Genomic DNA, 139,992 nt, shown 5'->3' on the forward strand with positions numbered 1-139,992 from the left:
GTGGAAGAAACCAGGGTCTGTCTGTGCCTCCCGCCAGCCAGGACGCCCCCCCGCCCCCCCCCCCCGCAAACTTGCACGTGTGCTGAGCCTCCAGCAGGTGGCGACCACCCTGCAGGGAGAGGTTAACCTCTCTCTGAGACAGAGCTTCACTCACTGTGGCGCCCCAGTGCTTCCCATGAGGCCTAAAATGACACCAATGGTAATGATATTGGACGCTGCCTGAAGGCACATGCAGGGCCAGGCACAGGGCTGAGGCTTTGCCTACAGAGCCCACCCAGTGCTCGCCACAACCAGAAGCCACAGGCAATTACCATCCTCATGTCACAGATGGGAAACAGGCTCAGAGCTAAGTGCTGGGCTAGGTCGCTTGGCTAAAAAGATTTCACTCCATACACTGATTCCAGAGCTGCTCTCTGCTATGACCTCTACTGCCTTCCAGACATCAGGAAATGGGAGACTTGAGAATGACTGTGGATGGATGGACGGATGAGATGGATGGGTGTGTGGGTGGATAGGTGGATGATGGATGGATGGATGGGTGGATGGGTGGGTGGATGGACAGATGAGTGGATGGATGGATGGATGGATGCATGAGATGGATGGGTGTGTGGGTAGATGATTGAGGGATGGATGGGTAGATGGATGAGTGGGTGGATGGATGGATAGGCGGATGATGGATGGATGGATAGGTGGGTGGGTGGATGGATGATGGATGGATGGATGATGGGTGGATGCATGGGTGACCGGATGGATGGATGGATGGATGGATGGACAGATGGGTGGATGGATGGACAGGTGGGTGGGTGGCTTGCTGGCTGGCTGGCTGGATGATGGATGGATTGATGGGTGGATGGATAGATGAATGGATGGATGGATGGATGGATGAACAGATGGGTGGATGGATGGATAGGTGGGTGGGTGGATGGATGGATGGACAGATGGATGGGTGGGTGGATAGGTGGGTGGGTGGGTGGGTGGATGGATGGATAGATAGGTGGGTGGGTGGATGGGTGGATGGATGGATGGATGGATGGATGGATGGATGGACAGATGGGTGGGTGGGTGGATAGGTGGGTGGGTGGGTGGGTGGATGGATGGATGGATAGGTAGATGATGGATGGATGGATGGACAGATGAGTGGGTGGATGGATGGATGAAGGATGGGTGGATGAGTGGATGGGTGGGTGGGTAGATGGATGGGTGGGTGGATGTGTGGATGTGTGGGTGGATGGATAGATAGATGGATGGATGGATGGATGGGTGGATGGATGGATGGATAGGTGGGTGGGTGGATGGGTGGGTGGGTGGGTGGATGGATGGATGGGTAAATGGATGGGTGAGTGGTCAGGGGGATGGAGAGATGGGTAGAGGATGGGTGGGTACGTGGGTGGGTGGGTGGGTGGATGGATGGATGATGGATGGGTGGATGAGTGGATGGATGGGTGGGTAGATGGATGGGTAGGTGGATGTGTGGGTGGATAGATAGATGGATGGATGGATAGGTGGGTGGGTGGATGGATGGATGGATAGGTGGGTACGTGGGTGGGTGGGTGGGTGGATGGATGGATGGATGATGGATGGGTGGATGAGTGGATGGGTGGGTGGGTAGATGGATGGGTGGGTGGATGTGTGGGTGGATAGATAGATAGATGGATGGATGGATGGATGGATAGGTGAGTGGGTGGATGGGTGGGTGGGTGGATGGATGGATGGGTAAATGGATGGGTGAGTGGATGGGGGGATGGAGAGATGGGTAGAGGATGGGTGGGTACGTGGGTGGGTGGGTGGGTGGATGGATGGATGAGAGAAAGAGAGAGAGAGAACACAGGGCCCACCTTGTCCCAGGCTCACCTGCATCCTTGTCCAGCTCCTCAGGGCCCCTTCTGCTGTCCTCAGGCTCTGCAACTCCTCCTGGACCAGCTGTCCCTGAGATGACAGTCATTCTGTTGCCGTTGCCAATGGCAGTGTCCTCAAGGAAGCATGAACTGATGTGGACTCTCTGGATCCCATCTGCCTTGCAGTCAGGTCCTGGTTTGGACCCTGGAATTTTGAACGAAGCTCCTGAGCCAACAGTGGTGGCAGAGACTGTGGGTCAGTCAGAGACAGAGATGTCAGGAGGGCTGCACAAGCAGCTGGATGGTGGCCCCCGAACCCTGACCCCCCAGCCTGGCTTTCAAGTCCTCCCTGGCCCGCTCGCCTCCCTGAAGGTCCCCCCGGTGGGCCAGACCAGGCTTGGTCCACAGCAGAGACCCTGCCTCCCTCGGTGCCTCTGCACACAGCCTGGACTGCTGGCGGTCCCTGCCCCCCAGGTGCCACCTGCACCCTTCCCCTGGGACTCGGCCACCGCCCCCTCCTGCCGCCTGCTCCCGTCTCTGCTGCTGGCTTCCCCACAGCTCCGGAATGCCGCCTCCACCTTTGGTTAAAACCTGCATGCACCCATAGCCTGTCCCCAGCCTCCCCCAGCCCCCACCTGGCCCCTTTCCTATCCAAACTTTGGACAAGACTTGCTCACAGTCTCCCCTCCTCCTACTCACACCTCCTCTGTGTCCTCAGGTCACCACCGACCGCTGCTGCCGGTCCCCACGGAGCTCCCCGACCTCATCGGCCTGCCCACTTCTGGAAACTCTCCTCCTGGTGTTCCCTGGCCTCTTTGCTGTCTTTCATCCCTGGCCTGTCTCTGGACTACCAGGGCTGGGGACGACTTAGCCTGGGCTCTCTGGTCACCATCGACAGTGCTTAGTAGGGCATCGGGTACTCAGATGACTCCTGTCTACCCTCCTTAGATGCCATTCCAGTCTGGCCATCTCCTCTGACTCTGCCTCAGCTGGTCTGGCCTCTGCTGCCCTGTGTCTGTTGTACAGATGAAGAAACTGAGGTTTCCTGAGCGGGGGTGGTGGTGGGGAATGGGATCCTGAGTGCGAGCTCTAAAAACCCCACCTGCTCTCCTCTGTGGGACAGCCTCCTGGGGGAAAGAAAGGAGTTTCCCATCATGCCTCTCTCCCCGCAAAGAGTGGCTCATGTTCCGTGCAGCGAGGGGCTGAATGGGGTGGGGTGGGGGCGGGATGGGTTACCTGGGGGGCTGCCGGAGGGGCCGCAGGCAGCCGGGCCTTCGGCCGGGGCACTGGTAAGGCTCATCTCGTTGCCATGTCCCAGCAGCACCCGTCTGAGCACAGACTTCTCCAAGCGGATGTCCTGGGGCGCCCAGGCTGCAGCCGGGGAACTCTGCGTCGGGGGATCAGCTGGTGCCATTGGAGGGAGGTGGAGGGGAGCCACGGAACCTAGCAGGGGACACAGCAACATGACCTCTGACGCCCACCCTCTGCCCACACCTCCCTAACACACATACATACAAAGTCCTGGCTGGACGGAGAAGACAGGCCTCTGAATTCTTTGTGGCCCCTGCCAGACTGGGAATGAGCATTTCAGGCAATTGATGGAGAGCAGGGGGGCCCAGCAGAACAGTCAGTGTGGGGGTCCCCGGGTTTTTACGACTGGCGCCTGGCGTCACCCGGGCACTCGAAAACCCAGTCAGTGAGCACAGCCTCTGCCCCCTAGTGCCCTCCACCCTCTGACCCCACCGGGGCAGGTGTCCTCAGGTGCTGGCATATCTTTAACACCCCCTCAACACTGAGCATTTAGAGCCCTGACATTACTTTATTTTCTCAGTATTTATTTTCATGGTAAACCGCCTGGTTTTTAACTTCAGGTAGTGCTATAAAAGTTCACTTTAGAATAAATTCGAGTGGGGCGCCTGGGTGGCTCAGTCGGTTGAGGTCCCGATCTCACGGCTCTTGAGTTCGAGCCCCGCTTCGGGCTCTCTGCTGTCAGCACAGAGCCCACTTTGGATCCTTTGTCTGTCTGTCTCTCTCTCTCTCTCAAAACTAAACATTTTTTAAAAGATTTAAGATAAAATCATAAAATAAATTTGAGTAGATAAAAAGGGAAACCATTTAACAACATGAAGAAAATAATCCGACACGGGAGGACTAAGGTTGGGGAACCATTGATCCAGATTCTAAAACAAAGTTCCTCATTTCACAGTTGGGGAAACCAAGGCCCAGGGTAGGGAAGGGCTGTCTTGAGGTCACAGGGAGTATTCCAGCTTTCGGGCTAATGCTGTCCCTCGTGTTCCACGGCTGGTCCGAGAGGTGGCCCCGTCCCCTCTCACCCCAGGGCCTGGCATGGAATAAACACTCTTCTGCGGGATTGTATTTTATCAAAACTAGGACACCACTGGCCAGGTGCATCCCAGTTTCTAAGCCGTTATAATGTGGGGGGAAAGGGTGTCTTAGAACAAACAAAATACTACAATGACCCCTTGTGACATTCTACTGGAGGAGAGTGAACCAAGCTATGTCTCATCGAAAAATATCAGATCCCATTGAAACGGAGGCAAAAGGTTATCGGGATGAAGAGAGAGCAGGAGAGGTTTGATCCAGGTGTGCAGGAAGACTTCCTCATGATCAGGAAGGCCACAAGGGATGACCTTGGAGATGTGAAAGCTGCCCTTTCTCCTCAAAGGTTGAATGTCCTGGAGGGCGCCTGGGTGGCTCAGTCGGTGAAGCGTCCGACTTCAGCTCAGGTCATGATCTCGTGGTTTAGGGGTTCGAGCCCCATGTCGGGCTCTGTGCTGACAGCTCGGAGCCTGGAGCCTGTGTCTCCCTCTCTCTCTGCCCCTCCCCCGCTCATGCTCTCTCTGTCTCTCGATAATAAATAAACATTAAAAAAAAATTAAAAAATAAAAAAGGCTGAATGTCCCCCTCTCGGCCCCCACCCAGAGGGAGTAGGTGCCCCTACGGGTCCCTCTGAGGGTGCCTCTGAGAGGACTCACCATTCTCCCCAGAGGCGGTTGGCTTCACTATGACGTTCCCATGTCCAATCTGGATGTCTTCTGAGTTCTCAATGGAAATATAGTTATTTGGTCCATTCTGACAGATCATGTTGATTGGATTTTGCTGGTAAATAATCGCGGGGGACTCGCTTCTTCCTCCACAATCTGCAAAATAATATTCCACCCAAGCCCTCTGCACCTCTCCGGGGGTTCCAAATACCGATGGCTGTGACAAAATCCGCTGTGGAGCTTGTTAAAACACAGGTTCCCCCACGTCCCCCTCCCCCGGGGGGTCCCGAGTCAGTAGGTCCAAGGTGGGACCCAGGAGCCGTCGTGTTTAACAAGCCCCGCAGGGGTCTCAGATGAGCCTTGCTTGGACGTCACCACAGCGGGTCACCCTATCTGTGCGTCTTCTGCTGACCTCAGGAGGCTCCTGGGCGCCTCACTGCTCACCTCCTCCTCTGCGGGCGTCCCCTGAGCCCCAGGACCCCTCTCCCTTTAGAGAAGGCCGCAAGGTGGCCATCCACGGGCTGTTTCTGGCCACTGGATGAGCTTTGTTTGGCTCACTGGACATTTTTAAGAATTCAGAGTTTTCACCAGTGTTTAAGATCTGGCCCTGTCACATGCGACCGTGCCAGGGACGCTGAGACCCCCTTTGGGGGCCGTGAGCTGGGTGTCAGTCCCATGGGGGCCAGGTGGGCACCTGCCGGGGCCTCTGCCGCCTCCGCACACAGGGTCACGTCCCACGTTTGTGGCCCCTGAGCTCTTGTGTCTCTGTGGGTCCCTTTCTCCATAAAAATATTCAAAATTACATTTCGCGACTGTGTTGGGATGAGAGACAAATATAATCTAAGCTGGGGTCGTGATTAACCATTTATTATTATTACAATATTCATCTTTTCTTCCGATGGTAAGAGAAATTAGAACGTCCTCGTGGACCCCAAATGCGGGGCCCCGCGCCCGCTGCACCTGGTGGAGGGGTCACCCGGGACCCCACCCTGTGGGTGTCTGAGCCCAGCCTTCCCTTCCAGGAGCTTCGAAACTGCACGTTGGGCAAAGTGCTGAGAGAAAACTGTTAGCAAACTCAGGGTGAGCCCCACATCCCGGGGCTGAGACAGTTAGGAGCGGGCCACCTCCTTTCCTGGCCCCTTGCTTTCTGCAGCTGCAACCTCGGGCCACTCCTCCAGGAAGCCCTCCTTGGTCACTCCCACCAGCACACCCGCCCTCCTGGCGCCCCCTCCTAGTGATCCATCCGCAAGACCCCTGCAAGCCTCTGTGAAGGTCTGGCGAGGAAGGTGGGGCTGGCAGGGCGCCCAGGCAAGGACCAAGCGTCGGATGTTACGCTCTCTCTCCACCACCCTGCCCCACCTACCTGGGGACCTACCTGGTCGATAAATCGACCATAGACTTGATTTCTCATCAAGACTCAGAAGGTGCCTCTTTCTCATATCATACAAGTGTGGGTTGACTTCTTTTGCTGTCTTCATTCCCAGGGCCCGGGCGATGATCAGGGCCTTACAGGGCCCAGCGCCTTCCAGAAACCTATAGATGGCTTTCTCTGTGAGGCAGGGCGGTGGGTGGTTAAGGGGGACCCCGGAGCTTGAATCTGTCTGCTCCACTGTCTGCTGGCTGTGCAGACGTGGGGGAGCCCCGGACCCCCTGTACCCAGTTTCCCCGTCTGCAGGACGTGGTAATATCACAGCACGGAGGTCGTTCTGTGGCTCGGGGGCCGACGGGCAGCGGATGTGGGCCACTGATCGGAGAGATGGCGCCTTGGCCACGCGCGTCCTCCGCTGTGCGGGCTGAACCTCCCCCCCGGATACCGTGTGGGGACCCCTCGGTGGGTGGGGCACGAGTGACATCTCGAGGGGCCCAGGAGGGTTTGGGGTCAGGGGCCCCGGGGCCCGGCAGCTGAAAGGAAACGGGGGTGCTTACGCTGTTCGCTGAGCTGAGGGTCAGGTTCCTCTGGAACCGCGGCTGCGTCCCGCTGGGGCCTCGCCGCTGGAGAAAGAAAGGTGGGTGGGGGGTGGAGGGGCAGGAGAGGGGACGGGGTCTCCACGGGACCAAGGCGGCCTCCGCACGAGGGAGAGCCGGCCTCCGCGTCCAGGGCGGAACAAGTCTGCCTCCAGACCCGCCCTGCCTCTCCTCGGCCGACCCAGCTCTCTGGGCAGAGAGCAGGCGTGCCCTCCACCCGTCTCCACCGTCAGCCGCTGTGGGCGCCTGATGAAAGCCGGCCCTGTTGGTCTCTGCCCTGCAGAACCACGGAGGAGCTAGGTCTGTTCTATTCTTATCGTCGTCGTGCCCATATCGTCACTATTCAGGCTCTGCTGAGTGCCTGCCGCGCGCGGTCAGGAGGCTGGGCCCTTTCCGCCTCGCCCCCTGGCAACCCCAGGCCTGCTGTCACGTCCGGCGGTCCGAAAAGGAAATCAAGGCACGGCCAGGGGATGCCACGCACCTTCGAGGGGCAGGGCCCGTATTTGAACCCAGGCCGGGACCTTGCTCGTCCGCTGCCGGGACTGCTCGCGCTGGGCCCACCCCGACCCCCGGGGGGCAGGTTACCCTGGCTGAGCTGGGCCGGCTCTGTGGGGACCACTTCTCCGGTCCCTCCCTCGCCCAGGCGCCACATCGCCAGGCCCGCCAGGGAGACTTTCGACTCCTTCTCCATCCGGTAGAGGACTTGGTTGAGCTTCTTCTTGGGCACTTGGCATTCCTTTGCCAGCTGGACGGACTTCACAGGGGAGCCAGCGTCCCTCAGCACCCGCAGGATCCTCTGCTCGAGGTCTGGGAGAAGGAGAGGGGGGCAGAGAGAGAACGGAGCCTCCCTTGGATCAAGCCAGGGCCGGAAGCTCGGGGCGGGGGGGTCCCCATGCGAGGGGTCCAGGGTAGAGGCAGGGGCGGAGACCCGAGCAGACATTCACTAACAACGCCTCTGTTCGGTGATGGGCAGATGGGCTGCTCAGAAATGACCTTGGCCAGGGGCACTTGAGTGGCTCAGTCAGGTAAGCGTCCGACTTCGGCTCAGGTCACGATCTCACAGTCTGTGAGTTCGAGCCCTGCGTCGGGCTCTGTGCTGATGGCCCAGGCCCTGGAGCCTGCTCTGGATTCTGTGTCTCCCTCTCTCTCTGCCCCTCCCCTGCTCGTGTGTTCCCTCTCTCTCTCTCTCTCTCTCTCTCAAAAATAAACATTAAAAAATAATTAAAAAAAAAAAAAAAAAGACAGAAAGGAAGAAAGGACCTTGGCCAGACAGGCTGATGGCCAGAGGAGGCACCCCAGCCTTCTGAACATCCTCTGCCTGGTGCGGGCGCTTGAGGGCAAGGGGCGGGGTGTGGGGGGAGGGGAGCACTCAGCCCTCAGACATCCTCAGAGCACAGGGGAGCCGGAGGTGGCGGGGTGGGGTAGGTTGAGGGCAGAGGAGCAGGAAGAAGCGGGGAGGGAGGCAAAGTCCCTCCTGGGAGGCCTGTTGTCGTCGCCCCCCTGCGCCCTCTGTCCGTCCTGGGGGGCTCCCCCTTTCCACGTCAGTGGTGGTGGTCATCCAAGCCAGAAAGCTAAAGACACTCGGAAACGGATCTTTCTCCCCAAAGCCCAGGTCCAGAGAGGCCTAGAAACACTGTTCCCCGCTCTCTCGAATCCCTTGTCTCCCTCTGTGCCCCCCCACCCCCCGCCCATCCCCCACCGCCGTCTCCCGGAGGACGGCAATTCCACCACCGGCAGCCGGACCCTTCCCTCAGCAATTCCACCACCGGCAGCCGGACCCTTCCCTCGACAGCCCTTGTGCTCTTTCCAGCTTACTCACCCCCGGGCCTTTGCACGTAATGCCCCCTCTGCCAGAAACACCCTCCCGCCTCTCTACGCCCCCCAACATCCACTCAGCCTCCGGGTCTCGCTCAAACACCATCTCTCGTGGGGAGCCGTCCTGGATGCCCGGGGGAGTGGGGTGCTGCGTATGCGGGTGGGGCCCTTGCAGAATGGCTCCGGGGACCCCCTGCTGTGATTGCTGGTTCACTGTAGCACCTCTGGTGTCCAGCACAGCACCGGGCACACAGCAGGTGCTCGGGAAACAGCATTTGAATAAGCGAGTGACCCAGTGGCTCCACCCACCGCTGGGACAGGTGTCCGCCCAGAGGACCCAGGGCAGGGCACGGGCAGATCCCTCCCGGGTCTCTGTTTCCCCTCCTGAGCTTAACGACCCTAAGCAGAACCCCAGGGGCTCTGAATGGCCCCTGTTGCTTTCAGACAGGCTCCCACAAACCCAGGCCGGTAGCTCTGTGGGCAGAGGAAAGCAGGGCACACGCGGTGCCCGGCGAGCTGGAGGGAGCCCTGTGGGCAGCAGCCTCAGCTTTTGCCAGGAAACATCTGTCCCCCAAGTGCCCAAGAGAAATGCAAAGCAAGACCCTCCCAGGGAAGACCCGGGGGCCCTTTGCAACAGCCCCATCTGCCTTCTGGGTTTTTCCCGGGTTCCTTGGTGGCAACACTGATCGGGGAAGGGGTGATGCATTTGCTGCCTCCGCAGCTGGGCCGTGAGGCTTGCCCTGTGATCAGACATGTCCGTCCTTGCCGGCCGCAGGTGAAGTGCAGTCGGGACACCTGGGGACACCCCCCACCCCCTTCACCTGCCAAGTTCTGCCTCCAGCGGCCGGAGAGCCCCAGCCAGTCAACAGCGAGCCTGACTCTGCCTTGTCTTGAAAAGAGTTCTGATTCTTGAAAAGCCTGCCCCTGGGTAGGCCTCCTCGCCTCCCTCCACTTCCACCCCAAGCAGGTCAAAGTGAAGGCCAAGTCCGTAGGGCTGGCTGGCCTCTTGTGCTGGGCCTTCCGGCTGGTGAATCTGTACACGGGAAGTTGCAAAACGGATGAGGTGTAAGTGACAAGTTGGTAAGGAAAGATAAACCTGGAAGGGAGAAGTTAAGTGCAGCTACTGAGTGGTGAGTACGTGCGTGTCCCCGGGGGGGACATACAACAGAAACCTGGAAACCAGCCCCGGCCCTGGGCTGCACCGTGGTGGCACCCCTCCCCAGCACACCGTTTTTCCTCTTTATGGTGCCCTGACGGCTGGTTTCCTGGGTTTGAGCCCCAGCTCTGCGATCCGCTGGCTATGTGGCCTCTCTGTGCCTCACTTTTTCCATCTGCAAAGTGGGGATAAGAGCAGCTACCCAGGGGCGCCTGGGTGGCTCAGTCAGCGAAGCATCCGACTTCGGCTCCGGTCACGATCTCACGGCTCGCGGGTTCAAGCCCGCCTTGGGCTCTGTGCGGACGGCTCGGAGCCCGGAGCCGGCTTCGGATTCTGTGTCTCCTTCTCTCCCTGCCCCTCCCCTGCTCATGCTCTGTCTCTCTCTGTCTCTCAAAAATAAATAAATGTAAAAAAAAAAAAACAGTTTTTAAATTAAAAAAAAAAAAGGGGGCAGCTACCTCCAAGATTGTAGTGAGGAGTAAATGAGCTAATGATAACAAAACGAAAAACCGCCCACAGCCCACAGCCCACAAGCCCTTTAGCACACAGCACTTGCTCAGCATGCGGTTCCTTGGTCTGTTCTTCCAGGAGTGAAGGGGTATCTGAGGAAGAAGGGGACCACAGGTGTCCCCGGACGCCTCTTCTCAAAACAACTCATTATTTCTTAAAATGAACACGAGTTCAGAGCCCAGTGTCGGCTGTGGTGGCCGGACGCAACGATCTCCTGTATGAAATGCAAACTTCACAGCGCTGGCCCCTGAGGGCTCCTGAAATGCATGCAGACAGTACTAACCGGGGCAGAGCAGGTCCTCCCCGACCGGTCCCTGGGCCCGCCTCTTCTCTCCTGACCCCTGCGCTTAGGGATGTGTGGTCGGCTACCGTTGCTGTGATCCGGCCAAGGAAAGGAGCCAGAAAGAGAAGTAAAAGTCCCACTGGGAACCCCCACTATGCCTTAGAAGGAAGAAAGTACCTGTTTCTCCAGGGTCCTCGGGGGCCTGGGCCATGCTGGTGGCCGCCGCGAGACGCCCGGAGACCTGGGGACAGCGCGGGAGGCCCCCGCACGGGGGCTCGGAGAGGAGGGGCCGGGTCGAGGCGAGGGGTGCTTGCGTGGCTGAACTCGGTGCGTCCGCAGCTGCGAAGGGATGACACGTCAGCTGGCCGGGTGTTTGCTGTCCACGCTCCAGAAACAGGCCTAGTCACCCCGATCGGCTTTCTGGTGAAAAAGAAAACGAAACTCCTGTGTGTGGCTTTAGGAAGAAACAAAATTGAAAGCAGAATCGATGAGCAAGGCCTCCGGCTACATGCTGGAAGGAAGGAGCTGAGATTGGCAAGCCCGGAGCATTCTCTGGAAACACGGGGCTTTCCGGACCTTCTGGGCGCCCACCGCGGCCCACCCTGGTGCCCACACATGGGCCGAGGCAACCTGGAACCATTCGTGTGTGTATCACAATGACAGCTCTTTTTAATGAGCATCTACCATATGCTTTCCAATCTTGTATGCCCCTCTCACTGCCCCAGGGGACGGGCCAATCCTGATCTCTTTTCTCAGAGGGGAGACTGAGGCTTAGGTCAGAGGGGGTCACTTGTCCAAGGCTGGGTTCTCATCCAGCCCCACGATTTACTGGCTGTGCGACTTTGGACAAGTTACTGAACCTAGTTGTGCCTCGGTTGCCTCATCTGTAAAACGGGGCTAAATGAAAAAGTAGCTGCATCTCCTTTAGCGAGGACTAAAGGGGACGAGCCAGTTGAACAGTTTGGCCAGATGCCCGGGTGCCATCTCCGTTCATGAGCCCAGCTAGGCACCCACATACCCGGGAAAGGGACCCATCACTTTCATTTATTTCAAAGGGGCCGCTGACTCCCAGGTAGTTCCGAGCCACTGTTCTTCACCACGTAGTAGAAGGGGAAACCGGGGCCTGCAGTCGCCAGGCGGCCAGGAGGGGCAAGAACTCAGCCCTGGAAGTCTCTGGGCTCTGGGTCCCAGCGGCAGAGGCCTGGGGAGGGTCTAGCCCTGCCCTCGGGGGACTTTGCCCCTGCACGTCTGGGCAGGGAGGGGCTGGCTCACCTGGAGCGGTATCTGCAGAGCAAGCTGGGGACAGTCCCTACGCCCACAGGGCACCCAGATCACTCACAGCCTTGCGCTGGGGGCGGGGCGTGCGTCCCAGGGGACGTTGAGCCCTGCCCTTGCCTCGTGGGACGCTCAGTAGCAACAGGAAATTACTATAGTGCTTTGTTCCTCTTTGGGGTAAAACCGAAAACTTGTTTCTGCCTAGGAATCGGCAATATTGACTTTAAATGCGGGGTAACGGGGGTGTGGAGGGTGATTGCGGAGGCGCCCTCAGGGAGGAGGCTCTGGGGTAGCCCCCATTGGGAGGTTGGGGGGGCGCCGTGCCGCGACGGGCCACCAGGTGGCGCTCGATCACCAACCTGGACCCCCGGGGCCGCTCGTGGTCTCATTGATGTAGGGGGACCTCCCACCCGTCACCATCTCCCAGGGAAACCCCGACTCCGTCTGGTCCCACTCCGGTCCCACTCCGGGCTTCCCGCCCATCCTCCCTGGCCTCTCTTACCCGGGCTCTTTGGCTCCTTCCCTGCATGCTGCTGACCTCTTAGGGTAGAGGCCTGAGACCCCAGCCTGGAGCCGGGCGCCTATGTAGGGTTGCAGGTCAGGCTGAATCCTGAGGGTCAGATTCGCTTCTGGAAGGTCGAGCTGTGCTTCAGTGGTGGAGGCTGGCACCCTCATGGCCTGTGTCTGTCTGGACAGTGTTTGGATGGCCCCTTTCTTTTTTTTTTTTTTTTTAATTTTTAAAGTGTTTTTTATTTATTTTTGAGACAGAGAGAGACAGAGCATGAGCAGGGGTGGGGCAGAGGGAGGGAGACACAACATCCCAAGCAGGCTCCAGGCTCCGAGCGGTCAGCACGGAGCCCGACGCGGGGCTCAAACCCACGGACCGTGAGATCATGACCTGAGCTGAAGTCGGATGCTTCACCGACTGAGCCACCCAGGCGCCCCTGGATGGCCCCTTTCTGTCCCTTCATGCCCCTGTCTCCCTGTGTCCCCATCCCTCCCTGCCCCATCCTGAAGCCACGTGGGGCTTGCACACTGGCTCTGGAGCAGCAGGAAGGAACCAGTAGAAAAGCCAAGCACTCCTGGGAGGTGCACCTAGACAAGGACTGTGCCTTCTTCTCCGGGCGGGTCCCAGCTACAGCCCTGTCCTTCCCTAGCTCTGGGTCCTTGCCTCACTGGGCCTTGGTTTCTTTAATGATAAAACAGAGATAATAAATCAGATAAAGCACATCCCATCTAACACTTAATCGGTGCTCTCAAGGGCGGCCAAAGTTGGAAAATGTGACGTGATGCATCTTTGCAATATAACTTTAGGCACCAGAAACAAACAAACAAACAAACAAACAAACAAAAACAAAAACCCAAGGCATTCCCTAGCATTCCATCACAGGTCTGGAATTTGGGAGTGTCTCAGCGCGTGGGGTGGGGTTCTCACTTAAAAGATCTGGATTGTCTTGAACTGCGTTTCTCAGTTTAAGAGGTTTTCAAGGTAATTTTGCTGTTGTTGTTGTTGTTTTTTAATTTAACTTTATTTTTTATTTTTTAAAATTTACATCCAAATTAGTATACAGTGAAGCAATGATTTCAATAGATTCCTTAATGCCCCTGACCCATTTAGCCCATCCCCCTCCCACAGCCCCTCCAGCAGCCCTCAGTTTGTTCTCCATATTTGTGAGTCTCTTCTGTTTCGTCCCCCTCCCTGTTTTTATATGATTTTTGTTTCCCTTCCCTTATGTTCCTCTGTTTTGTCTCTTCAAGTTCTCATATGAGTGAAGTCATAGGATTTTTGTCTTTCTCTGACTAATTTCACTTAGCGTAATACCCTCCAGTTCCATCCACGAAGTTGCCAATGGCAAGATTTCATTCTTTTTGACTGCCAAGTGATACTCCATTGTATATATAGACCACATCTTCTTTCTCCATTCATCCATCGATGGACATTTGGGCTCTTTCCATACTTTGGCTACTGTTGATCGTGCTGCTATAAACATTGGGGTGCATGTGCCCCTTCGAAACGGCACACCTGTATCCCTTGGATAAATGCCTAGTAGTGCAATTGCTGGGTCAAGGTAATTTTAACTCTAAAGATTGTCTTTGACCCAAATATCAGTGGCTTACACAATGCGGATGCTTCTTTCTTTCTCCCATAACAGTAGGGTAGGCGGTCCCGGTTTGGCGTGGCACACCATGGTGTTGGGTCCTCTGGCCTCGCTATCTTGTTGTTCTGCCCTCTGTGGCCTCCATTCCCAGGTTGGCCTCATGATCTAGGATGGCTGCTGAAGCTCCAGCCATCACATTTGCATTCCTTCCAGCAGGAAAGAAGAAGAAGAAGAAGGCTAAGTATCTTAAGTCGCACACACGTGAAACTGACGTCCCGTTAGTACCACGGCCCAGCAAGGAAGGCAAGGGGAGATGGTGCTTTTTCTGGGTCACTGAGCTAAAATTGGGGGGGGGGTGGCTATGATTTCAAAATAGGAGACAACAGGTATTGGAGGAAAGCAAGCTGTCCCTGCCATTTCGAGGCTCTGTTGGTCCCCCAAGGAAGGAGCTTGGATACTCTCTCTGCGCCTGTAGGTATGGCCACTCACAAAAGCCAATCTCCTGAGCAGGCTCGAGGCTGAGTTCAAGGGCAGTCTGCACATTCTCAGAGCCTCCTGTGCGGTGCGGAAGGCAAACCAGGAGAGGAAGGGAGTAGGTGCCTCCCTCCTCTGCGTGGGAAGGGCCCAGGGGCCACAGGAGTTCCAAGATGGGGCCACTGCATGCCGGAGCCCAAATCTCTTTTTGCCTTGGAAAGCACATTCCTTTTTCATGGTTTGTGTTTTTCTGGAAACTATTAGAACTCTCCGCCCAAACCAGATGATAATTACATGTTACTGAGCTCCAGTCTTTAAATTTCTCTCTCTCTCTCTTTTAAGAGATATTTTTACTGCACATTGTGTTGGCAAAACCCAGTCTCCCTTCTACCAAGCAGCTTGGATGTTATTTTCACATTTTCGCTGTGACTTCACCTCGGGGGAGGGAGCGGAAAGGTCTGGAGGCACCAGATGTGGGTAATGATGCGTCTTCGGTCGGGGGCAAAGGCCGGAGATCCAGAGGTGGCCAGGGCAGACAGGGACTGCACACGGTTACGGGAGCTATGAGCAGAGGGTGAGGACCAAAGACCAGGGGAAGCCGCTTTGTCAAAGGCAGCGGGTTCTCCGTGGCAGCCCCCGTCCGGATTGGCCTTGACTCTGTTCGCCGCCTTTCAGGGCGGAGCTCAGCGGGTTTCTGTTTATCGTCTGCGTCCACCGGAGCTGGACAGACGTGGGGCTCGGGCTCTGGCACCCCTACCTTCTAGATGAGGGCTTGGGGCAAGTCACTACTCTTTCCCAGCCTCAGTTTCTCCTGCTGGAAAAGGGAATCAAAGCAGCAACTACCTTTCTGAGGTTATTGCCGAAGTTCAATTACTTCAGTCACACATCCGGGCCTCCCGGAGCTCGGGGCGCATGGTACAAGCTCCGTAAACAGAAGCCACTCATATCATCATTCTGTGATCCCCAGCTGTCCTTCTCTGCCCTGACAGAGCTGTCCCCATTTCTTCTGGTCTTTCAGCAACTAATGCTTTGTGCTTTCTTCACCCCAGCCCTGGAGCTGGGGCCCATGGTGGGGGAGGAAGAAGGCCTCCCCTCGCCGGTTCCTGGATCTGCTTTTCGCTCCAGCCGTAGAAGAGGCCACACTGCCCAATTCAAGATTGACGAGTGGCTCAGGCCGAGTCCAGGGTATCCCACATTTCCCAGCTGTGCTGGCCAGTAAAGTGAGCCGGGGTGGGGGGGGGGGGGGGGGGCGGCAGGCAGGGGCCGGGGGCATCAATGGCTGTGGTAGAAACTTGAGATTTTTCACTGGGAACAAAGAAAAGGCCACTGGGAGATTTTCCTCCAAGGTGAGTTGGGGAAAGGTAGCCGTGGTGCTTGAGGAAGGTTGGCGAGAGACGGGCAGGGGGAGGGAGGTGAGGCCACGACCAGGCTGTTCTCGCTTCCTCCCCACCCCCACCTCTCTGCAGAAAGCCCTTCCCGACATCCCAACAAGTGTACTGGAATGAATTCACATCTAACGTTTATTTTGATAATCAAAAGAGATTTCGATGATGTTACTACCAAAATTATTTGCCTACAAGTAATTCATTAATTACAATTGGCCATGATTTCTTCACTGGGCGTCCAGTGTTCTCGGGATTTCTGGCAACATGAGAAGATTTCACCTATAAATTCGTTTCAAATATAATGAAGCGTAATGACATTTTTATGATGACTAGAGGAAGCAATTAATGAGCTAGGTTTCCTGGACGTTTAATTAAACATTTATGGATCCTGATTTTGCAGTGTGTGGCCCTTCCCTTCCCCCACCCCATATCTTGGGGCTCAAACATGTTCAAAGGCTCTTGAAACATCCATAGGCCTGAGATGCTGAGACTTCTATGCCCAGAAAGTATGATGGGGGAATTGCAGAGACGCACATCATAGGCGCAGGAGTCCTGTCCTTCTGGGACTTGTGGCCCCTCCTGGGTTGTGGATGGGGGTGTGCCGAGGGGGACAGGGGTTGCGTCGAGAATAGAACAGTTTTACATGTTAGTGTGTAACTTTTTATTAAAAATTTTTTAAATGTTTATTTATTTATTTGGGACAGAGAGAGAGAGAGAGCACGTGAGCAGGGGAGGAGCAGAGAGAGAGAAGGAGACACAGAATCGGAAGCAGACTCCAGGCTCTGAGCTGTCAGCAGAGCCTGATGCGGGTCTTGAACCCGCAAACCGTGAGATCATGACCTGAGCCTAAGTCGGACGCTTCACCGACTGAGCCACCCAGGCGCCCCTCTTTCTTTTTTGAAAAAGGATTTCCTGTTCCGAGAGTTGACCTAATGAACAACAAGGGTTTGAACTGTGCAGATCCACTTATACCCAGATGTCTTTTGGGTAAATGCGATCCAGTACGGTATATCTGTTGTCTCTTTCTTGTGATTTTCTTTGGAACATTCTCTTTCCTCAACTTACTTTGTTGTAAGGATGCAGTATATAATACTATACACAAACAAACGTGTCTGTGTAACATACAAAACACGTTAACTGACTGTTCATGGTATCAGTAAGCCTTCTGGTCACTAGTTCTGGTGGGTTTTTGGGGTTTTTTTTTTGAAGTTTATTTATTTATTTTGAGAGACAAAGTGCGAGCGGAGGAGGAGCAGAGAGAGAGGGAGAGAGAGAATCCCAAGCAAGCTCTGTACTGTCAGCACAGAGACCGACACAGGGCTCGGACCCACAAACTGAGATCATGACCTGAGCCCAAATCAAGAGTTGGATGCTTAACCGACTGAGCCACCCAGGCACCCTGGTCACTGGTTATGTTTTTAGGGAGTCAGAGCTGTACATGAATTTTTTTTTAAATGTTTATTTATTTTTGAGAGAGAGAGAGAGAGAGAGCACAAGTAGGGGAGGGGCAGAGGGAGAGGGAGACACAAAATCTGAAGCAGGCTCCAGGCTCTGAACTGTCAGCACAGAGCCCAGTGCGGGGCTCGAACTCGCGGAACCGCGAGACGGTGACCTGAGCCGAGGTCAGGTATTTAACCGACTGAACCACCCAGGTGCCCCTATACCTGGATTTTTGATCTCACAGGATGTTTGGTGCCTCCAACCCCCGTGTTGTTCAAGTTTCAACCGTATTTACTTAGAGCTTGCTGGAGACCCCATTTCCATTATTTCACTGAACCCTTGGCAATCCTGCAAGGGAGGGGTCAGTCATATTAAATCTGCATTTTACAGACAAGACAGAGAGATTACTGAGTAAAGCGGTCAAGATCACAGAGCTCGTGGCTCTGACCCAGACCCGCAGGCTCTAGAATCGAAGCTCTTGGCAGTTATTTCCAGCGCTGTGAGCAGGTATGTGGCCGATCGGCTGTGAGGGGTAAGGAGCATTCCTCTCTCTGCTAAACATTTGCGCCGCCGAGCATGACTCATGGAGCCTATCAGAGACAGGAAGGTTGATACTTGATCGTTTTGTAAGCTTGCTTTAACCGGGCGTGCCTCGATCAGTTGCCTATAACCAGTTCAGCGGCTATAACAAAACAGCGCAGACCGGAGGGCTTCAACAACACTGTTCTGGAGGCTGGGAAGTCCAAGGTCGAGGTGCCCGGGGACTCGACATCCGGTGAGACCCGCTTCCTAGCTCCCAGAGGCTGCGCCCTCACGTGGCGAGGGAGGGGGCCCAGGAAACTCCGGGACTCGACTGAGGGCGCTAATCCACCCTCATGACTCCCCTAGACCCTAGTCACCTCCCAAAGGCCCCGCCTCCTAACACCGTCCTGTTGGGTGCATAGGGTGTCAGGGCATGGATTTAGGGGGCACAAACATCCGGGCCATACCGGGGCCCATGCGAGCAGAGCACTGGGCCAAGCGCTCCGAGGCACGGAAACCCGCCAAGTTCGAAGAAAGTCTAACACTTAAGATTTTTTTTTTTTTTTTTTTTTTTGCATGAACAGTTTTTATGCCGATTCCACGTCGAAATGCTATTTTGGATACATGGGCTTAAAAAAAAGACTTGGTGTCTGCGTGTCCACAACTGAACGGGCGCCCATGACCCTGCACACACGTGCGCGGGCGCGCGAGCCCCACTGGGCCTTCTGCTCAGCGAACCCTTTCCCTCCTTTGCTGACTTCCACTTTCCGGTGGAAGGAGATACCGGGAGATACCAGCAAATACTGGGAGGCGGTGGGGAGGGGGGCCAGGGGAAGGACGGCGCCCGATCAGGGGTGTGCCACCGGGCAGGTGACGTCAGTGCGCTCCTGGCGCCCAGTGCCTCAAGCTCACTGGAAACACTGGGAACATGCGGAGTATCGTCCGTGGTGGTCCCCCCCACCCCCCGCCTGAGGGTCAAGGAGCTGGGGTGTTTATCCCCTAGTCCCATCCCCGGGAGAGGCCGCTCCCATAGCATCAATTCCCCGTCATCTCTGGTCCGCGGCGTGACGGGCTGAGAAGCTTTCAGAAGCCAGAGAAAGCCTCAGACGGCAGAACTCCAGTGAACCGGCTGGAGGGTGGGCCCGTGTGGACAGAAAGGGAAAGGGCCAGGGGGACACGGGGGAGGCATCGATGACACAGACCACGGTTCTCTGCAGAAGTTACTCCTCTTGGAAACAGAAGCCCGAAGGGTTAACTAGCTGGAAAGGGACGGGGGGGGGGGGGGGGGGGCGGTGTTGGGATTTGAATCCAGATCAAATGGCCACAGGTTCCCTACGCTTTGCTCCCCTCCTCTGCGTCTGCCCATGGCTGCAAACAGCAGGCCGGAGTCTAACGAAGTCCATGCATTTTAAAAATTCATCTTTAAACTTGTTCACTCAATTGAGTTGGATGCTTTTAAAGACAAATTTAATTATTTTGAGTTCAATAAAAGCCTTTTAATAAGATGAACATCATGATTTCAGGCCTCCACTTTCAGGGCTATCAGTCATGCAAGGTGGGGACAGAAAAGGAGGGAGGGAAGAGGGGGCGAGGGCATGGGGAGAGGGGCACACGCACCCCGGGAAGGGGGGGACGGGCCGGGGCGGGGGGGGGGTGGTGGGGGAGAGGGGGCGGATATTTATTTTAAAAATGTATTCGCACATTTAAATCCATCACTTGTTCCAAATTATTTGTGAAGCTTATAATGTTTTGTTTTATTTTTAGCCGCAGTTCTTTTCCTTCGGTACAACTGTACAAAGTGTTAAAGAAAACGCGATGCCGCTTTGGCACGGGCTTCCTGTGTGTTCTGTCTCCCCTGTTGGCGCGCCCAGCCTTCCTCACTGCGAACGTTCCGTCTATGCCTGCGACTGAGACAGGAAGCCAGACACACATGCTGAAATAATTTCAACAAATATCAACTCAAAACCAACTTGAAGCAGCCGAAAAAGGCAGGGCTGGTTGGGGCTGCGTCCCCCCCGCCTGGTGCCGAGCTGACCGCACGGGCTGCGCGACGCTCATCCACAGCCTTTTTCCTTGAGGGTCCGTGCATTCGCCTGTCCGGCGACCCGGCAGCTGCTGGTTTCGGCCGCCTGGCACCCAAACCCCCCTCTTGGGCGAAATCACCCCAGTTTTCCTCCGGACAACGCTCGCTCTCCCTCCTCAGCGCAGGTGGAGTGCAGAGAGCCGGCCCCGCCTCCAGGGCGTGTGACTGAAACCTGGCCAATCAGAGCATGCTTTCCCTGGCCAATCAGAGCAGGGCAGAGGGGCTGCACTGATTGGCTCGGCTTGGGGCACATGATCGCAGCCAGGCCAATGGGATCCAGTTCTGGGACTTTGGCTGGCAGAATTAGAAAGGAATTTCTTCCCACTTGATTCAGAGCAGTGAGAAAAGGAGCCTGGGGAGAAGCTGGGTACCGGGAGGGGAGAATCTACTTGAAAGGGACATCAGTAAGGGGGAGCGCCCTTTGATGGTGGAGACAGACATCTTCCTAACGTCACAGTGTGCCCGTCTGGATCTGGTGGCAAATAATCTCGCCCTGCTCTCCCTGGTGCTTTTGCGTTACAAGAGTCAACGATTCCCTCTTCTGCTAAAGCCAGCCTGAGTCGGGTTTGGCTCACTTATTAGAGAAAGAATGAACAGATTCCAAGGCAGCGCTCTGCCGGGCTGTACGGGGGCCCTGCTAAGTCTCCTCCTGGACTTTGCCCACGCAGGCACCTGGTTCACTCTCTCCCCTCCTTCCCCCGCCTAACATCTCCGGGCTTGAAATCCAGCCTCCCCTCACCCTGACAGCACACTCTCCTGCCCTCACTGGATGGTGCTGTGGTGCCAGTCCGTCTCTAGAACCAGAAGGTGGGATCCTTGAGGTCAGAGGTTGGGCCTTGTGTGCAGGCACCCCCGAGCAGCACCCAGCATGCGGCTGTGCTAAAAAAAAAAAAAAAAAAAAAAAAAAGTCAGATGATTGAGAGATGAGACCTCCCCAAACAAGCTGCCAATTTCAGTCAAGAACTTGGCACAGGGCTTTCACCTAGTAGGTAATAGGCATTCTGATTTCTACCTTTATTCTGGACCGATTCAGCTCTATCTGCTTGAGCTGAAGGCAAGGTGTGGGGAGGGTCTCCTTTTCGTTTAGAACCCGAGACGCCCTTCTCAACCAGCTCACAGGCTCTGCCCTCAACCCCTTCTGCAGACGAGGTGACTGAGGGCCGGCAAGGAGAGTGACCGCTAATGAGAGGACTCAGGCCCCGGAGCCAGGCTGGGGCACACACAACACCGTGGTGTCCCTCTATCATACCAATACCGAAGAGTAGAGAGCTGTTTTGGGGGTTTTTTCCTCAAAAAAAAAAAAATTTTTTTTTTTTTTTTTTTTTTTGGTAATCTGAGGTTTTCCTCCACCACAGAAAGTAAACAAGTAAGATAGATGTATGCCCCAAGCTCTGCCCTGACTGTAGGGCTCTGTGCTCCAGAAGCTTACAGAACCCTGGGGTTGGGGCCCAAACAGCGGTGATCCCTGGGGAGTCAACAGGTTGGGCTGATTTTTAAAAAACATTGACCATCTGGTCAAGGTTAAAGATGGCTCTATTTAGAGAAAGAAACACGAGTTTCTGGGATGGGCACTGTGGGTAGCTCACTCAGACTCCCTGCGATCCCTTTTAAGGTCCTGTCTCCCCTTCCCCGGCTTCCACGCGTTTCTTTTTTTTTTTTTTTAATTTTTTTTTTCAACGTTTATTTATTTTTGGGACAGAGAGAGACAGAGCATGAACGGGGCAGGGGCAGAGAGAGAGGGAGACACAGAATCGGAAACAGGCTCCAGGCTCTGAGCCATCAGCCCAGAGCCCGACGCGGGGCTCGAACTCACGGACCGCGAGATCGTGACCTGGCTGAAGTCGGACGCTTAACCGACTGCGCCACCCAGGCGCCCCTTTCCACGCGTTTCTAATGGTCGGTACCTGGGAACATCCCCTGAGGGCCACCCCGGGGCTTGTGAAACGCCTCACCAAAGAGCCAGGAGCATCTGAGAGTCTACCTCTCATCCGGAAGCAACTTACCCCCTAGAGGTCCCCACAGGTCCCTTTGGGACCTTTGGGATCAGGCTGAGACGGACTTTGTCCAAAACCGTCCCTACCTTGCTTTGTTTCTCCTCCTTCTCGGTCTTCTTCCCAATCCCCTTAACCGTCTCCCCTAGGAGCGCCCCTGACCCATCCCCTAGCACAAACCCATGCCTCAGGGTTTACTTCTGGAAGGGACCCACCTCAGGTAGTTTCTTTCTTGCAGACCTTATCAGAGCGTTTGGCACGCTACAGAGAAGGATGATCTTCTAAGAGGGAGGAAAAGTAGCCAGTGTCTTGCAAACTCTTTCCACCCCAATTAACAAAAGCGGTGGGCTAATTTTAACCCCTTTTATTACAACCCCCTGCCTGAGCTGGTGTCTTCACTGGGCTCCCCAGAGGCTGCCTGAACTGGAACAGAGGTCCAAGAGATGGCTCAAGGGCCCACAGAAGTTCAGCGGGCTCTCCAGCACCCCACTAAATGGGCCCTGGGACTGTTGCCGAGGGCGGTGAAGGGCGGGGGGTAGGTGAATGTGACCAAAGAAGTCAGAAAGCCTCATTCCAAAGAATTGTAAAATTTATTGTATAAGTATTGCAGCTTTTCAGAAAGTCATCATTGCCACTAATGATTATTGATACACAAGAAGCGATTTCATCAGGCCTGTGGATTGGCATCCAAATACAGAGTCTCACGTGGCAGCAACGTGGGCGCCGCACCCAGCGTGCCACGGGGAATTTACACGAGTTTAACTTGAACAGAACTTGGGAAACAGGGCTGCAAAGGAGAGCGGCTTCAACGCCAAGAACGCAACGTAAAAGCGTGCCATCAGCACACCGCCGTGGAATCGGGCAGGCAAACAAGAAGGCGTGTCCTTCTGGGCTCTATAGTACAGCAAAATTCGAAGCGCGGCTTCCAGGACAAACAAAACAGAACAAAACGACACTTGTAGTCTTCCTGATCGCTGGGATGTCCTATGGATCTGGAAGCTTTGTGGGCACGTAGGAAACAAGTTCGGAAACATACCATTCACAGCGGAGACAAGGACAAGGGACAGACTCGGTTCTGGCCCTGGCCTGGTGTTCACTAGACGTGGGGGGCGAGGGGAGTCTCAGCTCCTTGCAAAGAACACTTTGTGGGGGACACGGGTGGCTCTTAGGGCCCCTGCTAAGTCGGCCTGCGGAGACCCGGGCTTTGTTGGGGGGGGGGGAATGCTCTTCCTCGGGAGGAAATGCGGTTGAGAAGCAGGGAAACCAGGACAAGAGAAAGCCCCACCCGGTCCCCCTCCAACCAGCCACTGCCGAGGACACCAAACTTGTTACTGGCAAAAGGGGGCCTCCCGAGGGGTGCTCAGAGCCTTTTCAGCGACAAGGGCGTGGCGGCCAGCATCTGGAGGGGAACGAGTGCGCCCCCAGAGACCAAGAGCTTAGTGCTAGCAGTTTCCAGAAACACCCCCCCCCCCCCGGTTTTCTCGGGATGCGCCCCGACTTCGCCCGGCCTCTCTGCCGGGAGCCTCTGCAAGGGGCCTGTGCTGGGCACGAAACCCCGGGGCCCTGCGGCCCAGCGGTCCCGGGATGTGATCGCGGAGACGCGCTCTGCCCTCAAGCCCGCTGAGGTCAGGAGCCCACCCTCCTGCTTCCTCCCACACAGACCACACCGCCAGGCAACAGGATCCACGCGGAGACCCGGGCCACGCCTGGGCCCGACGTTGCCTAGGCAGACGAGGTCGGCGTCCGGGCTCACAACCCGCCCGGGAGTTGGCACAGGACTGGACCCAGTAGGTGACAAGGAGGGGCAGGAGGGGGTCGCCTGGCTGGGCCAGGCGCCTCCACGGTGGAGGGCGGGTGGGACCGGGCACCGAGAGGGCTATGGGGGTGTTAGAGAAGCAGCCGCAGGCCTCGAGTGGAAAGGCCAGCCCCGGGGGGGGGGGGGGGGTGACGGAGACACTGCCCAGGGATGCCCCCCAACCGGTGACGAGAGGACACTGCTTCCTCAGTAAGGCACTAGGGAGACTGACTCTTCACGGAAAAGAAAGATACAGCTTAAAAAATTTTTGTTTTGTTTTGTTGTTGTTGTTTTTTTAAATCTATAAACGTGTCCCTGTACCTTTTAGGACCAATGACACCGAGTTCTCAGCACGACTTGCGAAAAGCATCCTCTCTGAGAGAGGAGCGAAGTTTAGGCCGAGGACCCCACGGAGAGGCAGCTTTTTATTGTCAAAGTACAAGAACCTTCTGCCAGGCTGGTCAGCAGCGAACGCCCAGAGTCCGCGTTTATCTGTTGGTCACCACGCTCTTAAAATGTGTATATAAATAGAGTTCAAATGGTCAGAACTTCAAAACTGTTCTCAGGTGTTTAAGTAATAAAAAAGTTGCTTAGAAACAAGTTATTGCCCATATGCCTTCTCTCGCGTTAGTCTGACAGCATTCTTCCAGAAGGAAAAGACAGCTCGGGGAGGAAGGGACCGGGGGGCGCGGGGGGGGGGGGGGGTCACCCCCTGGAATGTGAACCAGTAGATCCCAAGGGGCGCCCCCCCCCACCGCTGGCCGGCCTGCCACTGTCACACACGTGTGCCCACTCACGCGCCCTCGCCTGCACAGGCCACCAAGGGATCCCGCCAACCCGAAATCGACTCGGCAAAATCCTGGCAAACGACACTCGAATCTGATACAGACGCTGGGAAAACACAGACACACGAACACGCCGAACACGACTGTTTCCACGGGGAGAGGAATGGATGTGTGGGAGAGGAGGTAAAGAATTCAATTCTGATTTGAAAACATAAAGCACAGGTTTACGCCGGTTTCCCCGTTGTCGGTGCTGTTTCTCTTCGCGTTAACCCGCTGTCGTGTCCTGGGAGACACCTGCGCGTGTCACTTTTTCTCTCTGGTGTCCCGTTTGTTGGCCTGTTCGGTGAGAACTGCTACGTAAAGAGAAAGCCAGGGATGAGGTCGAACTCCTCGGGGGCCTTTCCAATCTGCCGGTGGCCTCCGCCAACCTCAGCTGAGAAGTCCTGGACCCGCCGGATCGTCCGCACGGAAAGCAGCCACCCCAACCTCTCCGGCGGGTCCCGGCAACGTGCTCCGGGAGCGGCAGCGGCGGCAAAGGGGGCGCCTCAGCCCCTTCCTGGGGGGAGGGGGAGGGGGCTCATGCTTAAAAAACAGGAGGAAAAACTAAGATCCTTCAGGAACAGTTTATTTTCATCTGGGGCAAGGCAAAGCCACCACCCTGGCACCGGGTGACCGATTTCCCCATCTCGTCTGCCATCCAAAGGCTGTGCCGGCCCAGAGGGGGAAATGCGTCTCCTCCGGTGGGGAATGTATCAGGCGGTAACAACCGATCGCTAGACAGAAGCTTCCACTTACGCAGGAAGAGCGCCCCCTCCGGAAGCCTCCCCCAACTCCGTGCAGAGCCCGCCCTCTGCCAGACGGCCGCTGCCAAACTCCGCCGCTTCTCCCTTAAAAGTCTCGACAGACACGATAGAAGTTTCCATCAAACAAGCACTGACATAGTTATATTAAAAAATAGTGCAAAAGCTCAACATTTATATAAATAACTCTAAACCCCTGCTTTGTAGTTTTTTTTTTCTTTCTTCTTCTTCTTCTTTACAAGGTAATACACGCTTTCTGACCTGGCACTCAAAAATTGCCTTTTTTTTTTTCTCTTCTAGTTCAGAAAACAACTTTTTTTTTTTTTTAATAGGCCTCTTCTAATACAAAAATACTCCTGCCCTCACAATACTTCTCTTATTTTATATATATTTATATATATAATATTGCAGATCTTTAAACAAAGGTTTTGTGCAAATAGGTCTTTAAAGTTAAGTGAAATCATCATAAACAAACGAAAGGAAATAAGCATTCACGCACGCAGCTCAACTAGGAACAGAAAAGACTAGGGTAGGTTTTGTTTTTTTTTTCTTTTTTCTCTTTTGCCTTCAAGACACAGCTCGACAAAGAAACGTGGTTTTTTTTTTGTTTGTTTGTTTTGTTTTGTTTTTGCAAGCTTTCTTAGCTTGTGCATTCAGACCAGACAGAACATGTAAATATTGATACACAGAGAGAGGGGGAAAGGATGGATACGCGCCACATTTTCTGGGTGCCGCCCGGTCCTCCTCTGTCTTCTGGTTTCGGAAGTGCGGAGTGTTTTGCCTTTCTGTTTTTTCTTTTTTTCCTATACTCACTGCTGCCCGGCCCCGGCCCCGGGATTCCTAGAGAGGGTGTCCTTTCTGTTTATCTTTCTCTTTGCTCCAGGCGGGTGAGCTCTCCAGGGGGGCGAGGTGTGCGTGGGGGAGCCGGGTCCCCTCCAGCAAGGAGGGCGGCCCGCTGCTCTGCTGGTGCTGGAACGAGGGGGACCCGGGGTAGTGCCCGATGACCTCGCTGTAGGTGGGGGGCGGCCCCTCCATGCGCCCGCCGCCCCCGTAGCACGTGGCGCTGATGCCCGAGTTACTGCTGGGGGGGCAGGGGCCGCCCAACATGGCACTGTCCATCAGGTCGCTGTCGAAGATGGTTCTGTTCGGGGGCGCGCGCACGGACTCCCGGTTCAGCTCCAGCTGCTGCTCGGGGTCTCGCAGCTGGAGGGTGCAGGGGCCCTGGTAGGGCGGGGGCTCCTCCCCGTCCGACAGCGAGATGGTGGGCGGCAGGTCGATCTCGTGCTGCAGGTACGGGTAGGTGGGCTGGAAGCGGAGGCAGCGGTCCCGCTGGGTGAAGGGGGGCACGGCCAGGCGGTCGGTGGGCCTCGGAGGAGCATAGACCTGCGGCTGGAGGGAGCAGGGAGGGGGGGGGCGGAGCGGAGTGAGGGTCCCTCCGCGCCCCCGAAGCAGGACCCGAGGCGCTGGGCCCTGCTCTCCGGGGGACGGGACGGCAGGTGGCGGCGCCCAGCGCGCAGAGTCCGGCCGCGCGCTGACGCCGGGGGGGGGGGGGGGGGCACCCCGGGCTGGGAGCATCATCCCAGGGCTGAAATCGGGGCAACTTTTGTCCGCGCGTGTTGCAGATGCTGTGGGCCACTCCCTGCGGGTAGAGCGTTACGTCCCGGCTTGGGTGATCCCAGCAGCCGCGGACGACGACTCTTTGGAAAAGGGCAGAGGTGTGGGCCAGCAGCCACGCCGTTCGGGCCAAGGGAGGCGCCCCTGGCTTGGAAAGGGGGACCTGCTGGGAGGATGGCCTTCAGGCGTCCACAACAGCAGCCTTGGGGGACAGGCGGGGGGGGGGGGGGCGGGAGGCAGCACAGGGTCTCACCTCTGGGATTCCGTTGCCCGACACGGTGCTCTCCGAGGGCCAGAGGCATCCTTCCTGTGCGGGGAGGAGAGGGGCGGGGTCAGCAGGATGAACAGAGGGGAGAGAGCAAAGGGGCCGACTGGCTTTGACCCTGCGATCTTGCATGTGCCATCAGATGCAGCACCCGGCCACGGCTCCCCATCCGCACCCTGGGCCCTGGGCGGTTCTGGCAGCAACCAAACGGCCTTCGGTGACCACGTGAAGCGGCGAGGTCGCATGTCCGCTTGCACCCTAACACCTGGAACATACTAGAGACTCCAATGAGTCTGCGCGGGCTGAAGGCTTTCCGGGTGGGACAGTTTTGAGAGCCGTAGAGCCCCCTCGTGGCCACGTGGGTAACTGCAAGCCTCGCAGCCACCCGCCTTCCCCCGGCTGTCCCCCGAAAATTCACCTTCCACGCTCACGCTTTCCAAAACCTACATCTAATTGGCGAGCCCCTCCTTCTCAGAACTCTCCAGCAGCTTTTCCCAGGCACCTTAGCACGAACCCAAGTTCTCTTGTGAAATGGCTGGTAAGGAAGCGGGCCTCATCCAGCCCTCCTGGCCTCGACCACCACTTGCTTGCAGGGTGACCTCGGCAAGTTACTTAACTTCTGGAACTTTCCACGGGTGGAATATGCTTGGAGTGCCTGTGGCCCTGAGTGAGTATATGGAAGTGTTGGGGGCCACGCCCACCCACCATCTAGCGCAAAGCGCATGCACCCACGGGCCTTGGCACTGGCCGCCCCACTGCGTGGTCAGGTCTGCAGACTTTCTCGAACACCCCTGTCTCAAGAGCTCAGAGCCCGGGGCCTGCTTCCGATTCCGTGTCTCCCTCTCTCTCTGCCCCTCCATCGCTTGCACTCACGGAGCTGCTCTGTCACCAAATCGTGATCCGTTCGGTCAGCAACGGTGGAATGAGGCACCGCCTCTTGCCAAAGGGGTAAGTGCCACCTCACGAAGCCCGCAGCCTCTGCACACGGGCCCGTGGCCGCCCCCCCCCGACCCGTGGACAGGCTGCATGGGAGTGGGGGACAGCTGGCCACGTGCGGTTTCAGGTCTGGGGGAGAGACCCAAGGGTCAGTCAGGGAAGGGGGACCCCATACCAGGAGGCAAACCCAGCCAATGCTGGTCACATGATGCTAGACAGCCCTGAGCCTGGGGGCAGGGGGAGGGATGTCTTGTTAGAATTTTACAGCTTTCTGTAGGCGTAACAGATAATATTAACTGCGCATATCCAGGGTATACAATTTGGTTAAGTTTTGGCATGTGTATATACCAGAGACCCATCACTACCATCGAAATAACATTATCACCCCAAAAGTTTCCTTGGGGGCACGTTTTTCCGAGGGGTCCCACCTAAGACATTCTCACTCACCGGCTGGGGCTGGAGCAGGAATTGGAGGGGGCGGGTAGGCCGAGGCTTGCAGTTACCGACATGGCCACTAGGGGGCTCCATGGCTCTCAAAACCGTCCCACCAGGAAAGCACTCAGCCCGCACACAAGACTCATTGGAGTCTCTCTCTAGTATGTTCCAGGTGTTAGGATGCAAGCAGACACACGACCTTGCCCCTTCATGTGGTCACCGAAGGCCGTTTTGTTACTGATATCAGTAACGTATCAGTCACTGCCTTGGTGGCAGAAACCACACTAAGCACTCTCCTGGGCACCTGGGCGGCTTGGTCAGTTAAGCATCCAACTCAATTTTGGCTCCGGTCCTGACCTCACAGTTCGTGAGTTCAAGCCCCGCATCAAACTGTCAGTGCGGAGCCTGCTTGGGATTCTGTCTCCCTATCTCTCTGCCCGCAACCCATCCCCCCCCACCACCACCACGGTCTCTCAAAAATAAATAAATAAAGCACTATCTATCTCATTTCTCCCGACAAACCTACAAGGCAGGCTGAGGTCGGCTAGCCAGGCTGAGGAGGCCTAGCTGGTGAAAGGCAGTGCTAAGATCCAAACCCTGACCTGCCTGCCTCCAGAGCCACCCGGGCTCAGGCTGGTCCTGGCAGGCTCCGCAGCCCCCCGTCGGGCCACTGGCACAGTCCATAGGTGCCAGGAAGCAGATGGGGACATCTACCTGCTCCTCAGTAGGGTCAGGAGTCCCGGGGCGTGATGCACGCAGCCAAGGATGAAATGTGACCCAGATAAACTCCTGCCTAAAACCCTCCTACGAGTCCCTCTGTCCCAGGCTCTGCATGACGTGGCCGCCCAGGACCTGTGCCCACCACTCCCCCGACTCCCAGCCCTAGCACAGGGAATATCTACCTGGCTGCACGGTGGCACCACCCAGGAAGCTTAAGACAACACCTGTCGCTGCCCCAGGAGCCCCACCACAGACTCCCAAATCACCCACCAGCCTCATCACCTGACTGCCTCCAGCTTGTGCACCTCGGAGTCATTTCCTCCTCCAGGGAGCCTCCCAGGAACCACCCACCACCCCCCTCCCCCCCCACTCCACTGCCTCCCTGGCTCCCATAGCAACTCAGCCCCTCTAGCAGCCTGGCCCATTTGTATAGTGATCGAATGTCCAGCTGGCTGCACTGGCCCCGATCAGAAGCCTTGTGCCCACAGAAGCCATGTGGGAGGCAGGAGACCCACGCCAGGGCTGATCTGGGGACAAAGAGAACAAAGGGTTGCCCCATCCAAAGCCCTGGCTGAGCCCTAGTCTGAATGCATCCCTGCCCCACGTGGAGCGGGCCCCGTGCACAAACCGTCTCCCGGGGGTGGGGGCTACGGGTGAAGTGACCATCGCTGCTCAAGTTACATAAACTTTGCGGGAACAATGAAGGCCGCCAAGGAGAGGAATTCAAAGCGGGGAATGTTTGTCCAAAGTGGTGTCTGAAAGCAAAGTTCAGAGACCCGGGAGCAGCTCAGAAATGAAAACAGGACGCTTCCTGGGTGGGGCCTGGCTGCACCTGTCCACCTGCTCAAATGCGCCCGGGTGGGACGGAACCTGCCTTCACAGGTAACATTCCCCTCACCTGCCAACCCCAGCGCAAGACCCTTCAGACCCACAGTCGGTGCCACCGTGGTGGCTGGATCATCACTGTTGTTACCATTATGCGCTAGACCCTGGCATTCTGGGGCCACAGGCTTACCTAAATGTGGGCCTCATTCAAGCGAATGAAACGGGCTCACCCTGAAAAGGACCCGAGGCAGGAGAGCCATGCCAGGGGCAGGGCCGGCCCCAGGCTGACAGTGGCCAGGTTTGGGCCCCTGTGGGAGGTCACGGGGCCCTGAGACTCCTCTGACTCGCCCTGTCTGGCGGGGGGTCCCCAAGGGAGCCACCACACTCAGTTCAGGCCTAACGAAGCTCTGTGTTTACCCCGCCAGGCAGCCCCAGGGGTCCATGCAGGCGGCTGGGGAGATGGGGGTGGCGACTCTCCTTTGGCTTCGGGTGTCCAGGAACCGGGGCCCGAATCTTTACCTGTCTGGGCACAAAGTCCCAGGTGCTACCCAGAGGGCGATCTCCCCGCCCCCGGTGGCAGCAGGGATCCCTCCCACCGGAACCTGTGTCATTTCCCCAGCTCTCTGGGCAAACGTCATCCTCCCCGCGACTGTACCTATGGGGCAGGCTGCAGAAAGGCTAGCTCCACCCGTCTGAGGGAGACTGAGGCTCAGAGGGGCCCAGGTGGCCCACCCTGGGCACCCCCCCCCCCCCCCAGCTAGTGCCTTCTCGTTTGTTCCAAGTGCCCTCCCTTGCCCCAGCATCCGAGGGAGGACAAACGGGCCTGGGCTCTTCAAACTGCCACTTACAGGCTGAGAGGCTTCAGGCAAATGCTCCCACCTCTGCGGGCCCCAGGTTCCCCCCCACAGAGTGGGGTTTCCAGGCTGCCGCGGGCGGGAAAGCACCGGGCACAGGGGAGGCAGGTGCGTGCTCGCCACGGTGCAGCTGGCAACGCCGTCACTCGGGCAACAGTCACAGCAAAGAGACACAGGTGAGCCCGGGCCTTAGCCGCAGAGGATTCCTTCAGAGCAGCAGCCTGGGTGCCCCCCCCCCCCCGGACACGCCGAGCCTCACGTCTGGGGTGCGCAGTGTTCCCGTCAGAAGGACCAAGGGGGTGGATCTCCTTGCCCTGGCTACCTGTGGACGTGCTGCGGCGGCAGCTGGATGCAGGAGGAGATGCCTGACCCTGCTGGGGACAGGCCTGCCAGCCACCCCTGGCTCAGCCCCACCGCCAACTGCAGGCGCCCCCCAGAACCGGGAGGCCGGGTTGTTCCATGGCTGTCCTCACGGGCTCAGAGACGTGCTCGGGCGCATAGCCCCGGGCCACCCACGTGCCACCTTCTCCCTGCAAATCCCAGCCTGTCCATCAGGCCTGGCCGCCCGCTCCTGCCCAGGTTGTGAAATCACACATCACACGCACAGGGACAGACATACTTGGGGATGAACCCGGCAGCCCCTGCGGCCCGCCTGCTTAAGAGCGGCCAACGGGCAGGGCACAGTTGAGCCCCACAGGTGCAGGGGGCCAGGCGGCCCTGGATGCTCCGAGCCGCAGAAGGGCCAAGTTCCGGGCCCGCAGGGCCCCCCCACGTTGTGGAGTCGAAGGGATACTGGTGGGGCTTCCAGAATGCCCCGGGACGCTCGTAATCCTAACGTCACGTCAAAACGCCGTATTCTGTGAACGGCCGGGACCCCTCCAGAGCAGCGTTCGTCCTCGCCTTCCGGGACCATCGTCACTCTCCTCCTTCAGAGCTCCGCCTAAGAGGCTCGTCCTGACTCTCCTGGCCAAACACACCACGCTGGGATCCTCGGGGACAGTCACTCTGGCTTCCTTCCGAGCGCCCCTCAGCATCATCTGATTTAGGTGTCCCTGTCTGTGTGGATCCAGCCACCAGGCAGCAACCACAGGGGGCTTGTCCACAGCCATTCCCTCCCCCGCCCCTCCCCCCCCCCCCTCCGCCAGTGTCTGGGAGGTTGTAGGCCCTCTGCTCCGTAGGCGTCTGTGCAGTGAATGCATGAATGGGTGGGTGGGTGATGGAGTGGACGGGAGTGTCTGGGCCGTCCTGGCCAGCGGCGCCCCAGCCGTGATTCGGCGCTGAGCCCCGACTCCTCTGCGGAGCGGCGTGAGCCCCGCTCACGGTAAACGGCAGCCCCATTTCAGCAATCGGGGCTGGTCCGAGGGCGCACGGCCAGGACCAGTGGAGCTGGGAAGGCCCTTTCCAGGGTGACCTGTTGTCCCCAAGACACGGAGCCCCCGGCCCAGACGCCTGCAGGGTATAGAAGAGAGGGAAGGGCCGCCTCCCTTCCGTCCGGCCTCGGCCTGTACCCCGAACACCCTCCTCCATCGCCTGCCCAGCAGTGTCCCCTGTGGCCGCCGACTGCCTCCCTCCCGTTCCTGTGAGCGCACCCCGAGGCGGGACGCCAGACGCTTACCGAGGAGAGGGCGTCTTCTCTCCTCCTGCCCTGGCCGTGCCGGCCGATGAAGGAGCGTGCAGACAGCTTGTAGTGGCTCAGCAGGCACGTGATCACCACCACCATCACCATCACCACCACCACGATGATGGTGATCTCAACGAACTCCAGTTCTGCTGCAGGACCAAGGGAGACACGTGAGCCCACGGGGACCCCGACGCCGGCCCAGCCCTTCCGAGGGGACCCCGACGCCGGCCCAGGGCTGGATCCCCTTCTGGGGGGAGCCTTATGCCAGCCCAACCCTTCCGAGGGGACCCCGATGCAGACCTGGGGCTGGGGATCCAGCCCTTCCGAGGGGACCCCTATGCCGGCCCCACCCTTCCGAGGGGACCCCTATGCCGGCCTGGGGCTCGGGGCCCAACCCTTCCAAGGGGACCCCGATGCAGGCCCGGAGCTGGGGATGCAGCCCTTCCAAGGGGACCCCGACACCGGCCTGGGGCTCAGGGCCAAGCCCTTCCAAGGGGACCCCGACGCCGGCCCGGGGCTGGATCCCCTTCTGGGGAGAGCCTTATGCCAGCCCAACCCTTCCGAGGGGACCCCTATGCCAGCCTGGGGCTCGGGGCCCAACCCTTCCAAGGGGACCCCGATGCAGGCCCGGGGCTGGGGATCCAGCCCTTCCAAGGGGACCCCGACGCAGGCCCAGCCCTTCCGAGGGGACCCCGATGCAGGCCAGGGGCTGGGGATCCAGCCTTTCTGAGGGGACCCCGACGCAGGCTCAGCCCTTCCGAGGGGACCCCAGCACAGGCCCAGGGCTGGGGATCCAGCCCTTCCGAGGGGACCCCGACGCAGGCCCAGCCCTTCCGAGGGGACCCCGACGCAGGCCCAGCCCTTCCGAGGGGACCCCGACGCTGGCCCGGGGCTGGATCCCCTTCTGGGGGGACCCTTATGCCAGCCCAACCCTTCCGAGGGGACCCCGATGCACGCCCAGCCCTTCCGTGGGGACCCCTATGCCGGCCCAACCCTTCTGAGGGGACCCCGACGCTAGCCTGGGGCTCGGGACCCAGCCCTTCTGAGCATTCGCTCACCTCCCTGCAACACCCCAACACTCACACACACACACACACCCTCCCCACTGCACACTCACGCGCACACATACACACGTGCACACACACAGGCACGTCTATCACAAGCACACCCCACCCTGGACGGGACAGGAATGTGTGAGAAGACCCGCCCCCCGGCCCCCCAGCTCCCGGGAAAGAGGCCTCAGAAAAACCACATTCAGTGTTCCTTTTCTCTCTCTCTCTCTTTTCTTTCGGTGTTGTTTTGTTTTTCCCCTCGAAGGCGGAAAAACCCTCAAGTACTGGAAAAGGAAGGAGGTTATTTTGATCCTGCCAGAGCCGGGGCGGTTTCTGCTGACTCGAGCGGGTCCGAGTCGAGGCGGCTCGGCAGCTGGCCGTGCTGGGTGCAAGCAGAGCCCCCGGCGACGGGCGGGACGCCAGCGCCGGTCGAGCCGGGGACCCGGGTGGTGACACAGCAGGCGAGGGACAGCTCGGGGGGGGCCCAGCTGGGCCGGCCTCCTCCAGCCCACGGCCGCCCACCGGGGAGCAGAGCACCCCGACGCCCGGCGCTAACAAGCGATTCGCTGAGGGCTCCCCAGGGCACAGGTTCAAGCTCAGGGCCACTGACTCAGCTCTCCCACCTCCGAGACAAACTGACTGACGCTGGAGGCGTGGGGGCGGGTGGCAGGTGGGAAGCGGGAAGCAACAGGCAGCAGGAGGTGCGCCGGGTCAAGGGCTCTGGGCCCACCCAGACTCCAGCCCTGCGGAGGCCACTGCTTCCTGCCTCAGTTTCCCTGCGGCTTCCAGCAGGAAAGCGATGCGTCCTAGGTGGGAACGTTACCGTTTGCAGAACGCTGGGTGCTTCTCCACACAGAACCCCAGCCCCCAACACCCTCTCCAAAGCCCTGGCCACCCCCTTCCTCCCACGCAGGCTCTCCAGCACACCCCCCTTCTCATGCTGCCTTACAGGGGTGCTCAGCTGCACCTACGATGCCTGCTGCTGTTATTAAGTCGAGGGAGCCTGCCCACCAGGGGACATGTGACACTTTCTGGGCACATCAGTGGCTGTCACAATTGGGTGGGGGCCCCCTACATTGCATGGGGATGCCCCTCGACAAGGAAGGACGGGTCCACGCTTGGGCCGTGGCTCTGGTTCCCAGGCGGGGCTGCGTCCCATCGTGCCCTGGAGGGCCCAGCAGGGAGGACGAGCTGGCCAGGGACTTCAGGGAGACTGTCCCGAGTGCCCAGAAGGCTGGGGCCCTGCCCGGCAGATTAGGCAAGCCTGGAACCGGCGGAGGGTCACCCTCACTTTCCTGCTGGGATCCAGTAACAGTGGCCACACCTCCTGCCTCCCCAGACAGGCTGGTCTGGCCTCGGCAGCCTGTTCTGACTCCCTAAGGGCAGGGTCCTGTCTATGAGGGCCCAGGATAAAGCCGCCCATTCAGGGAACATACAGGCTTGCTTTGTGCAACCCCCACGCCCTCCTTCCTCAGAGGGGCCTACAATTCCCCTCCCCCAGCCCGGTGCACTCTTCACCCTCGCTGGGACCACGGCGGTGGGTTCCCCCCTCTGCCCCCTCCCCCTGCCGTCTCCAGGGGCCCTGCCCACACTGGCCCGAAGGAAGGGACGCGTGCCTCCGGTCTGCCTTTGTCCCAGGCCCTGGCCCTCCTCCTGGCGTTTTCCAGGCCCCAGAACGTTAAGGTGAGACAGCTTCTGAGGCAGGGTGCCCAGGGGACAGTGCATGAAGAGCTGGCAGGCCTGTGGGCGTGAACAAGCCCTCCACAGCTCTCCTGACCCCGCCAGGCTGGGCCAAAAGGGCAGGAGAACATAGTTCTGGAGGCTGGGGTCCAGAGTGAGACGATCAGCCCCAGAAATGAGCACGTGAGCACCCTAGGCCTTTGCTGTCTCCCTGGGCCGCGACCCAAGTACGGCGGGGACCCCGGAAATCCACACGGGTGAGGAGAGGGAAATACTCTCAGAAAAAAGAGAACCCGTGACTGAGTACATTCTGGAAGCCAAAGGCCTGAGTCTAGGTTCAGAAGAGGAGAGAGACTCTTAAGGGTTCCTAAGCTCTGTTACAGGTCCGTCAGGGTCCCTAGGCCCCAGTGCGACCCTGGACCTCACCTAGGAGTCCATCCCAGCCCCCCCCCGACGTAAAAGGAGGCTAAGGGCACCTGGGGGCAGCACTGTGCACGGACAATGTGCTCAGCACTCGGGGAGCCGCTCCCTCAGGATTAACGGGGGGGCTCCCCACCGCCTCGGTAGAGCGAAACAAGGTGTGCCCACAAGCCGGCAAAGAGAAGGTTAAGCAGGGCCGCGCTGGATATTCCAGGCCAGGCCCAGGCCCGGCGGCACGAGCGGGTGGGGGCACTCAGGGGTCCAGAAGAGGACCCGGCCGGCAGCTGGTTCGCACCAACCCCTAAGGCAGAGCACCAACCGCTGGGCTGAGTGCTCTGGCCTTGGCAGTCCACACGCTTCCACTCGGGGGCCTCCTTCCAGGAGGCACCGCCTTCAGGGGACACAGCCCGCTTCCCAGGAAACGCACCAGGACAGCACCTGCTGGAGAGGCGGCAAACTGGAGACCACGTGCATCAACAGCCTCCCCCCCCCCCCCCCCCCCCCCGCCCCGGCAAAGGAACAGCTGCGCCCTCTGCTTGGCCCCAAGCACCGCTCTGGGTGACATCACCTGCTGGGCCCCGGGGCTCGGGGGGTGGCCTGGGCTCCGGCACCCCGACTTCCCTCTTCCGCGCGCAGGCAGCCATGGTGACTGGAGCGTGGGCCCGCTCCCCCTAGCCGGGCACTACTTCTTGGAACCCCAGCCGCCCCAGAGGCCGGCGCCCGGGGCAGGCCGGCCCAGTGCGGTCACACCTCTGCTCTCCCCAGAACCCAGAACCCATCTGTGAAGCTGCCCGGCCTTCGGCTGGCAGCACATTCAAGAGGCTTGAAAGCACCGGGCAGACCGAAGCTTGCAGGGCGGGCAAGCTGGGGATTTCCAGCCCCGAGAGAAGCCCAAGTCACCGACCTGCCGCGGATGTCGGGGACGGGGCCACAGCGATCCTGCCTTGTTTCCTCAATCTGACAGCCCTCCCCTTCAGCGGGGCCGCAGGCCAAGTGCCCAGCGTGGTGCACGCAGGGGCGGGTCCTGCCCCTGCCCACCCCCTTCCCTGGCTTTCAAGTCTCCCGTGACCACAGGATCCACAGCCAGAGGCTGCTCACCGACAAGGGCGGATGGACCGGAGCGGGAGGAGTGGGTGGGTCAGTCGATAGCCCCGGGTCACCATGGTCACTGCAGCCGTTATTTATCATGACCCCAACAGCTGCAACATCCACAAGAGCCCACCTCCCCTAGGTCTGTGAGGCGGGAGCCATCGCCACCGGAACTTTGCAGATGGGGACGCTGAGGCCCGGGGTGAAGGTGCCTCCTTCAGAAAGAGCAGGGCTGGGTCTGCAACCCAGAGCCTCCCTGAGAGTCCTGTTCTAAGAAGTTCTTTGCAGCTTTCCCGAAGTACTCCTTAGTTTCCCCTCCCCACGCCCGGAGCACCTGGTCCTGCCTCCCTGTATCTGCCAGCTACACGCTGTGGGACCCCGGCCACGCAGGCCTCTGTGGAGTCCCCGTTACGACCCAGCATGGGGGAGATGACGCAAGAAATGTAAGAGCTCAGCGGACTCCGCCGTCCCCACGTCCCAGTTCCTGACACCCTCATTCAGGCTGATGCCCTAGAAACGCCGAGGTGCGCCTGGCTGGGGGGTGCCCCAGGGTTGGGGGTTTGGAGCAAGGTCGATCCGAATTGCTCACCCCGGCTGGCAGCTGGATGCAAGGCCATGAGGGACGTACAGACACTCGTCCCGCTTCTGCGCCGAGGGCACAGCTCCAACAGGAGCCTTCGGAAGAGAAACATGTTTCCCTCATCTCGTTCCGGGCGTCAGGTCCGCTCACCGTGGGGAGGGCGGGGGAGCGGCTGTGCCATTTCTCTCCCTAATTTCCCCCTTGGGGTGGGTGATGGATGCCGTAGGCTCTCGGGGGTGGCCAAGCCCATCTTCGGCATGCAAAGTAAGGTCACTCTAATTTAATTTAGCGTCTTCTTTCCTGGTGAATAATTTCAAATTAACAGGCTCGTCTGCCTCATCGGAGCGGCCTGACCCTCCCTTTTGTCTTCTCCTCCAGAGACAGACACAGTCACTTTGAGATGTGTGCACGCCCATCTCTGGTCCTTTCCCAGCTGGCCCGACAGTAGAGAGAGGTGGCGTGTGCCCAGGGCCCCCCAAAATGCCAGGCACGGCCCACACGCTCAGAAGCATCGCCTTACCGAATCCTCACCGTCCTTCTGTGCAGCAGATACGAACATGCCCACCACCCCCTGCACCTGCTCTACGGACGAGGAAGAGGAGGCTGACGGAGGGGATGGCTGGCCAAAGACCACACCACCCACAGACCCAGGACCGTTCCTTCCTCCCAGCCGTGCGGTCCATGCAGCCGGTATTCGTGGTGGGTGGCACCGCCTCCCACCCACGGTGGAGGAAAATCACAAGATGGTCAGGAAGGTCATCCCAGGCACTCCGGGGGAGCTCTGGGCACCTCTCAGGGCACTGCGGAGAGATACGAACGGTGACCGTCCCTCTGCTGTGGAGCACGGAGGGCCAGCCAGGACAGGACCTCCCTCTCTGAATTCCCACAACAGCCCTGGGGGTGCAGCATGGGCCCAGAGAGCAGTCCTGAATCCAGGCCAACCCCGATTCCCTTCTTCCCTGCGGTGGGGCCCTGGCAACCCGGGGAAGCCAGGAAGGACGCTCTCTCTCTCTCTCTGAATACGGCTTTTAAATGAAAATTAAATAAAACCGTGGCTTAAAAAGGAAGCCAACTACATTAAGGCAGTTATCAAACTCTCAACCAGATGCGTGATATGGAAAGAACACCCAGAATTATTTTTGTGACGCAGGGATAGTATCGCATTAAACAGGACCTGGCAGGTTTTCGACGTGATGCGAAATCCGTGGTTTCCACTGGTGACCACGCGGCAGGTGCTGCTGACGGCTCCGTGGTTTGGAGCCCGTGTTCCTGATCGGGTGGGGGAAGGTGAAGATGCGACGAGTTCACGGCCCCCTGTTCTTGGGGACAGAGCCTCGATCGGAACCAAGCTCAGGAGCCCGGGTTCCAACCCCCGTTCAGCCGGTTCCCAGCTGTCAATGGGGGTGCAGGCCGGTGCAGAACTGTGCTAATACGCGCTATTCGCTATTATACGCGGGTATATACGTGTTCAGTAGGACGACGCACCTCCCCGGTGCAGGTAAGCGAGGGTGACCGTCACCACCCGTTCGGTTAATCACCGGGGTTGGCCGTTGGGTACCGGAGCTCATTCTGTCTTTCCTGGGCTGGAGTCCACCCGGCTCCCGCCAGCCCACAGGAGGTTTCCAGACCAGACGACCCCCCACGGCCAACCCCCCCACCCCCCTTGTGTCTGCTCCCAGCGGAGGGGGCAGCTGGTTTGCTTCCTGGTTAACAAGCAGCCCGTGCAGGCGGCCCTGTCTGGCCTCCCGGCCGCACACCAAGGAATTAGGAATTGGCCCTGTCTGAAATTTATGAAAATCTAATCTTGTTAGACCTGCCTGGATGAGACCCACTGGGGCGGGCTTCATTGTCATTCAGCGGAGCCCCAGCCTGCCTGGGGTTCCAGCCACTTCATTACTGCCCCCCCCCACCCCCTCCCTGCATTTGAATAAGAACCCGGCTCCCTCCCCACCTAGAATGTCAAATAGAATTGAACCAGACGTCAAAGGAATAACTTTCTGATCACTCCTGGTGCCATTTCAAACACCCCCCAACGGCACATTTATTTCTTAGGGCAAGACCATTTATAGGGGGAGGGGGGAATGAATCTGTCTTTCTTTTGAGGCTTGAGAGGTGGGCAGCAAATCTAGGCCAGTATTCTCATTTTTAAAAACAGACCGAACCGCTTACCAAGCGCTCACTCAGTGCCAAGCACACAGCTGGGCGACTGGCACCCGTTACCTGAACACGTAGCCCTGAGATACTGTCTGGCGTTGTCTGGGTAGCCTCAAGGAAGAAGCCACAGGGTGGCTGGCGAGGGGGCGGGGACTGAGGCTCTCCGCACCGCTGGTCACAGTAAGATCCCAGGGTACAGGTTAAGGACACGTTTGGCCCCAAGGCTCCCTTCGAATCGTAGCTTTGCCGCTTACCACGACCCTGGCCAGGCAAATGACTCCGTGTCCGCATCTAGGGAAAAAAAGAGGGGTAACCGCACCCCTCTTCACACGGTTGTGGCTACGAGCCGCACCGGCTAACTTGGAGCCAACATTTCCAGGAGGGAAGCCCTGGAACCAAGGCTTATGGGCTCTGGACGTTGCCTGCCCGCCCTCCTCACACAGACCTGGGCTGGGGCTGTCCGAATCTGCAGCAGCTGGCCACGGCTTCCCTCAGCAGGTCCCCACTGCCAGCACTGTAGCTCACGGACGGGATACATCGGGAGCGCTTCTGGACAGCGAAACTAACAAGCTCTCAAAACACGCAAGTATGCCCGCTTGACCATGCAAATCAATTTCTGGGCCTTTCTCTCCACATGTTCTTTCTCCTGGGACTCTCTCCCACTCGCCCACAGTGCTCTAACCACGTGTTCCGTAAAAGGGCCAAGCACAAGCCCCACCTCAGGGCCTTTGCACATGCCCTTATTTCTGCCTGGAATGATCGTCCCCCAAGTACACGTGCTTACTCCCTTCCTTCCGGTCTCTGTGGCAGTGCCCCTTCCTCAAGAAGCATCCCCGAGCACCGTGCCTGGAACAGGGCTCTGCCCCAAGCCCGAGGACCCTATGCCCCGTGCTGGCTTTCCTCTTCACTGAAGCACTACTCCGGAGTGCTAACGTGACCTGTCTAACCATTTATTCCCTGCCTCTCCCTACTAGAATGCCCGTGTCACCAAAGGTGACTTTTTGCTTATTGTGCGTCCCCCGCACCTGGACCAGCACCTTCCCCTGACAGCACACGCATGAAGCATGCTGCATAAATGGCCACATTTCTTTTCGAGTGTGCCGATGAGGGTCCAGAGGGGGCACTGCTGGTTTGCACCGAAGGACTCGAATCCCCAGGAGCCACTTACACGTCCCCCAGAGGGGCCGACACAACCCAAGGAGCCACAGCACTGGCACCAAAGACACCCCGAAGACAGAAAGAGAAGCCACCAGATAGGACGAGTCTGTTTTTGTTTAGAAGAAAACAAACGTGTGTGTGTGTGTGTGTGTGTATTTTTAAAGTGAATCTCAGGATGCACACCTATGTCTGTGGGTGACTGTGTCTGCACAGACCAGGGACCAGCGGGCCACCTGCAAAACCAAACTTCTAGGCAGAAGTCAGTGAGTAACAGCTGCGGGGGGGGGGGGGGAGGGGTGGAGGGGTGGAGAGGATGCCCAGTAGGGAAGCGTGTGCAGGTGTGCCTGTGCCTGTGACCGAAAGGGAGAGAGAGAGGAGAGAAGAGAGAGAGAGAGAGAGAAGAGAAAGAGAGAGAGAGTCAGCCAGGCAGATGAGGGAAGGCTAGAAATGGCCTCCAGGCAGAGGGGAAGGCAGGTGCCCCGACCACCTCTCTTGTCCTGTTTGTTCCATAGCAGTTCGAATGCCAAGAGGACACGACACCCTCCTTCGTGGATTGGATACACTCCATGCTGTGCGTGTGTCTCCTTCTAACTGCTAAGACGCCCTGTCCTCGCGCATGAAGGGTCACTGTGGTTAGTGGGTAAAATGCCTTTTATACCCTGGGGGTAGCAGGGTGCGGAGGCTCATTAATTTCTGGGGCTTCACCCACGCGTCCTGAGGTCACCTTCGGGGGTGGCCTCGGAGAGGCTGCAGCTGCCCCGTAGGTGAGCTCAGGGCTGGAAGCGTGAGTGGGACCAGCACCGCAAGCTGAGGCCCCAGGGACAGCACAGCCTGGGGACCCAACGCCCCTTCCCTCGGGAAAGACAAAAGCCGAGCCTTCTCTCTCTCTTGCTATTATCCAAATGGAAAGAACTAATGAGATTTTTTTTTCTTTCTATTGTTACTGACATCGAACTTCTTTAAACACCCGCTGTCAGCAAAATATCAATCACCGTTGGAGAGTTATTGGCAGCACGGAGTAAATTCATGGTGAAGAGAACCGTTCCCGCCAATGGTCACGTTGGAGGTGCCACGGAAAGTTCTTTAAAATAAATCACAGGCATTTCGTTAATTGAGGAGAACAGGGAACAAATGGGGAGTGGGTCGCATGGGTGAACCTGTCGGCCGGTGGCAGGGCTGATGGCCATCACCTTCTGGGAGGGCATTTTGGTGCCTGGGGGGCTCAATCGGTTAAGCGTCCTGCTTCGGCTCAGGTCATGATCTGGTGGTTCGTGAGTTTGAGCCCCACATCGGGCTCTCTGCTCTCAAGCACAGTTGAATCCTGTTTCCTTCTCTCTCTGCCCCTCCCCCGCTCGTCCCCCCCCCCCATTTCAAAATAAATAAATAAAAACTTAAAACAATCAGAAGCCATCCGAATCCCCCTAAAGAAAGCCTGGAGCATGACATCACGCTGTCCAATGGGGCCGCTCAAAAGGTACCTACAACTACCCCGGGTTTCATCACCGACATTTTGAGCTGGGTCGGTCTCTAATGTGGGGGCCGTCCTGGGCGTCACAGCATGCTAGCGGCTTCCCTAGCCTGGACCCGCTGGATGCCAGCAGCACCCTTGCCCCTAAGTCGTGACAGCTAAAAATGTCTCCAGACATGGCCCAGTGCCCCCTCGGGGGGCAGAATCGGCCCCCGCTGACAACTACTGGTCGAGGCCTGATGTTGGACGGACGTTAGCCATTATTCTCGAGCAGAAAGAATGAAAACTTGGAACAGCAGAGACACTATGGACCCCTCTTCACGGCAAAACAGGATAATCGCCACATGGTTAGCACGACTACTTCTGGAAGAGGGGGCCTATGCCTCTTACTTTCTGTCTTTCTATGCTGTCTGCGTTTTTACGGCAAACCTTGGTAACTTTAATTCTTGAAACCTTTACGGAGACAATTCGGGCACGTGTGTGTGCTTGTGTGTGTGTTTCCGAGTGCGGCCGACAAGGCCACTCGTGCTGGTCCTGGCCACTCGGGAGGCCCCTGTGCTCCTGGAAAACCACAGATGTTTCTCTGATTTACCGGTTTTCAAGAGCCTGGTGTTTCCCGACAGGAGCTGGGACAGCAGCCCCCGGGGCGGGGGGCGGCGTGAGCCCAGGCTCCCTTTCCAAGCCTCTTGGACCCCAAGCGCCACTCTGGAACAGCAGCCACAATGCGAGCCGTATTAAGCCACTTGTCCACGCTCTTCAGTCACTGTGACGAGGGCCTCGTGCTGGAGAGCCTCCGAGGATCCATCCGATGCGGCCTCAGGGCTGCCCCGGGCGGCCCCCTCCTTGCAGGACTGAGGGGGGCCCAGTTATTGTGGGGCTCACTCAGGGCCAGGGCAGGGACACAGCCTGATGGCCAAGGTCAAGCCCAGCCCTGGCTGCCCCAGAGCGATGGACTATGATGTCAAGTCCAGGCCACTGTCATGTGGGACTCCCGGCTCCAAGGGACAGAGTGCCTCCCCCCCCCCCCGGTTTCTCCCTAGTGTCTGGGCCCCCACGGGTGCTCAGGCAGCAAGACAACTAGCAGCCAAGCACCAAGGAGCCAGGCAGGGGCTCCAGGTGTCGAGCCAGATGCATCACACACGTCTCCAGGCTCTTTCCTCCACCTTCCGACCTCATCGGCACGTGGGACCTCACCGGCGGAACCGACCTGAAGACTGAATCCCCCAGAAACACGGCTCCTATGGCGTCAGGCTCAGAGCAGACCCTGCAGGGGACAGGGCGGGGAGGCCTCAGGCTCCAGACTGAATGACCCTGCCCCCCACCCCTTCGTCCATGCTGAAGCCTTAACTCCCAGTGTGGCTGTATTTGGAGAGGAGTCTCTAAGGAAGTAAGGAAGGTTGAAGGAAGTCAGAAGGGTGGGGCCTCGAGCTTATAGGATCGGTGTCCGTATAAGGAGAGACACCGGGGGCACGTGGGTGGCTCAATGGGCTCAGGTCATGATCTCACGGTTTGTGGGTTCGAGCCCCGCGTCGGGCTCTGTGCTGACAGCTCGGAGCCTGGAGCCTGCTTTGGATTCTGGGTCCCCCCCCCTCTGCCCCTCCCCCACTCATGCTCTGTCTCTCCCTGTCTCAGCAATAAATAAACATTAGAAAAAAATTAAAACACAAAAAAAGAAGAGGTGTAGGAAAGCTCACTTTTTCTGCACCCACACATCGAGGAGGCCATGTGATGGCTCGGGGAAGGTGGCCATCTACCAGCCAGGAAGAGAGAGCTCCCCCCAGAAACTGAATCTGCCGGCACCTTGAACTTGGACTTCCAGCCTCCAGAACTGAAAGAAATTTCTCTTCCTCAAGCCTCCAGGCTGCGGTGTTTCCCAGCTGACTATGATACCTGGCCCAGGGAGAGCAGCTGCGTGGAAGGAATTCAGCCACCGGTTGTGAAGGGCACGACCCTGGGAGACACAGATGCACCCCACCACTTCCTGTGCACCTGCTATGTGCCCGGCCCGGCCACAGAGCTGAGGCTTTCCAGGGCAGTTAGTCACCTGAAACCCTACCCTGATTTGTCCCTTCTGTGGCAGAATGAGTCAAATCTGTGCTCCCGGAAACCTGGCCGGGTTTGTTCGTGGGACAGGCGAACGACGATCGGAAATCTAAGGCCCTTCGAACCGCGAGCAGACGCCAGCACGTCCTCTGTGGTCTCCCTGAACCTTCCCCGCAGCTCTCCGGGACGGCCCTGGTCCTGCGTCCCCGTTTTAGGGACACGGAATCCGAGGCTGAGAGATACAGAACAACACGGCCAGGTCACACAGGTGTAGGTAGCAGGGCCTGGGACACGGGGGCCTGGTGTCCAAACCATGGTTCTTGCGCCAGAGCAGACAGGAAGCTCAGCAAATGAGCCATATCGACAAACCTCCCCCCCACCCCGAAAGCCCCGACGGCTAACTCGCCACGAGCCTCCGCTCATTTCTGAGAAGGAACGGCGAGACGGCAGAGACCAGAGTAGGTCACGCAAGTGCCGCCTTGCCGGTCGCCGGAAGGATCCCTTGCGACGAAGCATTCCTTGCGGCCAGACTGTCTTACAGCCTCGTGGGGAGGCTCCAGGAAACAAGGCTGGACACACAGACAGTGGGCCACGCATGGACCCCCAGGCTGGGCAGGGCCCGGGACAGGGGGGAGCACAGGTGGGGAGAGTGGCATCCTGGCTGGAGCAGCCCCACCCACGCCCTCAGCCCGTGGGAAAGCGAATGGCCCCTCTCCGCTTCTGAGGGTCCGGGAGTCTGGGGGTGTCTGTGTATCTGTCTCCCATCTACGATCATCTGGGTGCTTGTGTCTGAGTATTTGTCTGTGTTTCTGGGTGTTTTCTGTGCGTGTGTGTGTGTGTGTGTGTGAGAGAGAGAGAGAGAGAGAAGAGAGAGACTGTCTGGGGTCTAAATCTGCCAAATCTTTCCCTATGACTCTGCACGAGCGCTTCCTCTTTTCAGGTGACAGTCAAAACAAAGTCCCAGCGGGCAGTTACGAGCCTCCCAGACACCAGCCGCCTCTTCCGCTCCCCACCCCGTAGGCAAGGCTATTCCAGCCCTTAGTATCGTTGCCTTTTGAAACAGCATCTTCCAGAAGCAGAAACTCCCAACGGCTGGCAAGACCCAGGTTCTAACCAACTGTTCTCGGAAGGAAGGAGAGGCCCACAGAGGCGCCTCTTCTGCACGGAGACGGGGACGCGGCAGAGCCGTGGGAGGCGAGTGGTCCAGCTCTGGATTCAAATCCCGTATGCGTGGCCTCAAGCAGTCATCTGGCCCACCTGCCTTAGATTTTCCCCATCAGAAATACAGATGGGTCCATAATGTGCAACTTTCCAGGACCGCAGAGACTAAGTGAGCTAGTGAAGGTATACTAAGTTCCCTCAACACTAGCGGGTACCCAGCAAGGGAATAATAAGTGGTGGCTATCATTAGATTAAAAAAAAAAAAAGTGGGCGGGCGCCTGGGTGGCTCAGTCAGTTGGGCGTCTGACTTCGGCTCAGGTCATGATCTCGTGGGGTTGAGTTCAAGCCCCGTGTCGGGCTCTGTGCTGACAGCTCAGAGCCTGGAGCCTGCTTCGGATTCTGTGTTTCCCCCCGGGCCGCCTCTCTCTCAGCTCCTCCCCCACTTGTGCTGTCTCTCTCTCTCTCTCAAAACAACAACAACAACAACAACAACAACAACAACAAAAAACATTAAAGAAAAAAAAAAAGTGGGCAACTCACATGACCAGGCAAGGCATCAGGGCTAAGAAGACGTTGGTGTTCATTTATTAAATGATCTGGAGCGGCTGATACTGAGCACGTAAATTGAATTTGTCTGATAACAGCTGGCGTGGAGACAAGGAGATGAGAAACAGCAAGAGAAACCCACATGCAGCCCAAGGTCGGGCTGCAGACACCCAAGGGGGTGGCTGGCTGGGGTCCCGCCCTCGCAAGGCAGAGCTGGGGAAGACGTAGGGGGTCATCCCTCGAGACCAAAGAGTTTACCTACATGTGCTCCCCTATCCTTGCCTCCCCCGTGGCACACGGACGCCCCCTACCCCGGTCTGTTCTGCACCCAGCAGACAGAGCGATTTTTTTTTTTTAACGTTTATTTGTTTTTGAGGCAGAGAGAGACAGAGCATGAACGGGGGAGGGGCAGAAAGAGAGGGAGACACAGAATCCGAAGCAGGCTCCAGGCTCCGAGATGTCAGCCCAGAGCCCGACGAGGGGCTCAAACCCACGGACTGCGAGATCGTGACCTGAGCTGAAGTCGGACGCTTAACCGACTGAGCCACCCAGGCACCCCCAGAACGATTTTTAAAAGCATCAACTGAATCACTGACTCATGCTCCAATTAAAACCCTCCGAGGCCTTGCTCACTACACTCCAGCATGCTGGTCTCTTTCCTGTTCCCACCCCAGGACCTTTGCACACGTGGTTTTGCCCTGGGATCTCTGCATGGCTTTCCATGTTACCGCATCAAGGCGGCATCCCAGGTGCCCCGTTCCAAATACCTCTGGATCTGCTGGTGGCCCGTGTTGGCCACGAGGGGCAATGCAGTGTACTGACAGGGGCCCCCATGGGTTTTTCCTGGCTCTGTTCTCATCCTGGCTCTCCGTGCCTCTGCCTCTTGATCGTCTGGGGTGAATGACAGCCCCACCTCACTGGCCTGTCTGAGGATCGTAAGGAACCCAGGACTCACGTGGCACGTGGGTAAGTGTTGGCTGCCATGACCAACTAACCTCCTTTAGGGACACGCTTGCCTGTTCGTTGCTGATTTCAAGTCACTAGCAAGGGATCACCAACAGAAGGTCCTAGCGGATCTTGTTCTCACGGCATCCCTGGTGGCTAATCCCTGCCTGGCACGGCCCACGGCCCACAGCGAGCATCTGAGGCAGGAAGGTGTTCACTCTCCCAGGATTCTCACCTCTCCCCGGAGGCCGGAGAAGACACGGGTGTTGACCAAAAACGAAGGGTCTCTCACAACACTAAATAGGCAACTACCGCGGGACCCAGCCGCACTCCTGGGCTTCGATCCCAGAGAACGGAAAACTTGCGCTCACACGAACCCCCGCGCATGGATGTTCACAGAAGCCTCCTCTGTGAGAGCCCCGAACCCCAAGGAACCCAGACGCTCGTCGACAGGCGACCCGTTAATCCGACTGTGGCACACCGCGCCTTCCAGAACGCTACGCACGAGGAAAAGGCACAAACTGTGGACACACGAACAGCCTGGACGGATCCTCGGAGAATTACCTGGGTGACAAAAGCCAGTCGCAAAAGGCTGTCCTCGAACGCTCCCATTTATAGAACGTTTCCAAACTGACAGAATCAGAGAGATGAACAGATTACGGGTTGCCGCGGGGGGTTAGAGAAGGCGTGGGTGGGAGGTGGGCGTGGCCACAAGAGGGTGGCATGAGGGGGTCCTCGCGATGGGATCGTTTTGTGTCTAGACAGGCACGCGACAGAATTCCACGGAGCCGAACACGTACGTATGCACGCCCGTGTGCGTGTACAAATACACGCTCACCCAAGTGAGTGCCCATCAAGTGGGGGTGTCTGGGTGAGGTCGACGGCTCGTACCAAATGTTGGTCTGCAGGAGGTGATACTTGTATTCTAGCTACGAAGGCCTCACCACTGGGGGAAGCAAGCTCTGTCTATGTCATCTGTCTGCAAATGCTGCAAACCCGCAATTGTATCAAAACAAAAAAGTTTTTTTTTTAAAAAAAGGGGGGCGCCTGGGTGGCTCAGTCGGTTAAGCGTCCGACTTCGGCTCAGGTCACGATCTCGCGGTCCGTGAGTTCGAGCCCCGCGTCGGGCTCTGGGCTGATGGCTCAGAGCCTGGAGCCTGCTTCCGATTCTGTGTCTCCCTCTCTCTCTGCCCCTCCCCCGTTCATACTCTGTCTCTCTCTGTCTCAAAAATAAATAAACGTTAAAAAAAAAAAAAAAAAAAAAAAATTTTAAAAAAAGGAAAAATATGGGGGGGGGCCTAGCATCGCCCTGGCGGAGGGCAATGCCTGCAGCCCCAAGTGATCCCTGGGGCTGGCACTAGGAGGGTGCTTTACTGCAGGGGTGGGGGGGGCGGGTAAGAGCTGAAACAGAAGCCGCCTCCCCCTCTCCCAGCCTCCCTCCCGTCTCCCGCTCCCGGCATCTGCCATGTGGCTGCCGCGGCCAGCCAAATGAAACCATCTCTCGGCTGTCATCTTTCAACTTGCAGGTCTGGCTCCCAGGTTTGAAGATTAAATTCTAAACACGCCACTTAAAATTTAGAAACGGAGAAAGGAGAATTTCAGTCACGTCTCAGCACTGGCTGCTAGTGGCTTCCCCCCAGCACGGGGCGAAGAACCTCCAACTTCTTTCCCGAGGGCAGGGGGAGAGCAGCTTGGGTCCCCGCACCCCCCACCCCCGACATAAAGTATCATCCCCGATACAATCAAATGTCCCCAATACGATGCCTCAGAGGGTCGCTGGATCCCCAAGGTAAAGGATCACCGGGAACGTGTCAATGTAGAGCCAGCGGGAGGGAGGGAATCCGTCAGGGGTCACCTCAGGCACCGAAGAGGCAGGAGCTGCGGGGACCTTCTGAGGACACGGGCCTCTCTGAAGACACCTGAGTGTCCTCCTTTCAAAGAAGGCTCACCTGTCTTCTCAAGAAACCCGAAACTCAGCTGGAGCTGGTCTGTAAGGAACGCTGGCCCCTCACATCTGAGATGGGTCCACCTCAGCCCCGTACTAGCTCTGCAGAAGCAGCCGTCTGGCCCCACGGGGCTCACGCCGACCAGGGGGGACCGATGCTGGGCCAGCAAACATGCAAACAAGCAGCAACGCATAGCACCGCTCGGCAGAGACCACGAGAGGGTGGTGACCACAGTGTCCGGGAAGGAGGTGACCACAGTGTCCCTTGGATGGGGCGTCAGGACCGCCTCTCGGAGATGTGACAGGTGAGGAAAGCTGGGGGGAAGAATGCACCTGGCTGAATGAATGACCAGTGCAAATGCCCTGAGGTGCGAACATCGGTCACATTCAAGGGCAAGACAGATGGAATGCGGGTAGGAGGAGGGGTCAGCTGCTGGGGTCTGGCGACGGCCGTGGGCATGTGCCTGGGCAGGGGCGGCACAGAAAATGCGAGTCGGAAAAGGGTTCAGGTGTCACCTTCCGACGTGATGTTCCAAACAAGGCCACACGTCAGAGCTGCCGTGGCACGCAGAGCCCCACGTCCCCCGAGTCCAACGGACTGAATCGCCGTCTTTCTGAGGGGGGCCCACGACCTGCAGGCTTCTGGGTGTTTTACAAGCGCCCCGCTGCAGACTAACCCATCTCCGTCAGGCTCTCTCTCCTTCAGTGGGCGAACCATTTGTCCAAATAAACTTCTAGCTGAAGTCCTGGATGCAAAAGCGAATGCGGGAGCCTAATATTTAGCTGATTATGGTACAAAAGAGAGAGAGGACGAGGGTGGGCAGCTGGCACCTTGGGTGGTTCAGAGATCCCTGAAGCAACTGGGGTCCCGAATGAACCTAGGAAAAGAACCAGCCCGCTGGACAACGGGTCTCGGGAGCCCCTGGCTCGGGTCACACGCAACCTGGATGGACCAGAGAAAAGCCAAGGGCCAGTGCCAGCTTCCCGGTCTTCTGGGGGGCTCTAGCATCGCCCTGGCACCCACACTAGGGCACCTGGCCGGGGCCGGCTCAAGGTGCTACCCCAGAGGGTTGGCCATCCTCGACAGGTGGTTCCAGCTGGTGGCGTTGGAGCCTGGCTCGCGCCCACCGTTAAGCCCCGCGAACCTGGTCGGATGAGTGGATGGCAGTGACTTCTCTGCCCATGAGACACACCAGCGGGGACAGTGTCAGCTGCTGAGGCTTAGCCAGGCTGCACAGTGCGGTCTATCACTCGAGGCTCCCGACCAGCGGCCGTGGGGAGGCCTGTCATCACCTGCTTTTGACAAAGAGACGCCGGGCCTGCCCACACTCACTCCGCGGCCTCCAGGGCAGGAACTTAGGGTGAAAGCAATGATTCTTACTGGGGACAATTCTGCCCACCAGGGACATCTGGCAGTGCCCACAGACACTGGTGGCTGTCCCCCACTGGAAGGGGGTCCTATTGGCATCTAATGGGTAGAGGGGCCAGGGGCGCTGCTAAACGGCCCCCCCCCCCCCGTGCCCAGGACCCCCCACTGAAGAGAACGATCCTGCCCAGATATCCGTGGTGCTGAGGCTGAGAAACCCTGGACTGAGTAGGGTGGCGGGCGAGGCCTCAAGCCCAGTGTCTGGCACATAATACATGCTCAGTAAACACGGCCAGGCAACCAGAGATCCTAATTAGGCCCCAACACAGAGACAGCAGCCGAGATTTAACTCACACACGATTGGTTCAAAGAATAATAAAACCACCCAGTCCAAAAACTGGATTCGAAAGCACACGGTTTGGGGATAAGCCACTTGTCCATTTAACACCTGGGCAGGATACGGCCGGGGGTTGAGGCTGCCTCGGCACCTCCCCCCACCCCACCCCCCCCCGGTCACAGAAACATCCCCTGCGCCAGGCACACAGTAGGCGCTTCATGAACGCTTACGACAAGAGCACGCGTGAGCGAGGGGAACGGCAGCCCTGTGCGCGCGCACAACTTGTTTCCGGGCCCCTGTCTGGCGGAAGGAGAAGAGAACCGACCATCGGTGGGGTTCAGGTCAAGGAGAAAGGGGGGGTAAAGGGTTACTATCTGAGAGCCCGTTCACCCAAGTACACAGGAGGCCGCAAGCCCGGGACCCCCCAAGGGACCAAGGGCCTGCAGTCTCTGGGGCCAGCGGCATGGTCCTGGAGGGGCCCCCTAATGGCCAAGCTGCACCCTCTGACCGGCCGGGGAACCCTTCACTGCCAGCTCTCCAGCTAAAAGGCTTTGCACCAGCCCTGGGCCTGGGAGCCCCCACCCGTCCAGCCCACCTTCCACCACAGACAGGCCCAGAAAGCGTGCTGCCCACGGCCAGTCACATCCTCCCAGGGGCCAGCGGGCACACGGGCGATGTGCTCGCTTCCAACTTCCCAGTGGGCTCCATCCATCCTTGGTGAACAATCACAGGGCATAATGAGAAACCTGAGCCTCCAGACGTCATTCTGCCCCTAGGATCCACCCCGCCCTCCAAGCCAGCGACCCGCCTGAGACCCCGAGGACACCCTGACCCCGGCACGGGCCTCCTTCCTGCCAGGGCAATGAAGGGCCACACGCAAGCTTCCCTGAGCCCCCCAGACCCCACGCTTACAGTGGGCAGGTTACAATGAGGGGGAAACTTGGGGCGCCCGGGGGGAGGGGGGAGCTCAGTCGGTTAAGCCTCCGACTCTTGTTTTTGGCTCAGGTCATGATCTCACGGCTTTGCGGGTTGAAGCCCCGCGTCGGGCTCTGCACGGGCAGCACGGAGCCCGCTTGGGATTCTCCCTTTCTCTCTCTCTGCCCCTCCCCCACTTGCACTGTCTCTCTCAAAATAAACAAAAACAAAAACAAAAACAAAGAAGCTACCCGGGGTTTTCCTTTCCTGAGCTACGGTGGCAACGAGGATACGATCTGCACCAGGGCGGTCCCAGCAACGAGCAGCTTTCCCTTTTTTAAAAAGAAATGTTATTCTCAGGTAACTGTACATCTACAGAAATCGCAAGAAATAGCACAAGAAGATCTCCATATACCCCACACCCCGTTCCACAGCAGTAGCATCTTGCAAAACTGCATCATCCGTGGCTGTCCCAGAAACTCCCACACTGTTTCGCCTTGTTTTACAGACCAGGGGACGGAAGACCGGTGGGCACCTGCCCCAGGTCCCCAGCCAGCAGGGCTGTGCCTCTCTCAACCCCCCTCGCCAAGAAATTCTCCACCCCAGAGCTTCCCATGGTTTTCATCCCACCCCTCAAAGCCTCGTGCATGTGTCAGCTCCCCTCGCCCCCCGCAGAGCCTTCGGAATCGGGACCCCCTGCGAACATCTACCCCCCGCCACCACCACCACCACCGCATGCTGACATGACCCCGTTTCTCCTCCCTCCTCCCTGGCATCACCAGCATCGGAAACCACGTCTTTTGTCTGCTCCCCACTGGAGTCTAAGCTCCGTGAGGGCAGGCATCCCCTTCCGCCCCCAGCTCCTCCAGTGGCTCAAAGGAGCTCCGCCATCTGATGGATGAACAAACAGGTGAGCCTCTTCCCCACACTGGGACCTGCCCTCTGTCGGGACACAACCTGCCTATCGTGTTTCCGCAGCTACATTTAGCCGGAGGCTGCAGCAGCTGTCTGGACAACCCAAGTCATTTCTGGACCCCGCCTCCAAAGCAGGAGACCACCTCCACCCTCAATTTGCCGCAGCCTTGGGGCTGGCTGCTCCTCTCAGCCTTGGTGTCTGCATCTGTAAAATGGGGGAAATGACTCTCACATTCCCTTGCAAACCAAAGCAAAGTCTTCCCGGAGGGGTGGGGGAGCCAGCTGCTTGCCCGGCTGGTGGGGGGGGCTGCTCCGTAACAAATGATGGAAAACAGGGCACCTTAGCCAACAGCCCCCACACTCGGAAGACCAGAGGACCCACTGACGAGCTGAAGCACAATCACTCTGACTGGCTGGGACCCCCTGCTCCCTTTCTTTTTAAAATTAAAAAAACCAAAAGCAAAAACAACTCCCTGCAATAACACCTATTACCCGTCGAGGGCCCCGGGCTCACAGCCCCAGTCGCCAGCAGAAACCAACTCATCCTGGAGGAAAGAAAAGTTCAACTGACGAGCTATAAATATTTCTGCTAAATGCTGCTGGGAGTGGGGCTTTCTGCATGAGCGGGCCCCACTGAAAAGGAAGGCGGCTCACCAGATTTGTTTCGAATTATGAAAATAGATGTTGTCTCCCCACATCTGTTTTGCCTGACAAATGAGCGCCAGTTTGACTCCTAAATAAGGCAGCACACCAAGGCCGCCCCAAAACCCCGGCCTCTCCAACTCTTCAGGCAGGAGAAACAAATAAGGCCAGGCCTCCCAGATTTGAGCTCCAAAAAGGAGACTTTAAAAATCTCATCTCTCGGGGCGCTTGGGTGGCGCAGTCGGTTAAGCGTCCGACTTCAGCCAGGTCACGATCTCGCGATCTCGCGGGATCTCGCGATCTCGCGGTCCGGGAGTTCGAGCCCCGCGTCGGGCTCTGGGCTGATGGCTCGGAGCCTGGAGCCTGTTTCCGATTCTGTGTCTCCCTCTCTCTCTGCCCCTCCCCCGTTCATGCTCTGTCTCTCTCTGTCCCAAAAATAAATAAACGTTGAAAAAAAAAAAATTAAAAAATCTCATCTCTCAAGCTGCGGGCTCTTGGGGCGTCTGGGCCACCTACATGCTTCAGCTGGGCTTTCAAAGCTCACGTCTCCCCGCACAAACTGAAGCTGATCTCATTAGGAGGAACGGTATCTTCGGCTGCTCTTTTAAAAGACCAGGAGACATGATCAATTATACAAACGTGAAAACGCAAAAGGGGGGGGGGGCGCCTGGTGGTCGGTTAAGCGTCCGACTTCAGCTCAAGACATGATCTGGCAGTTCGTGAGCTCGAGCCCCGCGACGGGCTCTGCGCTGACAGCTCAGAGCCCGGAACCTGCTTCGGATTCTGTGTCTCCCTCTCTCTCTGCCCCTCCCCCACTCGCACTCTGTGTCTCTCTTTCCCGATAATAAACATTTAAAACTTAAAAAAAATTTTTTTTTAATGCAAAAAAAAACAAAAAAATAGCCCCCCAAACTCAAGCCAAGAGTATGTTCCTAACATGCTGAAAAAGGCTAATTTTTGGAGGGAAACATCAAGGCCAGTGCCACTCCTCTGCCCCGCTGGCCGGGTGACTGGGTTAATATCATCCTTCTCCTTTAATTACTCCCAGACAGACCCAATCCCAGCACTGACACGTCCGCCAGCCCACGGATGTGATCCTGAAAAGCCCATCCTTCCGCCCCGTTCTCGCCCCAGCACCTCGGGGAGGGAGTGGGGCCAGCAGCAGGCATCATGAACCTGGTGATGCTGTTTTGGTCTCTCTCTTTTAAAAAAAATTTTTTTAACGTTTATTTATTTTTGGGACAGAGAGAGACAGAGCATGAGCAGGAGGGAGAGAGGGAGACACAGAATCTGAAGCGGGCTCCAGGCTCTGAGCCATCAGCCCAGAGCCCGACGCGGGGCTCGAACTCACGGACCGCGAGATCGTGACCTGAGCTGAAGTCGGACGCTTAACCGACTGAGCCACCCAGGCGCCCCTGTTTTGGTCTCTCTCTTAAAGAAAGGCCCCTTTTTCTTCATTTTGGACTTTCCTCCTTAAAGATGGACACTGTGGTCCTGGGGGAGTGGAAAGACACCTCAGTGACTGCATTAACTCAAAACAGAGCAAGTTCGGCCACCCGACCTCTGTCTTCCAGGGAGAAGGGAATTACAGGTTTCCGGGCTAAAAACCAGGAAGAGCCCGGCAGCTCATCGTTTCGCCGCCCGCACGAAGCCGGGAATAGTCAAGAGAGCCACACGGGTACAATGCGAGTAGCAGGGTTCGCTCCTGCCTGTGGTTTCTGTTTTGGGAGGAGAAATGAAAGAATCGGGCCAAGAAGCCCAGTGCTTTGGGACGTTATTTTCTCTGTGTCCTATCTCCTACAGATGAAACGCCCAATCTCCAGCCCCCCAGTGTCCCCCCCGCCCCCCCCAAGGAAGCAGACTGATAGGCTGGATTTGCTTGGCCTGGCAGAAATGAAATGCAGTTTAGGGATCCCAGGAGACATCCAGTCGGCCCCCCCCTCCCCCCACCCCCAACCCTCTCCCCACCTTTTGTGCCCCCTACATGTAAAACCCCGGAGGCAGATTGATGCCTGCTGGCTGGAGGGTGGATATTTATGGCTTTGCAGACAGGACAATAGTTTTCAGGGGGTCAGTGGGGGGGGGGGGGAAGCAAGGTACGTGGTCTCTCTGCCTCTCCATCCTGCAGCGCCACCTTCTAGTGTCCCTAACATACACCCCGACTGTAACTCAACTCCATTTCCTAAATGCACCGGCTCTGTGGCCGCCTACAGGGGACGGAGTTGAGAAGCTCCCCCCCCCCCCCCCCCCAGCAGTTGGGAGAAAGCCCAAAGTGGCCCACTTTCCTGGTGGACGGCAGGACAATGCCATTTGCGGGTTCAGTTCCTGCAGGGACAGCAATGGTGGCTGCCCCCCCCCCCCCACCAGCGGGCCCTCCGCTCCCACTGCCCGCCCCCTTTCCACCCCTGCAACAATCACCTAGTCGCCATGGCAACGAGGTTAATTAATGCATCTATTTCATAGAAGTAAAACCTCGGACCCATTCAAGGTGCCCTGATATTGTCATCCTTAAAAAAGCCAACCTCTGATGTTTGATGTGTCTATGCGTGCCACGAAAAAAAAAAAAGGCAAAAGTGATAAGAAGTGGGGAAAGTTTTGGGAAGGGGCTGGATGGGAGGGGGTTTCTGCCCACCCGCACGGGGGGAGAAAGCCAGGAATGTCACTTTTCTCTCTCTCTCTCTTTTTTTGGTGATGGTATAAAATTAGCACAGTCAAGTAAATGTGTTATAAACACAAAGACACTGCCGGGAGGCGACGCGCCTGAATGTTAGGGAGGGAAGAATGGGAAAAATCGCCAGAGAGCAGTTTGGGGAAGGGGGCGGGTGGTCAAAATGGTCGGAGAGGGTGGCGGCTGCAACCCTCGAGAGCTGCCCGAACAGGCAAAAAAAATTATATAAAACAAGAAAAGTCAGTGTGGGCTTAAGGGGGAGGCCGGGGCAGTCTGGGGCCGAAAACAGTTTATGAGCAAGTGTTTTGAAATCCTGCTTTAAATAAGCCGGTAAATGAATTCAACCTTGTCAGATCTCTCTCCCTCACGCAGACCAAATACCCCGCTGGTGTGCTGTCTAGACAGATAACAAAGGACTTTTTACAGCGCCCAGAGACGCGCTGACAAAGTAGCCATTTAAAGATGCAGTATTGCTTTCTCCGTCTGAAACGATTTGTCAGATGGGCTTAAATGAAAATGCTAAGTTATCGGTCTGATTTGGGGTCTGCCAGTGGCCGGGGCTGGGGGCGGCGGGGCGGGGGGACGGCAGGGGGACTGGCGGCTCTGGAGAATTCGAAAACGTATCATCTCTGATTGGGCTACGTTCCAGGTCGCTCCAGGCCCGTACGCGGCTGGCCGGCGAATAATTCTCACTCTTGTTCTCAGAAGCCGAGCGCCAACACGTTCCCGGCGCCTAGTGTGGGCAGTCTCTTGAGCACTTAAAAACAGGGTGGCAATGGGGTTAAAATAAAACGCATTGTGGTGGGGAGGCAGGAACTTGTGCCCCTGCCTCTGGGGACCCGGAGAACAAATGGGAGAGCAGGAAGTCGGCGTCACCTCCCACTTGGTGTTTTGTGGGACGTTCTTGCCCCAGCTTTTACCAAAAGGGCTGTCGCAACGTGGGCCATGGCCCCTCCCCGGGAAAGGAGGACAGGACCGGGCCGGCTGGCCTCAGGGTGCATCTCTGGGACACACCCCGTGACCCAGACATAGCCTAAACCAGGGGCTGGGCCTCCACGCAGACAGGGCAGGGCAGGGCAAAGGGCGCAGAAGCTGTCCCCAAGGGCCGGTGGGCCCGGTGCACCGGGGGCCGGTGCTACCACCTGGGGCGCCCCGAGAGGGCTGGGTCCCCTAGAGGCGGGTCTCTGGTCCCTTCCGTTCAGGACCGCCAGCTTCTGGAGCAAGGCCCGGGGGGCACCAGGAGCCCAACGTGGTGATTCTCTCCACCAGCCTTCGCTGCCTTCTCTGCTGGGGTGCTGGCCAAGCGGCCACTTCCTCCACGTGCCTGTCCCTGCCAGAGGTAGCCTCTACTTCCGAGACTCGCCTGCCCTCCCTCCCGCCCGCCCTCAACCCAGCACGAGGGCAGGCCCTGCTGGCCTCTGCCCCCGGGGGGCAGCGATGTGGGGGGCCACCTCGCTCACATGCTCCAAGCTGAGCCCAGGCCTGGACACACGGCAAACGGTGCAAACAAAACCCTACAGGATGAGGATCCCTACTGAGAAAAGCTGTCTACACCAGAGAAAAGCCGTCTACACCAGTCCACTAGGAGTCACTGTGCAGGTGCCATAAATCCTGATGCCTCTCCAGGGGGTTATAGTGACTGAAAACTACTCAAATAAAGGGGGGGGGGATTACAGGCTACATGTCCCCCCTTTTTGGTTTTTGGTCTCCGCACACTCATTTTAATAACGGCTCTTAAAAGGCTGCTCATCTCCACTCCTGTCTGCGGGGCACGGCTGTCTGTGGACGGAACCTCTGGTTTCACCCGGACACGCGGGGTGGAGATTCGGGAAGACGTCTCCGCTGTGGGGGGACGGGACCCCAGGAGTTAGAACAGCGTCCTCATTGGTCAAGGGGGTTCGGACGAAGCGGTGGGAAACGGAGGTCCTCACAGTCCCCGAGCTGGACCTTGAGAGGCCAGCCGAGCTGCATGCCATTTACCATCGGGACCCCCAGCCAGGGGCGAAGTGACCCAGTCAGCACTAGAAAGATCCCAGTTCCTCCCTGCACGTGTGAGTCCCTGCCCCCAACACACACCTGCTGTCACTCTCACCTGGTAACCAGGGCGGACGGAATCAGCGACCCCACTCGCCCGGGGCTCCCTCTCCCCAGCCACCCCGGAAGTCGGCCAAGCCGGCACAGGGAATGTTTTTGCCAACTCGTCCCCAGACACAGCCGTGGAGAGTCCTAGGCCTGAAAGGGAATGAGAAAAGGCCTACAGGGCAGGATCGGGGCAAATCGCCACAAAAGCGTCCAGCCCCTCTGGGCACCTTTGCTCCCACCGGGGCCCCCTCCCTGCCTGCCCTTCCCGACCCCGTTCTGCTTTTCCCAGCCTCCTCTCAACCCCGCAAGAGCTTACAAACGGCTCCCGAGAGACTGGAAACAGCTCTCCTTCCTCTCCCTTCCCCGAGGCTGGGCCAACAGGTGCGGTGGCTTGCGTGGGCGATCGGTGCCACGGGCCACCCCAATTCTGGGGGCTTGTCCCCAGCAGCGCAGAGCTGGGAGAGGCCTCCTCGTGGGAACAAGCCATTCGAAGAGGCAAGCGATGGGCCACCTCACACAGCAGCAAGTGCTGGGCAAGACAAGCCCCGTCTGTGGCTGCCCCCGCCATCAGCCTGCCCTCAGGGGCCTCCGCCGTGCTCCCCACTTGCTCCGGATCCGGAAGGGGCACCTGCGTGTTCCCTCCCCACCCCAAGAGCGATCAATGTCACAGTCGGCATCAGGGGCGAGGGCACCCACTCTGCACGGCGCAGGGAACGCGGATCCGCTCACGAAATCCCCACCCCGGTTCGCCCTGTGAGCAATTACTGTGCCCCCTCATAACCCCATTTTACAGATGAGGCTCTCAGAGGTGACAGGCCTTGCCAGTCAAGACTGGGTCCGGAAGCAGAGTATCAAACCAGAGGCTGTGTGTCCCTCCTGGGCCAGCGCCAGCTCCCAGCGTGGCCCCGAGCTTTCTGCCACCAGTGGCCACAGACAGGATGGCTGGGAGGTTCACATCACAGGGAAGTTTCTGTCTGCCTGCCCTTTACGAAGCACCCAGACGGCCCCTAAGTGGGCGGAGGCCGGGAGACGTGGCCTGGCTACAACTCTTCGCAGTTTCCTGGGCTCGGGCCTGGCTGAGCGCTGCCTCTGGCCCTGGGGTTCCCGCTGGCAGCCCGGCCCAGACCTACCGGCACAGGCTGTGGGGTTTTATTTAGACGATGTCAGCTAAGCAGCCCTGAGGGGGCGTCAGCCTGATTGGGTTTCACAGTGCGTTTGTCAGGAGCTGCCTCCATCACAAATCGGGGAATGCTTTGCTGGTAGGACTGCTCACTCGACGGGCAGGCGGGGACCACGGGCTGCCTCCTTTGAAACTGTTGTCCCTGCGCCCACTCCCACCCCCCTTCCTCATTCGGGGAAGGTTTCTTCCTGCCTGGGCCCGAATCCCACTCTCTGAGGCCCCTCCCCAACCCCTGACCCCCGCAGAACAAAAGCGAGCATGAGCGTCTAGACCTCCAGTCTGAACGTGAGAAGGGGGCATTGTACGACCGGGACGGAGGCCTGGCCTCCCAGGCGGAAAGGTCGGGGCGCGGGGGCGAAGCGAGGGTGGCTCTAGCCGGGCCTGCCTCTCCGGTCCCACGCACTGCCTGTCCCTCCTGGAAAACAGATGTGGCCAGGGCTCCGCGCCGGGAATCCGGGCTGGGTCACTGCCAAGGCTGGACGCGCGGTCTCCAAACGAAAAGTGGGGAATCCCTCGGCCCATCACTAAAGGAACAAATCCACGGGAGGCCCTGGATCCAGGCAGCAAGCATACATAGAAGCCATTTATCAGGATGACCAGTTTAGAAAACTCCACGTGTAGCCTGGGCGGACGTGACAAGGACAGAGACACCCCCCGCAGGGACTCGAGGGTCTTCCTGAGTCTGGAAGGCCTTGTTCCAAGCCCGGGGGAGGGGACACACTCCTGGATACCTGGCCATGGCTGCTGGCTGTGTGGCCCCAGGCCCCTATGCACCCTCTCTGGGTCTCACTCAGGGACCCTCGTCTGTAAAAAAAAAAAAAAAAAAGAAAAAAAAGGCTTGAATCCCATCTGTGGTTTTGCAGACTTATCTTACCAGCACGAGCCTTTGTTGTGGACGAAAGTCTGGCTTGGGAGCTCGAGGTATTACACAGACACAAACAGCACTACAGAGCAGTGACACGCGGCCCGGGGGAGTGAGGCTGTGCATCCACAGCAGCTGAGGTTTACGGGTCACTTACTATGTGCCGGGCACTGGCAGAGCCTCGCCCAACACTTGTGTCCTTCTCACCTTGGTTCTGAGACAGAAACGGTTGGCATCAGCCCATTTGACAGACAAGGAGCTCGAGACTCTGAGGGGCAGAGAGCCCTGTCAGAGGATGGGCAGGAGGTCCCCACGGGGCCTCCCCGTCCCAAGGAATAGATGCCGGGCAGCTGTGACAGAGCAGACAGCCTGAAGGGGACATGTGCTTCCCCTTCCCAAAAGTGCTGGGGGCGGGGGATGTGGGCGCATCAACCCCAGCTTTTGCCAGCAGCTCTCTGATCAGCCTTCCTCGCAAAGGCCTGGAGCTCGGCCGGCAGGGTACTTTCCGCAAATTAAACCCACCTTCACGTGATGGGATGACAGCCATTTGGACTTGTGTCTTTGTCATTTATCAAATCCTTTGAAATTTTGTTAAACAATGAGCACAAGCTGCCTTTTTCCTTCAGAAGCACCGAGCCATTTGCACATTCTCCCCTGCACGGGTGCTGCGCGCTGCCCTGGGCGTCCTCGGGGATCCTCCTTGGAAACAGCAGAAGCCAGAAAAGCAGGCCCACAGGTGAGCCCCGGGATCCCCTGCCCGGAATCCGTCCCAGGAAGCACTCAGGGAACCAAAGTCTCACGGATGCCCGCCTCCGTCACTGCTGCCCAAGGCGGATTAGGATCCAGGACCCGGGTTCCTGAATCTGCATCTCCTCCTAGAAAATTGCGGAAATGCAGGTCCCCGGCTCACTCCCCAACTTTCTCGATCAGCACCCCGGCAGGAAAGCTGGGAAGCCTCTCCTTTTCAGAAAGTTCCATATCGAAGTGAACCGTGGCACCTGGTGAATTAGGATGCGTCCACACCACGGGATCCGGGTTCCACACCACGGGATCCGGGTTCCCCTCAACTTACAAGGTTGATGGGAAAGCAGGACCAAGAGAGAAAGACGGTCCCGTCGTACCCAGCCCGCCTGTGCCTCTCTCGAGTCGTCCTGTAGGACTTCCCACAAGCTGTGCCATACATTGAGTGGTTTTCTTGTTCAGTTTCTGTCGGCCATACTTGAGTTTGCCTTTTTCATGGCTGTATACTTCTAGGACGTTCAGCCCAACCCACGGTAGGTACTCAACAAATGTGTTGAATGAGTTCATGGATGAAGGAGCAAAATGTTGAGGGAAGTGACCCATCCGAAAGGTTGCTAAATGAACACGAAATCGCAGGTGATGCACCCCGCCCAGCCTCTGGAGTGGGGCAAGGGGACCCTCCTTTCCCAGCTCTTCTTCCTTAGCACACCCACAGAGGGGCTGGGCTGGGGTCCCCAAGGCAGGCTCTGAAGGGGGAGGGGCTGTGACTCGTGGCTGAGTCACAAAGGGTCTCTCTCCAGGCAGGTCGTGGCAAGGGTGAAGGAGTTGCCAGGACTTAATGACAGAACACGCTGCCATTTCTGGAGCATTTACAAGGCACTGAGCACTGAGCTAAGCACATATTGTCTCATTTGATCCCCGCTGTGATCCTATGAAGTGACTCTTAGGATCCCCATTTTACAGATGAAGAAACAGAGGCTCCGAGTCGGGAAGCAACCCCAGGGACGCTCCCCTAGTGATGGGGGCCGTCTGGCTCCACAGCGGGGGCCCCACTGCCTCCCCCTTCTTGGGGCTGGGTCCTCCGTGTCCGTTCACTCCAGACACACGGGGTCTGGCCTTCTCAAGGACCTCGACAGGCTGCAGGCATCCGGACGTACCCGGGAAATCATGGGGGTGCAGGGGTAGGTAATGGGGCCATCAGGGCCAGAAGCAGGAAACCACGGGTGGCCAGGAGAGAAGGGGAGAGGCCCCAACCTCGCCATCCCCAGTGCGAGGTGTCTCTGGACCTGGTCCTCCTCCGGAAGACCCCTCCTCTGCTCAGACCCTCGTTCCTTCCGAGGAAGCTGTATCATCCCCGCCTGGCAGCCAGCGGGGGATGGGCACACCAATGGCCACTCTGGCTCCAGGGCGAACTCCTTGGGGGCCAGATGCAGAAGAGGCAGAACGGCCTCTCCCGTGCCGGCTGGGGCTGCTGGCCTGGCACCCACTGGCAAGGTGGCCCGTGGAAGTCGGAGTCCACCCGGAGCTCCCGGCCTCGCCTGGACACTCTTCAGGGTGGAGACGAAAGGCAGAGCTCTAGGAGCCCTTCCCAGTGACTGAAAGCTGACGGGCAAGGTCAGAGCCCTGAGGGGCCACGACTCTTCTCCTTTGGTGGACCCCACAGCCCACACTCAGCTATATTCGTGGGCATGAGAGCCAGACCACTAGGTCTAGAGTCTGGCTTTGCTACCCACCCGCCGTACGACCTAAGGCCGGCGCCCTCTAAACCTCAGTGTGCACATCCCTGCAATGGGTCTATCGACAGGGAATCTCTGGAGGCCGGTAGGGTTCCAAACCACCAGAAGAGTGCTGGGCACACAGTGGGGGTGCCCAGGGACACAGTGGGGGTGCCCAGGAGCTGTCAGGACCGTTTTCCCGGCTGATTCGGTCCCTGCTGTGGGTCAAGGTCTCCGGGAAAGCGGTCAACCCCAAATCTGGCCAGAACTAACCAGGCAAAAATCAGGGCACAGAGAGACAGCACAAAGCCCAGGCAGGCCCCCGCCCCTGCATTCCCACCGGTGCGGCCAGGACCTGACGCATTCCAGCCGAGCTGCAATGCCTCTGTGGGTTGCCCATAAAAATTCCTAGACAGGTAGTCAGGTAGGAGGCCGGGCCCGGGATGAGCAGATGAGCAGGGAGAGGGCAAGGAGGCGAGCACCCACGTGCCCTTCTCGGCCCTACCCGTAAGGCCAGTGGGCCGAGGGAGTAGCCATCTGGCCTCTTCCTTCCTCGCGAAGGTCTCTGCGGCGGGAGCCTGCCTCACCCCAGCCAGAGCGGCCGCCGGCGGCGGGTCCCTCGAGGGACTCAGGCCTCTGAGGAGGCTCAAGTCTGGTTCCCTGGGGCGGGGCGGGGGGGGGGGGGTCTTCGAGCAGCTCCCTCCACCACTGGTCTCTGCCAGACCCCAAGCCAGAGAACGTCCCCCAAGGCCTCCGTCACGGGGGCTTTCCCAGCAGTGACCAGGTGATGGGGGGGTGACGCGGTGTGGACAGCGTCAGCAGAGGTGCTGGCAGGAGCCCACGCACCCCTGCGGGGCCCCCCAGCTGGACACACCTGGGCCCCTTGCTTCGCTGGTCTCCCAACGCGTCTCCCGCTCCCCAGAGCCAAAAACATGCGTTAGGAGGGCTAGGTGATAAATCACAGATCCACCCCGCAAAGCATGGAACCGTTTCAGGCACCGGAGGGCGATTCAGTTAGGGAGGGTTTTTTTCCATTACAAAAAAAGAACTTAAGAGATCTTGGTTAAAACACACACACGGATCCGGATGACAGGCACCCCCCCCCCACACACTTTGTGGGGCGCCCCGAGAGTCCAAATGGGCACCGGCTTGGCTTCCCCGGCACTAGCACCATCCCGAGAACAAGGCAGGAGTCCCATCACCTGCCTGACGCTGCTCCGTGTCTGACCCCACCCCCTCCACCCCTAACTCTCTGCCTGTGAACTTGCCCTTTGGGCCCCCTCTGTTCGGGGTTGGGGGCGGCGTAACCCCGTGACCTTCGAACGGCTGGGTGACCTCAGAAGACCAAAGAGCGAGGTAGGCCCCGGGAGTCAGCTATTCAGGACCCCCGAGGAGTCCCTCAGCAGGAACCTCTTAGAACAGGACTCTCAACCAGGCTTCCAGATTTCTGCCATTTCCAGATACCAGTTCAAGGAAGTAAAATTCCTAAACGTTTTAATTTTAAAATTTAAATTTTTTGGGGCGCCTGGGTGGCGCAGTCGGTTAAGCGTCCGACTTCAGCCAGGTCACGATCTCACGGTCCGTGAGTTCGAGCCCCGCGTCGGGCTCTGGGCTGATGGCTCAGAGCCTGGAGCCTGTTTCCGATTCTGTGTCTCCCTCTCTCTCTGCCCCTCCCCCGTTCATGCTCTGTCTCTCTCTGTCCCAAAAATAAATAAACGTTGAAAAAAAAAAATTAAAAAAAAAAAAATTTAAATTTTTTTTTTAAGTTTATTTATGTTAAGAAATAGAGAGAGGGAGAAACGCAGTGGGGGAGGGGCAGAGAGAGGAGGACAAAGGATTCGAAGCGGGCTCTGCGCTGACAGTGCAGGGCCTGCTTGGGGTTCTCTCCCTCCCTCTCCTCCTCTCTCTCTCCCTCTCAAAATAAAATAAACTTTCTAAAAAAATAAAATAAAATTCAAGTTCTTAAATATTCAACTCACTACCTAGCCTGGTCCTCAACAACACTCATGAAGTCAGTGATGTGCTTGCTCCATTTTTCCTAACACATTTAACACGCATTGGCCCAAGTACTTAACTACGAAATCTGAAATGCCCATCCCCATGCCTTCGGAAATTTTCGCACAGGCTACCGGTTTGCCGTGAGCCTGTCGAGTTCTCCAAACTCACGAGGCAGGACAGTTGTGACACAGGTGGCTTCAGCGGGATCCAGGGGCAGCTCGGCCAATTAACCCTGGACGAGCGTGCCCTGGGGCAAGTGACTTCTCCTCTACACCTCAGTCAGCCCGTCCCGTCTGAAAAACAGGTCTAGTAACAACGGCTGCCACTGGGGCTCCCCTGGGGCTCCCCGTGGCCCAGCGCCTGGCACACGGCAGGCATTCGGCGACGGCCAGCAGCGAACCCCACTGTCGCTCACAGCCCAAGGAAGCGAGAACACGAACACCCTCATTTTACAGACCAAGTGGGGACCCACGACCGCGATGCAACCCCTGTTCTGAACCGGCCCCTGAATCTGAGGCCACTCTGCGGGTTCTGTCCCCTCTGCAGAGAAGGCTGGCCAGGGGGACCCCAGCGTGCGAGCCCCACACTCCCCAGGGAGGCATGCTCTGCCCGGGGACCCACAGCAGCATTCTGAGGCCCAAGCCATCTGTCAGCCGGCAGGAACGCGGCCTCGGTGCTCCGGCCTGAGTAACCGCCTCCCCCAGACATGATTCATACCTGTCTGGGGTCACCCACATCCTCACTCCCCACAGAGGAATGCAGGCCAGGTGAGGCGGGCTGGCATCGGTGGCTGGCGGGACCGTGCCAGGCTGGGGCAGAGGTGTGGCCTGCGGAGTCTCCAAGGACTCGGCTGCGACCCCGAGTGCCCCCACCCCACCCCGGCTGGGGCTGGACGGACGTCCGGGTCTCATGGACCCATTATTTATGGGGCCCAGATTCAGGTTACAAAAGCTTTTCCCCCTGGAGGCGGCTGGCACTCCACCAGTGAACAAGGATTCCTCTGGGTCCGGCTTGGCCCATTTCCAGTCCCCTTGCCCCAGTCCACACCGCAACTCTAAGATTCCTCCACACAGGGAACACTACTCGCAAATAAAAAGACATCACTACCGACCCACGCTACGCAACGGACCCCAAAGTCGGGAGACGGAGTGAGCAAAGCGGAACAAAGACAGTGAACACATGTACACGGGGGGGGGGGGACTTCATTTATGCAAAACTCTCCACGAGGACAGACTGACCCACAGCGACTGCCTGGGGGAGGGGGTGGGGCACAGGCCGGAAAGGGGCAAGGGGCACTTGTCCAGAGACGGAAGGAGCCGCGTCTCAATCTGGACAGGCGTCCCATGCACACATTTGCCACAACCCATCACAGTGTACGCCGTGGCTGTGCACTTTGTGTCTGTAAATTATGCCTCAATACACATGTCACAGCGGGGAAAACAGAGGTTCCAGAGGAAGTTGAGCAACTTAAGGGAAGAGAAGGGACAGTGAGTGCACGAGGTCGGATGGGGTCTTCTTTCTTGCGTAGGTTTGATCACGCCCACTTTACAGAGAAGAACACGGACGAGGAGACTGTAGGGGAGAGAGCCGAGCACGGGCTCATCGGGCAGGTCAGGGACAAGAAACCTGTTCAGAAAGAACATTCTGCCTTCAAAACCGGGGGCCCGCCAGTGCCCTGTCTCTCTCTGCCTGTCTTCTCCACCGCTAGCCCCTGTGCCAAGAAACCTTTTCTTTTCTTTTTTTAAAATTTTTTAATGTTTATTTATTTTTGAGAGAGGAGAGGGGAGGGGCAGAGAGAGAGAGAGGGAGACACAGAATCCGAAGCAGGCTCCAGGCTCCGAGCTGTCAGCACAGAGCCCGACGGGGAGGGCGGGGCTCAAACTCCTGAACCGCAAGATCATGACCCGAGCCGAGGTCGGATGCTCAACTGACCGAGACCCCCAAGCGCCCCCAGAAACCTTTTCAAAAAGGCGGGTGCCACCTCTGGTGGAGGAGAAGGCCTCCCACGGGTCCCTGAGAGCCCAGAAGGCGAAGGTTGCGGGCAGGTCCCTCCGAGCCCAGGCTCAGGGCTCGTGGCATGGGGCCAGCCGTGGGGAGCAGAACAAGAAGCCAGGACGCCGAGTGCCCACCCAACCCCAGGCGACGCCCCTGCCCCCGAGGCTGAGTGGAGGCCTCAGGGGTCCCTCAGCTGGTCCAAGCACCTGGTCCAGAACACAACCACCGGGTCTGCTCTGTGCCAGGCGTCAAGAACACCCTGCGTCCTGCTGCTGACCCCAGGCGGGACCCACGCGAGAGGCAGCGCCGTCCTGGCGCACGGAGTTCCCGTCGGTGGGGGGCGTCCTTGCGAGGACAACAGTAACAGAAGCACGCCTCCAATTAGCAGAAGGGCTTTGGGCCGAAAACCGGCCCTGGTTTCCTCCTCCTCCTGGCTGGGCTCAGCTTCCCCGCGGCCACACCCTGGAACCAGCCAGAGGGTTCTGCATCCCGGCTGCCCGGCCTGGGGTGCACCTGAGGGTCAGGTTCGCCAGCCCCCAGGTGGCCGCAGGAGGGGCGTTCCAAACGTGATGTTCTCTAGGCTCACTCCACGCCGTCTCAGGAGCCCCCGGCCCTCCCCAGCACCCACAGGTCACGGTGACCCTCTCTCCCTTCAGCTGCGGCTCAGCGCTGAACAAATTCCTGCTCTCTTGGGCCTGAGTCCCAGGGACGGCGGCCAGGTGACCCCCCCCCCCCCCCCCCCCAGGAAGCGACGTGGAGGAGAGGCCTGAACAAGGTGGCGGGAGAATCCTGAGGGCAAAGACAGAGAGGACACACCCTTGCGGTGGGTGACAGGTGGTTCTGACATTTAGGGGATGGTGGGCAAAGGGGATGATGATCGGAGCCCCACTGCCCAAGTTCAAATCCTGTTCTGCTCCTAGCCATCTCCCACCTGTAGCACACGACCTAGCTCCGCCTCCTCAGGGGCAAACCAGGGCTGACAGAAGGACGGTAAGGCAGGGCACGAGGAGCAGCCACAACGTCACTGCGGACACTCAGAAAACGATCAGATGAACAAAGTTGCTGGCACCAAGTGCCCACTCCCTAAGCACTGCCCTTGCCTCCCAGCCTCTCCTCTTTCTGGTTCTTCTTCCCAAGCCCCAGCCCTCCTCGCTTGAGTCTATTCTGGGGAAAGGGTCCAGAGCTCATTCTCGCTAGAGTGTAAAGGAATGCTATGATGTCCAAGGGGAAAGAGGCTGTCGAGGCAAAGTGGAGGCACTTCTGTGACATGCGGGCTCGTGACCCCGATTTTAAAGAGAGACAAATGGAGTGCTGTCGGGGAGCTAAGCAGTAACAGGGATGGGGTCTCGCCAAGCACGAGCCTGGAGACGGACCCAAGCCTGAGAACAGAAGGCAGGGGCTGCAGCAACCCAAGGGCGATGGCGGGGGTGGCGGGGGGTGGGGGGCACATTCCTGGAGCTCACAGCAGGGGCTGCCCGGGACTTGTCTTGCACTTGGGAGGGAGCCCTGTAGCCCTTGTCCCTTCCCCCGCCCCACCTCTCTGCACAGACAACTCCCAGCTTCCTTCCACAGAATCATCTACGTCATGGTCAAGCCCTCTCTGAGCCCTGACTGGAGTGGACAGGGGACCACCCTGGGGGAAAGTCGGAACCCAGCAGGAGCAGAGGCGGCTATGGGTTAGCAACGTCACAGGCAGGAAAGGGCAGTGCGGGACCGGCCACCATGCACTCATCCCTGTCCACACCCTGAAGTCACAAAGCCGCTCAGTGAACATGGGCTGGGTTCTCCCACAGCTCAAGGGTCACAGGAGCTGGGGATTCCCAAACCGGAGAGACAGGCCCTCCTCATTCGGTGATGCAGAGGGCAGGATCCAGCAGAGTGAGTTACGCAGACGGAGCGTCGCCAGAGAAGCGGGGAGGAATATTCCTCAACTACAGGATGATGCACCTGCAGGCAGGGCCTGGATTTACATGGACAACTGGAAGCTGGGCTCATAATTACACCTCTGGGCCACGCAGCAAGCAACTCTAATTAGCCTCTAGATGGGAGGGTAGTGACAATTTTATTTAGGGCCAAAAGTGAAGTAATAAAATGAGGCAAAACAGCAGCTTCACGCCCAAGTCCCCAAACTTTGCAGAGTCACGAAAGACTTCACAACTGCAAACATCTAACAATCGCCATTGTTCGAGAAAGGACGGGAGGGTGGGGACTGGCCTCTGACCCTTAAGCCTAGACATGTATAAACTGTTCCATGGGTGGACCCAGTCGATGGATTTTTTTTTCTTTTTTTTTTAATGGCAACATTCTCTGTATTGGTGCCTTTAAAAGGACGCTCTGCTCCAGGACACCGATGGGGGAGTCCCCGCGTGTCGGCCCACTGGGGAACAGGGCTCCGTAAACACGGGCGAGATACACCTGAGATACAAACACACTTAGCTGTGCTCCAGCGTTAACGATCACCAGCAGCAAAGGGCCTGTTGGTGTTACTTAATCGGTTCCGTTCGCCGATGTAACCGACACCCCTCTCCATCGTCTCAATACACCCACCTCTTTCTCCCCTCCCATAAATAGATTAGGAAAAATCGTTTCCTGCGATGGCCGTGACCCCGACGGCTGCCAAGCTCAGCCTGGTATGAATCACTCCAGGCTCCCCGCGACGGCATTCTGAAATGACTGAATGATAACGGGGCGGCACAGACACCAATAAATGAATCACGCCTTCCGCAAGACCAAACCTCTGGCTTTTACAGACACCAATTAGAAAGTAGAAAGAGAACAAAGAAATTACTCAGGGTGTTTGCGCAAAGTTGATCCATAGGTTTACAGAATTATTACCGACTAAATTGTTTTTAGCAAGGCAACGAGGGCCATGACCGGGTCCCGTACGGCAGCCTATCGACCCGGGAATTTGTAAAACGGGGCGGGGGGCTCCCAGGGACCTCACTTTCCACTTGCTTCTGGCGGGTTATTTAAGACCTTAACGAAATCCTTAACACGCGCAGCCGCGTAAGCGAGGTACAGGAAGCAAGCACGTACAGCCACAGCCTCAGTCAAGATCCTGGTTTTAACTTTTATTTTTTGTTCTTCACGCGTAACAGAGATTCTCTCTTCTGCGGCCAGGATCCTGCAACACGGCGTCGACAGGAACCAAACGCTCACACGATCTCTACACCGACGTCAACCGCAGACAGTTCAGCGCGAAGCTATTTTAGCTACTATCAAATGGAGGGTATAATGAAGGAATAGCGTGCGCGGGGGTCCCGTGCAAGTCCTGGGCCTCCCTAAAAAAGGACGGATTACCCCCCTCCCCCGACACCCACACCGACACACACAGGGCTCAGGTTCAACCTTGTCAGCCAGGCTTCCCGGACAGCTTCTGGAAAGTATTCAAGCATCCCCCATCAGGGCTGTCAGACCCTTGTGGGCAAAACGACCTGGGGGCAAGGGCAGTTTGCTTTCCCCCAAATGCACCGGAACCCTTCTCTCAGCTCCCTGCTTCTCTTGCTTCTGAAGGCGGAGCCGGGGAACCCTGACTTCACCTGCCTGGTGGAGCCTGGGGCAAAGCCGGGGGAAGGCTCGGGCTCAGTCCTCAGCAGACCCGTGGGAGGCAGGGCCACCACTGTGGCATCCAGTCAAGGGACCTCAAAAAACTCTCCCAGCCAGAAAACATTCTGCATATTTTATATCATAAAATATGTCTCTTTTACATATGTAAAAATACGTGTTTTTATGTAGTAAAGCACACATTTCTGTATTCTTTTTTTTATATCACGTTTCTTTACTTTTGAGAGGCAGAGAAAGACAGAGTGTGAGTGGGGGAGGGGCAGAGAGAGAGGGAGACCCAGAATCGGAAGCAGGCTCCAGGCCACGAGCTGTCAGCACAGAGCCCGACGCGGGGCTCGAACTCACGAACCGCGAGATCATGACCTGAGCCGAAGTCGGACGCTCCACCGACTGAGCCCCCCAGGCGCCCCCACACTTCTGTGTCCTTAACCACAGGCACTCAAACAAATCCACGGCTGGATATGTCACTTTTACCGCCTCCCCCAAGCCCAGGGATGGAAACATCATCTCCTGGAGACCTCAGGACCAACAGAGACTCTCCCACATGCGGATGTGACCTGCATGCCAGGAATCGATGACTCCCCACTGGTGACAGTAAAGGCTGGGAGCTGCTCCAGACAGACCCCATCATATGTCAGCAGTTCAGAAGACATCACCGCACGCGCCCAGCAGTCACAGGGGCACGTGAGGAACCCCATAAATCCGTTCATTCGCCATCTGTTTCACCGCGTATCGAGCATCTACTCCGGGCCAAGAGCCTGCAAAAGCTGTATCGGTCCTCACCGGGGTCGGCAAGGCTGCCCCGCCCCCAGCACCACCGAAGTGCACTCGAGGGACAGAAGACTTGGGACAACTTCTCCCAACTTACAAGGCCCGCACGACCGACCGTTCGAGGTTATTGCCGCGTCCGTCCAGCCTGGGGGAGCCCGACGCCGTGTGCCACGGAGCTCTGGCAGGCGTGGCTAGTGGACAGCGGAACTTTGAGAGCCGGCTCCTAGAGGCCAGAAGCAAACGTTATCCGGCATCCAGATCCCAAGTCATTAAAACTCTTTTCTGCAAGTAGAGCTATTTCCCAAACCCCCTGACACAACGCTCGCTGACTTTAGTTACGATCCATCGGAAGGCGAAGAAAGAAACTCAGACTCGACGTTTCCCGAGGCTTCTCCCAAGAAGCCGACTCTCAGCCAAGTGACCCAACGGAAAACAAACACGTGTTAGAATTTGCTGGAACACCAGGAAGATCCCACGACCCCCGATACCTCCACAGGTGGCACAGGAAGCACCCAACTCTTTTCGTCAAGCTGGCACCTGGCATCAGAGCGAACGCAAGCCTCGCTGGGGGGTGACGGCAGGTGGGAGAGCGGCCCCCAAACGCTCCAGGTCTGAAGCAGGGGACTTCTCCTGGGGCAGGGGGCGGGCGTCCCCGCCCCATTTCACAAATCCCCAGGGATTTTTGTCCTTCTGATACTCTAAGCCCGGGGGCGACCTCCCGGGACCTCCCGGGACAACTGGGGCAGAAGCAGGGGAAGCAGGTGTGCAATGGATCCCTGCACCTGCCCCTCGGTGTGACTTTGACCTTGACAGAGCGATGGGAGCCAGGAGGCCAAGGCACAGTTCCTGCCCCAAACAGCGCATTCCAAATAATATTCCAAATAACACCGAGCCGGTGCCTTTCACACTCAGCAACCGTCTTACCAACCTATGAAGTAGGTGCTACTGTTCCCTGCATCTTGCGGAGATGCCCGTCGAGGCTCAGGACCGACGGTGCGCTCGCCTCGATGGTTTTCAGAATCTTTATCTTGACTGCGTCCTGTCCAGTTGGGACTCAGCTTCCAGTCCGCCCACCCGCCCTTCCCATTCTCACTCCCCTCCCTCATACACATACGGGGTTTCTACAGGCTCGGGAGATACACTGGGCAAAACGGGCCTGCATTTTCATAACCTACCCAGCAGGCTGGAATTCGGGGAAGGGTTAACAGAGAGGGTCCCTCCAGGAACAGCCCTGGGCCCCTCAGCGATCTCCTGTCTCCTGCCCCAACATCGGACGGGCTGTACTGGGGACGCAAACAGAGACGCCAGCCCCTCGGGCAGCCTGATAAGGGACACACCTGGATGGCGGACGACAGCCCATGTGCCTCCAGAGGGGGAGAACAGACCCGACGGGGCACCCGAGATTTGTTAGCGTTCCTGCCTCGTGAACGGTCCCACGTGGGCTTGCGGTCCTGCGAAAACATCTAAGCCACCGCTGCCGTGTCGACCCTTGCAAAGGCGACGCTGGGGCTCAGGGAGTCGGCGTGGTGTCGAGGGGGGCGGGGGGGGGGGGGGGAAGTCAGGATCAAGGCGCTCAGGTCTGAATCACCAGAGCATCAGTTCCTGGCTCTGGGACCTGTGGCAAGTGTCTTACCCTCTCTGAACCCATTTTCGAAGCTGCAAAAGTGGGGACAGCAATGGCTCGCTCACGGAGCTGTTTCTAAGACGGAGAAACATGTGTCACTAGCACCCGGCACATGAGAAGTGCCCCACATACAACTAAGAGACGGAGTGCAAGCAAAAAGCCAATGGTCACCCTGGAGACAGAAGGTACGGCCGTTCTGTGGCTCTCTCGCAAAGCCTGGGGACGCCCCACCCCTTCCCGGGCCCGTCCCGGGGGCACTGAAGGCCCCGCTCTCGATAGCAAGTCCTTCTGGGACTCTTCTCCGCTTGGTGACAGACATTTCCACCGGCACCTGACAAGGCCCTGACGAGACCCAGAGACGTCTGCGGTGTCACCCGAAGGGAAAGGGAGACTGGCTGTCACGACTTCACGGAGGGGCGCCGCTCACCTGGGAGGGGGCAGGGCAGCGGTGAAGACACAGGTCACGTGTACTTGCTGGGAGAAGTCAAGCAGAAGACGTGTCCCCACCCCACCCCACCTGCCGCGCGGGGGGGCGGGGGGAGAAATCAGGCTCCTATTTTGATGGCTCACGGCCTGTCTACCCTCACTTGTTAAAAACTGCAGTTAATTTTCAAAAAGGAAAAGAGGAACCCCAAGCCATCCCTAGTTTCCGGGGTCGTCTTCTGCACTGGACCTGGTGGGGCATCTGGATGTCACGGTGCTGTTGACCTCACGGCCCCACGCAGCCCCTCCCCCTTCCGAAGCTGCCGTTAGATCTCAGGAACCCACGGGGGTCCCTAGGAGACGGTGGGGGGCTTCCTTCTGGGGGCGCAGGTCTGCTGGGGGGTTCCCAGCCAGCTCTGCGGTGGGCCTGGCAAGGACAAGCAAAGTGACACATTCAAGCACCTCCACCTTCAGGGTCACGCCCCCCCCCCCCCCCCCCCCGCGCCCGTTGACTCCAACATCCCAGCGACTGCCAGCACCCCAGCCCCCAGGAGGGAGAAGGACTCCTCATCAGGCAGTGACCGCCAGGGGACAGGGCAGAGTGGGTAGCTGAAGACTGACCCCCCTCAGTTACCGCCAACCCGCATGAACAGCGAGCTGTGCAGACACCGGACCCCACTCCCCGACGGTAACCTCGCAGGCGTCACAACGCCCCAGCACGCAGGACCTGTTGTTCTTCCTGCGTTCCAGACGGGCCAAGGCACGGCCAGTCGGTTCTGGAGCAGCGCTGAGTGAGGCCCGTCCCTCTGGCCCCCGTCGCACCCTCTGCCCCACTGCACCCCGGGGGGAGATCGGGCCTGTGAGCAGGCTCGGTGGGGCCCTCGAGGTGAGAGAAAAAAAGAACTGTCAGGCGTTTTACATCAAATTCCAGACGTTTCCCCGAAACGGAAAGGCGGGGCTGCCCCCTGGGCGGGACTCACACCCCCAGGGCTCTGCAGCCCCCTCCCCACCGGAGAAACCTGGGTTTCCCAGCCCGCCAGGCGCTTCACCAGCCTCAGGAAGCCCCGGGCACAGCATGGGGCCATCCTCACTGCTGCCAGGCACCGAGAGGAGCGGGCATGCCGGCCCACGGGGCCCCCACACGTGCCCCTAAGCGTGCCCTGGCACGCGCACGCACACACACGTGCATGCACGTGTGCACACGACACCTTTCAGAAAGCACAAAACAGGCCCTCGGCTTTGATGGCCTTCTCGGCGCGTCCACGGCCGGCAGGAGGAGAGCCTCCCAAGTTCCCCGTGAAAGACTTCCTTGTCTCCGCGCAGGACCCCAGGCCCCGAGTTGCCTGTGAGCTCAGTCTCTGGATGACAAAGTCCGATGAGGAGAAAGGCCACGCGGACCCTCTGCTGCGGACCCCACCGCGAGGCGCCTCCTCTAGGAGACTTTCTTCCATTTTAACAACTCACCAAACCGCGGCCTGGCCCTGGGCTGGGACACGGAGACAGCAGGTGTCCAGGCTGAGCACCCCCTGATGTCCTAAAAAAGCTGCCGCCGCCCCATCCTCCCCAACAGCCTCCTCTCCTGGGCAGCTGCACACACCCATCCACGCCCCTTCTCTCTCCAAGGCAGAGAGCATAAATTTGCACAACTCAGAGGGCACGCTACGCACGCGAGCACACTTGCCCTTGTTTTCCTTACGTGCCCAGAAGGGGAAACCATTCCCAACCCGGAGAGAGGCCGGCGAGGAAGGCGGAGAGTGGTCGCGGCTGGGCCTGTGTGCGCACGTGTGTGTGCACGCCCAAGGCCGTGGGTGCACCGGATATGCACGGACACGTGCGTGCGGGTCTGCGTGCATGCATCCCGGAGCAATGACTTACTCTGTGCCTTCACGGACACGAAGCCCGCCCCTGACCTGGGGTCACACTGGCTGGCATGGCTGGCTTGCCCCAGAGCTCCGGGGAGCCGCGGCCAACCGTCTGCCCTGACATCCCGTCTCAGCTCAACCCCTGTGCACCTCAGCCTAAACCCGGGACGGTCAGAAAACACGTGGGGTAAAAGTCCCTGCTGAGGGGGCCCGCGGGGTAGCCGGCACAAAGTCGGCCACAGGCGGAACCGAGTCCGGAAATCCAAGCTCGCACGATGCTAGAGTCTCTCCTCCTAAAGAACGCAAACCCGAGACGAAAACCGGGAACTCCAGCAGAGCCCCCATCCCAAGTGCGCGGCACACAACAGGCGCTCAGTAAAGGCCAAGGGAATCACTGGCGGGTGCCAACTCCGAGCAAGACCATCGGCCTCCCCAGGGGCAGCTCGCCCAACGAGACCGAGGTTCAGTTTCTGGCAAGTGACTCACGTCTACCCTCCCACCCTCCCCCCCCCCCCAAGCCCCTCGGAGAAACTAACAATTGATTAAGATGGCAGGCACTCAGCTAGGGCAATGTGCCCCCCTGCCCCGCCACCCCAGGGGACATCTGGTGAAGCCTGGAGACTTGTTGGGGTGTTACAACTTGACGCGGGGGGGGGGGGCACAATCCTACTCCAATGGGCATCTAGTGGGCAGAGGCCAAGGGTGCTGCTCGATACCCAGCACACAACGCACCCTCCCCCTCCGCCACCCCAAGGCAGTCCTAGTGCCCGGAGTGAGATACCCTGGATCTGAGACGTCACTACACCAGGTGGCCGGTGGCTTTCTCCTGGCCAGCGACTCTCTCCAAGTCTCCAGTCTGGGGGATATCTGTTTGGAACTGGCTGCAGAAGAGGAACCAGAGGCTCAGTGACGTTGGCGGTGTTAGGGAACAAAGCTGCCACCGTAGTGACTGGCAGGGGTCCAGGGTGGGTCCGGGGCAGGGCCCTCCAGACACGCTGTCCAGGCACCAACAGCTGCATGGCACAAGTCAGTCTGTCCAGGCATCCGTCTGCCCCCCAAAAGCCGCAGCAGAAGCTGGAAGAGAAAGGCAGGGGCTAATTTCTACGAGACACAGGCCTGTAAAGAGGCCAACAAGAATGTCAAGAAACACACGTGCAGCGAGGAATCCTTTCCTGAAAAGTCGCCCAGCCAACTCCCTACTGTCGGCTCTGGGGGCTGTCACCTGAGCTGGCTGTTTTTAACCCCAAGACCCCTGGCTTTTTTTTTTTTTTTTTTTTTAAAGAATAGCGTATTCTTCTGTGGGGTGTCTTGGGAAGAGTGCATTCCCATCAGAAAGCATCCCTCACCTCCTGACTCTCAGGGTGGATGGGGGGCCCCGGAGTATGGTGGCAGTATCTTATGAAAGTCGAGACCATCCCAGAGACCTGGCTTCCCCAGACACAGCCCGGTTCCCACCCTCCCAGGTGCAACGGGGATGCTGCTGATTTCTTCCAGCCCCCAAGTTCAAGGTAGACCCACCGTGGGGCCCAAGTTCCAAGTTCCGAAGACGGTGTGTGTGCTTCCGGGGTCTGGGTCTGGCGTGGCTTGGGGGCCCGGGGCAAAGCTTTTTCACTGCCACCTTCCCTCATCTATAAAGCCCGAGCTGGCCAACGCTCCACCCAGCTCTGAAATCTAGGGCAACAGACCCCCACAGCAGCGACCCAGCACTATCAGAGGGGAGGGGAGCCAGTGCTGACCCTGAAGCCTCCAGCCAGGCTTTGGAAGGCAGAGGCCCCATCTTAAAACATGGTGGAATGTCAAACTTCAACCATCAGGATCTCATTTTTCAGATGAGGAAACTCGAGGGGCTTGAGGAAGCTACCAAGAACAATTTCCTCTCCTCTACAAAGAAGTCACCGGACGCCCCTGTGCAGCCCAGCTCCAAATGCATCTTTAACGTCCTACTTGCAAACCGTCTTGAACTCCTGTCCTGTGAAATGTGGCCTTCCTTCCACCTTCCAATTTTTCCTCCCCATCTTCTTGTATGAAGAACCTCCAGGCCTTGAAAGCTTCCTCCCAAGACCCTTTGCGGGGGGGGGATCTGATTAGCACTTCCAACAAACTGTTATACTATACGTGCATTTTAAAGATCACTTCCTTTCCTGCCCTGGGCTTTCTTCCAGTAAGTAGGGGGCCGTGTGTAAAAGACACACTGAACACGGTGACTCATGTCCCATCCTGGGGCCAGCTGGAGCAGGCCAGGGTTCCAGGGGCTCCCCTCGAGGGTCCCGTTCAGAAGCCCCACCGTGGGAAGCGCACAGGTCGAAGGCGATGGGACTGAACACCACCTCGGTGTCAGCCAAAATATCATCAGGGCTGAACAGCCCAAGAAGGGGCAGGAGTAAGAAGGGATGTTTTCAAAGGTCCTCCACACAAAGGACAAGAGCGAAACGCCTGTGCCCAGTCCTCATAATGATAAGTTAGACACAACAGCGTGGAGCCCCCCGTGGGGAGTCCACTAAGGCGGCTCTCCAGAAGAGAGGGAGAAATGAGGCACTGAGGGTACTTAAGCAGCAATCCATTCAGCACTGGCGAGGCTCTCTCCAAACATGTGCGAACATATTTTAATAATATCCCCGTGCATTTCATTAGCCTCCTGAGTTCACAAAGGGCCTTTGGGAAACAATCTGGTTTAATGCAACTCAGTTCCGCAAACGCTGGCTCTGGCAGGTTCTCCAGGCACCTCGCTGGCCTGGCGCGTTGGGGCACCTGGGGGGGGGGGGGTTGGGGCACCTTGCGGGGGCGTGGGGGGGGGGACAAGGCTTTCAATTCCTGGACTGGAGGGAGGGTGGGGGAGTCACGGGTGGAAGGACCCACCACCACAACTGGCCAGCTTGCCCCAGCAGGGCCGGTCACGGGCTATTTTTACCTCTTGTGCCTCACTGTACAGGCTCAGGGGCCACAACTGTGGCAGCCGCCTGCGGAAACTGGCTTATGAGTCACCCGGTGACTGCCCTGCTCAGTGGTGTCTGCCTCTCCAGGTCCCAGCTGGAAGGAGGCTGGCCCTTGCTGAGAAGCGCAGTGTGCTCCCTTTGCCTGGGGTGCTGAGAGGCGAGGGCGGAGACACGGGAAGCCCGGAGGGGCAAGAGGTCCCCCCCAGAGGATGGGCTGGGGGACGGGGTACCGGTTAGAAGGCAGACCCCAGGGAGTGGCGGTCCATTCCCCGCCCAGCCCGACCCCCACCTGAGTGGGCTACGCACGGGCAATCTGAGGCTTATTTGTCTGAACTTCTGGACGTGTGGGGCGAGCTGGTACCAATCTTCAAACACCCCCTCCCCACCCTCGTCTCCGTCCTCCTTCCAGGGCAAGGCAGTCCCAAACACAGACAGCCCCAAACTTTGACTCATTTGTAACCACGGTCCCAGCCAGGCTGAGCCAAGCTGTCCAGACAGAGGCTATTTATAGGTGCGTCGGGGACACAGACACACAATGAGACACACACTCCAGATCCACCTTCGGCCGGACCCACCAGGGCCGAGCCCTGGATTCAGACACCTGGGCACAAATGGTCCCCCGAGCCCCCGGACAGATGCACGCACTCAAAAGACGCACCCAGAGCCGGACGCAGGCGGAGACACAGGAAGACTTCATATTCCCGGGACAGACCGCAACGCAGACACACAGCCACGGAGACGCGCCAGACACAGACACACAGACACGCACACTCCACAGACGCAAGGAGACCCACTCACACAGACCGAGACGTGAGCGCCGCGCACACTCCAGACACACACCCGGGGCCCCAGACACCCCGCAGGCCAGACAGTGTCTCACACGCCCGCCACCCCCCCTTCCCCCGGCCAAAGTTGATAAAGAGCCGGCCTCATTGCTCCATCGAGACTGCCCCTGAGGGAAATAAAATGGAAACTTCGCGGATCCGACCGCCCCAGCCCTCCCGCGCCGGGCGCCCCGCCGCCCTCCGCGCCGCTCGACCCCGGGTCCGAGTCCCAGCGGGCGGGGCGCGGGCAGCGGGGGCCGTGCCAGGCTCGCCGCGCCGCGGGACAAAGCCGGGCCGGCCGCCAGCTGCCGCGAGCCAGGAGGGCGCGCCCGGGGCGCAGGGCGCACGGCCCGAGGGGGCGCGCACGGCCCGGGCCCCCGCCCGCAGCTGCGCGGGGACTCGGGGTCCGCGCCCGACGGGGCCCCAAGGGAGGGGGGCGCGGGGTCACTCACTGATCTCCATGCTCTGGAACAAAGAGCGTTTGCAGTTGCACGTGCAGGAGACATTGGGCTGCCCGGCGGCGAGGGCGGCGGTGCTGTTGACCCCCATCAAGCGGTGCATGGACGGCGCGGCGGCGCGGCGCGGGGCGCAGGGGGCACGGGGGCGGCCGGGGGGGGTTCCGGCCGGCGCCCGGCGCTCGGGCCCCGCATGCAGGAGGCGCGCGGCGGGGAAGGCGCACCCCGGCTCGCCGGGCTCGGGGCGCCGCCAAGTTCCCGGGGCGCCGCGGGACTCAGTGCGCGGGGCCGCGCTCCTCTGTGCCCCCCGGCCGCCCCTCGGCAGCCCCGGGGGCGTCGGCAGTGCCCGCGGGTGGCGTCCGGGAAATGGGCCGGCAGCCGGGGCGCGCGCTGCCGCCTGGGCTGAGCCTCCGCTGCTGGCTTCCCGCAGCCGAGCGCCTCCGCCGCCGCCGCCGCCGCCTCCTCCTCATTCAAGTCCAAGGAGATCGGGTTTCGCTCCGAGACCGCGGTCGGAGGCAGGCAGACGGTCTGACGTCAGCGCTAGACGGGGCTGCCGGTTCCCACCGCGCGGGGGCCGGGGAGGGGGCGCGCGCTGCGCCAATCCCCGCCGAGGTTCCCCCGCACCCCCCTCCCCGGGCCGCGGGGCGGGGTGACAGGGAAGGGGGCGGGCTCTTAAAGGGCCAGAGCCAGGCGGCCCGCGTAGACCCGGGACCGGCGGGGCGGAGGAGGGGCGTAGCGTCCCCGCCCCTACTGGGGTCAGTTTGGAACACCCGCCCGGCACACACTCCGTCCCGGGCTCACCCCACCCCCCCCCCGCCCGTTGCGGCTGCGTTCTGGGCCCCCGGGGTTCTTGACCCGGGTTTGGGGGGAAGCCTGCCCCCCACCCCCCGCCGCCACAAAGAGGTCCCTGAGACTCCGGGTAGGAGAATTGGAGAAGATGGGGGGAGTCCTCCCGATGGCTCCCTACCTGATTCGCAGGAAACTCCCCGCCTCCAGGTCTGCGGCCTCACGGGGCCTCTAGCCCCCTGCGCCCCCTGCGCACTTTAACCCGACCCCAAGGAGGTCGACTGGGTAAGACTGGAATTCGCTTAGACACGCCCCGGACAGCCCGGAGAAACGCCCGGGAGCCCTTGTCATGTAAATACGTGTCGGGGACTTGTGTAATGTCCCAGCCCGCAGGGCCCGGGGCGAATCCACTCCCATTGTCTGCTGCCCGAGGGGCCGCTGGCTGGGGGGTAGGGGGGCGCCTCCGGAGTTCAAAGGTGGGCGAGGAAGTGCGGGGGTGTACTTTTATTTCATTAAGTTTTAATTACCCGAGTGCTACAAGAACACATTCTCCTGGTGAAAAAGATATTAAAATATTACGTCAGAGGCCCTCTCCCTGGCACGTCTCCAAACTCTCCACAATTTGGTGTGCCCTCTCCTAGACCTCTGCCTAAGTCTCTGGTTTACATGCACTTGTGAAGCGCCTACCTTGTGCCAGAAACTTACCAAATATTAACTCAACCTGATACCTATTCCCCCCGGGCAGAAATGTTTATCCCCATTTTCCAGACGTGGGAACTGGCCTGGCCTGGGGAGTTGGTTGCTTAGGGCTATACGAAAGAGGACACAAGTCTCTCACACGAGCCAGGTCCCTGGGGTAGCTGCACCCCCGCCCTCCCCCCCCCCCCCCATATTTTTCTCCTTCTTTACATTTCTACGTATCCCTTCAATTGCTGGAGTTTAGTCATGAGCAGAGGCTCCTTTTGTATTGGGCGAGGGTAGGAGGGGTGTTTAAAAATTATTATTTCCTTTTAATAGACGGTAACCCGCCCAGAGACTTGCAGAACTTTGAGAAAGCCAGCCCTGGGGAGTGGGTGACATCTCTCCGGGCAGCTGGTCACAGTGATGTCTCTTGTTCTCTTAAGAGGGCAGGCAGAAAACTTTCTGGAAGACCCCAGCTCAGGGGTGATTGGGGGTTTCGGGGTTTATGGAGGGGTCCAAGGGTGTCCAGCACAGAGGGAGTTTCAAAGGCACCGACCATCATTTGGGAAGAGAAGCTGACTCTTGGAGCTGTGCCCAACCCTGGGGACCGGGAGGTGGGCAGTGCTCAGGGCCTGTATGGCGGGCGCCCCTGCAATGGGCTGGACGGTCTCAGCCCCGACCTTGAGGAAGGATGGACTTCGCCAGCAGATCTGGGGTCGGGGGACGTCTTCCTCCAATTCGTCTTCTTTGTTTTCATTGGACTTTTTTTTTTTTAACCATTAGCACAGAGCCTGACGTGGGGCTTGAACCCACGAACCGTGAGATCACGACCTGAGCGGAAGTCGGGTGCTCAACCAACTGAGGCACCCAGGTGCCCCATTGTTATAATTTGGCTTCTGCAGCTTGGAGGAAAAGCTGGAGGGTCCTGATCATTGCTTGGGGGACCCTAAAAATGGAGGCTGGGCTTGGGGATAACCATGGGTCCCACCCATCTCCTGGGCCAAAAAAGACCACTGTCATAGCCTCCCCTTTCACCTATTCCTTCTTTCACTCTATCCACAAACTCTCAGGAGCTCCACCCCTGGTGCTGGGGATTCAGGACACCAGGAACCACCCTGTCCTCTAAGTCTCTTGCAGAGGCTCTGGGCTGTCTGGCAGTGAGAAATCGGGGCGCTCTGATTGTCTTGGAAATGAAGCAGTATTTACACAATTGAGGCTGAACCACCAGCAGGCAAAAAATAACCAGTGAATTCAATTCATTAAAAAACAACAGCAACAACTTACCCACAAGGTTGACCTCTGGTTGATCTTCCTGGGACGACGGCAGTGGCCACATTTATTGAGCGCCTACAGTGTGACATCGCTGTTCTAATGGTGGCACCTGGGAGGGACTGTTTAGTGGTCTGTGCCCTGGTTCCAAAAGTGGGGCGTCAGGCATGGTGGTCACAACCGCCATCTCCAAAGATGAGTGGGACACGTGACCTTGGCAAGTACCTTCACCACTACTGCCTCAGTTTCCTCCTCTGCAAAATGGCATCGTGAATGATGTCGTTGTCCGGGATGATAGGGTTAGGGTTAAGGTCCAGGGTCAGGGTCAGGGTTAGGGTTAGGGGTAGGGTCTTCCTGTTTACAGAGGAAAAGATTGTCAATTGGGAAGGATTGTCAATTGGGACCCATGACGGGTCCTCGGCTAAGGTGGGTTTTAGGAAAGGACAGAATTGCTTTGGAAGAAGCATAAACTTGAGAAGCCACACGCATGGGAAGCTTTGTGTGTGCCTGGGGCTGCCAGATAAGTGTGAATTTTGGATAAACCACAAATAACGTTTAGTATAAGTATATCCTGTTCAATATTTGGGATATACTTATACTAAAAATTCGTGTGTCGCTTATCTGAAATTCAAATTTGACTGGACGTCCTGTGTTTTTATTTGCTAAATCTGGTTGCCCTGTGTGTGCCCGGCACTGTGGCCCTGGGAATTCGGTGAGGAGGAGGACAGTGCCCACTGCCAGACCAGGCACAGGAATCAAAGCTCACTGATTCTGTCCAGGGTCACGCTGCAGGGCCAAGGTGTGAATGGTGCAGTGTGGGAGCACCCACCCTACGTGGAGTGTGGGCGCTGGAGGGTGGACCAAATCTGCTGGACAAGAGTCTGTGGGAGGGAGGCCATAAATCAGGGGAAAAAATTTCCTCCATTCATTCAACAAATATTGCGTTCCAATTCAGTCAGTGCCAGGCTCTTTGCTGGGTACCAGGCACAGGGCAAGAAACAAAACAAAATCCCCACCCTCGGGGCGCTTGGGTGGCTCAATCAGTTAAGCGTCTGATTCTTGGTTCTCCTCTCAGATCGTGATCTCTGGGTTTGTGAGTTTGGGCCCTGCATCAGTCTCTGTGCTGACAGGGCAGAGCCCGCTTGGGATCCTCTCTCTCTCTCTCCCCCTCTCCGTCTGTCTCTCCACACCCCCCCATCCCCCTACCCCCGCCTCTCAAAATGAATAAACTTCAAAAAAAAAATCTCCACCCTCATGCGACATGGGGCGGGGGGGTCACATGGGATAGGACTGGAGAGGCTACAGACTCACAGACAAATTCATAGTTAAACTAGGTCCCTTCAGGTATGGTGATGATGAGTTAGAGGCCAGGGTGGTGGTCAGGGAAGCCCACCCTGAGGAGGTGGCATTTCATTCAATTCACAGGTACTGGGAATCTTCCTAGAGCCAGGTACAAACAAACCCTTTCCCTCCTGGGGTTCCTTTTCTTGCAGGCGAGACAGACGACAAATGCAGAAACACGGAAGTGTTGGTTTCAGAGAGGCACTGACTGCAAAGCTGGAAAGAATACAAAGGGCCTTGGGGCGCCTGGGGGGCTCAGTCGGTGGAGCGGCAGACTTCCGCTCAGGTCACGATCTCGTGGTCCGTGGCTTCGAGCCCCGCGTCTGGCTCTGTGCTGACAGCTCGGAGCCTGGAGCTGTTTCGGATTCTGTGTCTGCCTCTCTCTAGCCTTCCCCCGTTTGCGTTCTGTCTCTCTCTGTCTTTCAAAAATGAATAAATGCTAAAAAAAAAAAAAAAAAAAAAAAAAAAGGAATACAAAGGGCCTTGGTCTGGATGCAGCTGGAGCCCAAGAAGTGGCCTCTCTGGGCAGGTGGGACAGCGAGACGGGAGTCCCAGGCCAGGAGCAGCCAGTGCCCAGCCCGGTTACGGGGCGTAGGATTGTGAAATGGGTGTATGTCCTCGGGTGACCGGCAGGACGGGACTTTCAGGGCCTCCAGACAGGACAGTGCTGCGGTCCGCCCTGAGTGTGGCTTTGGAACCACCAGAGGGGCTCTTTAGAGAGAAAAGGTCCTGTCCACGCCAGTAAGGAGGCCTTCCTGCTAGAGGCACATCCCTGCTGGCTGGGCTTGGGCCCGTGGCCAGCTTCACAAGTGTGACCCGTGTAGGTACCGGTGGTGGTGGGGGGGGGGGGGGGTGGGTCCTCTCACAGAAGGGCCCCAAGCTTAGGTTAACGCTCTCTTGTCACCGTCTTGAAGTTCTTAATAATGAATAATTTTGGAACAAGGGGGCCCTACCGCTTGGGGGCCAGGCCTGCCCTGGCAGCCAGTCGGGAAGCCCGGGAGAAGGCTGCATGGGTTTTGGTGGGGCCGAGGGTGGCTGGCCGTGTCCTGTGTCCCCTGGGCATTGTGCAAAGTGCCCTGCTGAGTCGGCGCAGGGCCTGCTCTGGCTGTGGGCAGTGGGGACAAGGCAGATCCCAGCCTCCTCGGGTCCAGCCCAGTGTTTTGTTTCCAAACACTAATCAGGGCTCATGTTTTTTGGACACAGCCGGGAACCGGGCCCTACTCTAGACACTTCGTCGCCACGCCACAAATACGCGTGGGGATCCACAGTGAGTTCACTGGGTCCCTACAACAGCCCCAGGAGGTCCGAGCTAATATTATTATTTCCGTTTGACAGATGGGGGCACGGAGGCGTGGGTGGGCACCCGCAGGTGAGGCCGGGCAGGGTGTGGATACAGCTCCTTGGGGCCCGGAGCCCAAGTCTGAGCCTCAGCAGAAGAGGCTTTCCGCTCCTCTCCTCCAGCCTGAGCCCCCTTCCCACCTCTGCCTGGGGCCACGCGGCCTTCACCAATGGGCTTTGGGCTCTTCCCTGGGCTTCCTGGAGGCTCCCCTGGGCTGCCCTGCCCTCGGAAGCCGAGGAGCAGCTGACTTTTGCCGGGAGCAGGGGGCAGGAGTTAGCGGAGGTGGGGGGAGGGGAAGACCGAACTCAGAGGGACACCTGCTGCCGGAACCCAGCATGGGTGGCCTTGGGAGGCGGCCTCCCCTCGCTGAGCCTGCCCCCCCCCACCCCTCAGTGGGGGGTGGACCCAGAATTTCACAGTGAGGGGTGGTGTGCGTGTCAGGTCCTCAGCCCAGGGACGAGCGGCAGCGGCCCCATGTGGTGGCGCATTCGTGGTCTGTCTCCACGTGACGATTCTGGAGAGCCGGTTCGGTCTACACCCCTGGCGGGTGAGTGACGGGGGTCCGGCAGGCAGCGGGCACTTGGCAAGTCTCTGTGGGGTAAGTGGCACCCACACATCGCAACCCGCAAGTCGCCCTCGGGGCTGCCTCTGTCACTTACCTGGCGACACCTGTCTCTTCCCCGCTCGCTCGCACCCCCCCCACACCTGCACCTCTCAGGTGGATGGATGCCCATCCTGGACAAGCCTCTAGCTAAGTATCCGGAAGCCAGAAGCCTGGGCCAGCGCCCGCCAAGGGGAACAACTCCTTGCCTGGAACCAGAAGTCCCAGCCTTAAGGATGCGCTGGGGGTGGGGCGGGGTAGACCGTGTGCTGTGGGTTGTGGGTTCGTGCGTGTGGCACATACCCGTGCTGGGGGGAGGGCAGGTACGCGCGGGCTGTGTGTTTTGTTGGTCGTGTCGTGCGTGCTTAGGTGTTGATGCAGGAGCTTAGCTCTGGGACCCATGTCACGTGGTTGAGCTCTCCGGCAGCAAGCCGAAGAAGGCTGGCTGAAATGGCCGTGGAAGCACCCCCCCCCACCGGGGCAGACGTCTCTTTTCTCCCATCCACTTTCGTATTTCCGGGTTCTAGGAGAACTGGGTCGTACCGAGAAGACAGGGCTTTGGGACCAAGGCAGGGAGAAGAAGGTGGGCAGAAGGAAAGGACAGAAGGAAACGTTAGAGCCAAATCCTGTCTTGTGGAAGATGGGTAAACTGAGGCCTGGGCCAGGACCAGACTTGGCCAAGTCAAGCTGCCGCTAAAATGCCTAAGGGAGCCGGGATCCTGCTCCGGTTCCAGGCTCAGGTCCAGGGTGTCTGGGTACCGTCCATAACTTAATATGCAGACCTTTCTCTCGCAGGCTGAGAGGAGATTCAACGCGTTCAGACGCATTCAGCTCGCGTCGGAAACGCGCTTCCAGAAAGGACTGTGCGTCGTTCCAGCCGTTTTTACTGGCCAGACACACCCGAGAAGAAGTGTTCTGTGTCTCTGTGCTCGTGAAGGATAAATTCTGCTGCTGTCAGGAGTGATTAATAATGTAAAACAGGGATTCTTGGTGGCATAAAAGGCATTCGGGGCCAGGCTGGGCTGCCGCACTCTGCCGCTGGTTTTGAGGGGGCGATGGAAGGGGGCTGGATGTGCGGCTGCCACCAGGCTAGTCACAGGGAGGGAGGGAGGGCTGAGTGCCTGGCTGGAGGCTGGGCGGACGACTGGCCTCGCACCTGCTTCACACAGACTGGCACCAGGCCCCGGGAGCCCATGGTGACCGGACAGGCTGGCCCCTGTCATCACAGAGGTTGCCCTCTGGGGAAGCTCACTTACTCTTTGATCCAGTCCCCAAATATTGAATTCTGCAGGCCCCAAACTGAGGCCGGACAAGTGCACCCTTCCACTTCTACTGTCATGATCTCGATCGGGAAAGTTCATTACTGACCCCGGGCCTCAGTTACCTCCTCCTTAAAATGGAGACCACGGGGCCACCTGGGTGGCTCAGTCAGTTGAGCGTCCGATTTTAGGTCGTGATCTCACGGTTCGTGGGTTCGAGCCCCACATCGGGCTCTCTGCTGTCAGTGTGGGTGGAGCCTGCTTTGGATCCACTGTCCCCCTCTCTCTCTGCCCCTCCCCTGTGGGTTCTCTCTCTCTTTGTCTCTCTCAAAAGTAAAATAAACAGGGGCGCCTGGGGGGCTCAGTCGGTTAAGCGTCTGACTTCGGCTCAGGTCATGATCTCACAGTTTGTGGGTTCGAGCTCCGTGTCAGGCTCGGTGCTGACAGCTCGGAACCTGGAGCCTGCTTGGGATTCTGTGTCTCCCTCTCTCTCTGCCCCTCCCTCACTCGCACTCTGTCTCTCTCGCTCTCAAAAATAAACATTAAAAAAAATAAACATGCAAATGAATAAATAAATACGTACATAAATAACTAAAATGGAGATCACAAAGGTCCTTACTCAGAGAGCTGTTGGGGAGATTAAATGGGAAACGTACAGGAAGGCACTTGGCATAGGACATGGGCAGGAATAAGCCGTTGAGAAGTGTATTATCATCGCGTGCTCCGTGCTCCGGGAATTTCCAGTCTCCTATGAAATATAAAGGAGCCCCAGAATCCCCTTCTTCCCTTTGGAGAAGTTACCCCCAGCGACATTTCTCATGACTTGTAGTTGCTTTATTCAGCGTCCCTCACCCCAGCTGGACGGTGCCCTGTGTGTCCTCAGTGTCCGTTTCTGTGAACAGATGCTCAGATGTCCCCGGGGCCTCTAGGACAAGCACCATTGGAATCCAGGGGAATGGGGCATCGTGTGGCCCCAGCTGTCCCCACACGGGAGTGGCCCCCAGAAAACACCCTGGAGCAGCCCCCCTCCCCCCACCTAGAGTTGGAGATATGGTCCTTCCTGTCTGCGCAAGGAGCCCTGTGCTCATAGAGGGGCTTGGGAACATGCGTCCAGGAGCTGGCTCCAAAGGTGATGAAATAAATGATACTGCATGTTCGAGAGGGGCGTGGGGTACCCCTGTCTCAACCTGTGCTGTGTTATCCACAGCTCCTAGCAGCAGTTGGCACATATAACACAGATCCACAGAATGAATGAATGCAAAACACTTTCGCGACGTGTATTAGGTCCTGAAGATACGGGTATCGTCAGCCCGTAGTTCCAGGTTAACAACATGTTTTAAAGAAATCATCGGAGAACTGATTATTAAGGACAAGAATATTGATGTCAGCTTCATTGTTCATAACACAAGCAACTAAATTAAGAAAAAAAAAGGGGGGGATTAGTGAAATAAGGTAAAGAAGGTCAAAGAAAAAGCATTAGTTAAAAACAATGTTTCGGAGATTATTTGATGGTGATTTGAAACGTGTTTTATAAAATAAATTTAAAAATAGGCTGCAGAACTGGATCGCAATTTTACACAAATAAAATTAGGCTCTTAGGAAAAAGACTGGAATGATACACGCCAAAATGTTAGTGGTTAGCTTTGGGGAATGGATTAAATGAAATTTACATTATTCTTACACCGTTTGCTGTATTTTCTACAACGAACGTTAATTTAAAAGACAAAAAAAGTTTTTCAGGGTTTCTTCAAAGCGCCTCTGAAGGAACACGCGCGTCTTCCGCCCGCGGCTCCTTTAACTCCGAGTCAAGACGCGAGGGGGCGGGCGCCAGACAAGGCTGGCGGCTGGGGCAGCCCAGAGTGACACAGCAGACGGGCCAATCCGAAGTTCGGATTCCGGGAGCTGTCATCCGATTGGACACGAGTGCGGGCGGCCTCGCCCAATGGTGGAGGAGGGGCAGGAGCCGGGCTGCCGCGTGGGTTTTAAATCCACGTGGTGGGGGGGGGCGGGGCTGGTGGGCGGTGGGCGGGGCTGGTGGGCGGAGGGCGGGGCGGGGCTGGTGGGCGGAGGGCGGGGCGGGGCTGGTGGGCGGAGGGCGGGGCGGGGCTGGTGGGCGGAGGGCGGGGCCGGGCCCGTGGACTCGGGTCTTGTGCCCCCAGGAGTGAGCGCCAGTGCCATCGTCCACGCCTCCTGGGCCCCCCAAGCCTGGGTCCTCAGCCTCGCCCCGCGCCTGCTGTGTCGGCAGGTACCTTGTAGGATGTTGAGCAGGTGCAGTGGCATGCATCCATGCGACAGACGTTTACTGAGCATCTACTCAGTGCCAGGCCGATGGCGTAGGCTAGAACCCACGAGAGGCACGCTGTTGAGTCCCACGCTTCTCTCCGTGGAACCACGAAGCAAGGCGGCTTCACCTTACTTCCCCCTGCCCTGCTCCATCATAGCTCCTAATCTGTCTCCTCTGCAAGGACGTGAGCTCCACAGGGGAAGAGGTGACTGGGCAGGTACCCTGTGCTCGTGGAGGGCACCATGATTTATGTTCAGTATGTATTTGTTGAATAATTATTTCAAAGACCAATTCTTAGCACCGTGGTTGAATCTGATAGCTGGTAACCGTTTATGTGATAAAGAATGTCAGTTAAGGGGCGCCTGGGTGGCTCAGTCTTTAAGCGTCTGACTCTTGAGGTCACCTCAGGTCGTGATCTCACAGTTCACGAGATCAAGCCCTGGGTTGGGTCCCACGCTGACAGCATGGAGGCTGCTTGGAATTCTCTCTCGCCCTCTCTCTCTTTCTTCACTGCCCCCCTCCATGTGTGCTCGCTCACTCTCTCTCTCTCAAAAAAATGACAGTTAATAACGAGTAGATGAGTAGATCCCTATTATGTGCAAGGTGTTCTGGGATCTTACCAATATTACCTAACTGAATATTCACAAAATTACATGTCTTATCTAACTTAATATTTACAAAATGGCAAGTCTTCTCTAATTGAATATTCACACACACACACACACACACACACACACACACACACACACACACAAGTTCTTTCTTACGTCTCGCTGAGATGGGCCTGCTTAGAACTTTCGTAACATCACGTGCCTGGCACCAGAAACGTGCTTCTCTTTGCATAGAATGGTCTTTCAGAAATTGAGGAGGCTGTTAAACATCACGGCTTCCCATTCAAGACCTGCGACAGAATTTGTGCAGCCCAGAGCAAGCCACAAATGTAGGCCCCTCGTTCAAAAGTTATTTATCGTGTCCAGGTAACGACAGAGCTCGGAGCTCCTTTTGAGGCCAGAGTCCCATGTGACCGACACAGGTCTCACCCCCTGAAGGGGGCCCTGCTCCTACTGGTGGCGCACAGGCCTGCCGAGTCCTCCGGAACCGCACATGGCTGGGTGGGGTCAGCCTGGGGCAGGATGGAGCAAGAGAGTTCCCAAGAAAAGGCACCTGCAGGTGTCTGTACCTCTGCAACTCACCTGGGGAGTCCTGGTTCATGGACCTGCGCCTGCTGTAGCTGTCACCTCTATCCCAGCTTTACCTTTTGCTTGTTATTGTGACAGAGCATCTCTCTCTGGAGTAAAGTGCGTAAATCCCAAAGTAGTAAAGCCTCGGTTTGCGAGCATGATTCGTTCCGGAAACACGCTTGTAATGCAAAGCACTGGTGTATCAAGGCGAAGTTCCCCATGAGAAATAACGGAAATGCAGGTGAGAAGTTCCACAACCCGAAAATAGTCATATGAAAATGATCCCAGTACCGTAACATACAACATGATAAAGGAAATACAAAATACGAAGAAAAATACATTAACCTGCGTTTCCCTTTGAAAGCCTTAGTGGCTGGTGTCAGGGAGACAGGAGAGAGGAGGGTTGTCGTGTAGGACGGCTTTCAACGATCACTAATGGAATCACTGCCGTCTGCTGGCTCCATGGAACCTTTTTCTTTTTGTGCAGCTTTAACGAGGAGCCTATCCGGTGACATAGAGAGGAACCATTGGCTCAGTTGTGATCATGTGACATTTAGCCTCACGTGCTACTAGTTGGTTAAGCATCTGACTTCAGCTCAGGTGATGATCTCAAGGTTCTTGAGGTCGAGCCCTGCGTCGGGCTCGGTGCTGACAGCTCGGAGCCGGGAGCCTGCTTCCGATTCTGGGTCTCCCTCTCTCTCTGCCTCTCCCCTGCTCGTGCTCTGTCTCTCTGTCTCTCTGTCTCTCTCCCTCTCTCAAAAATAAATACACATGAAAACATGTTTGCCCATCTTGCAGAACACTCGTGGAACAAGTTACTCGCAATCCGAGGCTTTGCTGTATATAGCTGGATGACTTTTACACGGTATACACCTAAGTAGACCACCCAGACTGAGATAGAGAACATGTCTCTCGCTCTAGAAAGTTCCCTCCTGTTCCTTCCCTGTTACTACCTACCCCACCCCGTTGCAGAGATAACCACCCTTCTGGCTTCTTCCATTGTGGGTTTGCTTTGCCTGTCCCTTAAGTTCACATCAACAGGATCATACAGTCTGGGCTCTTTTCAGTCTGACTTTTGCAGTCTGACTTTTTCCCGGACTTTTGTGAAGTCTGGGAGACACATCCTCCTTGGTGTAACAATGGTTTGTGTCTTTTCATTGCCCAGGAGCATTCATGACACCCCGGGATTTAGCCATCCTCCTGCCCATTCTCTTGACTCTCTTGTTAATTGTGTTTTTTCCCAGCTGCTGGCTGTTTCAGATGGGGCTGTCATGGGCGTCCTGGGGCTTGTCTCTGCGTGAGCACTCACGGGCTCACTGGCAGGAGTGGGAACATGGGGCCAGAGGTTTGGCTTGGGCAGACATCGCCAGGCAGTATTCTGAGGGGGTCGTACCAGTGTAAACCCCCATCCACAGCCATCTGAGACTTGCTGGTGTTTCCCCCCCTCCCCAACACCTGATGTTTCCCAGGTCACCCTTGACCTCTGGAACTGGCCTAAGGAAGCCGAGTGCTGAGCTCACGCTTGCTGTCCCTTACTGACCACTGGAGAGACCTTCTCGGACCCTGGACCTTCACCCACCGGCCCAGAGCTCCTTCCTCCTCCCCCTCGGGGTCACTCGCAGATTTCACAAGCATGGGGCTTCACGTGAGTGCTCCCTGAAAACCCTAAACAGGACAGACCCAAGGCAGGCAGAGTCCCGGGGCCTCCTCTTGGAAAAAATTCCCTCTCGGAAGGGGCCTCCGGTCTGTCACTAATCTCTTCTCCCAAAGAGAGTATCACGGACCTTGCATTTCCACACCTTGAACAGGAAGCTGTCTGACCTTTTTTTTTTTTTTTTTAAATTTTTTTTTTAATGTTTTTTATTTATTTTTGGGACAGAGAGAGACAGAGCATGAACGGGGGAGGGGCAGAGAGAGAGGGAGACACAGAATCGGAAACAGGCTCCAGGCTCCGAGCCGTCAGCCCAGAGCCCGACGCAGGGCTCGAACTCATGGACCGCGAGATCGTGACCTGGCTGAAGCCGGACGCTTAACCGACTGCGCCACCCAGGCGCCCCTGTCTGACCTTTTTGAAGTCCCACAATCTATTCAAAAACAAATTTTAGGGGAGCAAAAGGGGCAGAATGGTTGTTTGGGTGAATTTTACACAGTGATTGTAGGTTGCGTCCAATAGTAACGCGCAACCCTTACAGCCCCGTCCCTCTGGGAGGCCCTGTGCTCTGGGCTTTCTGCCTGGAGCGTCTCAATGTAAACTTCCAACAGCCTGAGGTGTCTCATCGCCCCATTTTACAGATCAGGAAACTGGGGCTTGGGGGTTTTAATGGGCTTGAGGCCCCACGGCTGGTGGAGGATGAATTTGAACCCGAGTCCATTTGCCCCCGGGGCCTCAGTTGTTGGGCCTTCTTCCCATACTGCTCCAGAGAAGACCTTCCCAGATGCGGGCAGGATTCTGATGGACCCCACTGGCTGGGTCTTGCCTGATCTGAAGAACACCGCAAATTTAAAACCAAGAGTTGCTTATTTAATAATGAGGATGTTTCGGGGTGCCTGGGTGGCTCAGTCGGTTAAGCGTCTGACCCTGTTTTCACCTCAGGTCATGATCTAGGGGTTGGTGCATTCGAGCCCCACATGGGGCTCCACACTGACAGGCGGAGCCTGCTTGGGATTCCCTCTCTCCTTCTCTCTCTGCCCTTCCCCAACTCATTCTCTCTCAAAATAAATAAAGTTGAAAAAAAAAAAAAAGGAGGATTTTTTCACATTAAGAGAGCTTCATTTCCGGCTTTTCCTGGGAAATCAAAAGATCACACCACAGCAGAAGGGAGCTGGGTAGGTGTGGTCCCCTTTAGGAGAGGACTCAGGCTTGAGTTTGCCTCAGGTTCCCCACTCCTTTCGTTGACTTTCTTTGCCCATCATGATGTCCGTCTTGAAGGCACTGATGTGGCCTGCAACAGGGTGGGGGGGTTGTCTCCTGATGGGAAGCGAACGCGACGTTTATTCCGCATAAACCTTTGCTGGCTCCCAGGACTCACCCCTTCCCTTCCTGGGCCCCTGGGGTAGGGCCTGTCATGGGACTGTTCTAGAATGTTGCTGGAGAGAGTCCAGGATTGCCATGTGATCGAGGAAGCCAGTCTGGAAATCATGCGTTTTGTTCTCTGCTTGCAAGGTGTAATTCAGCTAGGGGTCTTGAGTCAGGAAGTTACCTGGGTGATCCAGGTAGGCCCGATGCAGCCACACGTGTCCCCGTCACACAGGCAGAGGGAGAGCTGACACAGAGAAGGCCCTGTGACTCCAGAGGTGGAGACTGCAGTGATTCGGGCCAAGCCAGGGAGCCATCACAGCCACAGAAGCTGGAAGGGGCAACAACGTGCTCCCCCGGAGCCTCAGGAAGGAGGGTGGTCTGGCGACACTGTGGTTTGGGCCTTGGGGTCCTGGTCTCAGGCTCCTGGCCTCCAGAACTGTGAGGGAAGGCTTGTCTCAAGCTGCCAAGGTTGTGAGGATGTGTGGAAAGTTTGGAACTCTCTTTGTCTGATGTCTGGCCTGCATGGCCGGCCCTAATCTCAGCAGCCACCGTGAGCAACGGGGCGGGGAGAATTGGCAAAATCGAGCCCAAGACGTCTGCTTCTCATCTCTGGGGCAGCTCAAAATCAGAGAGATTTCGGAGGCCAGAAGTCCAGCATCGGGACGTCAGCAGGGCTGGGTCCTTCTGGGGCCCCAGGCCTCTCTCCTGCTTCTGGGGTGGCCAGAAATCCTTGGGTGTCCCTTGGCTTATAGACGCCCCATCCGATCTCCACCTCTGTTCTCACTTGGCCTCCTTATAAGGACACCAGTCCTTGGATGCACACGTAAATCCTGTGTGACCTCATCTTAACTAATGACATCTGAGAAAGACACTATTTCCAAATACGGTCACATCCTGAGGTTACGGGCGGGCCTGAGTTTGGGGGGCGCACTCTTCAACCCGGGACCTTCCTGTTCCCCGAAGTTAACGGTCTTCGGTTTCTGGAACAGGGACGGTGGGTAGACACGTTTCGTTCGGGGCTCCCTTTCCCGGAAACGTTACTGAATCCATGGCGTGTTGATCGCTTCTTAGAATCGAGGAAACACTCTGTAAGTTTTCTTCCAAGAAGCGAGCCAGGGCGGCCACAGCGTCTACCAGGATTTTACTCTTCATTCCCTCGTCCTACTGGCTCGTTCAGTGTTCGGGCCGCAGCTGATTTGGTTGTGAGCCGCACAGATGCGGTCCCTGACCTCCTGAGGCACAGAGCCCGGGGATCGCAAGGGACGCCCAAGTCCCCCCGCTTCTCTGCTCATCCCTCTGAGCGCAGAAGTTGTCAGGGAAACAGACGAACACACACGTACGCGCTCCGGGCTGAGCTGCAAATCTCACACCTGCCTTCTTGCCCAAAGCCTGACAGGGCAGCTGGAAACTCCAAACCTGTTCACCCAGGACAAGAAGATCACCTCTCGCCCGCTGAAAAGCAAATCGGGGTTGCCTCGGGTTGAATCTCTGAGACGGACGAGGCCTCCTGTCAGCCAAACGCCCCCAGGTGAACCGGGTGAAGAGTCACCCGGGAGAGGCCGGTACAATTTTTAACACCCCCCGCCACTGCTTTTGACTAAAGCCCACACCCCTGCATGGGCTGCTGGTACCCCACCTGCCACCCGGCCCGCCTGATTTCTTCCTGCTTCTCCTCCTCTGTACCCAAAGCGGCACAGCCTGGGACATGACCAGCCCACCCCAGGGCCTTTGCTCTTGCTGCCCCCTCTGCCTGGAATGGTCTTCGGACAGCCAACCACTTATCATTCAGGGCTCAGCACAAATGTCACCTTCCCTTGGTAGAATCCCCTCCCCCCCCCACCGTGGCGGGGGGGGGGGGGGGGGGGGCGGGGACCTGTCTGGCTGGTCTGCCGTAGAAGCCCTGCTTCCTGCCCAGCACAGAGAAGGCACAGGGGAGCTGCTGGGAGAAGGTGTCAGCGACAGAGGCCTCCTCCCCAAGGAGAGAAACTGGCTTTCTGCTGGCATAGGTCGCTATGTCCCCAGTTTGGAGCGCTATTTACTTTGGCCTTCTCTGAAGCTGTCTCAGGGTTCAAAGTGACTGGGGCAGCCTGTGTGGGGAGACGGCAAACAGGTGTCGGAGGTCAGGAGGGCCACGTAGGCCTCTCTGGCTGGAACCAGCCTCTCCCGGTGGTGCAGGGAGGCTCCAGGGTCTGCGAAGATCCAGTCGGCCGCCAAACTGCTTTCCTGGTTCGCTATCTGCAGCCTTTTCTCTGGTCCCCCAGGGCAGAGAGATCGGGCCTCCTTCATTTCCTGGAGGGTCTGGGTCTGGGCACTTTTGGGAAAAGTCTTAATTGGCTGTTGTCGAAGGGGGTCAACACCTCCGTGTTCATGACCAAGGGTGGCCTGTCACTCTGACCTGTGGGTCCTGAAATCACTTGGTCAAAGACTTGGGAGGGAGGGAGGAAGGGAAGGGGGCCGACGGCATCATGGGAAGAGAGCAGGGTCTGTGGTCGGCCCTGGGCCTACAGCAATCGCAGTGAACTCAGCCTCGTTCCCGAGCTGAGCGCTTTTCTGAGGTCTTTCCCTGAATTATTTCACAGGATCCCAGAATCCCAGGACCTCATTGTTGTCCCCATTTTACAGACGTGGCATCGGACGCCCCGGGAGGGTGGGTCGTAGGCCCAGTTGGTACAGACAGCATTCGCATCCAGGCTGTGGCATTTTGAAAACCGATGTTCTTGGGGAACCTGGATGGCTCAGTTGAGCGTCTGACTCTTGATAGAGGCTCAGGTCGTCATCCCAGGGTCGTGGGATCGAGCCCCACATCAGGCTCCACCCTGAGCATGAAGCCTGCTTGGGATTCTCTCTCTCCCTCTCTCTCTCTGCCCCTTGACTGCTTGTGCTCTGTCTCTCTCTCTCTCTCTCCCTCAAAATACATAAATAAACTTAAAAAATTGATGTTGAATCTGAATTTATTTATTTTTTAAATGTTTATTTTATTTTTGAGAGAGAGACAGAGAGAGTGCACGAGCACGAGTGGGGGAGGGGCAGCGAGGGGGGACGGAGGATCTGAAGCGAGCTCCGAGCTGACAGCAGCCAGCCCGACGCGGGGCCCGAACTCACGAACCTTGAGATCACGACCCGAGCCAAGGTCAGATGCTCAACTGACTGAGCCACCCGGGTGCCCCTGAATCTGAATTTTAAAAAAAAAGAAAAAAAGCAAAAAAACAGATGCTCTCCCCCTTTAACGGAAGGACCTGGATTTGGAATCAGAAGACAGGACTGCGGCGGGGAGTGGGATAAGGGTCACGGCAACAACGGTGACAGCAGCAGTAATAGTAACACCGGTGCTAGGAATCACCCCAGCCACGGTAAGGGCCACTTGCGAGCCTGTCTCGAGAGCTGCGTGCACCCTGTCTCGTCCCATCGCACACAGGGCAGGGGCCGCGGTGTCAGCGACGCGTTCGTCCGCTCACTGAAGGGCTCTGGGCAGCCGTCCGTCATCGCTCCATTTTGCAGATGAGGGAACTGAGGTCCCGCTGTGAAATCGGGCCCGCCGGGAGGTGGCCTGACCCTCTGGCAAAGAGAAGTCTCTTTTCAACTTTGCTGCCGTGAACGTGAACGAGTGCTTCCTGGTACGAACTGAAGTGGATTTGCAGAACGCAACTTGCAAGGTGTGCCCGGACGGCACGTGAGAAGGAGGGCGGCCCCGGACACGTGTGGTGCCAGCCCGTGAACTCTGCGCGGGTGGGAGGAGCCGTGTGCCAAGGTCACATTGCCCGCGCCCCTAGAGCGCGAGCCCGGGTCCAGGCGAGCGAGTGCCCGCGGTCTGCCGCCAGTCACCCCGGGATCAGAGGGTGGGTCACCCCACTTCTCTCCACCTTCCTCAGCCTCACCAGCTGTGCGGGATCCTCAAGGGTTCCCCCCGGCTGAGTTATTGAGAAGCCAGTGAGGCCAGCTGGAAGCATCCCTCTCCTGGCTTCACGCGAGGGCAATCCCAGGACCCACGCGTCGCAGGGGCTTAGGAACGCCGGGCCCCGATCCAGAGAAGAGGAGTTGAGAGAGAAGGAGAAGCCAGTACGTTTGTCCAGGAGGAACGGCCGTGGCGTGGAAGGCTGGCCACAACAGCAACGACGAAATTCGACAAAAGTGCTGGTGGGGATGCAGCTTGTTAACGAAACGTCCCAACGTGAAAATAAATGAGACTATGAAGGAGCTTGAAAAAGAAAGGAAAAAAAGGGGAGGGGGCGCCTGGGGGGGGGGGGTCGGTCGGTTGAGCATCCGACTTCGGCTCAGGTCGTGATCTCACGGTTCGCTTCGTGAGTTCGAGCCCCGCGTCGGGCTCTGTGCTGACAGCTCGGAGCCTGGAGCCTGCTTCGGATTCTGCGTCTCCCTCTCTCTCTGCCCCTCCCCTGCTTGCTCTCTGTCTCTCTCTGTCTCAAAAATAATAAACATTAAAAAATTAAAAAAAAAAAAAAGGAATGTAAGCATGAGGGAGCTCAGGCGCCCGGGGGGCTTAGTCGGTGGAGCGTCTGACTCTTGATTTCAGCTCAGGTCGTGATCTCACGGTTTGTGGGATCGAGCCCCACGTCGGGCTCTGCGCCGGCCGTGCGGAGCCTGCTTGGGATTCCCTCTCTCTCTCTCTCTCTGCCCCTCCCCCACCTCAAAAATAAATAGACTTAAAAATAAAAACAATATGAGGGGACTCTGTGATGGGCTCCGGAAAACACGTCGGCTGGGTGAAGGGACGGCTGCAGGAGGAGGGGGGCAAGTCCAGCCCCAAGGTGGGGGGCAGCGTGCAGGCTTCCCGGGATCGATCGCACTTCACTTGTTTTGAAACGGGATCCTTTCGGCTCCCCCAGCGGGGCTGGTTTCCAGAGAGCAGGGGACCCACCCCGATGAGGTCCTTATTTATAAGGTCTCCTGCTGCGACCCCAGAATGTGGCACAGTGCCTGGTGGATAGTAGATGCTCAATGAAATAAAGTCAAATCAAAACGGAACGTGGTTCTTCCAGACCAGGGGTGCCAACCCACAGCCCGTGGCCAAATCCAGCCAAACACCTACGTATGAAAGGCCTGGGAGCTGAGAGTGGTCATTTACGTTTTGGAAAAAGACGAAAGGGATAATACCGTAGGACGCACAACAGCTAGATGAAACGCAAGTTCTGGGTCCATAAATAAAGTTTTACCGGAACGCACACATGCTCATCGTTCACACATCGTCTATGGTGGCTTGCCCGCCGCAGCAGAGGTGAATAGCTGCGAGAGACCTTATGGCCCAACCAACCAAAAAATGTTTCCTCTCTGGCCCTTTCAGACCAAGTTTGCTGACCCCCAGCCCGGTCTAGACAATGGATCTCAGTCCTGACCGCACCCCGGAGTCCCCTGGGGAGCTTTAAAACTCCGCACGCCCAGGGTCTAGCCGCGGCTTCTGACTGATCCAGAGTGCCAGCCGGGCACGGGTGTGACGGCGCCTGTTTGCACGCACAGCACGCTGGCCACCTGTGCCGTCCCCTCTAGCCGTGCTGGAAGCAGCCGCCAGGCGCTGGGCTGGCTCCGTGCCTGCTGGGGGCCCGGCACCCTGTACCGCTCTGCGGGGTGGGGGTGGGGGTGGGGGGGGGCGTCCTCCCTTTCGCCGAACAGAGAAGGCGACCTCTCGGAGGCTCGGGGACGTTTCAAAAGGCACTTGAAACGGCTGGGGGGGGGGGGGGGGTTACTCTGAGCACCAGAATTTGAACTCAGACCCGCCGCACTGTGTTGCCACTGTGTTGCCAAGCCCTTGTCTGTCCCCGGAGCCCCAGCGAGAGCTACCAGCCGCGGCGGCAAAGTCCTGTGGCTTCTTTCTCGAAAATCTTTTATTTTTGGCCTGAGCCAGCTAATGCTCGGCCAACGTATCCAAGGAAACCAGGATGCTTGGAGCAACTGTACCCACTCTCCCTGCTAAAACCATCAGACGGCTAATTCGGGCTTCTCCAGTTATTTATTTATTTTTAGACCCCCGTGTATCATTTTACACCCTCTCCCCACAAACGCGACCATCAGACACACGTGTCCCAGGCACATGACGATGAGCCCGTTCTTTTCGGGGGCGGTTGGCTCTGTGCTCCTCGTTTGTGAGCCTTCCCAAGTGAGGCGTGAGCTGGCCTAGGTCTCCAGCCCACGTCCGGCCTCTTCAGGGTCGGTCTAGAACCTCAAGGCCTGAGGTGTGGCCCCAGGTCAAGATTTCTGAGCATTCTCCCTGTCGTCACTCGGGGCCGGGTAACTCTCTGTCCTGCGGGCGCTGTCGTGATGCCAGGGGCGACGTCTCCTAGTTGTGACGAGCCCCGCGGCCTCCACACACGACCTCCTACATGTCTGCTCCGGGAGGGGGCGCCTGGTGCAGTACGGGACCCCCGTTAACAGTCGGATTCAGGTACATGGTGACTTATTTTTGGCGTGCGTCCGTCCGTTCCATATTTAGGACATACTTACATTAAAAAGTGACTTGTTCGGGGGCCCCCGGGCGGCTCAGTCTGTTCAGTGTCCGACTCTCGATTCGGGCTCGCGTCGTGATCTCGAGGTTCGCGAGATCGAACCCCACGTCAGACTCTGTGCTGACAGAGTCTCTCTGCCTCCCCCCCCCCGCCTCAAAATAAATAAATGAACATTTTTCAAAAGCTATTTGTTGACATTTAACGGGGTGTCCTGCATTTTTATCTTGTAACTCTGCCGACCCTCACGAGGGGGCAACAATCACTCCGTGTCGGAAATCCCTGCCCCGGGGCCGTGGTCTTGCCCCCCCGCCCCCGGCCTCAGTTTCGTCACCTAAAATGCGCGCAGTATTAATACAGACCTTGTCAGCGTGTTCCGGGCACTAGAGGAGCAGAGGCAGGTGGGTGTCCCCAGCCAGCGTCAGGCGCTGTTCCCTAGGAGACATTGTGGGGGCCTCAGTGATAGAAGCCTCCCTACTTTCTCCTGTTCTCTGCCCGGGGTCGCCCGTGGGTGACCGTTTAACCAAGGACCCACGCGCGTCGAGGTTCACGGTATGATCACGCCTGACCTTCGGACACACCTTTGCGACCATCCTCACCGTCGTGATTCTGAACACCTCCCTCGCCTGCTAGAAGGTTCCCCGGCCCCCCCCCCCCCCCCCCCCCCCCCCCCCCGTCACCTGCCTCCCGCCCCCGCCCCCGAGGCAGCCACTCATCTGCCTCTGTCACTATAGATTACTTTGCATTTTCTAGAGTTCTGTATAAATGGAATCATACAGTACGGGCTTTTTTTTGCTCTGGCTTTTTTTCGCTCGACATAATTATTTTGAGATTTGTGCGCGTCGTCGTGTGTAGCAACAGCTCATTGCTTCTCATTTCTGGGCAGCATTCTTCCGCAGGAATATGCCCCAGCGCGCTTAGCCACGCACCTGTTCATAAACCTACCTCTTCGGTGTTTTGTGTGTTTTTCAAACCGCGCGATTATTTATTGAGGGATAACACACATGCGCAGAAAAGCGCGCAAATCAGACGTGACCCGGTGAGTGACTTTCCCCGAAGTGACCACAGCGGCACCCTGATGGAAAAACGGGACATGACCAGCACCTCGGACCCCCCCCCCCCGCCCCTTCGGGTCACTCCCTCCCATTCGGCGGCAGCCCCCACCCTGTTTCTTCTAACCGGCAGATCCAGCTGGTGGTTCTGGAACTTTGCCACACACCCTGTTTGTGCGTCTAGCCTCTTCCCTCGATGCTACGACTGTAACGTTCCTCTCTGTTCTTGTGAACGTCCGCAATTTGTTCCCTTACTGCTGGGGAGTAGTCCCTGGTGGGAACACGCCACAGTTTGGTTACCCAGCCTCCTGTTGAGGAATATTCGGGCTGTTTCCAGTATTTGGCCACTAGGAACCATGCTTCTGTGAACATTTGGGCAGGTTCGGAATCCTTTCCTCAATTCCTGTATCCAGTCCTCCTTCCCTCCCTCCCTCCCTTCCTTCCTTCCTTCCTTCCTTCCCCCCTTCATTCCCCCTTCCTTCCTTCCTTCCTTCCCCTTCCTCCCTCCCTCCCTCATCTTCCTGCTTGTCCCCAACTAGGCCATAAGCCCTTTGAGGGATAAAACTGTATCTCACTCACCTTTGTAACTTGGTGCCAGGAACCATAGAGTCTCCATTCCCAACCAAGCTGTTGGGAAGGGGTGGCTTGCTTCCATGAGGACAGGAGAGCATCAAGTCTGAAGAGCCCCCACTGTCCTTTGCGGGGAATCCCGGAGGCACGTCCTAGGTATATGCTGGCCCAGGAGAGCCAAAACGCGGGGACGCTTCAATTCAGGGACAGGTACGTGGTGCTGGAGATCTGGGGTTACAAAAGAGGCACTCGGGGTTTGGTTCCCGTCTTTACTAAGCTGGCCTTATAGGATTGTTTCCAGGGTGTCCCCAGGGTTTGCTGTCCAGGCTTTTCCAGCAGAAGGTAAGGATATGCTCAGCTGTCTGCTCTGTATCTTTTCCATGCCGTCCAGCAGGAGGGTTGCCGGATAAAATAAAGGGTGCCTGGCTAAATCTGAATTTCAGGTACACAGTGGAGAACGTATTAGCATAAGTATGTCCCACATATTGCAGAGGACACGCTTCTATTACAACGTTCTTCATGGTTTAACTGAAATCCAAATATGACTGGGGATCCTGGATTTTTCATTTGCGATATCTAGCAATCCTATTTAGCAGAGCTGTGTTGGATGAATGAATGAATGAATCTCTTGTAGTTATCTATTGTCGTCCAACAAGTGACCAGAAGCTTCGCAGCTGAAAACAACACACATTCAGTATCTCACAGTTTCTGTGGGGCAGGGGTCCAGGCGTGACTCAGCTGGCCTCTCTGCTCCTACATCACAGCTGGCTGAGATCAAAGCATGGGCTGGGGCTGCGGTCTCATCCGAAATCAAGGTGTGGGGCTGGGAAAGCATGGGCTTCCAAGGTCCCTCGGGCTGCTGATGGGACCGATTCCCTTGGGGCTCTGAGACTTTCGGCCATTTATTTCTTCAAAGCCAGTGGGAAGAACAAGCGTCCAGAGCAAGTGGGCCAGCAGCACGGGGTCTTACACCAGCACATGAGCAGGGGAGTGATGGCCGTCAGCGTCGCCATATCCACAAGGAATCGCGGGAGTGACAGCCCATCCCTTTGACGTCCCTAGAGGATTGGCTGGCTAAGCCATGAGGTCTCCGGCCCCCAGAACAAGTGCAGCCACGATCAGGAAGGGTTGGATTGAGATCTGAGACTCCAGCGCGGTGCCCGTGACTTCTCGTGAGGCGCTTTAGAAAGCAAGTTGTACATTTTTCAAAATGAAAATAGCCAAATCGTTTTTTTACTTCTCCACTCGCCCCCAATTATAAAAGCAATACATGCTCATGGGAAAAAAATAGAGAAAACAGAAAATTATAAGGAGACGGAGAGTGGAAAGGATCCAGAATCTTACTGCCCAGAAACACTACTTTTAACATTTTGATGCCTTTTCTTCTAGCCTCATTTCTATGCATATTTGCACACATGGGGATATATATACACACACACACACACATATATATGTATATATAAAATACACACACACGCATATTTCAATATATTGAAGCAAAAATAGATCACACTGAGAATGCTGCTTCGTGGCTGCTTTTCTCCACGTAGCTGTCGCGCTTCCCGTGCTAATGAATATAGATCTCTCCCCGTCTTTCCTGGTGGCAGAGCATCCATGCTGGCTGCGTTATTCCTTATTTGAGCAATCCCCCCGGGGATGGACACTTAGGTTGCTCCCAGGTTTCATCGCTCATATGTGATGCTGTGGAGAACACCCCTGCACGTTGCCCGGTGTGTAACCATCTGATTCTCGCCTTGGGATAGGCGCCCACGGGAGCACCTGTTGCCTCAAAGGGCGGACCCAAGAGGCAGTGCCCCGTGGGGGTTAGGAGGCGAGGGTGTGAGGGCGAATCCAGGCTCTTGCCTCGCCAACTGTCGTATCTGGGCATGTTTCTTAACCTCTCTGTGCCTCAGTCTGCCCATCTATAAAATGGGAATCACACGGGCCGGTGCCTCCTGGGGCTACTGGGCGGAGTCTTGAGCTGGGAAGAGGATGGTGGTAACTGACTCTTTGCCGGCCCTGCGCAGGGCATTGCGCAAACCTTACAGACTCAGCCGATGCTCGGACAGGCCCGGGGCCTGGGCACTGTCACCCCGTTTAGGGTGGAGGAAGGTGAAATACGGGGGCAGAGGAGAGAGCCACTCTGGTCGGAAGAGCTGGGTTGGAATCCTGGCTTCGCCCCCTCACAGACTGATCGAGGCAGTCGTGAGTGGGGGAGGGTGGGGGGGGGGAGGAGATAGTAAACGGGCAGACACCACGTGACATCAGACCTTCGCCGATCCCGATCCGGGTCCTACTGGGGAGGCCGAAAGAGGATCTGAAAGGGGTAGGAGCCCAAAGGGGCTTTGGGTTTGCAGGTCTGGGAGGATCTCCCCGAGGATGAGACCCCTGAGCGGAGGCCAGAGAAGCAAAGTGACGAGGCTCCTTGGGAAAGGAGCTGAGTGCAGGGAGAGCATCCGGCCCGTGCGGGGCCCGAGCCGGGCCAGACCTAAGTGAGTTCGAGGAGCCTGAGAAGGAGGAAGCACACTCTCTAAGTATCACCACTTTGCGGCGGACGACCCCGAGGCCCCAAGATGTAAGCAGCTTGTCGAAGTTCATGGCGCTGGGTTTCCAATCCACATGGCCCTATACCCAAGGCTATGCCCTGACTGAAGGACGTGGGCCGCGTTCGCTCTGCCTTCCGAAAATTCAAGAGATGCCGTCATCCCGATTTGTATGGGAAGGGTCCTGGTGTTTACGCTTTGGCAACCACTTAAAAATTAAAATAAATTCTATGGAGATATGACTACAGGTGCGGGCCACGACTCAGTGTATTCTGCCATCCACTTGCTAAACCTCTGTCCCCTAATCTGGCAGTGTAGACGACACGAACGGTGGAGGATGGTTAGAATCGGGTCACAGCGGACACAGGTGGGGGCTGTGTCCATCAGTCCGGGGCCGAGCTCCCGCTCGTGAAACTCTCCTCACTCCCCTCCACCTTGCTCGGTGAACCTTGAGGAGGTTATGTGTCTAGAATCGTTTCTGCCTTTGCCCAGAAAATAGCCGAGTGGGAGCAACCGATCCCTGGATGTGCCTTTCCACCTTCTCTTTGCACAAGGGTATGCTTCGTGCATTCAAAGTAGGACTTGGAAACATTCAAGGGGCACCTCCCCCACCCTGGGGCAGTCCCAATGGGAGGAATGCATCCGCTGGCCCCGGGGGCCCAGGGATCTGGGTGTGAGACCACCAAGCATCCTCTGCAAAGTCAAATTTGGGAAACCACCAAATGCCCTGCAGGAGGGACCTGAATGAGTAACAGTTAGCAGCTCGGGGATGCCAGGGAGCTCTTCACAGGGCGGGGCTGCAGTAGAGCTCTGGCCCTCCGTGGCCCAAGGCTTGTTTTTTGTCAGTAAAGTTTTATTGGAACACAGCCATTTGTTTACATATTGTCTATGGCTGCTTTCAAGCTGCAATGGCAGAGTAGGTTCAACAGGGACCAGATGGCCCACAAAGCCTAAAATATTTATTATTTGACCCTTTCCAGAAAAAGTTTGCTCCATCAGTAAACACGGAGGTAGAAGGCTCTCCATGACTTCCCGCCTCATGAAAAAGCACCAAAGGCGGGGAGGAGATGTGTGACGGTATAAAATGGGATGGTAAGGACAATGAAAACCAAAGTTGGGGAGACATGCCTGCAGATGTATTTTCTAGGTGCACCGAACTCTGCAAGGATACACCCCAACCTGCTAATAATCTCACCTGGAATTTAAGAGGTAATATACTTTATCGAGCATCAACTAGGTGCTAAGCACTGTGCTGAGTACACCGATTCTCTCCCTTAATTTTACAACAAGACTATCAAGGGAGGTGCTAGGCTGATGCCCTTTTTACAAGGGAGAAAATGAAGGCACAGAGAAGTGAAGTCACTTGCCCAAGCTCACACAGCTTTCCAGGAGCAGAGCAGGGATTTGGGCGTGGGGAGAAAGACAACACTTTTTACTCCACAAGCGTCTCTGTTGGGCAAGCATGAAGAAGATTTGCACGATTCGATTCGATTCGGGCGGGTGCCCTATTGTTCTCAGGCCCCTCCCCTACCTCCCAGCATGTTTGTTCTTCCAAGTGGGGCGCTCCCTGGGGGGGGATTTTTCAGGAAGGTCTCCAGCAGGATCCCAGACGTGCTCTAGTGATGGGTGAATGTGTGGGAGGCAGCAGGATGGGGAGCAGAGTCTGAGCCCCCCGGTAGGAGGAGCACCCCCTTTAAATTCGGGGCCTGCCAAGCTGAGCACACGTGTCTGCGGGGGAAGCTGGGAGCTCACCTGTTTCGCCCAGATTTTGCAAGGCACGGCATTTCATGAGTGTTATCAAATGGTGACATTTTGGAGCGTAAGTCGCAGGATTGTTGTTAATACTGATTTAATGGTGCTAAAATGATTAAGCATGGCAGGCTTTTAAACAATGAGGTTCATAAAAGGTGTTAATAACCTCTTAAGTGCCTCAGTAATATTCCCGCCTATCATAAACACCCCAATTAGGCCTCTCCGCTTCTCTCTACCCAAGGAGTGAGTGAGGAGGTGGCTGGAAGGTTAGAAGGAACGTTCTGGAGCTGGGAGGAGGTGTGTCCAGTTTGGGAAAATCAAATAGCAAGGCTGGGGAGATGTGCACGTGCATTCGAGAGGAGGGCCCGCTTCAGGCTTTTCAGAAAGAGGAACCTGGTCTAGGAAAAGCCAAGAATGTGGTAGAGGGGGTTGGGGGGGGGGGGGCCGGCGACCGAGAGGCAGGTGCGTCCGGCGGGCTGCTCTCGGCCGCCAAACCCACACAGCGGGGATGGGGCCTCGCGGCTCAGCATCCGGGTTGCAACAATGTCCCGGATCGTGTGGACGGCTTGGCTCCTCCTCCTGACCCGGCGCACGATGCTCACACCCGGCCCCGGGCCCAGAGGTTGAGGATTTCCAGACGGCGGGAGCGTAGCCTTGAACTGAATAACTGCGAGATCACGATCTGAGTCGAAATCGGACACCCGACCCCCTGAGCCACCCGGGCGCACCCCGTGTCCGTTTCTTTCTGTGTGTCGGTTTTCTCCATTACCAAGCGGTCATCGTAGCATGAGGCTGGCAGCCTTGTTCTCGAGTCCCTGATGTGTGACGCACAGGGCACGGCCCAGGGGCCAGGAGTCTGTCGGATTGGAATTACCACCTGGCCGCATGCCAGCTGGGTGACCTCAGCAAATCTCGAGCCACTCCTAGCTCAGGGTGCAGAGGGCGTCTACTACCTGCCCGGTTTCATGGGGAAAGGTTAGGGCACAGTATGTGGTCAGTGCTCAGTCAAGGTCAGCTAGGTTGTTTGTGCATCTGGGTTTTCTTCTCTTCTCGCCCCTGCCCGTTCAGTGAATGCCTCCGATTCCCCCTCTGAAAATGGAGGTAATGAACGTGTTCTCCTAATGTGGCAGTGTTACCATCCTTGGGAGATGTCATCATCCTTCTTGCATTGTCAGCTTCTAGAACAATCCCCAGTCCACAGGAGGTATACTTAAAAATTGTTCGTTAAATAACTTAAGGAATGGGGGTGTCTGGCTGGCTCGGTCGGTTGAGCACCCAACTCTCGATTTCGGCTCAGGTCGTGGTCCCCGGGTTGTGGGACCGAGCTGGGCGTTGGGCTCCATGCTGAGCGTGCAATCTGTTTGGATTCTCTCTCTCCCTCAGCCCCTCCCCCTGCCCCTAGTGCTCTCTGTCCCTCTCTCTCTCTAAAAAAAAATAAAATAAAACCAGGGGCGCCGGGGTGGCTCCGTCGGTTAAGTGTCCGACTTCGGCTCGGGTCATGATCTTGCGATTCGTGGGTTCGAGCCCCACGTCGGGCTCTGTGCTGACGGCTCGGAGCCTGGAGCCTGCTTCTGATTCTGTGTCTCCTTCTCTCTGCCCCTCCCCTGCTCACGCTCTGTCTCTCTCTGTCTCTCAATAATAGATTAAAAATAAAAGTAAAAAAAATAAAATAAATAAAATAAACATCATGAAATAACTTAATGAATGAGGGTATGAATACATGAACGAATGCCCATGAGCCTGGGGGCATTTCGCTGTTGCTTGTGGTTTGCAGCTACAGTTGGAGCCCTGCCTGGGCGAGGCCCGAGGAGGCAAAGGTCCCTGATGGTCTCTATTCTGTGAAGTCCTTTCTGGCCAACGAGCAAAGCCCAGAGCCTCTCAGGTTCTTCCCCGGGTGCACCCTTCCTAGGGCTGGGCTCCGGGTAGACCAGCAGGCCTGTTCCCTCCTGCTTCTCACCAAGCTCTCAGCGTGAGGTTCTGGGGGGAGGTGGGGGGGGGTGCTGCAGCATGGCCTGGGAGTGACCCCGGCACAGAGCCCTGCTACACCCTTTCCCTCGATCCAGCCCTGTTTACTCCTGACGCATTTCCACTTCCAGATGGGACTCATCTTAGCGAGTTTTGCACTTGTATGTCATTGAAGGGAAAGGATAAAGAGGCGATACTTCCCCCCCGCCCCTGGGCCCCGCAGGCCTACGAGGATGGCGTCAGACGACCGCCCTCAGCAGGGGCCCACCATACAGTCAGAGGGAGGAGGTCCTAGAAGGGAACAGGGGTTCTCACCACAGGGGTTCTTGTTCTGCTTCCCAAGAAAGGAGAACAAGCCTGAAAACGTGGGAAACACATGGTGTACCAGCTCTGCACACACTTGAACTTCACCGTCATGGCTTTTGCCCTGTCTGGTACCACTCACACCGTCACTCAGCTGCTTTGTTTAAAGCAACTTAAACATGTTTATACGGTCGGGCGCCTGGGGGCTCAGTCGGTTACGCGCCCAACTCTTGATCTCGGCTCAGGTCATGATCTCGTGGTTCGTGAGTTTGAGCCCCACGTCGGGCCCTGTGCTGACAGTGTAGGGCCTGCTTGGGATTCTCTCTCTCTCTTCTCCCCCCGCCCCTCCCCTGCTCAAGAGTTCCCTCTCTCTCTTTCAAAATAAAAAAATTTTCTAGGGGCGTCTGGGTGGCTCAGTCGGTTGGGCGTCTGACTTTGGCTCAGGTCATGATCTCACGGCTCGTGGGTTCGAGCCCTGCGTCGGGCTCTGTGCTGACAGCGTGGAGCCTGGAGCCTGGTTCAGATTCTGTCTCTGTCTCTCTGCCCCTCCCCAGCTTGTTCGCTCTCTCTCTCTCTCTCTCAAATACAAAAAAGAATTTTTTTATATAGCATTAAAAATCCCGGTTTTATTATGGAGAATTTTAACCAAAGTAGCTTGAATAATATAATGCAATGTATCTATCCCATATATAATGTAAAGGATATTATACTATAATACATGTAATTATTTAAATATATGAAACTGTGTAATATATATGATTTAATGTATCATTGTCTGTAACATATGATAGAATATATAAAATTATATCTAAAACATGCCTAGAATTAAATTAAAATTATTTATAGTATAATGCAGTGTAATAGAATAGCCATCAGGCAGCTTCAGTCTTGTTTCCTCTGTATCTCTACTCGCTGCCCCCAATTCCAGATTATTTTGATGCGAGTCCCAGACACCATGTCATTTCATCCATAAATATTTCAGTATTTGTCTCTAAAGTGTTCGACTCACTTTTAAAACCGAGTTTATCTCAAAAGTGAACTCTACCTCGCTCCGTTAAAAGGAAGATCTGGGTCACTTTCCACAAAGAAGGGAAAATAAACACAAAGAGAACAAACCAGGGCTTCAAGGCGGGTGCTGGTCGGCTCCCTTGACTCAACGGGGGGGGGGGGGGGGGGGGGGGGGGGGGGGGCAGCGAGTGCCGGGGGGCGTTAAGGACGAGCTGGTGCCCAGTGCGGACTTTCTCCGTGGCGGATCTCACTGGAAAGGCTGAAAGAGGACACAAAGGAAGATCCCTCTCCGTGCATCTGGTTCTTTGCTGCTGGATCCAAAGACCCCTAATAACCTCACACCTGCCCGGACCCCCCGCCCCGGGCGACACCGGCCACGCCTAGACGGCACTGCCTTCACCAGGGACAAGCAGAGATGGGACTGTCCTCAGGGAGGCGCTGCTGCGGAGATTGGCCTGGGCCGTGCGGGAGGGGCCACCTGCGTCCTGACCCGGGTGGGCACCCCCCCCCCACCCGCCCTGAGCGCGTGGCCTGGGGTGTGGAGGAAACTCCCAGGCCTCAGTTTCCTCATCAGCAGAACGGGGGCAGGAATAGCTTACACCACACATGGCTTCGTGAGGCTCAGGTGAGAGGTTTTAGGTAACGTACCCACAGCAGCGACGGACCGAGTGAAACCTCTGTGATTTTGTTGCTGTCGGTGTTCCTGATTCTGTCATTATTAGCGGCTGAGTACGAAGGCCACCCCAATCACCTCCTCAGTATCCCCCTGAGCGGTCAGGCTCAGGCTTCCTCTTCTCCCTCCCCTTCCCCAGGGAGGTGGGTAGAACCTCACCCTTTGCCCCCCCACCCCCCGGCATTCGGTCCCGATTTCCTGAAACTTTGTGCCACATCTGGGGCGCTCCTGCACCCCACCCCCCAGCCCAGTCTGCAGGTCCGTGAGTCACCCTACGGTCTCCCTACTGGGAAGAGCGAACCAGCCCAGAAAAAAAAAAAATGCAGACTCCCATGGGCGTCCCCAGCCGCCTTCTCCTGACATGAGCAGCGCCTCCCCACCCCCATCCTTGCCAGACAGTTGGGCAGACTGCCAGGTCTGTGATTCACACCCGGGAGGGCAGCAGACAGCCCCCGCCGGGCGCCCGGTGCGTGCACTGCTTTTCTCTCCCCTCTCCTCACTGGGTTGTTTTGCTCTGGGCTGCAAATTCATTTTTAGATCCCGGCCTCCGCCCTCCCCCATCTCCCGCTTCTATTCTTAGAAAGCAAACTGGGATGTGCTTGGGCCTCGCAGTGGAATCAGACAAGTTTGCCCACGTGCTCCGGCTGCCTGAGACACGGAATTAATTAAAAGGCGGCTCGGAGCCGCAGGTTCATTGGCCGGAAACGCAGCTGGCTGGGCCCGACTCTAGGGGGCTGGGGGCGGGGGGTGGATGGCTGCTCTGGTCACCTGGGTCCCCCGCCCCGCGCTAGGCAGGGCGATGCTCCGGGGATGGGGCCGCCCTGCCTGGATGGGCTGGGCCGGCTGTGCGTGTTGGTTACACGTACGAACTGTCCCAGCATGTCGGGCTCCCGAGAGATTTGAATTAGGTAAATACATCTGAAAGGGTTTCAGGGGTGGATCGCCTTCCGGAAGCTGAGCAGCTGAACTGTACTTTGCGAGAAGAAGCTGACCTTCCTCAGAGGCAGCCCTGCGGCGAGGGAGGGAGGGTGGGGACAGGCGGAGAAATGCAACGAGGGAAGGACGTGGGGGTGACGGGGGCAGGTGTGGGTGCGCGGAGGATGGGCACACGGAAGGACAGCCCGGCGGGAGGGTAAGGGTCTGTGCGGGTTCAAAATCCCGGCCGTGCCGCTTTCCGGCTGTGCGGCCTTGGACAAGTCACTTAACCTCTCTGTGCCTCCATTTTCTTGTCTGTAGAACTGGAACGTTGATCTTAGTAGTAAGTTCAGGTGAATAACACGTGCCAGCAGCCCTTGGCACAAAGTAGTGATTACGGATTCGTCTGAATTTATTGTTATGAAGGAAGCAGATGCCCAGAGCAGGGAAAAGAGGGAAAAGTAAGGCCAGAGTCCGATGCAGGCAAATGGCTCCTTCAGTTCATCCCGGCCCGGCGGTTGTCAGTGGTGTTGACGGGGGAAGGAGAGGCGGGTGCGGCCGGGTGGGCAGAGAAGCAGGAGACACTAAGCAGAGAGGTCCCCTCTAGGGCCCTCCTCCGTGACGCAAGGGGAGACATCCTCTGAGAGCTCAGATGCCTCCTTCTCCAGGAAGCCTTCCCTGACTGCCAGCAACTTCAGCTGCCCGCTTCTAGCTTCATGCCGCCCCAGGCTCCCCCTTCGCACACATCACGCCGTACGATGATGCCTCTTGTTTGATATGTTTTCTTACCCCCAAAACATTTTCATAAGCGTTTTGCAAAGATTCTCCTTATAAAAATTAAAAAAAAAAAATTCAGAAGCCTGGTTGTGGGGGGGGGGGGGGGTTGTTGCCAGTAAAAAAAACTTCCCTACAGTTCGGCGTGTGTCCTTCCGGGACCCGCAGGAGGGTGGCTGTGTGTTTATCGTTCTGTTTTGTCTCTCAATGGGCTCGCACGTTAAGCAAAACGGGAGCTTGGAGACAATGTCTTGGCATCTTTCCACAGCTGTGCTCGTCTAATTATTCTCTCACGTTTAATTTTTATAGATATTTTCCTTGAGCCTACGACACAGACACACGGTAAAGAAAAGGTGTGCACAGGGATAGAAAGTGCTCCTGAAGCGTCTTGTCCTCTCCACCGTGTCCCCAGCCCCTCTCCCGCTGCTCCTCCTCGCGCGTCCCCGTGGAGACTGTCTACACGCAGAGGCCAGCCTCTTTACTTTGCACATCCAGGGCGGCACAAACTGTACCCGCTGCTCCGCCCTCTCCCGCCCTCCCTGAAGCCCGCACCTCGGACGACCCCGCCTCGTCACCGCACAGCGGCCTCCCGGCTCCTGCCCCTTGCGTGCTATTCTGTTGCGTAGCCAGGCCACGGGCTATTTGGCGCCCTGGGGATGGGTGTGGAGATGTCCACGCACGTCCCTACGTCCTCTGCCCTCAGGTGGGAGGCCTGGGCTGCGGTGTGGGGGTGCGGGTGTGGGTCGGGGGCTGCTGCCCCAAGGGGAGAGGCGGGTGGGGGGACAGGAGGAGGAGACGGAGCGTTGTCAGGGGGGGATGGCCGGGTATCTGACAGAGGGCGGGCTCAGGGATGAAGAGGCGACCCCGGGAGACAGATGGCTGGGGCGGCCGCATCCCTTCTGTAAGTACTTTTTAATTGAGGTCTAACAAACCCCGAGTAAACTTAATTAATTCTATTTGTACAGCTTGATGAAGTTTTACGTGTGTGTCTACCATGGAAGCTTCTCCCGGACCCCAGAGGACCCTCACGCCCATTCCCAGGCCGGGACCCCTCCCCAGGTAACCACAGTTCCGACCGAGTCCCCATCGGTCAGTTTCTGCCTGTTCTTGAACCGCATGCACACGGAGCCACACGCTCTCTGGGTCCTTTTCTGTGTCTCGCTTCTTTTCTCCCGCGCGTTTTGGGGACTGATCCCTGCGTCTGCAAGGGGCCTTGCTCCCCCTGCCCCACCTCCCTCCCTCCCTCCCGCCTTCTCTCCATGGTTCTCAGCCATGGGGGATCCCTCCCCAGGGGTCTTGGGGCAACACCCAGAGGCATTTTGGATAGGCACAACTGGGATCCAGCGGGGAGAGGCCGGGATGCTGCTAGCCCCCCGTGGTGCCCAGGACGCCCCGGGCAGAGAAGGATCCGGCCCAGGCCCAGAAGCCCTGTGCCCGCCGTGGCGGTTCACGGCAGGAGCAGACGGCAGTGTGCTGGCCCCTCCGGCCGTCGACGGGCACGTGGCTGTGCCCAGCTGCTCGCCGTGGTGCCCCCGCGAGGACCCCGTGCGCGGCTCTCGGTGCATCCGCGCGCCCTTCTCTCGGGCACGTTCCCGGGACGGGCCGGCCGGCTGGAGGGCACCGAGCTGCGGCAGACCCTGCCGCGTGTTCCTCCGAAGTGCCCGCGCGGCCCGTCCGTGCGGGTTCTAGTCACGCCAGCTTCCTGCCAACACTCGCTCCCCCCTGGCTCTTCCGTTGCAGCCACATGTGTCTGTCTGCCGGAGGTGCGGGCGTCTTGCCCCAGACGCACGAGTCCTCGCGGGCGGCCGTGGGCGTGTGTTGTCGGCCCAGAGCCTGAGCCCTTCTGTTACGGGGGAGAGCCCCCCCCACGGTGTAAATCTTGGCGGGTTCCACGTCTCCCTTCGAGCTCCGCAGACCAGATCCTGACTTTCCCGTAGCTTCCCTTGCAGCTAGGTTGTGGTTACGTAAACCTCGTGACGTCGCTCTGGGTAGAGCCCAATATCCGCCCCAGCTTCCAGATGGCAAGACTGAGGCTCAGCGGGCGGGGTCTCCTCAGGGTCTCATGCCGGTGGTGGAAGGTGGGCCCAGGACCGTCTGGCTCGAAGCTTGTGCTCAGAGACGTGAGGACCGGAGGCCTCTTGCGAGCCTCTCCTTCGGGGCTCTCGGGGGCTGACCTACCCCTGTGTCCCCAACGCCAACACAGTTATTGGAGGACTCAGGGTGTTTCTGGTCTTAGGTCACCTCCACAGCCATGAACTTTGGTCTTGGCTGTGGTCAAGTTCAGTGGAATGGCTTTGGTCTCTCACCCTCCGTTATATGGGAAAAGGTTGAGGGTCATCGAGGGCCCCCTGGACTGTAGGTCTTTGAGGTCAGGCCCCGAGTCTGTCTTCTTCAGTGATGAATATTGTGGCGTCTTGGCACAGGGGGTTGCTTAACGAACCTTTGTTAAATGAAGGGAAGAGATCATTTAGCGGCATGCACGGAAGTACAACCCTAAACACGACTTCACTCAAAAAAGAGACTTGGTATCTGACGTAATGGGAATTACCCCTCCCAGAGGGAGGGCTTCAGGCGCGTTGCGATCAAGGCTCTGCTTCCATTATGCTGCAAGGCTCTTGGCTTTGCCCTCCTCCACGCGTTGGCTTCGTTCTCAGGCTCCCTTCATACACAGGACGCTGCCAGGAGACCAGTTCCTGGTGAGGGAGATGCGATGACCGCGACTGGCTTAGCCAGGCCAATGGCTGGGTCAGCTTTCCCCAAGAACAGAGGTGCCTGGGAATGGTCGCTACCTGAACAAAATTAAGATTCTGCTGGGAAAGAGGAAAGGGGCGGGGTAACTTGTAGGCAGCCAGTAACGTGCACCACACGACTCTTCAGGTTAAATGTCTCACGAACGTGTAAGAACTCAGGGCGCCCGGCTGGCTCAGTCGGTTGAGCGTCCGGCTTTGGCTCAGGTCACCGGCTCGTGGTTCGTGAGTTCGAGCCCCACATCAGGCTCTCCGCTGTCACCGTGGAGCCTGCTTTGGATCCTCTGTCTCCTTCTCTCTCTGCCCCTCACCTGCTCGATCTCTCTCAAGAATAAATAAACATGAAAAAAAAAAAAACAGGTAAGAACAAAACCAACACGCACTTGTTCAACCGGCTGAAGGCCTGTATTAGTTATCTAATGCTGTCCAACGACAAAGTTCCCCCAAGCTCAGTGGCTCGAAACCACAGACATTTACCGTCTCACAGTTTGAGTGGGGGGTCCCCTGTGAGGCTGCAGTCGGGACGTGGGCCGGGGCTGCACCATCTGAAGGCTTGTCCGGGCTGGAAGGTCAAAGGGGCTCACACAACAGAGGGAAGCATGGGGCCTCAGTTCCGCGTCGTGAGGACCTCACCCCAGGACCGTTGGAGACGTGGCGGCATCTGATCCAAGCCTGAGTGATCCAAGAGAAAGAACAAGGAGATGCCCCAGAGACTTTGGCCTTTCCCCATGCTGGGAGCAAGCCGCCAAGGCCAGCCTCGCCGGAGGAGAGCAGGGCGGCTCCGCGTGTCGGTGGGATGAGTCGGTGAGGTTTGTGTAGCCGCCACGGACGGACGCTTCACCTCGGATCCTTCCATGGAGGCGTCTGCGTGACCAACCTGCACCCGCCCGGTGCCCACACACCCACGCGAGGCCAGGACTGTCTCCGGCCCGAGGGGTTTTCTGCTGCACATTCGGTTAGAGAGCAGATTCCAAGCCCCCTTCCGTGGGGCTCCTCCTGGGGACTCTCTCGGGCAGGTTTGCCAAAAGGCCAGCTCTCCAGTACTCTGTAACTTTTCTTGCAGGAAAGTTCTGGGGAAATTCTGTAAGTAAGCACCACCCCAGGCCCCGTGGTTTGCACACTGACCCTCCCACCCTGCCCTGAGGGGGCATCGTCACGGTCACCGAAGGGACTGGGACACAGGTGAAAGGGCCACCCAGCGTCACTGGGTGGTGTGATGCCCAGCACCTGTCCTCTCCCCAACATCGCTTCCTCCACGGGGAAGGTGTCTGTTTCGGGGGGAATGTTCTAGAAGATCTGAATCTGTGCGTTTAAAGTAGCATTGTTGTGTTCTGGACTTCGGGGGCCTCTCGGGGGGGGACAGGTGGCCGCACGTGAACCACGCTTTTATGGAGCAGCGTGGGTGACAGCTACCATCGGTGAAGGGCTTACGCTGTGCCGGGGGGCGGCTGTCTCGCCTGTGCCATCTCATCCAGTGGCCGCACCAGGGGTTTGCTGAGGTGGGGCTTGCGAGAACCGCCTGCCAGACAGGAAGCATCTGAGTCTCAGAGACACGCAGGTTACCCGCAGATGCTGAGTGGTCGCCTCCGATCATGGCCCCCTGTGAGCTCCCACCTGCTGCCCCAGAAACAGCCTCGTGACCGCGGAGACCCCAGCACGCCATCCCTCATCCTGAGGCCGGGTGTCACGTGTCAGCGGAGCCGCGGCCCCGTGCCCGCTGACGGCACCTGCCGACGCAGACTCAGGCCGGCGGGGAGAGTGGCCGCTCTCAGCGCGAGGACACGGGCGCAGTCAGCTCTCAGGAATGAGAAAGAGGCCGCCTTCCTAAACCACATCTGTATCAATAATGTGACTGACAGGCCAGCGGGGGAACTTACACATCTTTCCTTCTGGGTTTTCATTTTTCTTTTCTTTTTTTTTTTTTTAATTTTTTTTTCAACTTTTTTTTTTTTTTTTGGGGACAGAGAGAGACAGAGCATGAACGGGGGAGGGGCAGAGAGAGAGGGAGACACAGAATCGGAAACAGGCTCCAGGCTCCGAGCCATCAGCCCAGAGCCCGACGCGGGGCTCGAACTCACGGACCGTGAGATCGTGACCTGGCTGAAGTCGGACGCTTAACTGACTGCGCCACCCAGGCGCCCCTGGGTTTTCATTTTTCATCCGTGATCCTTTTCGTCTGGCTGGAAGGCAGGGGTTCCAAGCTCACGCGCAGAGGCAGGCTCGCTGTGGCTGGACCGATCTTCTGGAACCCCCCCACCCCCGCCCTCCGTAGAGGCCTGTGACCGCCGCCCCCAGACCCCAGGCCTGCCGCCTTTCCTGAGTGCACAAGGACAGAAGCCCTTTTAGGTACTGAGAGACTATGACAAAAGTTTTTAAAAAGGGTTTTTGTGATCGTGGGATGGAAAGGATACCTCAGTCAGGGCGGCCAGGGAGAGCCCCTCTGAGGAGGTGACATTTGAGTTAAGGCCTCAGTGAGGAGAGGAACTGCTTGTGGGAAGATCGAGGGTGTGGGGGGTGCGGAAAGCAATCTAAGCAGAAGACAAAGTCTGTGCAAAGGTCCTGAGGCAGGAGCAAGCTTGTGGTTGGAGAGAGTGAATTAGTGGAGGATGGGGAAGTGGGGGTGCAGAGAGGGGTCGGAGGAGCTTGTCAGACAGGGTCGGAGGACAGGATCTCGTCCAGTGTGATGAACAGCCATTAAAGTGCTTTTAGTGGAGGTTGGTGGGGCGGCAGGGATCGGTTCATGCTTCTTAAAGGTCAGCTGGCTGCTAGGTGGAGGACGCCCGGCTGGCGGTCAGGGATTCCGGTTTGTCTGAGGCAGGAGAGAGGCGAGGGCGGCCTGGACGGTGGTGGCTGCAGTGGAGGTGGTGAGAAGTGATCAGGTTTAGACCATAATTTGGGGACGCAGCCAGTAGGACTTGCTGAGGGCTCACAGGTACCACATGAGAGGGTTAGGGTCTGAGCCACGCAGCTAGGTGGACGCGGGGGCCGTTTCCGAGATGGGGAGACTGGGAGGGAGCGGGTTATTTTAAGGAGGGGGGCAGTAATTCTCTTTTGGCCAAATTGTATGCTCAGGCAGTCCCTCACTAGCTCCACACGGCAGACTGGGCAGGGCAGCTGACAATTAAGGTCCTGGTCCAACAATTTGGGCTTAGTTGTGTCACCTTAGGCAAGTCCCTTAATCTTTTCGAGAACAAGTTTTCTCAACTAAAAAAAGAGGGATAAAAATAACAGTACCTGCCTCCCTCGCAGGTTTGTTATGGTAAAGAGGAACTCGGTGTCATGAGTCCTGGCACATAATAGGTGCACGAGAAATGAAATCAGTTATCATGAAACATTTAGCTCTGATAATACTTTTCATCTGAGAGCCTATTTTTTTCTCTCTCCTTTCTTTTAAAGTTTATTTATTTATTTTGAGAGAAAGAGCATGAGTGGGGGAGTGGCAGAGAGAGAGAGAGAGAGAGAGAGAGAGAGAGAATCCCAAGCAGGCTCCACATTGTCAGCACAGAACCTGATGCAGGGCTTGATCTTACCAACCACGAGATCATGACCTGAGCCAAAATCAAGAGTCGGATGCTTAACCAATTGAGCCACCCAGGTGCCCCTCAGAGCCTATTTTATCTGATATTAACATGGTCACATTCTTAGGCTCACTGTTTGCATGTTACATATTTCTGGTATCCATTAACTATCAGTCATCAATGGCTTATTGTGTCTCTTGAGGACAGCATATAGTTTTATCTTTTTTCCCCCCAATCCATTCTGATGGTCTCTGTCCTTTAATTTGAGTGCTTATCACATTAATATTTAGTGTAAGTACTGATAGAGTTAGATTTGGGTTCACACATTTTGTCATTTTTCTATTCTGTTTGCCTCCTCTGGTTTGGTTTTTTGTTATTGTCTCTTTGCCTTTTCCTTCTTATTCTTCAGTGGTTGGATTATCTGAAGGCTTTTTTTTTTTTTAAGTTTTATTTATTTAAGTAATCTCTACATCCCACGCAGGGCTTAAAGTCATGACCCTGAGATCAAGAGTCACAAGCTCCCCTGACTGAGCTAGTCAGGCATCCCTGGATTATCTGAAGTTTTGTTTAGAATTCCGTTTTAATTTTCCTGTTGATTTTTATTTTATTTTTTTCTGTTGATTTTTAAAGCTATACTTCTTTGCATTATTTTTTGAAAAAAATTTCCCGGACACTTGTTTACTGAGCGTCCACTGTGCCCATCGCTGCGCTGGGTGCCGGGGCCACAGCAGCAAACAAGGCACACAGGTCCTGCCTTCACAGAGGGGGCGTCTGGCCGGAGGCCTGGATGTGAGCCTCGCCATCGCACCCGGGGGTAAAGCCGCAGATGTCCTAGGGGGTGGAGGGGGGGGCATGGTGTTGTGTGTGCATAAGGCAGGGACTTGATTTGCTCAAGGAGGCTGGTGGGAGGCCCTGGGGAAGTGACATTTCAGCTGAGGTCTGGAGGATGAGTGGAATTTAACAAGGATGAGGCACAGGCCCTGTGGTGGGTGGGGCATGGTAAGTTCCAGAACAGACATGGGGTGGGGTGGGAGAACACCGTGGGGAGATGGCCAAGGAAGGTGACGTTACAGAGGTGTGCCATCGAGTTGCCCGAGTTAGCAAATAAAAATACAGCCTGCGCGGCTCAACTCGAATTTTAGGTGAGCGCCAAATAAATTTTGTGGCATAAGTATATCCCAAATGCTGTATCGGATAGACTTATACTAAAAAAATTTTTTTTTTTTATTTGTTGTTTATCTGAGATTCCAGTCGAACTGGGTATCTTGACTTTTCTCTGGCAAATTTACGTGCAAGGTCTTGGCAGATCAGGCAGGGAACTCGTTCCCAAACCATGAACAAAGGGAGGATGTAAGCCAGGAGCAGCACGAGGTAGCCAGCGTTTTGAGATAGTCAGCTGGCAGCCGAGGGAGAACGGATGGGGAGTGGGCGAGGGGCAGGGGGTGCGCAGGAGGGGGCCGCACCCGCGCCCAGGTGAGACCCTGCCTGGCGGCCGAGCCTCACGAGGAACAGCCAGGTGCCACGTTCTAGGAGTGTCTGTAGGCCAATTCTGCCCCAGGGACAAGAAAACACTGCCCTGTATTCACTTTTCCCCACCAGCTGTTTGGAAGGCAAGCCGCGCTGCGTGAGGTGGTTATTACTCACCGCGTGTCGGGACGTAGCGATGACAAAGCAGCGGGGCCAGGACCCTTGCTCTATGTCCCCAAGAGCCATCACCCTGCACAGCGCGTCTCCCCACCCCCAAAAGGGCTCTGCTCGGCCCAGACAAACATCTTATGCTCTATTTGTTTTTGTGATTCAAAAATGAGTCACCCACTCCCGGCAAGAGTGTGCTGAGGGCTTTTGCCCAGGCGGTGGCTCTCCCTGAGGCCGCGGGTTCAGAGTCCGCCTTCTGCCGGCGCGTCAGTTCATTCGAGCGCGAGAGACCCAAAAGCCTCTGGGCCAGACGTCCTGTGTGTGAATCCTGATTCGTGGCATCTAATTACTTCATCTGAGACTCAGTTTCCTCGTTTATAAAGCGGGGTTGGTGAGAGGCCTCCTTCAGGAGGCCGTTTGAGGATTAAGTGGGAGAGGCTGGGGATATAGCAGGTGCTCTGGGAATGTCACTTGACCCTTTCCGACTCTGCTGGCCAGACTGCACCTCACCTCTGGGCCTGGGGTGGCACGCAGAGAGGGGATTGGGTTCATTAGAAGAAACCACAGCCCATGGGGCGCCTGGGTGGCGCAGTCGGTTAAGCGTCCGACTTCAGCCAGGTCGCGATCTCGCAGTCCGTGAGTTTGAGCCCCACGTCAGGCTCTGCGCTGACAGCTCAGAGCCTGGAGCCTGTTTCCGATTCTGTGCCTCCCTCTCTCTGCCCCTCCCCCACTTGCGCGTGCACGCGCGCGCGCGCTCTCTCTCTCTCTCTCAAAAATATATAAACATTAGGGGCGCCTGGGTGGCGCAGTCGGTTAAGCGTCCGACTTCAGCCAGGTCACGATCTCGCGATCTCGCGGGATCTCGCGATCTCGCGGTCCGTGAGTTCGAGCCCCGCGTCAGGCTCTGGGCTGATGGCTCGGAGCCTGGAGCCTGTTTCCGATTCTGTGTCTCCCTCTCTCTCTGCCCCTCCCCCGTTCATGCTCTGTCTCTCTCTGTCCCAAAAATAAATAAACGTTGAAAAAAAAAAATTAAAAAAAAAAAAGAAAAAAAAAAAAGAAACCACAGCCCAAAGGGAGGGCGGCACTGGGACGAGAGGGACACTCGCCTGGTCCAAGGCCCGCGTGCTGACATTGGGATTCCCCTCCCTGAACCCGACCCTTATCCTCTGTCCTCTGGGACTCGAACCACCTGCTCACCTAGATCACAGGTCCCAGGCTCCCCAGCCTGCGGGCGGATGTTATTCTTCTGCTTCTCTCCCTTCCCCTCCAGGGGCAGTCCAGGGTGGACACACGTTTGCAAATACCTTCCAGAAGGAGGCCCGGTTCACCCTGACAGGCCCAGCATGGGCACCTGGGGGAAGGCAGGTGGCGGCAGTTATGACCCCCACGACCTGACCCACTCCGTGTCACATACCCACCTAAGTTCCCACAGGTACCGGGGTCCATGTCTCCTGGGTTCCTTCCTTCAGCCAGTGGTCTGATCTCACACATGGTTTTGTTACTGTGGTTTGCACTTGACCTTCTTTCTGATCTACGGCTGGACCAGGCTGAGGCAGGACTGTAAGGAGGCCCTCCAGTCCTGGTGGGAGGCAGGCCGCCTCTCGCTCCCCTTTCGCGAGGAGACAATCCTCACTGATCTCTCTCCTTCCACACAAAAGGGCTGCACTTCTTAAATTTTTTTTAATGCTTATTTATTTTTGAGAAAGGCAGAGACAGACTGTGAGCGGGGGAGGGGCAGACAGAGAGGGAGACACGGAATCGGAAGCAGGTTCCAGGCTCCGAGCTGTCAGCACAGGGCCCGGTGCGGGGCTCGAACTCACGAACTGCGAGATCATGGCCTGAGCCAGAGTCGGACGCTCAACTAACTGAGCCCCCCAGGCGCCCCAGGGGTGCCCTTCTTAAGTGTGAGGAAAGTTGCATTGAATTTATGGATTATCTGGGGAGAATCAAATTCCCTACCATACAAGGGTGTCCTGTCTCAGAGCGTGACAGGTCTCTGTTCGTCCAGATCATTCTTTATTCAAATTCGAAAGTTTCCTGCATAAGCTCTTGCGTGTTCCTGGAGAAATGAATTCCTAGGTACTTTCCGGTTTTGATCGCTCTTGTGAAAGATATACCTTGTTTCGCTTTCTGGTTTCCAGCTGTTGAGGGGTGGGGTAGAGGGGTGCTTTTGAGTTTTCCTGGCTTCTCTGCAGAGTTTTGTTATGAGTTCCAGAGAACTGGGGGACTGCCTTATGTCAGGTGCCATGTGGCCTGTGTTCCCACCCTGAACCAAAGCGGAGGGCACGTGAGCATGCTTGAGGGAGCTGTCTACACCAGCAAGAACACCTCCAGGGAAAGAAGGGAATTCATGCTATCGAGAGCCCTCCAACGGGCAGGGCTCAGCGCAAAACCCCACAGACCAGAGCGTTCAGAGAAACCGGAGGTGGGATGTCCGCTCAGCGGGAAAGGGCTGGAGGCAGCTCGGACGGACCCTCACGGGGGTTCAACTTGCCCAGTGATTATGCCCGTCCCCAGGTCACAAGCCCCCCCCCCCCCCCCCCCCCCCCCCCCCCGCTCTAACACGGGCTTTCTTTTCGCGCCTGGGTCTTTCTTCCACCCTGAGAGCGCTTTGTGCGCCGTCGGGCAGAGACACGGTGTCTTCCGTCTTTACGAGGGAGCCGGTGGTCCCAACCTCATCTGGGCACTCGGGGCTCCGGTTTAAGTTTCTCCGGTCACCCCAGGCCGAGGGTTCGCGGCTGGGAGTTTCCGCCCGTGCACGTGCCGTTTCCCCGCACGGACCGTCAGCTCCAAGCTAGGAATTGTTTCCTCTCGCCCACCCGTGGCCGAAAAGCCCACGGGGCAGGTGGCCAGGGCACAAATTGATGCTTGGCGAGTGTCTGGTGAGCAGGAGAGTTAAATGAGCCGGCGAGGGACCGCGACTGGAGGGCCGGTCACAGTGCCAGCACGTGGTGACGGGTAAATTGCTGCGTTTTGCTCGCCGGTCTGAGTGCCCGCGTCCCGCACGTGCCACTTGCGGGGATCGGTCTCTCTCCTCTTCCCTGGGCTGCGGGCGGAGCTGGGTGACACGGCGGGGGTGGGGATTTGGACCGCACGGGTAACGCTCATACCCGGGACAGTGTCCTGGGCCGCAGGGGCTTTCTCGGAGCCGCACACTGGCTCGCACCGCGGGGCACGCGCAGGGCTCGTCTGCGGATCTGGATCCGTTGGACGGAAATGCGACACCCCCACACCGGGGCTTCCCCCCCCCCCCCCCCCCCGCGGCTGATGTGAGCTCGAAGACAGTGGCAAAGCCCTTGAGATCAGCCTCGTGAAATGCAAAAGCGAAGTCAAGGTTTTACTTGATCTGTTGTGGCAAAGACGCAAATCTCAACATTTTCGCGGAGGTGAGGGGCCGGAGCCTGTAAACCATTAGCGCCTTGGCGGAACTCGGCTGATGAGCACGCTTCCGTCCTGAGTGCCCACGAGCAGGCCTCCACACTGGGGCCCACTCCAGACCACTCCCCTGCTCTGTGGTTGCCGGTAGGAGGGGAAGGCCGTCTCCGGGCTTCTGGCCCGACAGAAGTGAGGACAAGTGACCGGTGTGATGGCCTCAGCTTGCCCAGGGGTGCCTCCTTCCTCTCCCCTCCCCTCCCCTCCTCTCTGTTCTCCTCCCCTCCCTTCTCCCCTCCCCTCTATTCTCCGCCCCTCTCCTCTCTTCTCCTTCCTTCTCCTTCCCTCCCCTCCTCTCCTATCCTCCTCACTCCCGCATGGACAGCCCAGTTGAAGGCCTCCAACAAGCTGTGTGGGTCTCAGCTGGCAAAAAAAAAAAAAAAAAAAAAAAAGCCTCCTGGGGAAGCAACCATTTACTTAGCAAAAAAGGCTCCAGAAGAAATACTGACATTATATCACAGCACGAAAGCAATGAGGGGCTAAGTGTGTCCTGGCAAGAGAGGGGCTGCAGTGCAGCTGGGGGGGGGGGGGGCTGGGGGGGGGGGGGGGCTAGTGAGCTGCTGCTCAGGGCCCAGCAGCACAGGCAGCAGAGAACATGGGAGACAACTGCTGTGTGACTGTCCCTGCACTAGAGAGTGCTCAGTTCCTTCACAGGGGACCAAATCAGCAGACTTACAGTTAGTCTCCACTCGTCTGTTCATCCACATATCCACCCACCTACCCATCCCTCCAAACATTTGTCCATCCTTATATCCATCCATCCGCCTGTCCATCCATCCATCCATCCATCCATCCAGCCAACCAGTCAGCCATGTATCCATCCATCCATCCATCCATCCAGCCATCCATCCATCCATCTACCCAGCCAGCCATGTATCCATGTATCTACCTATCCCTCCACTTATCCATCCATCCATCCATCCATCCATCCATCTATCCACCCATCCATCCATCCACCCACCCACCCATCCACCCATCCATCTATCCATCTATCCATCCATCCATCCATGCACCTATCCATCATCTACCCCTCCATCCATCCATCCATCCATCCATCCATCCATATATCCACCCCTCTATCCATCCACCCATCCATCCACCCACCCACCTATCTATCTATCCATCCATCCAGCCAGCCATCCTTGTATTCATCCATCCATCCACCCCTCTATCCATCCATCTATCCATCCACCATCCATCCATCCATCCATCCACCCACCCCTCTATCCATCCACCCCTCTATCCATCCATCCACCCATCCATCCATCCATCCATCCATCCATCCATTCAACTATCCATCCATCCACCCATCCATCCACCCACCCACCTATCTATCCATCCATCCATCCATCCATCCATACATACATACATACATCCTTCCACATATCCATCCATCCATCCATCCATCCATCCATCCATCCATCCATCTATCCATCCATCCTTCCATCCATCCACTTATCCATCCACCCATCCACCCACCTGCCCATCCATCCATCCCTGTATCCATCCATCCACCCATCCATCCACGCACCCACCTATCTATCCATCCATCCATCCATCGATCAATCGATCCATCCATCCATCCATCCATCCATCCATCCATCCATCCATCTATCTACCCAGCCAGCCATGTATCCATGTATCTATCCATCCATCCACCCAATTATCCATACTCTGGGGAGGAGTGAATGAGGAAGCTTGCTGTGGGAGTAGAGGAGCTGGCACTTGGTCTAATCACTTGCTCAAAATCAGTGATCCCAGGAAGAAATTGAGGTTAGGGAAGGGGACAGATTCTTTCTTTGCTCCCTTCCTCTCTTTCCCAAATACTGTTCCTGTTCATTCATTTATCCATTCATTCATTGGGGACCTGCCACCCTTCTCCCCCAGGCATCGTGCTAGGCATTAGGGGAATGGGGCGAGGCTGACGCACTGCCCGGATCTCATGCACTTACGCTGTAGCAAATGAGGCAAATAAATAGGATACACGTACGATAATCGCAGGTAGAGGTGGGTGCTTTGCAAGAAACGAGCAAATGTGTGTACAGGAATCCACCTTTAGAAAGCAGACTCTGGAAAGGCCTCCTTGAGGAAATGAGGGTGAGTGGCTCTGAGGACATGTGGGAACAGAGTGTTCTATCAGTGGGAACAGTATGTGCAAAGGCCCTGAAGTAGGAAGGTGCTTGGTACCCACAAGATGCTGCGAGAGGGTCTGGCAGGCAGTGAATGCTCAGCCAGGGTCATCATGGGCTCCCACAATGGTGCCTCCAGCCTCTATTTCCCACACAGCCCCTCTCTCCGATCTCTCCATCACAAGGAGCCATTTTTCTTCTTTAGGAGTCCAGTTCAAAGGTTTCCCAAAACATCATTAATGCTCAACAAAGGGGAACCACCAGGCTGCCTATGCAGGAAGATCGTGGACAGCTTGCCAGTTACCAACTGGAGATAATTAAATCAAGAGTTTACAACAGCCCCCTCAGGACCAGGCATGCTTTCTCTTCCCTCCTGGTTTGCTGCCTGCAACGTGGAGAGGGAAATGCGTTTGTCCCCAGGAGAGAGGAAGGAAAGCAAAATATTCCTCATCAGAGAAAAGCACAAGAATCGTGAGGAGCAAGGAGCCAGCCTCCAGGCCTTGCATTGATTTCCCGATCAACAGGAAAGTGCTGTCAGTCGCCAAGCACGGAGTGTGTCATTGGGCCACGTTCCCACAGTAGGAAGCCGTGTCCCCGACCACTGCTGGCTTTTCTGGAAACAGCGTGGCTCCCACGGCCCCGGGACTCTCGGTAGTCACCACGACTGCATTTTTCCGAGGGATCAGCGTTTGGTCGACACCGGCTGAGGGTTTTGTTCTCACTAATTTCATTCTCCCAAAGGCTCCCCAGGGTAAGTCTTAGTCTGTTGCATTGTCGAGGAAGCTGGGGCTCAGGGAAGGAAAGGGATTTTTCCAAGTCACAGAGTTAAATGTTAAAGCCAAGATGCAAATCCTGATTTTTGCCGGCTCTGGCTTTCTCTGTGATTCTCCCCCGTGGTCCCCAAATAAAGGATGAACCCTGGGCTCTGCGTTAGCTTGGTCGCGTGCCAGCCCCATCATGGGTCCCTTGCCTGCCCCTGCCAGCTTCCTCCGCGAGTCCCCGGGAGCAATTCTTCTGAGCAATGAGGCTGGGAGCCTCCCAGGGCACAACTTTTGTGAGTGGGAGGTCAGGAGTGGTTTGATCAAGGCTCCAGGGACTGCCTCCCTGCTGCCCCATTCACAGGCGCTCACGAGGACCCAGGAGCACAGGACTCTGGGGGACCCAGCATCGGGAAGACAGAAGGAAGTACAGGGTACATGTGTTATGTCTACGACTGAATAAGTAGAAGCGTGGACACCCAGGAGGCCGCGCTCGCTCTGAACCAGAACTTGTTTCTAACACAGAAAGAAGGCAAAGTTGTCCTAGGAAACTCCTGCAAAATATTCCTCATCAGAGAAAAGCACAAGAATCGTGAGGAGCAAGGAGCCAGCCTCCAGGCCTTGCATTGATTTCCCGATCAGCAGGAAAGTGCTGTCAGTCGCCCAAGACTGACAGCCCAAGACTCCTGTCCTGTCCTTCCTCCTACCTGCCAACCACTTATGCTGAAAACAGCTGAAAACAGAGCCGAGGAAGGAGACGAAGAGGTAAGGCAGCCACGGCTCCTTTTCCTTTCCGTCTGTCCAGACTCCTCAGTAAGCCCGAGACAGAGAGTGTGGGTAGAACGTGCGCGTGTCAGGAAGTGAAACAAAAACAGCCCAGTTAGTTCCGTGCGGTGTTTCTCCTGTTCTGGTGAGAACAGAATACGTGTGCCGATTCCAGCCACGCATCACAGACTGTGTGGTTTTGGTGAATCTGCACACGAGTTAAAAGCTCGTATATTTGTATTTGAAAGTGACGTTGCACCGTAGAAAGATGACTGATAACATTCACGCCGATGATTGGAAGGGTTTTGTTTCCTTAGGACCACTTCGCACCGCGAGTAGAAAACACTGTCCAAGTCCAGGGGAGGCCGCATAGGAGGACAGCGCGAAGTGCCTCCCGGTCTTTCAGTGGCCCGTTTCCCTGTCTTTGGAACAAGGGGCCCACCTTTTTATTTTGCACTGGCTCCCACAAATCGTGTAGCTGGAAGCAGGGCCCCGGTTCTTGGGTGTTAGCGACCAGGTCCCTGCCCTATTTGCCCTTGGAAATGAGGCAACTGGGCAGGGGTGCGGGGGGTAAAGATAAAAAGAGCCAGCTCTTGCTATGACCCCCAGGGCCGTGGCACGTGCTTTGCCTGAATGGCTTCACTGAATGTTCCCAAGGGCCCCGGGAAGTCATTATCCCGATTTACAGATGAAGAAACTGAGGCTCGAGACACAGACTAGCTTGTGCCAACTGGTGGGTGGTAAGCCGATGCTGGGATGTGGATCTGTCTCCTAAGCCCCCGGTTTTCTCCATCGCCCTGTCGTCCCATTTTGCAGATGTGCAAACCAAATCACGTCACGGGGGCTCTTTGCTTTGCAAGATGTTTCCTCTCCGACTTTGGCTCCCGAAGTTCAGAGAGACACAGAATGGGGAGGAGAGATTGGAAAAAAAAAAGCGGCAGGTTTCCCTGTTTTATTTATCGTCAGATGTTTCCTCGTGCCCTCGTCTCAGCCCGGTTTGAATCCGTTCGCCTTGGCCACGCAGGTCAGAGTGCGCCCAGCCGCGTGCCCAGGACGGAGAGCGCCAGTGTCCACGTTAATTATATTTTCCCGTCTGCCTGTTCACTCCTGTTTGGGTGAGCCTGGCTATTCTCGAAACAAACGGCAATATAAAATTGAAAACGGCTAGCATTCCCGAATCAATTTTCACGTCTTCTCACTTTGAAGCACGCTTTATCTCCTCCTCCTGCACTTGCCTGGGGATGGGGCGGCTTCACGCTCGCCGCGCAATTTTCCGGGGAGCAACTCAGTCATCTGCCGCCTCTCCGTGACTCCGCGCCCCTCCGAGCCCTTAAATAAAAGCAAGAAGTGCCAAGTCCCCCCACTTTATTAAACCGTGTGGGCAAAGGAGCGCAGGGAAGATGTATAATTTATTTTCTGAACTGGAAAGACAACTGCAAAGAATCCAACCTATAATTGTGAGGATAATCACTTCCATTACTGAGCCGTGGTTGTCTGCTGCGTGCGGAGGGCGCTCGCACGTGTCAGAAGGGCGACACCCAGCAGAGAAGCACGCTTTGCTGCCGCGCTACTGAGAACCGGGTTTTCTTGAAATGCACACGTATTCGGACGGAGGCGTAACGCCCCGGGAGCGCACGGGTCTTGCGAAACATGCCCCTCCACGCATTTCTGCACCCGGCACGTGCACATTTTGTATTTTGCACATATGCGCGTGCCTGCCTGACCCCCCGGTGACCAAGACACGGAGCATGTCAGCGCCCGCCCTGCCCCTTGCCATGGTGAGGGCTGTCCTGCCTTCCGTCCCTGCACATCGGTTTTTCTTGCTCTTGAACTTTGTATCGAGGGAGTCGTAGGACATGTGGCCTTTGCCATCTTTTTTTTTTTTTTTTTACGCACTCTTTGTTACTAAAAAAAAAATGTTTTTAAGTTAATTTATTTTTGACAGAGACGGAGTGCAAGCATGAGCTGGGGTGGGGCAGAGGGAGGGAGACACAAAATCCCAAGCAGGCTCCAGGCTCCGAGCGGTCAGCACAGAGCCCGACCCGGGGCTCGAACTCGCGAACCGTGAGATCATGACCTGAGCCGAAGTCGGACGCTCAACCCACTGAGCCACCCAGCGGCCCCTCTTCGTTATGTTTCTACATTTCTCCCCGGTCTGGTGCGTGAGTGGAGCTTCGTTCTTTTTTCACTGCCGCAGAGTATTCCGTGGTGTGACTGCGCCACGGGCGGATTCATCCACTCGGCCGTGGGTGGGCATGGCAGGCGTCTCCCGTTTTCTGGTTGCTGAGAACGAAATCCTTGTATTGCTGGCATTAAAAGTGGGCTCCTCCCCCACGCGCACGCGCACGGTGACCTCACCAGCACCCTCTGGCTCGCCGCGTTGCGACCGGGAGCCCGGAGAGCCAACCGCCCCCCGCGCCTGGCTGCGAGGCTTTCGGGAAGTGAACTCGTCATTTCTGACCCACCGGCTCCTTCTCTTGCGGCTCCGCTGAAGTCTGTGCGTTCCCGGGAGGTTTCGCTTCCCTTCCTGGTTCCCGGCAGCACGGTTGCCTTTATTCGGAGTTAACTACTAGACCTAATTAAACAGCATCATCTCCTCGGAGTGGCTGCTTACCTCCCCTTCTGAATACAAATGCAACTTCCATGCCGTTAACATTCAGGTCAGTGTATCAGAATCAACCTCTTTCAAAACCCAAAGGCCAAAGTGATTTCAAAGTCAGTCCCACACCTCCCGTCTGCGGGGAAGGCTCCCCCCACCCCGCCCCTGCACCAGGACGTGCGCCGCCGACCCCCCCCCCCCCCCTCCCGGGAGCAGCTCGAGGAGGAGGAGGACTCGACTCATGGCCAAGTTGGCCGGGCTGGGTTTGCTTCGGGGGGGTCCACGGTGGTCGGACCCCACGGTGTGGGCCCCATTTGTGTGCCATTCCACTCCCTCTCTGCGTACTTGGGGCTCTGGAATCCTCGCGATTCTGTTGATCTGGTCTCTTCGTCGGCAGCTGTTGGTCCAGGGCCTGGTGGGTGCCGGGCACGGGGCCGCGCCCCGCAGATACCGCCGGGCACGCGCGTCGGGGAGGCAAAGAGAGAACGGCAACACCCAGCTCAGTGCCTGCGATGGGGTGGTTGTGACAAGGAAGTGGCAGGGGACTGGGAGGGTACTGTGGGATTCTAACTAGGCTGGGGCTGGGGAGTGGCCGGGACTAACACGAGGCTGGGGACGGTCCCGGGCCCTTCGAGGCCTGGCAGGTAAACCCCTTTGCTAGAGGGTCTGGTGGTCCAGCCTCAGGCCGCGGAGCCCTTCCCTCGAAGGTGGAGGGCTCCTTATCATACGTAAAAACACTGGACTGGTTCCTGGTGTTGGTGGCAGGCAGGATAACTTTTGTCAGGATTCTAACACGTACTTGGGTGTGGTGAGAATTAGACGAGATCAGTAGCCGTCCGTGTCTCTTCCCCCCCCCCCCCCCCCCCCCCCGCCGTCTATCACGGTTGAGGGTTAAGGGGGGCCGCACTTCACTTTGACCTAGGAAAGGTGTTTTCCTGTTTTGGAAGTACGTGGCCATTGTGATCGGTTTTTGGAACACGACCGTCACGGTTTGGGACTCACTTTGGCTTTCTGTCTGGAGGCGATCGTTGCCTATTTACTCTGCAGGCCTCTCTGACCCTCGGGACTGGCGCTCCTCCCTGTGCCCTGTGCTCTGCCAACGGGTTCTGCTGTGTCCCTGGGCGGGTGGCCCCTGGCTGCTGGCTCCGGGAGGAAGGTCCTGCTCAAATCCTGCAGCTAAAGAAACAGACCTCAGATGGGGAGCTGTGGATAAACCTGGAGGAGTGTGTGTGTGTGTGTGTGTGTGTGTGTGTGTGAGTGTGTGTGTGTGTGTGTGTGTGTGTGTGAGTGTGTGTGTGTGTGTGTGTGTGTGTGAGTGTGTGTATGGGAGGAGACCAGAGGCAACCGCTGATGATTGGATGGGGAAGGACACGCTAAGACTGGGAAATAGAGAAGAAAAAATCCCAAATGTGGCTGTTTATCATTTCATTTCAGAATGGAAACTTCTGAAAAACTTCGAGATATGAAAATAATGCTTCTCATTGTACAAAAACAAAAACCTGATGGGGCGCCTGGGTGGCTCAGTTGATTAAGCGTCTGGCTGTAGGTTTCGGCTCAAGTCATGATCTCACAGCTTCGTGGGTTCGAGCCCACGTCGGGCTCCGTGGCAGACAGAGCTGAGCCTACTTGGGATTCTCTGTCTCTCTCCCTCTCTCTCTGCCCCTCCCCCACTCATGCTCTCTCTCTCTCTCTCTCTCTCTCTCTTTTTTTTTTTTAATTTTTTTTTTCCAACGTTTATTTATTTTTGGGACAGAGAGAGACAGAGCATGAACGGGCGAGGGGCAGAGAGAGAGGGAGACACAGAATCGGAAACAGGCTCCAGGCTCCGAGCCATCAGCCCAGAGCCCGACGCGGGGCTCAAACTCACGGACCGCGAGATCGTGACCTGGCTGAAGTCGGACGCTTAACCGACTGCGCCACGCAGGCGCCCCTCTCTCTCTCTCAAAACAAATCAACTTAAAAAAAAAACTTAAGAAAAAAAACCCTGATATTTAAAAAGCCATCAAGAAGGAAATAAAAATTACTTGGAATCTCATTCATTGGAAAGGACCACTACTATGACTTTGGCATGTGTCTTTACAGAATTATTTTGCGATACGTTCAACAAGAAGGAAAAGTTTGGAAGAGGTAAAATACGTGATTCAAAACCAAACTACATAAAAGGCAAGTACAGTTTTGCTCCCGTCCCTGGTCCCCTGGGACGTGGAGACTGTCCTACATCCGCGATTAAGACGCCCCCCCATTTTTAAAATCAGCTGCCTCACGTTCCATTGTGTGGCGGTGCTGTGACTTCTTCAATTAATCTTCCTAATACTTTCCTCGGCCTGAAAAAATGCACCCTCACGCAAATTTTCAACAATATCACGGCTTTTTTACCCACATGACTTTCACTGCTTTTGTTGTTGTTGGCTGCTTTCCACCCCGGGCGGACGTGAGGACGCGTGTCCCACTTGTCACCATCCCCGCCTGCGACCCACCTTTTCCACCCTTGCTGATCGGACACTCGAACTGTAGTGTGATTACTTCGAGGTGTGTGTGACTTAACACTTGTCTTCACAAGGAGAGGCTGAGACCCTAGCACACGATTTAAAAAAGGGGTGGCAGAAACTTCCGGTTATAAGATAAAGAAGTCACGGGAAACGTGCCGCACGGGGGATACAGCCGATGGTGTTGTAATAACGTTGTGACAGCTGGCGACCTCCCTTGTGGTGGGGACTGCTGAGTAATGTGTGGCCTTGTCCAGTCACTATGCTGTGCACCTGAAACGAACACAATATTGTACGTCCACTGTGCTTCGGTAATACATATATATTTTTTAATGGGATGGGTTCCGCGGTGGCCTCGCCTTCCGGTGGCCCCGCCCAGCCTGTTTCTCTGGAGCACAGAATCTGGGTCCATGAGCTGGCTGGGAGCACTGAACTTGGGTCCCCGAGCTGGCTGGGAGGCACAGCGGCAAACCTCTTGCCCTGGAGGATTATTCTGTGCTTTCTGAGTTTATCTGGATTGGGTACTTCGGACTAGAGTACAGGGTATTTCTTCACCGTCTTCGGACAAGCTAGTATCTAGCATTTCCTGAGTGATTTTCGGGGCCACGCGTCAAATCCAAGCTATCTGCACGGACCGTCTCATTGAATGCTTCTGAGAGCTTTGTGAAGATGTGCTTTTCACTGTCCCCATTTGATGGACGAGGAAGTGGAGCGTCACAGCCTTCAATGGGCTTTCTCAAGGTTACTCCATAGTAAGTGGCAGGGCTGGGCTTTTACTCCATTTTTTCTTACGAAAAACTATCAAATATACAGAAGGGTTGGGAGGAGAGTACTCACCGCCTAGATTTAACAAGTTGAGTTTTGGTCACGTTTGTTGTGTCTCCGTAAGTGTGTGTGCATGTGGGGGTATGTGTTTGTGTGTGAGTGTGTGTGTGCGTGTGTGTGAGTGAATGGTGGCCACTAACCTTCCCCTGTGAAAAGTTCCATTTTCTCCTTGATATTATTCTACAGGGCATTATTTTGGTCCCTTGCAAAGAACCTGCTCTCACAACAACCTGTCACCTTGTGGTCTTTGTGTCCACCGACGAGCCTGTTTTGAATCAGTTCCTTCCCTGGGACTGTAAATGGCGGAGTTGCTAATGCTCTTTCCTCTTGAGCTGAGCTGGCCCTTCGGCCCAGAGAAGAGCGTCCTTCAACCACCAGGACAAGCCAGTCCTTCGAAAAAGGCTGGGTCCCCGGGACCGGGATTTGAGCACAGATCCCTCAACCCCAAGATCCAGAGTGGACGCTCTCCCCCTCCTTCCCCACACAGCGCATCAAAGTTTCATGTCTTCCAGATTCTAGAAAAATCTTCCAACGTCACGTGGCCGCTTGAAAGGTTTCCCGAGTCCCCTCCGCCTCCCCAACAAGAAAAGTGTCAGGAACATTCATTCCAGGGCTGCTTCTAAGAAGTGTGTGACTTGGTCCCTCTGGGGACCAGCTCGGGTGTGGCTGGCCGAGGGCTTCTGCGGGGGGGCCTGAAGGCGCGCGGCTCCAACCCCCACTGAGCCAGCTGTGTGGCTTCGGTTGGGTGACTCAGTCTCTCAGAGTCTCAGTGTCCCTGCCCCAGGGATCGTGACGGTGACATTCACCTCAGAGGCTGGGGATGATGATCCCATGGGATAGTGTACACGAAAGGGCCCAGCGAAGAGTAGGACCACATCAGACTGTGGCTCTATTAATATGAGGGACATCAACTTTAAGAAATGGATGGATGATGGGGCGCCTGGGTGGCTCAGTCGGTGGAGTGACTGACTTCGGCTCAGGTCACGATCTCACGGTCCGTGAGTTCGAGCCCCACGTCGGGCTCTGTGCTGACAGCTCAGAGCCTGGAGCCTGCTTCGGATTCTATGTCTCCCCCTCTCTCTGCTCCTCCCCCGTTCACGCTCTGTCTCTCTCTGTCTCAAAAATAAGTAAACATTAAAAAAAAAAGAACGGTTATTGAACACCCCTGCGTACCAGGCACTTTCCTATTTATCTCTCGGTTTTTGGTTTTGGTATTTCCTCCATGGCAACCATGCCATAGTTCTGTGGTTTTGGTAGCATCGAGAGGGACTCCTGGTTGCAAGCGGTGGAAAACCCATCTCTACCTAGTCTAAGCAAGAAGGAGAATTTGCTCCTGTAAAATGGCTCTCGCGTAACTGGGTTAGGCTTCAGGTGTGGCTGGATCAGGAGCCTCAAGCGAGGTGACTACCACTCGGCCTCTCTCGCTAACCTTGCCTCTGGGCACTGCTCTCCTGTGTGGTGGCCTCAGCCGCCACCCAGCTTCCTCCTCCTGGCGACAAAACGGCTGCCAGAGGCTTCAGGATTTCCTCCGCCCACCTCGCGGTTTAAGTGAAAAGAGAGTGCCTCTGACCGGGCTGTGGTGGAAGTCCCAGCGAAGTCTCTCCCTGGCCTCTCTGGGTGATGACAGCAGCCCTGAGCCAATCACTGTGCCTGGAGGGACCCAGTGTTCTGACTGATCATGTCGGGACCAGGAGCCACCCTGAGATTCACATGTGGGGTCAGCTCCACTCCCCAAAGGAAAATGGGGCGCTGCCCCCAGAGGAGGGGGGATGGAGGCTGGACAGACAACACCGCGCTCGGGTCTGTGGGGGGCCTGGGTGATGAGACGGTGGGGCCAGCAAGAAGCAGAAGGGGGAGAGTCACCAGGGACGCTTGGGACAAAGACCACCGACTCCCGCCGAACTCTCGGCTTACGACATGATTTATATTTAGCACGAGGAAAGCTGTCAGGCTCTGAAATATGCACGGGTTGGAAGAGCCAGGAGGGAGAGAAAGTGCAGATCCTACATGTGCCGGCGAGGAATTAATTAGAAATAAACCCCGTACGAGAAGCTGCCTGAACTCGGTTCTGCTTTTGATCTGGTGGCCAACGGATGACTCTGGGGTTTGTCTGCCAGACAGCGAGCACCTGGGCTTCCCGGGGGGGCCCCCGAGAACCCGCGGAGCTGCCCCCGCCCCGACAGGTGGGGAAGGCGGGGCGCCACCTTCCTCTGCCTCACCCCGTGATTGCCTCTCCTCTTGGGGGGGCCTCCCTCCCATGGGCCCTGGGAATCAAGACACCACCCGAGTGCCTGTCCCTGGGGAGGTGGGATTGTTTACAGAGCCGGGGAGGAGGGGCAGACCGCCTGGGGGGGGTCCTTGCTGGTGCTGCCTCGGGGCAGCCGGCCCCAGTGCCCTGATCATGGCTGCTGTCCAGTCTCACTTCTGGGCCTCTCCTGGGCCACAGCTGGACCCACTGTAAGCGCTAAATGCCAATTAGCATCAAAGACTGGAAAGAGCTGGAAAGGACTTGAAGCCACAATGATCTTTTCAAAATGTGACAACTTACCATGTCACACCCTCTGCTGCAAATGGCTTGGTGGCTCCTCGTGTGGCCCCGGAGAAAGCACCCCTCCCCCCACCCACGGGCCTGCCCACCCCCCCATCTCTCCCACCCCCCTCCTCATGTGCCGGGGTCCCAGCGCCCCCCTGCATCCTAGTGTCTGTGGGCCTTCACTCAGGCTGGGCTTATCCCCCCTCACAACCTGTGCCCTGCGGCTCCCTCTTTCTGGGACTTTCTGGCCCCCCAATCTTACTGGTTGGGTTCTCCCTGTGATTTGGATCTGATGTCCCCTGTCATTTCCTCGAGGACGGCCCAGGGTGTGAGTTGGAGGTCCTGGTCCCAGTGCTGACAGTCCAAGGTGGAAACTGGGGGGGGGGGGGGGGTCCTGGGTCCTGCCCTGACAGCCCGGGGAGGGACAGGCTGGCAGCCGCTGCGGGCACCGGCCTCACTCAGCAACCCCATGGTTAAATCGCCATTCGTCCCGGGCCCTCTGGAGCCCAGGTGTCCTTCCGACCGGCTGGTTCCTGAGCCCCTGGGTATCCCGTTAACAAACTCCAGGTCAGCATCGATCGTGGCTGCTCAGCCCCTCGCTTCCCCAGCACGTAGAGCTGCAAAATGCATCTGGGTCTGTGGGGAGGCGTGTGGGCTCAGGCTGGATGTGGAGGGAGGTCAGGGCCCAGGTGCCGCGGGCAGGACGAATCTACCCCAGATCCCTTCCCCTGGAGCCCTGGGGAGGGACGGCACGCGCACTCTGTGACAGGGGCTTGTGCAGAGATCATGCCTGAGAGCTCGTTGAATTCTAGTTCAGGAAACTGAGGCACAAGGAAGCGAAGTGACCTGTTCACATTTCTGCAGCTGGAGGGTGGCCAGGCCAGGACTGAACCCACAGCCGTCTGCGTGTACGGACGAGGTCTTCTACTCCAAATCTGACTTTGAGGGTCCCTCTGGACCAGGAGTCGGTGGGTGTCCTTTCTAGAACAATCCTTGCCAGCAGTTTCCCTCATGCCCTCTGCAGGGACCAGCCCCTCCCTCCACACCACCACGTCCTGGGGTTGATCTAACTCCGACCCAATCGTGTGGGTCCACCCTTTGGTCCAGCTTCCAGAACCCTACTCAAGATTCTGACTCCATCCGTTTTTAATTTTTTTTTTCCCCCTGTGAAGACAGGAATTCAGGGATATTTATCTCGCCGGGTGTGTGAAAGCTTAAATAAAATAAGCTTTATCTGTTGGAAGCCGTCAACTGATAAAAAAGGAAAGAATTAAGCATATTTCTATTTAATGAACTCTCCAGGCAGAGGCAGATTTCAGTCTTTTGGTTTTAGCTGTTCTGTGCAGAAATAGCCGTGTGCCGTCTGAGAACTGCCTTGGGACTCCACTCTCTGACTCCCCCCACCCCACCCCAGCCTGTCTAGACACCCCAGACATCCTGTAAACAGAGAAATTGCCGGGGAGGCAGCAGCATGGACGCTGGGGGATGTTTGTCACTTTGGGGACAGCCGAATGAAGATTCACGGTCACGGCATGTTCTCCTCGGGACGGAAACAACCAGTTACCTTCCTTTCCCGGAGCTCTGTCCTGGGTCAGGGCTCCGTGCAGGAGAGCCTTGCTCCCTCCCTCCTGGCCTCCTTCCAGGACGGCCTCCTGAGGGTGCCCGGCCACGGGGGCTGGGGGTGAGGCGGGCGCCGTGATCCGCCGAGAGGACAGGAAATTCAAACCTGCAGAGATTACACTACGCGTGCCCGTGTCCACTGCCCCTCCCCTGGCCAGGCCACCTGTTTCTCCCGCCTGGGTCACGGCAGGGGCCCCTCCCTGATCTCCCTACTCCTGTCCTCACCCCACCATGCTCTACAGTACAGGTCAGAGGATGTCGCGCCTCCGTTCAAAACACCGCAGCGTTCCCACTGCTCTTAAAACGGGCAGGACCTGGCTCCCCAGGACGCCCCACGCGCCCAACCTCACCTCCTGCTGCCGGGCCCCGTGCTCACGGCGGCCAGCCCCGCTGGCTTCCTCGCAGTGCCTTGCCAGAGTGGGGTTTGTGTCGTGGGGGATGGGTAAGTCTCCAGAGGTCCGTGATGTGATGGGAGGGAGTTGGAGACTGGAACCCGGGGCCCTAACCACTGCTCGAAGAGTCTGGAAGAGCCCCTGAAGAGGTAGGACCGGAGCCAGGTCCTGAAAGGTGAGCCCAGGCTGACCCCGGTTGGCCCGTGGATGTAGAGAGAAGGTGAGGGCTTTTTCTCCTCTTCTTGGCTGCGCTCTGACTTGCTTTGTGACCTTGGCCACGTCCTTCCCCTTGCGGGGCCTCAGGGACCCCAGCAGTAAAGTGTGGGGAGCCTCAGAGACACCTTCTGAAGCTTGGGCCTTGGTAGGGAAGGAGGCGGTTCTCCCCTCCGCCCGCCCTGGCCCCGCTGCCCCGAGCATGTTGCCCGAGGTAGGCTGGGTAAACACCGGGTTGACCCCAGGACGGGCCAAGGTCGGGGCTGTGGACAGATGGACCGGTGTCTGGTGTTGTCCCCAACCGCCCCCCTCCCCCCGGACCCATGGCGCTGGGCTCACAGCTGGTGACAACGTTTCGAGGGGACGCCTTGATGCTTTGTCAGGTGGTTGATGAGCGCTTCCAGAATCCTGACCCAGCAAGGCGATGCTAAAATATGCATTCTCAGGGCACGGAGGCCCCAACAGCCCATTATGGCAGACATTACCTTGTTTGAATTTAGAAATGAGGTCGTGGGGGCGACATGTAAATGCAGTCTCTGTTTGCCTCTGGGGCCAGCCGGCCTCCCGTTTCACGTGGAGACTCCGAATGCCAAGTTTACATTAGGTTTCAGGATGTTTGCGCCCCTTCAGCTGATGTCTGGAAAAGTGCAGGCGCCCAGTGGCTTCCTGGAGCCCTGGGTTTGCCTAAAACTCTCTGGAATCTGGGAAAAGCTTCGAAGGAAACATCCCAAGCCCCCATTTCTGATCCTCATAATAACTGCAACGAAAGAAAAAAAAAAAGTGTCCCCTTGCAAAAGTCTGGCTGGCTTCCCCCCCCTCCGCACAGGCGTGCCGGGCGAGCTCAGGATAAGGCAGGGGCGCCAGTGCCCGGGGGGGGCTGCGGGGGAAACCTCCTGGCACCAGCCTGCAGAGCTCGGGCCTGTCGCATCTTAACCAGAAGCTTCTATCAGACGGGAATGCCAGCCACGTTTGTTTAGAATAAGAAACACCTATCAAGGAGAAGGAGTGAATCAACAGATGAACTTAGGGGAAGGGAAGGACACAGAAGATAAAAACAGAGGCGGAGAAAAACCACGAGAGGCCCCTAAATACAGAGAACAAACTGAGGGGTGCCGGAGGGGAGGCGGGTGGGGGAGGGGCCGGATGGGGGAGGGGCATTCAGGAGGGCACGGGTCGGGATGAGCGCTGGGCGTCGTACGGAAGGGATGAATCCCTGGGTTCTACTCCTGAAACCAGGGCCACGCTGTATGTTGACGAACTCGAGTATTGAAAAACCAGAAACAAAAACAAGAATGAGTGACCAGCCCATTTCTCTTCACAGGCAGACCCCGCGCTGGAAGACAAAGCCAGAGTTGTGGCGTGCCGAGTCGCGACAAGAGACGTTTCTCAGGGCGCCTGGGGGGCTCAGTCGGTTGAGCGTGGGACTTCGGCTCAGGTCATGATCCCACGGTTCGTGAATTCGAGCCCCGTGTCGGGCTCCGGTGCTGACAGCTGGGAGCCTGGAGCCTGCTCCGGATTCTGTGTCTCCCTCTCTCTCTGCCCCTCCCCTACTTGGGCTCTGTCTCTCAAAAATAAATAAATGTAAAAAAAAAATTAAAAAACGAGAGAGAGAGAGAGAGAGAGAGAGGGAGAAGTTTCTCAGCTGATTCAAATGTTTCCTGGCATCGGTTCAAGGAAATACTAGTAATGCTCTCATTCAGTGTGTACTGCCATTGTTTATCATGCTGAATCATTTCAACCACAGGACCTTTGCATGTGACAAGGTCAAACTTCTATCACAGGTCTTTGTGTGTGGCCTTTGTCACAATCACACTTTGATATTTGTGCATTTGGCGATGTGGCGGATGCCTGCCCCCTCCCCAGACTGTGCTGCCTTGGGCCGGGGTGGGGAGGGGGGGACAGCTTGTTGGTTTTATTTCCTCCTGGCTGTTTCCTCAGAAATAGCACAGGGCCCAGCGTGTAGTACAGCAGGTGCCCGGTAACTATTTGTTGAAAAAGTGGACAAGAACCCTGATGAGGTCGGCGTGGGCATTATTGTCCTTTCACAGATGAGAAAACCAAGAACTGAAGTCACACGTTCGGCTTGCGCGGCTGGGAAGTGGCAGAGCCGGATGCAGGCCCAGTCCGTCGCGGACGGGAGGCCTCTGCGCATCTCCGCGCCGGTCCTCTGTGCTCTGATTTCATAAGGCACCGCGCAGCCCGCAGAGGGCGAGCTCACAGCTCCATTCCCCTTTGCCTTCTGGTCTAATGTGGCTGCCGGAACTCCGGACAACACGTCCGTGTTCCAGGCAGGAAGAAGGGGGCTGGGTGTGCAACAGCTGCTGTGGACTCTCACTATTCCTGCACCTGCTGAGGGCGTGCAAGCAAGCCCCCTGTGACTTTGCCGGAAGGTTTGCTCCCGGCTGGTGGGGGTGGGGGGTGAGCTGGGAGTGGCCTGGAAACCACCCTTTATGGTGAATGAGAGCCAGTGAATATCTGAGAGTGGGTCCACACCCAGGTCCTCGCCTCTCGGGTGGGGGGTGGCGTGGGGGGGGGGCTGGAATCCGAGAGGCGTGCTCTGGACCAAAGGTCCAGCGGGGCTGAGCTCCGACTGCCCCCAGCTGTAGCCTGCTCATCCACGTGCCCTGTGCTGGCTCCCTTCCTTGGACTCACCTCCACACCGCATGACCTTGACCCTGAAAAACTTCATTCGCATTGAGTTTTCGACTCAGGAGCCGGCTTGCGGGAGAAACCCGGTTAAGGACAGGGGACAGGGCGGAAAGGGGCACTCGCCGCCGCCCATCTCCCCCTCGAGGAGCCCCTCCTCCCCAAGTTACAATCGCAGTGTTCAGACTCACCTCGTGTCGCTTGAGCTGCAAGGGCGGCTGGGGCATGTGGTCCACTAGCCGAGGGTTCGCTTGCTCCGGAGGGAGGCCAGGAACGTGGCTACGGGGAGGCGGCCAGCACCCTCTGCCACAGTGAAAGAAAGAATCGTCATGGGTGGTGGCGGGAGGGGGCGGGGGGGGGGAGGGAGGGGGCGGGGGGGGGGTGTTCTGCCTTCATCCGGGACCAAAGTTTCTGAGAATTCTTGTCGTTGATTTCCTGCCGCCGATGTGGACTGAGCCCCTACTGAGTGCTTGGCCCTGGGATGCCGTCGAGGACCAGGCCTTGCTCTCAGTCACGTGGTGCTTACTGGGAACCGTGAGGAGGCAGCCCTGGGTGGAGGCAGGGAACCGGAGCCAACAGGGGCGGGCAGGCGGGCAGGTGCCCTTTGTCTCAAGTGCCCCACCCCTAAGCTTTTTCCTGGGGGTGACGCTGGGCACCCGTGGGGAGACGGCGTCATTGGGAAACACGGGGGTAACCGCAAGGGATCCGGGTCTGCGAGGCTGAAGGCTGTAGGTACATCTGGGTTGGGAGTGGGATCCGCTCAGTGCGCTGCCGTTGGCAGGGGCCGCCACCTCCAACGTGACTGGCTGTCGTGCCTGCGCCCAAGAGCTCGGAGAGAGGGCCCCGTATCAGTTGGCAAGCGGCCTGGAGGCGGCCCCAGGACCACCTGCTCACCCTGATTGGCCAGGAACGGTCACATGACCCTGCCCAACTTCAAGGCGGCCGGGAAGCGGGCTGGGTCAGAAACACCTGGAGAGCCGCGCGGTGGCCACCGCCCACGGGGATCGTGCTGGTGTATTTCCTTCCGGGGCTGTTTCTGTGCTTCCCCCCCCCCACACCCCTGTGCCCGTAGAGAGCCCATGGTGTGTCCTATTGTGAGGATCGTTCTGGAATGCTCTTGTCGTGGAGAACTTTCTGCGTCAGGACCTGTACCTCTGCTTCGCGCTTTTAAAGGCTGCACCGGAGGTCCCGGCGTGGACACCCCATGGTTTATTTTGCCAGTCCCCTACCGAGGGACTTGGAAGGTTCCGTTGGTGCTGTTATAAACAGCCCCGCGACAGATGTCCTTACCCGCGATCTTCACTGCCCAACCCTCGAAAAAACGGAGGT

At 57.2% G+C, this 139,992-nt stretch overlaps 2 protein-coding genes and 1 long non-coding RNA gene across 9 annotated transcripts in view; all 3 read right to left on the minus strand.

Moving 5' to 3' along the window:
- The window catches only part of ZBP1 (Z-DNA binding protein 1), a 15,158-nt gene extending 3,211 nt beyond the window's left edge, over nucleotides 1-11,947 (minus strand). For 2 of the 6 annotated variants that reach the window (XR_015249565.1, XM_086702557.1), the window contains exons 1-6: nucleotides 7,391-7,992; nucleotides 6,767-6,832; nucleotides 6,216-6,389; nucleotides 4,832-4,996; nucleotides 3,072-3,278; nucleotides 1,852-2,085 (exon numbers count right to left, since the gene is read on the minus strand). Coding sequence is in view for 5 of the 6 variants with exons in the window: in XM_086702557.1 (XP_086558683.1) it covers nucleotides 1,852-2,085; nucleotides 3,072-3,278; nucleotides 4,832-4,996; nucleotides 6,216-6,389; nucleotides 6,767-6,832; nucleotides 7,391-7,745 (1,201 nt within the window). In the remaining variant the exon portion in view is untranslated. Of the gene's footprint in view, nucleotides 1-1,851; nucleotides 2,086-3,071; nucleotides 3,279-4,831; nucleotides 4,997-6,215; nucleotides 6,390-6,766; nucleotides 6,833-7,390; nucleotides 7,993-10,746; nucleotides 10,895-10,935; nucleotides 10,990-11,841 lie in introns of those variants that run through there. The other 4 variants (XM_025932387.2, XM_086702560.1, XM_086702559.1 and 1 more) reach the window with 4 other exon arrangements.
- Nucleotides 11,948-25,027: 13,080 nt separating this feature from the next.
- Nucleotides 25,028-79,142, minus strand: PMEPA1 (prostate transmembrane protein, androgen induced 1). Of its 2 annotated transcripts, none has more exons than XM_086702562.1 (4): nucleotides 78,599-79,142; nucleotides 32,483-32,634; nucleotides 27,086-27,139; nucleotides 25,028-26,607 (listed from the first exon to the last, which is right to left on the minus strand). In XM_086702562.1, exons 1-4 carry the CDS (start codon nucleotides 78,705-78,707, stop codon nucleotides 26,059-26,061), a joined length of 864 nt encoding a protein of 287 aa, XP_086558688.1. In that variant the 5' UTR covers nucleotides 78,708-79,142; the 3' UTR covers nucleotides 25,028-26,058. The 2 variants fall into 2 exon arrangements, with proteins under 2 accessions (XP_086558688.1, XP_086558687.1); XM_086702561.1 differs by having other exon boundaries at nucleotides 32,483-32,637.
- Nucleotides 79,143-135,062: 55,920 nt separating this feature from the next.
- Nucleotides 135,063-136,770, minus strand: LOC147582841 (uncharacterized). Its single transcript, XR_015248802.1, has 4 exons — nucleotides 136,503-136,770; nucleotides 136,357-136,425; nucleotides 135,763-135,945; nucleotides 135,063-135,518 (listed from the first exon to the last, which is right to left on the minus strand). It is a non-coding gene; the product is annotated as an uncharacterized LOC147582841 (long non-coding RNA).
- Between the last annotated feature and the right edge of the window lie 3,222 nt (nucleotides 136,771-139,992).

This window comes from Puma concolor, chromosome A3, assembly GCF_028749965.1.
Source record: "Puma concolor isolate L17-30 chromosome A3, mPumCon1.1.hap2, whole genome shotgun sequence".
In the NCBI taxonomy this organism is placed as follows: domain Eukaryota; kingdom Metazoa; phylum Chordata; class Mammalia; order Carnivora; family Felidae; genus Puma; species Puma concolor.

Coding starts and splice junctions, on each gene's coding strand:
- PMEPA1 (XM_086702561.1), bottom strand. CDS start 78,707: ATGCACCGCTTGATGGGGGTCAACAGCACCGCCGCCCTCGCCGCCGGG. Junction 27,140..32,482: donor GAGAAGACGCCCTCTCCTCG/GTAAGCGTCTGG, acceptor CTCCCCGCACAG/GAAGGATGCCTCTGGCCCTC. Junction 26,608..27,085: donor CGGGCAACGGAATCCCAGAG/GTGAGACCCTGT, acceptor TGCTCCCTCCAG/CCGCAGGTCTATGCTCCTCC.